Genomic DNA, 142966 nt, shown 5'->3' on the forward strand with positions numbered 1-142966 from the left:
TGAGGGCGATTCGGCTACAGTCATTGAGTGGATTCGGAGGGGACCGAGTGGTGAGAGTTTATACCACCCTCTGATCCGGAACATTAGGATGATGGTGAGGGATGGTGTGGCCTTCGAGGCTAAGCATGTATTTAGAGAGGCCAACGAGGCGGCTGACTGGGTGGCGGCCCACCACTCAGGATACGCCTTATGGTTAGAAGAGGGAGAGCTGCCACCACTGGCACTTCGCGAGCTTATGTTTTTTTATTTTTTTTGGATGTATTCGTACAAGTATTATATGAAAAATCCGTTAAAATAAAAAAAAATAATATAAAAAAAAATAACGCAACACCCGGGTGCGTGAGCACGTGTTGCATAGCAGCAGCCACATGCGAAAAATGGTCTCTGATTGAGTCTGCACATTAACCCGGGTGCACTTTTACTCGTTTCTTTTGTCTCTCGACTCCTGATGCCGCTGTTTGTGGTTTTTCTGATGGGTCCCTTTTTCGAGTGTATGTAACTTCCTATAAACACAAATACTGAAAAGAAGGTCTATACGAAGAATTTTTAACTTCCCATAAACACAAATACGGAAAAAGGATCGTCTAGGGTTTCCTTCGTTCTCTCGTGCTTCCACCGCTTCCCTTTTCTCCCCGACGCCAATTAGGGTTAGGGTGTCGTCGCGCTCTAGCCGATCCCGGGGATGGGCCGTCGACGGGGGGACAAAGGGAGCGCCGAGTCGGACGAGGAGGACGATGGCGAGGCGGCGAAGGCCGTGATCTTTATCAGCAGCGACGACGAGGAGGCCAACGAGGACCTCAGTCTCGCCATCGTGGCGAGGGCGAGGGAGCGCGAGGCCAACCGGAAGAGGGCGGAAGAAGGAGGCCTGCCCCCTGTAGCCGCTGCGGCGCCGGCCTTGGTGATAGATCTGTCCTCGTCGCCGTCTGCGGACCAGGAGCCTGCGCCTTCTGGTGGGGAGGCGGCGGTGGAGGCGTCGGCGGAAGGGGAGAAAAAGAAGAAGCGGAGAAGGAAGAAGAGGAAGAAGAACGAGGCTGATGAGAATGAAAGAGTAAGTCTTTTCAATGAAAGTTGAGAAATTTCCCGGTTTGAGTAGTAAAGAAAGATTTTTTGTGATATACTTCTTTAATTTGTTACGCTAGTGCTGATTTCGAATAGAAACTTTCGAACCTGGAACAAAAAAAATGCACAACGTAATTTCTGTGCCTGTAAAAATCTTCATTAAAAAAGGTTTAATCTTGATGAGCTTTTGTACGAAAAGAATCCGTTCTTGGTAATTTCTTTGCCATTATATATTTCCACTGATTCAATCTTGATCAAAGAGACATATTGAGATGAATATTTTCTATCTTCTAACCTCAGGTGGTTGTTCCTGCTAAAGAAGAAGAGGAACCATTGGAGACGGCTGATCTTGCGGTCACTGAAGTGAATGAAACATCTGATAACGTGGTTCTACGAAAGCTTCTTGTAAGCTTAAATTGCTTTGTGAATCTTTTCAAGTTCTATACATGCTTTTCTTGTAGGAAGAACTCATTTATCCGGATCTTTTCAATGTTCTTTTCTGACTAGCGTGGGCCAAGGTACTTTGATCCTGGAGACAGCAATTGGGAGACTTGCTTTAACTGCGGTGAGGAAGGCCATGTGGCTGCGAACTGTATGATGGAGAAGCGGCAGAGGCCATGCTTTGTCTGTGGAATGTTTGGGCACAATGGGAAACAGTGCACGCAGGTGAGAAAAGTCCATTTTTAGGAATAAGATTCAGTCTATCTGGCCCTGATCTTTACTTGTTAGATTTGCTAGTTTTGCTCTGAATTTAGTTTGAAGCTAGACCTCGCTAAAGAACTGTTCAAAGGCAAGCATGCAGATGGCACATGCATTTCATGTATGCAATAAAAATGTTAAAAAGTAAGATTAAAACTTAGGAATTTATCTTATATGGCACATTAACAAATCAAATTTAACATAATAAGTTGGAGAATGACTTCGGAGGATCTATAAACTGTTGGATAAGAGACAGACAATTAATAAAGGAATATAAAAGTAAAAGAGAAAAAGATCAACAAATAATAACTTTTCTCTTTTTAGTGCAGGTTTTTATGTTTTTTTGGGGGTGGGTGTTGGGGGAAGGGGGAGGGGTGCTACTCCTTGAGTTTATCGCCATTATGGGCCCCAACAAGGTTTGCAGTACCGGAACCAGTACCCGTGCTAGTAGGCTGGCGGTATGGTATGGTGTAGTACTGTGCCTTGCTGTTTCGGCGTGTATTGATGAGGAGAAGAGGGAAAAGGAGATAGAGGAAAAGAGAGAGAGGAGGGGGGAGGGAGAGAGAGATAGAGAGAGAGAGGTTGAGGGAGGCGAGCTCCATGCATCGGAACAGAGGCGAAGCCTCTACTTCGAAAAGAAACAACGGCTTCATCCCCCTTTTTTGAATTTTTATTTAAGTGAAGTCCAGATAGAAGCCCCCTTTTTCACTTAAAAAAATCCAAAAAAGGGGATGAAGCCCTTGATTTTTTCTCTTTTTTTTGATAGGTCAGATAGATCATACACTTCTAGTATGAATACATCCAATAAAATCAGAAAATAAGAGATGGTTTAAGGGGGAGGAATGGTCTCGTAATTGTCCCAAAGAAAGCCGATAGAAAGGTAAGCAACAAAGGATGCAACCTAGTCAGCTGCTTTGTTTGCCTCTCCATAGACAAAGCTGCTTTGATTCTTTTCGAAGCAAGGGCTCCACCCATGTTCCGATGCACGGAAGAGAGAGGGCTTCACCCCCCACCCTCAACCTATTTCCCTCCCTCTCCCCCTCCCCCTCCTTCCCTCTCCTCCTCCCCCCCTCTCTATTTTCCTTTCTCCTCTTCTCCTTTTGCCCCTCTCCCCCCCTTTCTTCCTCCCTCCCTCTCTCCCTTTTCCTCTCTCCCTTTCTCCCTCTCCCTTGCCATTGCTGGTTTCTCGGATTGGGGGGCGGACCAATGGCAGTTCGCCCTCCAATACAACTTGGTACATCCTTAACTTGGCAGTTTGGGATGGTACCGCAACCTTGGGCCCAACCTATGCGCAACTAGTCCACAACACTTCTTCTTTTTCCTTTTTTTGTTGAGAGTGCTCCTTTCCATTTTTAAGGGCAACCCTACCTTTCTTTCTTTCGATCCTTCTTATTGCAGTATTCTAATTTCTCTGTCTTCCTACTAATGGTGTCTAACCGCATACATTCTATACTTTCTGTATTATGTAAATCACACATGCAAGTTTCAAATACAGAAATAACCTTGGAAATGTAATTCAAGAAAAGAGCAAAGATATAAAAATAATAAGTAGACTATGAATAAAATATTATTTAAAACTTTGCTTGGGAAAGATGTCCGCACAAATGGCTTCTTCGCAGCAAGAACCTTTCCATTAATTGATTGCATACCGTCTCGCTTCTGTTTACCGTACGATTAGCTGTACTTCTTTCCGAATGGAATTTTTAGCTTTGGGGCTGTTTCTGTTTTTGGCTTTTGGCAAGGTGATTGATCGGGGCTGCTGCAGCAGACTAAAGGTAGCCGCAATCTATTGTAAGGCCCCGGAGAGATAAGTCATCTCAGAAAGCTTTTCACTCCTAAAGCGAACTACGTCCTTGGCACCCTATCCTGTTAGTCAAAGCTGCCATTCTTCTCGATTTCTACGAATCTAGCTCCCTTCCCCGAAGGACAAGTCAGAGAAAGATTCCCAGACGCGAGAATAGAGGCGAGAACAAGGGCAAGCCAGAAAGAGAGAAAGAGAAAGAGAATGTTAAAAGGCTACGCACCTTGGTCCAGAGCGGAAGGGGGTCTCCCTGTGCTTCAGATAGGGACAGAGCTCGAAACTCCCCAGCGAATGAGGTAAAGACTGTCAAGGGCGACATTCTATCCTTGAAAGTAGACCAAAAAGATGGAGTTGGCAAATCCACAGCCCCTTCTTGGCTACTGGGCCGGCGACCGGTCCTCCACTGGGAACGGTGCATAGGGGGCTCGTATAACAATGTTATCTTAGTTGGTTGTCCGGATAGAAATAGCTCTGACATGCCATAAGGACTTCTCATTGCACCAAAAGAGTCTGTCTTTGACGATAGGGCTTGAGGTCGATCGGTCCACCACTAAGGATCACTCTGCCCCGTCTGCGTCTGGAGGACGAGCTGCTAGCCCCCGAGCAAAGCAATAGAAGAAGAGGGGCTTCCCTAGTCCAATATGTGATTGAGTAATCCAAACGTCTCTTTCTTTCATGGACTAGATCCCAGCAGACAGCGATCTTCTTACTGAGAACCCAACGTTTAACGAAGAAGATGGGGAATCACCCACATGAGGACCAGAAGACGCATTCTAACGCTCTAAAGAGCCCGAAAGACTTATTCCGGAGTTCGGGATCAGATCAGATTCGGAATCGGAGAATAGGAACAAGAGTGCAGCAGACGGGCGGGCCGGGCCTGAATTCAGAGCGGACCAGACTCTTCTTTGTTTCAGCTGCTCCCACGCACGTGACTTCTTAGCTCCGTCTTCGCTTCCTCTCCTTCTATGGAGCGAGTGAGCTTTCGCTTTGAAAAGTCCAGGATACGAAATGGGTCATATTAAAGGATAATGAAAAAGGTTTTTTTTTTTTAAATTTTAGAATACACCAGTAAAAATATACATGCAAATGCATGTATAAAAGGTGGAATAAGGATAGAGGATTGTAAAAACTAGTGCCTTATAGGCAACGGATGGGAGAGGGAAGGGGTAATGCATGAATAGAAAATGGTGGTCCATGAAGACTTATTAACACAGTGGCTAGAATTAATATAAAATTTGATTTTTTTTAAAAAAAAATTATGGATAGGATATGCACATTAGCTTTAGAAAGAAGGAACTCTAGCTGCCCCCCACATATGCTTATGTAGACAGTTTGGAGCCAATGTTGCTATGTAGTGCACATATGAGGTGATGTGTTATGTATGTTAGATATTTTTACATGTTCTGGGGGGGTATTATGGTCCTCTTTGGCCCTCTAGGTTAGGTGTGCCTTGTGATATAAGGAGATCTGGAGATCTATTAAATCAAGTGGTTAGAATCTGATAAATTTTGCATGGAAGCGACAATCTTGTAAACACAACTTTTGTAGAAATATCAGATTTCGATGATCTTGGATTTATTAGAAAGGCCTCTTAAGATCAATTGATGTCGTATGGCCCTTGGTGTGGTTATGTGGTTTCTTGGTTAAAATAGGCCAAAGACTATAATCTAGTGAGGCTTATCTATTTGTTAAAAGTATCCTTTTGTAGAAATATTAGATTTTGATGATCCTGGACTTGTTGAAAAGGTCTCTTCGAGAACTATAATTGATGTTCCATGGCTTTTTGACAACATTCTAATGTTTTCTGGGTCAAAGTTTGGCCAAAAGCCATAGTTATAATTTAATGACGATTTTCTTCTAATATGTGGTATTTAATTCATACTAAATATTAGTCTAAATGGATAGTATTTCTTCAAGGAAAATATAGGGTCATGATCATTTCTGGACAATTCTTTGTACTTTCATATGTAGTATAGATAAAAATTAGGTTATAGCTTTTATTCAGCATGCAACTATATATGAGCTCATACTTTGCCATCTTAAATGAAACTTCACTACTAGAAAAGGTTTATGAATGGTATTCTTGTCCCATTTCATGCAAAAGTAAAACTTAAATGAAACTTCACTACTAGAAAAGACCCATTGTTATTACTTCAAAAAACTGAAAAGGAAAGTATGATACAACAAATTTTAAAAAGATTCATGGATTTAAATAAAAAGAGAAATATTGGCATGCCATATATATTCATGGATTCATGATGTACGGTATACCATTTCAAAACATGTTTATAAGCTACATTATTATAAGAATTTATGAAGGCATGTACACTTTCACTAACATATGGGGCCCATATTGGGGTGGTCCTTCGTTGGAAAACAGTAGAAGTGCATATTCTAGGTAATGGATGTATTATTTTTTTGAGAGAGATGATGGGGATCTCAAATAAAAATAAGGAATTGCACTGAAGAAAATAATAAGGTTTAATGGATGTTTATTGACATGATAGCAGTTAACTAATAAACATGAAGTCATTGAAGGAAAAATTGGACAAGGACTAGTGGGGAGTGATGGATATACTATGTTACCCATCTTTCAAAACATCACATCAAACAATAACATGTTTTTATGGAAAAGGCATTAAAATTAAACCACTAGCCATCTTGGATTATTCAAAGTTCAGACTGCCGAAACATGTTTGATGTTTCTCAAACAAGAGTAATACAAAAATAGTAGGTCATTGAATGTCTTAGAATAGCCTTTTATTTGTAAGGGCTCTAATAGATCGAAATGCCTTCCAAAATGAAGCTAATGAGCTTTAAAAGAATGGGCAAAAAAGATAAGAAGAATAGTGCTGTAAACCAACCTCACCTAGGGACTGCTGAGGTGCTTGGGGCTTCTCGACCTCATTAAGTGCCTAGCTGAACGTAACGAGCACCTTTGACCAACACTTGTTTTAGGTACGGGTGGATTGACGAACCATGAATATAAAGAACAATTGACGTAATATTAGGTAGCTCTAGAGAAAAATTGACCAATTGAATAGGAAAGGGATTGAGAATAGGTGATTAGGCGCTTTGATAATGATGGAGCAAGAAGAAGGGTTATTGCTGATGGAACAACCAATATATATAACTCGAAATATATTTATATGAATGATGTTCAATTTAATTTCTTAATTGTCTCTTCTTGGAAAATTGATGGAATTTTTGTGTAGAAATTTTAGAAGTTGAAGTTAACATATATAGAATTGGACCACTTGTGAGACACTAAATTGTAAAAGATTTAGTGTATGTCAAGATGCAGGGAAGTATAAGGACAAGGACAATTAGGTTTTGCATTGAAAGTATAAATTTTTTGAAATATTTAAAATGTAACTTTCCAAATTTCCCTTTTTCCTTGAAACGAACAAGTGGACCTGTAAAGAACTTTGGTCTAACCTTCTTGAGACCTGAATGCTGCATACGAAGTCATGGGAATGCCTGTCAAATTGTTGAATTCGAATTTGAGTTATGCGTTCTTGCCTAAAGTAGTTTGTGTATAAACTTTGTTACATTTGCTTTTTCTTCCACATCATTGTTTTACCTATTGTGACCTATCTGTCTGCTTTTTTAATAGGCACAAGATTGTTTTGTTTGCAAAAGAAGAGGACATCTTGCAAAAGACTGCCCTGAAAAGCACAAGAGGATTGCTCAGGAAACTAAAATTTGTCTGCGATGTGGAGATGTTGGACATGACATGTTATTGTGTAGGAATGAGTATCCACCTGATGATCTGAAGGTTAATAATGTCTTCAGGACCTTGTTTCTTGATATTTTGCATGCTTATGCATAAATATGATATGCATATATTTATATGTATGAGTAAGGCTTGTTGGTGATAGTTGCTGGACCATTACAATGGCTTGGAGTTTTTCTCAAGAAACAATGGCTTGTGGTTAGATAATAGTACAAACTAAGGAGTTATACTATTGATCTCTTTGATTGTGCAGGAAATACAGTGTTACATTTGCAAAAAGTATGGTCATCTCTGCTGTGCCGACTTTACAGATATTGGTCCAAGAGAAGTTTCTTGTTACAATTGTGCCCAGCTGGGCCATACTGGTTTGGTAAGATTAATGGACCTACTAAACTTGGTTATGCTAGTTCTGCTGTATGTGATGTATTGGTCTTACCATTCAAATCCATTTGCTTAGGGATGTGCAAAGCCACGTGGTGAAACAGGTGCTGCTGCATCACCAACTTTATGCTACAAATGTGGTGAAGAAGGGCATTTTGCACGGGGTTGCACAAAAATTTCTATGGTTAATTCTTATCTATAACAACTTTCTCAATAAATGATGGTGCCTATTTTTCAGAAATGTAATTTGTAAATATTTTGCAGTCTGCCAGAAGGATGGGTGAATCAACTCCTACTCGGAAATTTGCTAAGGAAAATAAAGACTTTTTGGGGAGCAGATCAGCGCCTCGTGATTTTGGCAAATCACATAAGAAGAAAAGTTTGCTTGATGAGGAGAGGAAGAATATGTCAGCTGGTAGATCCAGGATAAGGGGTGGTTGGATTGTTGATGATCCAGGTGACCTGGCTAGGAAGAAGTTTAAAACAAATGGTTGGGCATCTCCCAGAACGCCAGTTAAAAGTAGTCACAAAAATTATCCGTTAGGTTCAGGTGGACAATATTCTAGCTCTCAGTCTTCTAAGAAGCGCAAGTATTTCGTAGGAACCCCTAGTCTGCATGTTTCAAGGGGTAACTACCAACATGATTTTTCGGCATCAAGATTTGGTAACTCACATAGGCGTTTTGGGAGATCATAGCAAAGCTGGGAACTGTTTGATGCTGATTGCTCTTCTTCCAGCAAAGGGTAGCTGCAAAAAGAAATAAACTCGCAAATTCTAACAACAGCCTCTGGGGGATGTGTCATTCTAATTTGTCATGTTGCCTGCCCATGAAATTTATTCCTTTAAGCAAATCCAGGGCTCTGAACATGTCATAAATCTGTAAGCATTTCTGCTCTAATTTACCTCCCTATTGGTTTTGTTGTTTGCCGTTAATAGGTTTTCAATTCAAATATGAACAAATATGTGATGTCAACTGCTCTTAGTTCCTTATTCATTTAATGATCTCCTTGAAGCAAGTAGATTATCCTAAGTCAGTAATTGGGAAAACTATTCAGAAGTGCCTAATGTATGCTGTTTAATAACATGGATTCCCCCTCTGATGGTGTAAAGTTTTTTGAAAATTAGAATGTCTAACAGCATGCATTTTGAGCAGGAAGAATTGCTATATGTAATGATTTTTTTTTTCTTTGCAAACCTTAGAAGAGGCACCAGTTTGACGATTAAACCATTGATTGCTTATATTATGCATATAGCCTGTCGATTAATCCATTTTTCTTACCTTCATAAAACATAATTTAACCCATGGTCCTGGCAATTCTTTTGCAGTGCATATGGCTCACATGTATCAATTTTCTTTCAAGGCCCCTTTTTATTTGCTTTAGTAACAGCATTAGTGTTTTGCCTGTTGAAAAAAATATGGAATCCAGCCACTCATCACATTTTTACTTTTGCAGGATGTTGGGCAAGTGATTTTGCAACTATGACCTGCCCCTCAACATTTTGCCGGGCTGTTGTGTTTGTACATGAGACGTGTGCTTTCATTTCAAGCAGTTGAAATTATTCAAAATAGAACGAAATTGGTGACCCTTATCCAGTTAGTCTAACTTGTTGAACTGGTTAGCTTATTGTGTTCCATGTGTTAGATAATGGTATACATTGTGTTTGAAGCTCAAGAAGAATTATTTAGAAAACCTGGTGGAGGGTCCCTATGTTTGGACTGCAGGAATCCAATGCTGAGATAAGAGAACTGGTGAAGATGAGTGCATTCTTGGAGAACATGGTATGCCTATCTTGGAAGATTTTATCCAAGGTTTTTTTAGATAGAATGTGTTCCTCAAGGATTTAGATCTTCCACACTGAACATTATCAAAGCTGTTGCGAGTGTTATGTGGATGCGCATGCTCGGGTGAACCTGTGGAAACTGACGGTCCTGTTGCCTGGTGGTGCTCCATGATTTTCTCATAGGTTGGATGACTGCAGTGTCTTAAGAAGGTCTACGAACATCTTTGGATTCTTGCATCGTTCGCAGGGGATATCGGCACCTGGATAACGGTATCTTTCAATTCAGTTATCTGGTTAGAGTGTACTCATGGATTTCAATAGACCTGAGATTCTAGACTGATCTCATTTGAGTACAACCTAGTTCATTGTTCAAAACCTAGGTACATTTACTTTGGTATTTGGTAGGCTGTTCTATGCTTGTGGAGCAGGTTGCCATCTTTGAGACAAACCAGAAAGACTAGCTGCAGACAACATATAAACCTGCTAAAGAAATGTTTGGATTACTTCTGCCAAGAGTCTTGTACAATTTGTTGAATGAAGTTTAGGATTTCTGGTTGCATTGCATACGCTGATATCCGCTGACAAATTCCTCCGACTTTAACATGAAATATTGATGCATTACTTTTGCTTGCGCTGTGTTCAGCCTGCCATTGCCCGGATATGGTCCAGACTTCTATGTGGCCTTCAGGCGAAAAGCTTTTACCAGTTTTTTTACCTCCCATTATCAGAATGCCATTTTCCTGAATGTGTCATTATTGTTGAATCCTAATAACTCATTGATGATATTGAATTCTGAGATACATTCATGGTTTTTCTCAAATTGAAAGCTAGATGCAGGTACATTTAGAGTTAAGGGACAATTAGAAAATTAGATAGCCTAACCAAGATTCACTTGGAGCAAACATTACTTGGTGTCAATTTTTTTTTTTTACCCCCAAGAAAAGGCCATCCTTGGAAGCTACTTTATCTTTCTTCAAATGGATTCAAGCACTCATAGTTTTTAACTTCTCATCAACATAAAATTGCAACAAAACCAATTTGGCAATGAAAACAGAAGGATGAACCTCAATTCGTCCCTCATTCTAGATGTCTGTTTCACTTCAATTACTGAAAATAAAAAAGAAAGGAAAAGACATAGCCTGTTTTAGAGCTTAAAAATTTGGAAATGAAAACTGAAAAATGAGCCTCAATTCATCTTCATTCTAGATGTCTGTTTCACTTCATTACTGAAAATAAGAAAGAAAGGAAAAGAAAAAGAGTCTGCTTTAGAACTTGAAGAGTGAGCATGCTACCATAACTAGCCGGATCGCTCCCAGCCGCCCAGTCTCTCTGCAGGATCATAATTTGTATAAAGCCGGAACGAATTTCCAAGTTTGTTGGAGTGCTGCGGTCTGAAGCCACATGGATACGCATTCAATAGCTCTGCAGCTCTGTGCTGCTGCACCTCTCCTGCTCAAAGTAGAAGCAAACATACAGAATAAGTAATAGACAGGCATTGCCAAATCTACATACCTATTGGCATGTCTATTTTACAATGTATGCCAGTTATCAAATGCTTAAATATTCCTGAGTCCATTTTGTTGTATATTTACAACTACAACTAAATAATGTGGAGCATGTCAACAGAAAAACTTTGAGACTCGAAAAAAAATCTCGCAAGAGATTTGAATCCAATCTGGTTCCAATTAACCTCATATTAACATGTCTCAAGCACAAGAGAGTAAACAACGAGAATGGGTGCACGGTTCCACAAATTGATAAGGATCACCTTATTAGAAGGTACCACAAATATTGGACTAAGCTATCAAAGATGGTGCCGCAAGCAAACCCAGAAATACAAATCAAGGAGCTTTGACATTTGGTCTGATGCATAGCAGTAGATAGATTACATAAGATTTGCTTTTAACACAAGCATGAAACATGTTTCATATGTTTGAGTCAGAGATTTAATAAAGCCTGTGTGCCAAAAGTTAGCAGGTAGAAAACAATTTGTGGGTCACAGTTTACTCCATTCTACTCCACCAGCCAAAGAATAGAAATCGCGGAGGGATACTGGAAAAGTCATTGCAATCTGCCTTTTTCACCCTCAAGAGCAAGATAACTACTTCCTTATCCAAGTGAGTCATCTGAAGTGTTGAATGAAAATGTAATAATAATAACTGGAAGAAAAAAAAAAGACTACTCCCTTACCTGAGTCACCTGAAGTGTTGAATGAAAATGTAATAATAATAAATACTAGGAGAAAAAAAGAGAGGCCACAAGATCCAGGAAGAAATGAGAGTTATCTAAGTGGTATGTAAGAGATTGTTGGAAAATCAGCAAATAAGTTATAAATTAATGAAGAAAATAAAAGCAATTTACCTGTAAGTAACAAAAAGTATGGCTCCTTAGGGTGGGCTAGGAAAGAAATTGTCTGGGCTACTTTCTCCAAGCACTCCTTGCTCTGCATGCACCAAATGAGGGAATTAAAGGGCTTTAGAACCTTTCTTAAAAGAACCATCCTAATATAATACACAGGAAAGTTTATGTCAATTTCAAGAACTGTACAAAGTTGGGTGCGTCGTTTGTAACCGATGGGATGCAAGCAGATATTCGTGCAATTTTACATGAATTGCCTGTATAATGGGTCAGTCACCCAGTACAATTCTGCAATGGTTAACTAGATTGAAGGACCAATTGATAACATGAACCATCATACCACATTTATTCTGCAACTGCTAGACTTAGAACATGAAATTCCAAATCAAGTACGACTTTTCACCTTCCAAATCAGCATACTCACCAGGTAAGGAGGGTCTGCAACAACAACTTGATAGGCATGCTTTAATGCAGAGGGCAACTCTTCCGGCTGATTGTAGTCATAAAAAGTAAAATCACTACCATATTGTTCAAACCGTTTATCATACTCAAGTAATTGCACCGGGATTGCAGGATCAATTCTCTGAAAATTACATAAAGATAGCAAATCAGTATCAATATAACCAGCATTTAGTGATAAAAAGCTAACAAAGATTAGTAATGTTTAATTGAATAAGGAATCAGCTTCCACAATCAAAAGTATAGTTGTCATAACGGATAAATGACCATCAAACTTCCTCTGTAGAGTGTCTTAGCGAGTGCAACCATAATTGGTGAAAGCGAATATAGAGATCATAAGATAAGAAGATATGCCTTTCCATAAGCAGTAGAAATTTATAAATTAGGTGGAAAGACTTAACCGACAAGCAAAGCCACACTTGTCTAAGAATATAGCAGAATACAAATTTGATTGAAAAAGAATAAAAAGATGGTTGTGACATTGGACCTAGGGCTTTTGTCTTAGCTCAAGAAAAATCCCAATGCATGTTCCATCTCTGGTAAAAGGGGTACCTCGATCCTATTTGGAGTGGTTAAAGCAGCATAAAAAAGGCACTAAATTTGTGTACAAGTTTCTTGCCTTAGAACAATTGATGTGGCTAGCTATAGGTAGATCTTTGGGCTTCACATGAGCACCAACCAAATATAATTAAAGTTAGAAGCACTTTAAGGGATATTTAGGGATTAAATCTTGACTCATTTACACTTTTTAGAAATTAAAATAAGTCTAACCAAGGTTGGCCGTCCGGTACCGGACCCCTTACCGGTGCCACACTAGAACAGTATCGGTACGGTATGGTATGAAAGTTTTTTGGTGTACCAAGTGTCGGTACGCCATCCATACCGGATACTAGTACCGAACTGGTACGGTATGGTATGTCCTGTACCGCCCGATTTGGGCCAGTACCGTGTACCATGATTCTAACATATACATTGTGATTTTTCTTCATTTTTTCTTTAGGGGGACGAGAAGACACTTGACAGACATAATATTATCTTTGGGGTCTGCATAAACTACATTGAATTAGTGAAAGGTGCTTTAGATGCAAGCAGTTCCAAGTTAGTGCAAGATAAAAAGGATTTGGTATAGCTTTCTCATTATATTTTCATTTCCTTTCCAGGAATTGATCCTAATAAGTGGTTGGCTCCTCTATGCTATAAGGAGAAGAGGCCAATGATCAAATCAAAATGGATTTGAAGCGAGCATTTATTTTTCTGAAGGTTCAATATATTCCCCCCTCCAGTCTCTCTGAGCTCCTCTCCTTTTGTCACTCTTCCTCCATCTTTCTACCATTTCTCTTACTTTCTATCCAATGCTGCTCTTTTATTATTGTTATCAAAATACAAAGTACTCATTCTGCAACACAGACACAAAGCACCCTTTTGTGATGCATCAGATTATCTATTTAAACCATACTAGTGAGCAGTGACACTGATTGAATTGGTGATCCTTGCAACCAGCTCTGTTACACTTTTACCTTGCTAAACCATTCCTTCCTCTCTTCATGGGATTGTTTCACTCCCGTATCATGGCATTGCCTTCCATTCCAACGCCGTGTGATATGGTTGATATTGCAGAAAACTTCATTTGGTGTTACAATTTCTCCAACATGGGTGGCTTACATAGCACATACCACCACAAGTCGGTGCCGAAATCAAGCACTTGGTTAGGGGTACCAAGCCAAAAGGGTTCAATTTTTTTTTTTTCCGTTACTTCATTTCATTGGGAGGAAATGGGAGATTTGTTGGTAGTTGACAACCTATGGCTCAACAGGCAAAGAACTGAAAACAAACTTAAATTACATGAATATCATTCAAGTAAATAGAATAAAGATATTACATGTAAATAAGGAATTACCCCCATTTAAGTTCAATAGAATAGTCAAAATTTAAAATCATATCAACCACTTTGCAATTGAAGAACAAACTCAAATAGCCACCATTGGGTCAAAAATAGCAACTTCTAAATAATAAAGAACCCCTCAAAAATTAAAAGCTCACAGATTTCATTATGTTCCAAGTATCCCAAGACCCAAAAGTCGGGTAACAAAGTTTAATATTTTACCCTCCGATACCTTTTCAAAGTTTAATATCACACAATGCTTAATATGCATAGATGCCTTATGAAAAACTATGAATGAATCCCAAGCTCCAAAGTCTTTTCATCAAAAATTTTATGAATAATTGATTGTCTATTTTTATCAAAGATTTTAAGTTAATGTTTATGCATTCTTAAGATATCGTGTAGTTTGAAAGACAACACACAATATTCAACAAATATATCTACCTATATTTTTTTATTGTATGATTCTATATAGGGGATTAAATTATTGTTTCAATGCATGAAACAACTCTTAGCCCAACTAGCAAAAATTTAAACCCCAAAAGTTTTTAAAAAATGTACCAAAAATTGCATTGCCAATGTCATCCAGGCCTACCCACTGCATGTTGGCACATGCCAACATAACAAGATGCATGACACATGTCGTGCTAGCCACTAGCCAACACACCCTGAACTAGTGGCAACTTAAATACTTGATCAAAAAGGATTCCTTTTTTTATGAAGTACAAAAGTGTATATAACACATTTACTTGTTCCTGAGTCCAAATAATGGAGATATACTAAATTAGGGTGCTTTTGAAAAAAAAAATAGAATGATAAAGCAACATGAAGAAGACAAGACCCATTAGAGAGGAAGAGTAATGATCAATAGGTGGTTCATACCTGATATGATAGAAAGCGAACTAGGCATAAAGAAAGAGAATTTTTAGAGAGGATATTGATCAAGAGAGGAAATCGAGGGACGCCAATAAAAACAGGAACCTAGTATCAAGAGAAAGAAGAGAGACATGGGTTTAGGCAGACTTTGATTATTAAGAAATCCAATATGAGAGAGAGAAGGGGGGAGAGAGATTTTACGAATGGGGAAATTAACTCCTTTTGGAGGAAAAATGTGAGTGATAGAATAATCTTGGAATATTCCATAATTCAAAACTCTCATTTGTTATTAGCACAGATTTTTGAATTCATTGTTTTCATGATTTAGTCACCTTGAAATATGCATGAGTAGATCATAGAGCATTGCAATTGTGAAAAAGGCTAGTGCCCTATCCAAAGCACACCACAATTCAAGCAGCAATTGCTCCAAATGTATCATCTTTTTCCACAGATCTCTAAATCCCTCCAAGTTACTACTCATTCAAGAATTACAGTGACGCATTTTAGCTTCCTATGTGAAGCTTCACAAACATCCAATGCCTTGGTTTAGAAGTTTTTCCATTCACCACAAAGTTCCAATTGCATTGGAAGCATTTCTCCATGTCAAATAGGGCACTCTACATGAATATTACCATATCCTCAACAATAATCAACAAGCCTTGCCTCAAGTAAAATAGGGTGCTCTACATGAATCTTTTTGTCAGCTATACCCTCTGTTAGATAAGTAGTTGCAATCCTTTTCTACAACTCTAAGTAAATTATATGTGAATTTTCCATCTTTCTTCATAGAATGAATTTGAGCACATATTCCTAACATTTACTTATCATATCTTTCTCCATGCAATTTCCACTAAATTCATCACATCATCCATAATTGGCAATACAAACTCTATGATTCTTATAGTGTGTGCACTCCTAGTCATGAATTTAAGACACCTTTTTATTGTGACTTTATTCAATCTTTTCCCCACCATTTTTTGTTATGTCACTACCACTAATTTGACACTTCAACTCCAACTCTTTCTCTAATATCCTCAAATACACCATATACTTTTAATTTAAACATTATCATGTCCACAAAGTTTACATGCCTCAACCTTCTATTTTGCTCAACATCTGGAGCCATATAACATTGCTGGCTAATTAAGGACATCTTGTTTCCTTTTACGACACATAAAACCAAATGAAATTGCTAATAAACTTTGCATGACTACTAAATCATTTTAAATTCTCCCCCTTTTATTCTCCTTTGCCTATAGGCTGTAGCTTTTGTTCCTTTCTCTATGGCTACTATTTTCCTTACATCGATAACGAAAATTAAAGAAAAAAAGAAGAACATGTCTTGACTGCTATCACCTTGCATTTCCCATGAGGAAATGCACTTTGTTTGACACTATATAGGCATATATAAAGAGCTTGCACAACTTTCCTACCAAAGAAAATTATTCAAACTTCAAAGCGCACCGTCTAGCACACATAATTTCCACCAGTGTCTCTACCCAAAATATGCCTTTTTGGTTTAAAGGAAGTAACTTTCTCCCGGCACACTCATTACAAAAACCATTTAATATCAAATACCTTAGCCTTCCGTTATTTAAGCTAGCCAAAATCTTTTACCCCTTTTAACTTGTTTCCGTTCCAAAAAAGAAGTCTAAGAGGTTATACAGCTGATTGTGCCCGTTCCAATACAAAATTCATATGAAAAATCAAAGCTTGAGCACAGAAACAAAGACCACCACCAATTACAAACCCCGGCTCGTTAAAGGAAAGACAAAAGATCAATTGTTTTTTTTTTTTTAAAAAAAAGGTCAAAATCTGAGCTCAGAATTATAGACCTCCAACTACGTAAACCCTCCACAATGATTCTGAATCATCCATCGATCAGAACCACATTTGCCCTTCTACCTACTCGATCTCAGAGCAGTTCTCCACGATAGAATAGAGAGAGGGAGGAAAGGAGGGAGGGAGGAAGAGATGGCGTCTGACTTTGAGATAAACGTAGATGGTGGGACACGCGACGCAGGCGACGACAGAAGAGGTGGAGGCGCAGAGACCTCTTATCTCCTCGGCGACCGTCTCCGCCGTCTCTCGGTCGTACCAGAACTGGCTCAGCCGCCAGTCCTCTGCCAGCAGCCGCACCTCCTCCGAGCGCCCATCCCCTTCTTCCTCTTCCACCCTCGCCGAGCTCTGCTTCTCTGTCAGGAATTCCCTCAGAGCATCGAGAGCTCGGGAGCTCAGAAATGGCGGGTCGTCGTCGTCTTCGTGGCCATCCTCGGCGGCGGCGCTCAGCCTTTCTTCCCCTTTTGCGGACATTTTGCGGGTGTATTTTGGGAAGGCTCGAGGCGAAGCTTGGCGAGGCTTCGATTTATGGGACAGGCTATGCGGGGGCGTTTTGGGCGAACCAAATTTTTCTCTCTCTTAATTTAGCTCACCCGTTTAGGTCAAAATGATGTCGCCCATCTAGCAGGGGATGAATAGTAGCGAGCTTCGCGCAGGGTGCCAATGCTTATGCGTTTAACTTAGATCAACCAAAAAAAAAAAAGAAAACTTATGACCAATCTATTTACTAAAATAATCAAATTTAGATATAAAATTTTAACTAGTTTAATAAATAAATCAGATTTGGATTGGCAGATTTTAACCCATATGACTCCACTGTCACCCTATTATGATGTTTTTCTTTTAGAACTTGTATAGCCTAAGGGTTGGAGTGATGAGGTACATAATGTCATAGGCTTTAGTAGCATAAATTGCAATATTTATAAAATGCTCAATCTAATTGTGGTTTGGTTTAGATGGTAGTCTTATCATGGGTGCTCTCATCTTTTTAATGGATTGAGAAGTAATTCAAGGAAAATGGCTGCGAGATTTATAAATGTAAGGTTATTGAAAATATAGAGCCAATTACAGCAATGGTATCAATATAGAATGTGAGCAAACGAGAAGAAAAATATTTTGGTCAATTTATAAAAAAAATAGTTGATTACTCCTTCTACAATGGCATTCATGTTTTTATATTATCATATTGGTACTTAACATAATCATAATTCAAATATTACAATAAAAAATATAAACTCTACAAGTAAAAAAAAATTATATAGGAAATAATAGAAAGACCCTCTATTTTAGCTAGCGGACTTCAAAATATTAGAGAGAGAGAGTGCAAAAGGAATATAATTTACTTCTAAACATGTAGCACAATACTTTTCTCAGTTGTTCACACCCCATCTCAACAAATTAGTTGGAGATCGTGAGCCAACACCATGTAGACAAAGTTCGACGGAGGAAAAGCAGTTAGAAATCTGATGATCCTTGCTAGGTTGGATAGGATCTAGCCACAATCCTTTCTATGGAGGTACTAATCGAAGAGATAGAATTCAGCTATGATGCTAATGAATAGGCTCACAGACCAAGATATAGCCGTAGTCAATCACAAGGCATATGAAGTCAGATGGACGGTAATAGACAAAGGCGACTAAATTGGCCTTCAGGATATTCCTAAGTGTTGAAGATCACACTATAGGGCAAATAAAGAAAAAGCCAATGCAAGCATATTAAGCCAAGATATATAAGTGGGACCTTGCATAGTCATCGTCATATTAGTTTGGGTGGATCCTATGTAGTCACCGTCGCACTAATTCTAGAAGGACACTGCATAGTTACCATCATGCCATTATGAAAGAAATTCAAAAAAAAACAGCTATAGAGAAAGTGGTTGTTGTGCTAAGGCCACTCTTAGAGCAATATACTGCATCTACGTCTTCATTGCTGGAACGGATCGAACAACTTGTTTTTGTGGTTAAAAGCTGATATGCTAAGCCACACATGTTCCAATGAATTCTGTGATAGAGATGATCAGGCTCATCCTTGTGATAGATGAATTGACTTATCAACTAGTGCATGGAGCTGCTAGGGTTTATGAAAAATCCAAATCGGGGACTTAGCTCATCACAAGAAAATTGCTGAAGGCTATTCAATAGATCCCTCAAAACCTACTGACTGAGGTAGTGCAGAAATTATGCCGCCAGAGTTACAACAGACTAAATTACTGATGGATACTTTGATCAACACCTAGCTAGAATTTAAGATATTCAATTATGATAAACTATAGAAGCTTGGTAGTGGAGTCCACAAATCCATGCCGATAGTAATTTCTAGTCTTTTGCCGAGGAGTACAAGGTAAACTTATAGCAGTTTTATAGCACCGGCCATAAGCATTGCGAGGGCTAGGAGGCAACTTTCCCAAAGGGTTCTTCTAGAGTTTTTCCATGTGACACACATCTAAAGTCATATAACGGAGGGCAACATAACAATGCAAGGGTTGACTCGGCATGGTACCTGATGGTACGTATAATTAAAGACTCTCACATAGATTATGGATAGTATAGATCTCAATGTTACATAAAAAGCAGCTAAAAAATTAAAAGGGTGATGAATTCAGTCTGAAAGCGGAATGAATAAATAGTATTATATATTTCTAGTTAGAAGGAATTCCACAAGTTTCGACCAAGAGGCTGATACGAATAATTATGCTTTACTAAAATGGTACTATTGTGCAGGCCATTCATAATTCTTTTGATTCTTTCTACTCCTCTCTTTTTTTTTGGGTAGGAAAAGGAGCTAAAAGCTTTCATTAAAAAGCCAATAAATACAATAGAGTTCAAATACTCACCACATTTTATGAACTCAAGCCCATACAACACTCAGTAACTGCACAATTGCATGATGCATATAAAGCTAACACACCTAAATCAGTAAAGGTAGCATCAAAACAAAAGTGCAAGATATGTGTAAACAAGCACCCCTCACAACAGAAACCTTCAAAACTTTGTTACTGCGATATCTTCAAGCTATATGTATATTGACCAACTGAAGCATTATATAAGAAATCAAAGTTAGTAGATAAAAACTTAAACCAAATTATCTTCAACGTATATATATGTATATTCATTAAGCAGTATGAATATGACTCTACCTAGCCGCTGGCATCCTCTTCTCCTTTAAGCTATACCACAAACATCGTCCTGCAAAATAGAAGATAGACCTCAATGAATAGAATATCCTGCAGACCTAAAATAGTCCCCTTGTAGTGCAATTTTTGCCATAAAATCTGCTTAAACCTATGCCAATTTGCTTTTCATTGAAGAATATCTTTCAGTAGAGTTATCTTTAAATTTGTACCTACAAAAGAGTTAGCAATCTATCATATTATAGTTATAGAATCACCTTCCAACCATACTACCGAAGCTTTTAAATCCATTACAGCTCTGTGTAGCCCCATCTAGGCTACAACAAGTTCAGCATAACGGACTGAAGAGGACGACAACAGTCTTGCTGCCAGCTCTTATAAAGTGGCTCTCGCTATCCCAAACTATAAACCCAACAACCGCTCTGTCTGCTGTTACAACAACGCCAAATTTACTTTTGAAGTTCCAAAGGAAGGGGCAGCCATGAGGTAGAGCGATTAGATGAGCGGCCATTGTTAAGTAGCGAATGACTACCACAGCTCCTTAATGGAATCTTAAAAAGTAAATTGACAATTTGCAGTACTCTGGTGTATAAGGTGGACATAAGCTCTTCTCACTAAATGCACAAGAGACTGTGTGATGTTTTGAAATATCCTTTTGTTTTAAGCTGTCCAAATCAGCCAAGTTGTATTTGCCAGCAAAGATCGGTTCTCTTTTACCTCAGCAACAGACATAAGATCCGCAATGCCTGGCACGGAAGTTGGTACAAAATCAGTTGCCAATACACATTCGACCCCTTCCTTTGGATGCTGGCTTGGAGACTATTATCCTCCAGGAGCTGTGCTTCCTAGCAAATATTGGTCGACTTTGCTTCTAGAGACTTGATTCAGTTCTATTGGATTGGACAATTGATAGTGAATATCAGAAATCTCTAATCATCAGCCTAATCTGCCAAAAGGTAGGCCGATATTGAGTTATTAATGGGAAGAATCTAAAAAATATCATCTTAGATTGTAAGAGGCATGCAAGGAAAATAGAGATACAATCGATCGGACTAATGCTCATTTCACTCTTGATCGAGGCTAACAGATCCTTCACTGTCATTGGCTCACCGAAGCTTCAAGATGGTCTAATATCTACCCACCGTACTTCATCATTAATTGTAGTTGGAGTAGAATGAGTGCAATGGGCTTAGGGCTTAGAAGTGGGCGCAGTTGATAAGAGTGGAAATGCAAAAAGAATCCACTAGAACTAGCCCAAAGAAAGAGAGGGTACAGAAATAGTTGAAGGCCAGTTGCAAAAATGACAGATCGCCGATTTAGAAGCTCTAAACCAAACAACAAGCCGATGGTGATGATATTCCAATTCAGCAATGACATCCATTTATAATGACACCCCGATTTGTGACACTATTCCGAATTGACAACCTAGTCAAAAGTTGGTTGATCAAACAAACATATTATTCCTGCCAATACTCGGTCTCACTCATCTTAATAAGGGAAAGAAGATCAGGAGGAGGTATGAGAATAGTTAGGAGGAAGAAGAAGGATAAGCACTGAAGAGAGAGATGCATGACCTATTTATAGAAAGGAAACATCCCTTACCATGACTTACCATCACTCTTTCTAGCACACTCAGATGGAACTTTGCCAACGAGTTTCAAGGTATGTTCGGACGGGATGAAAGGGCACCAATAAGACGTTATGCATTATTAATGTCTGTTACTAATGATTTAAAGAGCCAAGTAACAAAAATAAGTGACAATTATCAAATAGATGAATCAATAGAGTCAATTTTTGTGACTTGTGAATTATAATGGTTTTGCTAGTTATATAAGTAGATATCTAAAAATGTACGGTAACAATTTCATTACAAATGTGATACATACTCATCTTGTTTTTTCTTTAGTTTGTGCATTTGCAGGAATTAAGATTTCACATGAGATTTAATGACTTGTCCGATCATTTTGAACAAGTTTTAATGAAAACTAAATTATAAATCAAAGAAACAATTCTGATAAATCTTAATCTTTTATTTTGAGCCCTATGCTATCTAATAACCCCCAAAACAATTAAGAAACGGATGCTATAAGGTGACCATAGGCAGAAAGTTATAATATATCTTTTAATGTACTTACAAGACACTTAATGCTCTCCTCTATTCAACTTTGGATGGCATGCATTTGGTATTCAGAGCACAGATTAGCATATAACTCTCAATAATTGAGGGCTTTTTCATTATATTATATCTACTATTTTGATCACCAAATACAGTTTTGTAATTTCAAGATGGCAAACTCAATACTTGGGCTATTAGTAAGACTTGTGAACCATCCCTTACCTAGACTAGAATTATTGTTTGGATTTTCATCCGAAGACGGATGAATATATCCATGTTATTCTCAAGTTTATATATGGTTCTAATAAATGTCCATCTAATCTACTTGTTATGTGAAAGTATACGATCTTTATGAACACAACTTGGCCCAAATCTGAATTCTGTAGCTTACCAAGTATACATTGTGTAGTTTAATAATACTTGAAGCAATCAAGGGATTTGAATTCTTCAAATAATGCTACATGCCTAGGGCTTGGACTTAATTCCAAATCATACCTAGTCCAATTTAGACTCGAACCATATCCAATCCATTTTGAACCTAATCTATGCGAACTTAATTCCTATATGATATTACTCAAACCTAGATCCCATCAAATTCTTAAATGGCTATGGTTTGGATTATAATTAGATGTGAATCTCCTCGATGAGTTAAGATATTCGACCAAAATATGTAACTTGTAATATTTGTTGAATCCGATTCGAATTATCTATTGCTATACATTTTTTATTAGTACTATGTAATTTAAGTCCAGCCTGCCATGATTCACTATCATTAATTCCCATCCTAACCACCTAAATTTTCACCACAAATGGCCAAACCCTAGAACCAACATTCAATGAACTGTATTTAAGAAAATATTGGAATCCACGATAGCTCTAAAGCTATTCCAAAACTCACACCCCTCTAAGGGCTCGTTTGGTTCGCAGGAAAGGAAGGGGAGAAGTGTGGTCAACGGGAAAGTAATGAAATGCCTCTTGTTTGGTTGGAGTTTTCAAAGGAGAGAGATGGGAAAGTTGTATTCCCATGGGAATATGATTCCCATGGGAATATGATTCCCACATTTCATGGGAAAGTCTTTCCCATGAGAAACATGGGAAAGTTACTTTCCCATGAGGTGGGAATCACTCCTTTTTTATTTTTTCCCAAAAAGACCCTTCAGCATTAAAGAAGCATTAAAGAGGCATTAAAGACCTAATTTTTATTAAGGGCATAATAGAAATTATACATAACTTTCCTAGGAAAGTGGATGGTCAACCAAATATAAGTACTTTGGAAATTTGTTACTTTCCCATGGTTAACCAAACATGCCAAAAGTGCTTTCCTAGGTATCCTCTTCCTAGGAATCTGATTCCCAGGAATCATATTCCTAGAAGGCAAAATACTTCCCGCGAACCAAACGAGCCCTAAGGCTTGCCAAAAGCCACTTTGCAAGGCCATGTCCTTTCCCCAGTTCTCCCACATCTCACAAACTCGAAAACCCCTACAACCTTATGTTGTTTCTTTTTAGCATCCCCACTGCCTTATTCAATGTAGGTCCCTCACGCCTTCCTCACAAGTCCTCTTTGCGGAAGCCGGAAGGCACGGCCGTAGTCACCAACACGAGAAGAGAGAGAGAGAAAGAGAAAAAAAAAAAAAAAAAATAGTAAACACCATCCTCAAAACACCCCTACGACCATTCCCAAAACGCCCCTGCCCCAGCCTCCCTCTCTCCGTCCGCCGGGGCCCAGCGCACGCTAGCCGCACCGGCGCACGTTAAGGGTGTCTAGGGTTAGGGTTTCCAGATCTTGCTCGATGACGCCGATCGTAATATGGGGAGTTCATCTCCAAATTTTTGAGCGAATTCCTCGAGGGAGATTATCGAATAGTTTTTTTTTTTCGGTTTCCGCACCAAAAATCATCTAAATTAAGTTCATTGGAGGCCTTTTATTTTGGGGGGGTTTGAGGCTTTGTTTTCTTTCTTAGTTTTCGTAAAATCTTGACGCGGTCAGTCATGTCGGACGACATCGTGATGCATCTCTCTTCGAATTCCAACCCTTCGGATCCGTCACTCCCCTCGAAGCTGGCGAAACTGGAGGCTCGCATGGTCGGGAAGAGCGCTTCGTTACCGTCGGTTCAGTCGGCGAGGCAGCCGGCTCCTCCTCCAGCGAGGTTCGCAGAGCATGAGGAGTTGCCGGAGTCCTCATCTTCCGACGATGATGTGAGCTCTTATCTTAGTTCTGTTTGATTTATATCTAATAGTTTGATTCTTCTCCAGAAATTTAGTTATAATGCCGTCATCTATAAAGAATTTTCTATGCTCTGCTTTCTCTCTGATTATTTTGTATTCTCCGAGAAGTCTTTTTCTTTTGTCATGTCATGAATGAATGGAATGTAGGCTTGCCTTCAGTTGATAATCGTCTACGAACTATTTCCTTGCTAGCTCGGATTGCTGAAGAATCAAATTTGCTCGTGTTATTTTTGCTGCGATTCGGGAGAAAGTATTTTTTGGTCTTTTCTCTTAGTGTATCTGGATTATTTACACGAGCTGAACTTTTGTTAGATTATATCGCATAATCTTTTAGTCCATCCAGTGGCCAGCATTACTCAGAATTAAGGAATTTTTGTTTTTGCACAAATTTTTTAAGATCATAGGTAAAAGTTTGACTTTTTATAGAAATTTGATTGGTTGTACAATCTTGCTGCTTTTTCTGATGAAATCTTCTGATGCTGCACTAGCATCTTGTATTCCTAGAATTGAATAGATTCTTCTGGATTCTTTTCATCTTTTTATTGGAGAAAAATCCATGTAAGCCTGTTAGGGGTTTGCAATTGTCTGTTTCTATATGTCTTGCTAGTTTTGAATGCGGATTGGTCCTCAGAAATTTACCTAAATATTCTATCTTGCTGAATTTCACATGATATTATATGATACTCCGTTCTTAGTCCATGTATAATTGATTTAGTGCTCTCTTTTGATAGACTAGCTTGGATTATAAGTTGTTTAGGAGAAATAATGTCTTAAATTGACAGCCTTTTGTTTCATTGTCCCTTCAGTGGATATGACATTAGCTTAATCTGGGTTGAATATTTGTATTAGCTACTAATTTTGGAGTCTGGGATACAGATTGGACCTTAATTTTTATGTGATCTGACTCGTGTTGATCTCTTGTTATGTGATTTACCTTTTCTCCTCTTTTTGTTGATCCCACAATGATTCTACAATATATAGAGCTTGGATTTGCCTAAAAATAAGTGTAGACACCTCCCTGATATTGCATCCATTATGTATTCAGAACGGTGGGGAATTTTTGATACAACACAACACTCAGAAGCGACGCAGAATTGAAGAAGATGGCCATATCAGAGCTCTCCAACAGTCTGAGGTCTGTTCCTGCTTAGAGCAGTGGTTCGTGAGGCAAATATATCTTAAATTTTTATTTTAGTTTTTGTCCTTCTACTTGCTGATAGTATTCCCATACATATTTCTGAACACGTCTGCTGGCATGCCGTGTTCTCCAGCATGTTCTGCTTGTGATAGTCAAATTTCTGCAGAATTTCCAAATCCTGCTTGTAATTATTGGCGTGGTGTTGTGTATTGCTGAAGTCACAAAATATTAGTTGTCATTTTTATTGATAATCTAAGTTCAACAACACAACCTCGAAGTTGCTACTATGAATTATCCTACTGTTCCGAGTTAAGGCCTGTAAAAAACCTTTGCTTTATCGAAAATACATATACAAGTTTTGTGATCAATATATAATCATTATTTTACATATAGGCTTACTTCAACATAGTGTCTGATGAAAGGATGCTGATGGCATCTCAGTCAATGTATATAATGCATCCATAAAGTTTTGCGATAGTTAATTAAATATGATAGTATTTTATGCAAGTACATCTTTAGTGCCCCTGCTTCCTTATTCTCTAAAGACCCCCTTTACCAATGATCAGAATCTCTTGCAGCCTTGTATCACAAAAAGGGCATTAAACAAATCGTTATCGACACTTTTATGATCAAGGGAGTTTGTCCTAAGCTTGTTCACTTCAGTAGAGACAAAATTCATTGCCTGTTTTCTTCCATATTGCTTGATTATTCTCTGAAAAATTTGAGAAGTGCCAGGAAAATATATATTTCTAAAATCTAAGAAAAAAGACAAATTTACTAGAGGGGGTTAGAAAAGCTACAGATATCTCGGGTCCCTTAATGGCGCCAAGCTCATGAACTTAGAAGATAGGCAATGGGTGTGCAGTAAATTTCAATCTCTATTAAAATCCAACCTTGCAGTGAAGTTCTTTTAAATATGATATTTTTCTCAAGAAAATCAAACTATGGTTTTAGTAAATGGCATAAAGCTAATAATTTTGAGATTGTGAAGGTTTGGAGCTGTTCCATCTTAATGATATGGGTCATGGGTAGGATCATTTTATTGGCTTCAAGAAAACCATGTTTTTTTTTTTTTTTGAGCATTAGATCATGAGTTGGTTTCTTTATTTCATTGCATGCCAAATGAGTCAGTGGCTCTTTGAATGTTTGAATTGAGGAAAGATCCAACAAGTGGTAAAGTGTAATTGAGTTTGGAACTATATTTTCCCATTTCGAAAATAAGGTGATTCGGTCTGCATATCAGAAGATATGTATACTTATCTCCCTTGCGCTCTCTCTCTCTATGTGTGTGTGTATGTATATACATGCGCTAGGATCTGGTTGATTATATTTTGAGCCAGATTTTGTTAGGTAATATTGGAAGATGGGGGTTTGACATTGATAACCCAAGCTCTTGAAATGTGACCTACTACCTCTCCGAACTACTTATAAACTATAAAATCATGTGATTTGGAGCAAGGTTTTTTTACCATACATGGTACCTTATTGGTACTCTACACTCCCTGTACCAACATAGGGTGAGGAGACCCTTTTCTCACACCCGGTCATGTTACTGCTTGAAACCTAGCATGCGGTAAGGGTTTGTAAAACATGGAACCAGGTGGAGCCAACCGGATTCCACCTAACATTGGCTGGTCCATTACTTATATTGTATCAAACCTCGGTACTATAACGGTGCACTGGTTTAAATAATACAATATAGTGCCTTCATTTGATCACTTGATGATAGGCTAAATGTCTCCAAATTAAATGATTTTTGGTCCAACCAAGTAGTTTAGAGGTAGTAGATTACATTCAATGGCTCATATCATCATTGTTGATTCCTAACTTTCGATTTCAATTGACTGGATCTTGCTTGAAATCTAGTTGACTGGATCCTAGTCTACCTCTCTCCCACCCTTTATTACGTGTCTGCACACACGCACATATATATGTGTGTGTGCGTGTGTGTATATATGTATACACACACATGCATACTTAAGGTTCAAAGTTACTGATTTAACTTTCTCGGTTTTGCAAGTGTTCAGGTTTAGAGGCTACAGGGAGATGATGCAATTGGTACTAGTACTGCATGGCATAGGTTTACCTTTATATCATGTTCGAAAAAGCACGAAAATAATTTTTTAGAGTTTCGACTTCCTTAATGAGGACATCCATCTACCCTTTTATCAATATCATGTATAAAAGATTATCAAGTTTTGTTTCCAATGAGGTAATTATTTTCAATGGTCATGAATCAATAGTTTTGCATACAACAATTGGGAGGTCTTGGCTTGTTTATGATATTTTCAACTATGCATAGTTTCCCTTGTCTAACATGGCAAAAGCTTCATCCCAGATGTGAATTTATTAAACTTGACAACATTAGATACTACCATTCTCCCTGCACCTTTATGCAATGGAAGTCATTTACGTCATGTGAAAGTGGATCTTTCTCTTGGCTTGTAAAAGCTTTGTTGTGATTGGAATCCCATTCAGTAGGATCTGCTAATAACTTCCTTTTATCTGGATGTAGCTATATTACATGCAAGATTTACTTTTAGATCAATTGTTTCTAGATTGGAGAGATTTCTTTTGGTTATTTATTCCACTTTTTTGTCTTTGTATTTTGAGAAAATTAAAGAGGTGCCATTTTAGATGGGATAATGGGGGAGAGGAGGTTGTTAATAGCTAAAATATATATCCTCTATTATGGTGAGGAATTTGCAAGATGAAAGGGTTGGTGGAGTGGGTTTGAGGGTTAATCTTGACAAATAATACTACATTTTCATAATGGCTGGGGAGGCGAAAGGAGCTTGTATTTAGCACGATGAAAATGAAATATTGGAGATGTTGGAGTCATCGTGAGACACATAAATTGCTTAATAATGGCGTTGAGATCGTTGTAGAGTTGCACTCCCTCTCATGTCTTTTCCCATTTTGACTAGTGACTTGTGAGTAATATAAAACTTATCATTCCCTACATTAGATCCAGTCCCCACGTTGTACCAGTTCTGTGGTTCTAATGGTGCAATGGATCAATAATTGATTCCTGAAAAATAGTATCAACCAATTAGAGACTCTACTTGGAAAGAAATTATCAAGGTGAAGATTGCTTATAGGTGTTTTGTTGGCTATTAGTTGTAATGCTAGGATTTAAATGCATAGTGTGCTTGTCTTCTGTGTAGTAATTTCTCTGATCAATCCAAGTTGCTAGGAATCTAGCTGTGAATGATGCAGATTTTGTGGATGAAGATCACTGAAATTCTGAGACAACTCATGCAAGGTCAATCTTGTGACATTTATGGAATTACAGAATTTTTAAATGCAGCTTCCTCTGATTGCGGGCAGCTTTTGTTGATTGCAAGGGAGAATACTTAGCTATTAAGATGGTCTGCAAATGAAAATTTTTCAAAGAGATCTTTGCTACATCTGTTGCCAATGGTAATTGTTGGTGCCCTCATAACAAAAAAAAATCTGTTTGCTTTGCTTTATTGTCTAGACCTTCAATTGGCATCCTGAAATCTTAAATGCATTTCCCTAAAAAAAATGAAACAAAAGTATTTTTCATCGTCAATTCTTTCATCATTGGCACAAATTAGTGTTCTGATGGGTTTCTTGTTCAATACCAATTAAGGTATTTTTTTTGTCATCCTCGAGTGCTAGAGTTGTTTCGTTATATGTCCATTCACCATAATTTGGGGATTTTTTCTTTAGAAGGAACTGTATGAAGCAAGATTGATAATCTTGGTACCAGTTATCGTACTGGTATGTTATCGGTTCATTATGGTACGGGTTGGTACCTTACGGCAAGGTTCGCTGAGCTGTATCGGCCGGTGACCGGTTTGGTACAGTACAGGCCTGTATCGTACTGTTTCAGGTTGTATTGAAAATAGGATGAGGGAAGGGGGAGAGAAAGGAGAGAGAGGAAGAGGGAGGGAGGGAGGGAGAGAGAGTGGAAGAGAGAGAGGGAGGAAGGGAGAAGGAGAGGGAGGGAGCGAGGGAGGAAGGAGGGAAGAAGGGGGAGAGAGAGGGGGTGCTAGAATCTAGGAAGGAGGGCTGCCACGAGAGATGCAGGGGAAGAGAGATAGAGAGAGAGATAGGGGGAGAGAGAAACCCTAACTTGAACCCTCAGATAGGGAGGGAGATGGGGGGACTTACCTAGAACGATGGTGGCGGTTGGTGAGGGTGAGACGAGCGCAAAAACATTCGAATGAGTGAATGAGCAGATGGATGAAATCATCGGAAGAGCTTTCGAAGGTGAACAGAGGGGGTCGAGGAAGGCTAAACTGTCTTGAGCTAGCTTTGATATGGATCGGCACAAGCTAAACCGTCTGGTTCGAGTCGGTTCGGTAATCTATCCATTACGGTATGCACCCTAGTTTTGGGCGATACTGGCCGATATGGATTGGTACGGGTTGGTACGGGGCTTGTAGCCTTGTACCGGCTTGAAAAGTGTTTGCATAGAATTTCCAACCTAGTATGGGTCTATACATCCTGAACTGGGCAGTTTGGGGCAGTACGACAAACATTGGTATGAAGCGTTGAATAGAGAAGGTGCATTATGGATAGCAATAAAATTCATACTAAACTTCTAATGATTTAATTTAAGGTCAGTTTTGAATTTGCTGAATTCTCCTTGTTTGTTTTGACTATGTAGTGGGATTTCTAATTATTCACCTTGTCTTTTGGTATTTATTACGTCTTTACTATTTAAAATTTTGTTAGGATTTATGTCACTTTAATATAACATTTTGGAAAGACATAAGTAAATTTGTGAAAAGAGAAGATGAACAACAAATATGATTTATTTGTAGTGAGTAGTAACAAATGCACAAGTACATATCACCTGCTTATAGTGGGGGCTCCAAAATCCTTTATTACTAGCTGAATATGCCTTAATAAATTGTTGCCATAAGTTTGCTTTTATTTTTTAAATTTAGATGCTGTGTTCTATTTGTTTGTTTAGTTTTAGTAAAAGTTAATAATGAGGATAATTCAGGGAGCAACTGATGAAAGGGCAAAGGCTACAGATTCCATTGACATCAAACCAAGTTCGGATGACTCAAATAGGAAAAGACAAGGTCGTGGTAGGGGTCGTGCTGTAGCAGGCAGAGGGCGTGGCTCGAAGGCTAGTGATCAAATACGATCCGTATCAAATTCGTCAATAGTATCATCTAATGGACAGCTTGAGAAGTTGTCACACAAGGTATGCATTTTGAGACACTTGTGAACTCAGATTCTCATGGATCACATTCTTTTGCTTAGTATTTTATTGCTTCCTTTTTGATGATGCAAATGTTTGGTCTTATATGCACCATTCTGTCCATAATATTTTTTTATGATTTATCATATAAGAAAAGACTGTCGTAATTGATTGATGCCCCCCCCCCCCCCCCCCCCCCCCCCCTCCTTCTCTTTATACTTGTTAATAACCCTTTTTGGTTGTTGATAAAGTAATGGAAAAGAAAATTAGTTAGGAAGGAATCTTCTTCTTTTTCTTCTTGGTTGTACTGAAAAAAGTAGAATTTTTTTTAAAAAAGGCCCAAAATTTTCTCTAAGGGGTTTCTCAATAAGGTGGCAATTTTGGCAGAACATAGTAGATTGGCATTTCTTTCACTTTGGTTTTTTTCTACAATTTTCTTACCAATAATGAGAAATTTTCAATACTCTTTATGTTGTTTTCTTCTGTTGAACTTTTATTTCATTTTATTATCTTGGAAATTAAATGGAGCCTCCCAGGAGGAGCCACCAAATTTCACTTATGCTGTATTCCTGTGATATATTTGGCCATTAAACTCTATGGTAACTTGTTTGATTTGTTAAAGCGGTGTTCCATTTAATGGTCGCTATCTACTAGTTCTTTGAACATATATTTGTATAAGTGAAAGATTGATAATTACTGTTTTTTATTTATGTATTGGAAAAATGTTTCAAATAACGATTAAGTGAATCTATTTTTATACTGGAGCTAGAAATTTTGTTAAGAACAATGTTATCAAATTTGATGTATTGAAATGTCTAATGATGGTTCCTTTAATGCTTCTCTGATAGCCAGACTTCAGTCCAGAGTGGTGAGACATTGGCTACAAGGGTAATGATAGTAGGATTTGTTGCATCTTCTTATTTAAGATTGTTGGAAAATATTTCCGTGGAACCTTCTCAACTTAGTCATGTTCTATAGCTGACTTCATATTTGATAGGAAAATGCTTGGATGTTGATGTTGATTGGGTTAATTCTGAAAATCAGAAAGTCCACTAAAAGTAACCTTTGGAAGGATTTAATACAAAGAAGCAGTGTGATGTGGTGGATAAAGATACCTTGTGCAGGGGCAACAGGCAATATGGTGGGAAAGGGAAGCAATAGGGGCAAGATACGCCACAGACTGTGGCATACTAAATTCAACTTTTGATGGGAATTAAGACAGTCAAGTTATGAAAGGACACTACAGGATGAGAATGTAAAGGTGATAAAAAGAGGTGCAAATTCTTGTGATATGTAGGCGTGGATTACTTAACCAACATAAACTATGCCATCAATGTGGGATTGATTTTAACATTAAAATATGGTTTATCAGGGTCTGCAATATCCTACTGCTGGCTCCCAGGCTCCAGTTTGATAACAGTCCTCTTTGAGTTGGATTCTTGTACAAAGCAATTTTAGGCAAGAGAATGTCCTATTTGAAACTTAGAGAGTATATATGGACTATGGAGACTTACCGTACTGGTTACTTTTTTCAGAGAATACTTTACTGGTTTCTTTTTTCAGAGAATACTTTACTGGTTATGTTGTTTAAATTAAGACAATCTGGACAAGTTGGAAGCAAGGTCTAGGCTTGAGTTAGTTTTTCAGAAAAATTTTGATGAAATTGAAAGTTGGTGACTTTTGAAAGTTCTCTGAGTTTGTTCACATTTGGAATATTCATCACCTATGGCGAAGGAACTAAGTTTGGACAGCAATAGTACGCCGTTGCTTTATTTTTTATAAAAATATGTGAAGCTTACATCTTTTTTTGAGCAAGACCTAGGATTTGAACCTGGGACCTCTTCCAAGGGCAAGCCTTTAGGGCAATTTGTTATGCTTACATGTTGCAACATAAGGCTCATGCCTTTTCGTAACACCTAGGTTACACCTCTCTATTCATACTTATGAATTTTAACCACTATTTAACCATTTTCATAACAAATATTGAACAGTATCCATTACAAAATCATATTCCATCATCAAGCGGACAAATCAAATGCTGACAATTGTCTGGGCTTTTGTCTCCATATTCGACTGTGAGAAATTATAGAACTAAAACAAATAAAGTGGGGGCTCAGGCCAATCATTGGAAAAGGAATATAATATTAGCACTTTTATACCATGTGATCCTATTGACACTTAGCTGCTTGCACCAAAGAAGGAAATAAAATTGACTCTTTACTTTTGCAGTTGTTGTTTAATTTTTCTATTTTTTTGGTTGTCACTTCATGCAAGGGCACTTTGCAATAAGTAGCATTGGCAATATATATCTTTTTTTGGCAGGAAAATTGGTCGAGAGTGCACCTGGGCCATGATGAGAGGGCTGCTTTACAGGTACTCTATCTTGCTACGAGATTTTGATATTTGATGTATCTTAAGTAGTTACAAGATTTTGCAATTTTGATATTTGTTTATGTAACATGTCAGACTCTTATCATTGTTTTTTTAGGTTGATGTACATGTTGTGTGGAATGCACTTGTTTACATATTTGTTATATGAACTTGTGTGTTTTTTCATACTTTTGAATGTGCATCCTCGCATACGTATGCATGTTGATTTTATGTCTTGTACATATCTAAATATATACCAGTGCATGCATGCATACACCTTGCATGCTCAAATACATGCCTATCAAAGTGCGTTGTGCATGTATGATTATTTTTTATGTTTTACATAACCAAACCTAAAATCATAACCAAGTAATGCCCACCTGATAGTTATCACTTCATAGTTTTGACTGGTATCATAGAACATCTAATGACATGGGCTATTTGGTTTTTCACAATGCATTACATGCACCATTGGAAGTGCAAATGTTGCTCTGAGGAAGACATTCCACTCCAAAGTAATAGGGATAATAAAAAAAGTTGTTACCTTTGGAATAAGTACAGCACATATGAGTAATACTTCAAATCAGATCAACAAACTTGAACATCTGATTGTTTTGTTGTAACTGCAACTGCTCATATACTTTCATGTATATGTAAAATTTTTTCTTCTATTGGTATACTATTGATTTTCTACTTGAGGTTCATTTTCTGCTTGTTCTCTTTACTTTGCCATGTTTAATTTATTTTTTTAACTTAATAATCTCATGTTGGCTGAACAGGAAGAGATATCATTGTTACAAAGGAAGATTGCATCGTTGGAGGAGGAGCTAAGTAAATCATGTCAGGAAGCAGCAGATTATCAGCAACTTAATTGCCAGTTGGAGAAGGTAGTAAGTTTTTGATTCCAAATTCTAATAAAGGCTAAATGATTGGCTTCTGTGACTTAGTTGCGTCTGTCTTCTTGACATTCACAGGAAATGAAAGATCTCAAAGAGCGTGACCAGCAGATGAATATTAAGGTTGTATTTCATCTGAACTAATTGTAATTATGACAGATTCTTCTTATCATACATTGCAAGTTCAGCTGTTGAATATCAAAATTCATATTTATATGTGCTAGATACCATTGAACTGGTTGATATGAACTAGGTAAAGTAACCTTATAGCAGGCATGATTCAACCTCACACCCTAAGTTGGTCAATGCTTTTCAATAACTTTAACCATATATCACTGCATAACATTCCACCATTGCCAATCTTGAGTCTTGACTATGATTGCATCTTTATATTGATTGACTCCACTGTTGACTTCAAATATCCTCGCCTGTCATCTTATTTATTCCAATACCATATAGGTCTTGTTAAGAAGAGCTGTTTTGAGGTACCTTTTAGTCTTTAGTATTTTCTGAAGCTTTACTTTTATGTTAGTCCCATATGTTCCGGGCTATGCTAATATTAGACTTCCATCCTCTAAACTTCTTCCACAACCTGCATTAATGCTCGTTTTATTCACTTTTAATACTACATTATCTATGGATAAGATTGACCATGAGGCCTCATCTAGTTATTAGTAAGGTTTGTTGTACCGGTCGGTTCCATACCATACCAGACGTACCATACCGAACCGTTACACTACGCAATCTCGTACTGTACTAACACTCGGTATGCTACGCAATCTCGTACCATACTGACACTCGGTACACCTCGTAGTCTCGTACCGTACTGACACTCGGTACGTCTCGTAGTCACGTACTGTATCGATATTTGGTATACCTTGCCATCTCATATCGTATCGACATTTGGTACGCCTCGTTATCTCGTACCGTACCGACACTGTAATAGGATGATACTGTTATGAGGTTCGATACCGAGACGGTGAATTTTCGTTATTAGGGTCATTCATGACAAGTATGGTATAAAGCTTAAGGCCAGTGCTTGGTATTGTTCCTTAGAGCTTAGTACTTGCCAATCTTGCTATCATTATTGTCCTTGTTATTGCTTGCTCGTATATGTTCTTGATACCTCAAGGATCTTCTGACATACCAATGCCAGTCTTGGGTTGAGATAGTATATAATGCATATGTATTATGCTGACATGTGGCCTGTATGAGCATGCAGTCCAGTGTGTGTCGTGGCTTAAGCATGCATGATATGCAATACTGGGTTACTTTCTCTAGAGTTCTAAACATATATTTAAACTGATTCATTTAAACTAATTCATGAGATCCTTGAACTGCTGAGCCCCATAAGTGTTTTAGTGTGCATTTGCATGTTCAGGGCATAGTATGGAGTAATCTACTTTGCAATGCAACCATTGATGCATTTAAGAACAAAAAAAAAGATGCTTAAATATTAACTAATAACTTATAGGACAACTAATAAAAATAAAAATGCTACACATATGTATAAATCTTAAGATACTATAGCAATTAGCAAGCAATACCTCACTTATACAATTAATACTAAGTAAGATGCTAGTTGAACAGGCCTTATTCATATGAAGTTTCAGGCGTTACCCATAAAACATTTGAAAATGAATAAATAATGCATCATTAGATAATAGTTTATTCATATGAGCATACGACACATACACCTCTTTAACCAATTCCTTTTTTTCCTTTTTAATGTTCATACACATTTAACCTATTGTTCTTTCCTTCCAAATTCTTCTTTCTATTTTGTAATCATTAACAACATGAGCGCATAAATAAGTGGACATCTCTTCTAGAACAATGATATGTACATGAAGTAATCATAGCTTAACTTTCTCTATTAAGGATTGGAAGGTGATTTTTTTTTTTTTTTTTGCACTTCAGTCTGTTGTAGAGTGATATGTTCTGGATGCGTCTGATTCTAAAACTAGACCTTCAAAATGAGAATTTATACCTCAAAAGCAGTCAAATTAAAGGGCCAAAAACAGAGAAATGTTTCTTGGTCCATGTCAATCAACATCGGTCCATATCTAACTGGTGGCAACCAATATGGATGGGCACTGACTGATACACATGGCATAGTGGAAAACACTGTTGTGCCATGCTAGTATCTATTTGGCATCAAACATACTAGCAGTATCAATATCTTCTCTCCTTGCCTCAATTTTGATTATTATGGCGCCTAGATATATACTTGTACATCCAAATCTGCCCTTTAGGATTAGGTAATATATTTCATGAGTAATAGTTAAAAACACAAAGAACATGCAAAGCAGAAGAAAAAAGCATTGGTATCGATGCCATATTTGTCACTTGACTTGTCTTGGCATGATAGCAATAATTAGAAAGGAGAAATGATCTGCATCTTGTATTAGTAGACATAATTCATAGGATTCTTTTCTTTAAAAATTCTTTTTTACTAGAGTCCTAAACAAGATGATAGCCTCGGTGGTTGAGCTTTAGAGATGCTTAGCCTTTTGATGCTTTCATGAATATGACATGCAAATTTCTGTTTCCAAATCTTTCTGGTAAAATGTCTTGTTTTGTGATTGGTCTTATTTTTTGTTGGATTTTCTTCTCTTTCTCTAGCATCCTCTTCCATAACTCCTTAGGTGGCAAATATGTTCGAAGAAGGATGTAAATCTTTTAGTCAAGTATGGTACCCTCATTTTTTGATATACATGGTATAGGTATGTACTTGCATAGTGACCAGCTAGAATTGAAACGGAAAAAAAGGTGTACCAGTACCTTAAAGCTTAGTACTAAGTGATGTGGGATTGGCATGAGATGGTTCACCAATAATTTTGTCTTGAGGGCTTTTTAGGTACCGATTCCTTGCTAGTACAGTTAGGTACTTAGCTTTACATGCAATGTGGCCATTATTTGAATCTTTTGAATTGATTCTTCGGTAATGCTTTCCCATTGCTTAAATTCACATCTAGTTGCATAATTTGCTAGTCTATTTCCAAGAATAAGAACAATCACCCATAATGCATTTGCTTTAATCTCCACTAGGCCTATTATTACTTACCAACGAGGCCAGTCCTAACAAAAAATTATAGTAAACCATCAAGAAACTACTCAATCAGTAACACAAATCTGCATCTAGTAAGATTTATGCATAGAGGATACATTAAATACTCTATCGACTGCAACCACTCATTGAGATCAAATCATCATTATAGCAATGTGAGTCTACCAGCTCTTTGTGCATATATTCCTGTCGCAGATGGTTTTCATGATCATGGTTTGAAATATCGAATATTGAACCGATATCCACCACAGGTGGCTACAGTATATCATGCTGTGTGCCGACAAGGAGTATGTTGGCATGCTTAGAGACAAGCGATACAACCCTGCTATGGCTTATTTGGCCTGTATTTTTTTTTTTGCATTTTTCTTATGTTTTATTATCTTCATGTTGTTCCTGCAAGGAATATGTAAGAGTGTCGACTTAAGTGACATAGTCATGGTTTTTGGTATGTGCTGAAGTTTTGTGTTGCTAGTTTATAACAAAGCATTACGAAACTTGCAACTAAAAATGCGTTGTGAACATATGCAGAATTAAAAATTGAAATGCAATTGGAGTGCTGGACATCATTAAATTAATTAATGTTATGTTTTCAATTTTATGAAGGAAACCATTTTCTTGCAGCACATGACATTACTTGAATTAATGATTATTATATTTTCAATTTGATTAACCATGCTGTTTGCATTTCTATGAAATTATTGAATTAAAACTAACAATTTAAGTGACATCTTAGGCTTAAAATATTGTGCATCAAAAACATATCTGGAACACAACTTGCAACTTTCTACCAATTTTCCTTGATTTTGACTCCATTTTTATGCTCTAGTGCATGAACCTAGTAATCAAAAATCATTAGATCCACCAACAACAAAATTCTCACCATGTATTTTCAATTGGAGTTTACGTCTTGGTGCTGGCCATCATACCTATCTAAGCTTTGGTCGGTATGGTACTAGGATATTCTTGTCCTGGTTCTTCAGTTTTTCGGTGTCCTAGTACCATGCTAGGACACTTTTGTGTTTTTTGTTTTTTCATTTTTAAACTTTTTTTTTGTCTTTTATGAATTTTGGCATGGATTAATGATAGAAAAGGGAGTGAAGGACCTTGCTAGATATGCAAGGTTCTTGGTGTCGAGGAGGCCATCTTAGTGAGGGCAGGCTGGATTTGGGCTGGCTTTCCTCCTTTCTTTCTCTTTTCTTTCCTCTTTCTTTTTCTTTCTCTAAGCCTAAGGCCCTTTTGTGAATGAAGATAGGAGAAAAGAGTGGAGTAGGGGACGTGGGAAATGGCTCTCTTTTTCAAAACAAAGGGACCCAGTTGGGTCTCAAATGGTACTAGCCTATCTCGACTGTTTCCAAGTGAATTGGGTGGGACGTTCTCGCTATGAAATGGTGTGGAGCCAACGGGTTGGTAGTGCCATTACCTAAGTCATTGCATGGTTGCACTAGATAATCTATAGATTTTTCAAAATAATCTTAAGGAGGGTCAAGAGAGGAATTTGCCAAGTTAGAATGCTTTTCTATATTAAAGACCCATTATTGTTGCTCCAATCATGCAGAAATTGCATCTGTAGGGTTTTTAGTTTCTTCTTGTGCTCGTTCCCACTTTGAATTGGTGGAAACAATGCATTAAAACCCTTTTAAACCCTATCCAAAATGGTTTGCATCATGCAGTTCTCAATACGGGTCAGTTGGGGCTCGATTGATTGTTATCCCTGTTGATACAGGTTTTTAAGGGCCAATATTAATGGTACTATAAGCTTGTTCATAGAACAAACTGAGTTTGGCCACTTTCGGTAGTCTCAATTTGACAGTCTAGGTGCATGGACATCTTTAACGATCATTATTATAGAACATGAGCCCACTCCAAGTTGCTTGATGATAATTAATTGGAGGGCGGCAAGTGAACTAATATGAACTTAATCCTAGCCAATTAGTAAATCGATTTTTTTTCTTCATGTAAAGAGATCAATGGTGCCCATAATTTGGTGACAAGTATCTGCATTTCTTTGACTGTTTGATCAAAGAACCAGCTATATCCGAGCAGTCAAGAGGACTGCTTTATGTATTTTCATCTATAAAACTCTTACTGGGTGGGAATTGGAATTTACCATATCCACCAGTCACAAAAACTATTGTTGCTTTACTTTGATAAACAGATGGAGCCATGTGGGATTTCCTAATCACAAATGTTCTTTTATAGGTTATTAGGTTTATTTAATTTAGTCGAGCATACGGTGTAATATGACATGCTTCTATTCTTCTAGTATCCTTTCATGACACTTTCTATCTATTCACCTTTTCTAGTGCTTTCTTTACTAATATAACTAAATAAATACACATACCTACAAAATGCAGTATCTCCTTAAAAGTTATGAATTTGTAAATTATATCCTTAAAAAATTCTTTGTTCAAGAACTCTTTGGTACACCAGTTTTCCTTAACCTCTCCAGCTTTCACTAAAACTATTCTACCCCATGTATTTTTTACAATCTAGTGTAATTAATGAATGAAGGTTATGTGCCAAGTTTCTTTTATATTTTTCAGTTTCTGGACTATTCACTCATCTTCTCTTCTGCTTGTTCTAGTTAATAGGGTTTTCTTATCATATACTTAGCCTAAAATGAGCAGCCATATGCTTGCTACAGTGCTAAAAGGCTGGGCTTGACAAGTGCAATGGCACATGCTTGGGTCTTGGGGCAGCCAGTTTGTGCGAAAAATAATGCTAAAGGTTAGGTCTGTCCCTAGTCAGCCCCTCCAAGGATTCTGGATTGCCAGGACCATAACTGGGTAATGGCCCTGTCTATACTTAGCCTAAAATGCTTCTATCCTTTGAAGACATTTCTGATTGAGGATTTAAGCGTTGCTGGCGTGGCATGGCATGTTATGCTATGCCATGCAGGGTTGACACATGATGTGTTGTGTGAAAACAAAAGCTCAATACTTGCTTATTTCCATACCCAGCCATATACAGGGTATTGCAGCACAGTAGCACACATGCACGACCATGTCAGCACCAGCCTGGGATGTTATGACACAATGGGCATGAGGGGTGATCAAAGCTTTGTTTCTAGTGCAGGACCTTATTTGGTAGAAAACAATAAAATATTTCTTATGTTTTCCCTCAAAATCCATCTTTAGATCTTGTTAGGGGTTATGGTCATGCTATTTCCTATTTGAGAACATCATTTTGAGGAGTCCAAGTCAAATTAGGACAGTATTCAAAGGTCGATGAAGTCCAGATATTAAAGAGAAAATAAGTTGATCATGGGTCTTAATTCCTTCATAATTGCTATTGTAGGAAAGTGTAGATTTAATGCAAAAGTCTTTTAGAGCCCAGTCCCTTTATGAATTCTTTGAGCCTCTTCCCTTGAATTACTTCTAACATTTGTATTTACTAGCTACTGAAGTCAGTCCAATTAGATGACTGGTTCAGTAGTCAAATTTTAACAAGGATAAATTTTTTTATTGTTGAAATAAGTTAAATTGTGGGTTTGAAAGTTCATTTCTTCCTGTTTTCCTCTATTAAGTAGGTTTTAATTGTCCATGTGGGAACCGAATTGGGGATTCTACGGTACCCATGCCTTTCAACTGTATCTAATCTGTTTTCAGTGGTGGATACTGGTATTAACTTGATAGGCAAATTAAACGCATTAAGCCACCTGACAGAAGCAGTGAACCTGCTCTAAATATTCTTTATCCTTGGTTTCTTTCATCATTTCTTCTTTTGTTTTGTTACATGAAACTTTGAAAAGCACATGTTTAACATAATATCCAAGCTGATGGGCATCTCTTTCAAAAGTAAGGTGGCATGTGTTTTTTAAGGTTGGTTCAAGTAAAACAAGCAGGCATTGCAATAATCCAACAGATCTTTGAGCTACTTACATGACAGATATAAGGTCTAGATGCGACAAATATAGGGGTATAGGGTTATGTACCTCTATATATCATGGGGTTCAGTCCATGTTGGTTTGTATCGATCCATGCCAGTGCATTCCTGCTGACACACACAGGCAGACAGGCGTGCACTGACACAGACAGTTATGATCCAACATGGAACTGTGAGCCTTGGCATGCCATTGGGCACATGACTGGCACTGCTCAGCAGAGCATGTATTCTGCTTGGTCACCATCGACATGGGCTTGACGCTTGGCACTTTGATCGGAGCTTTATATTTTTGTAGTCTTAAAATGTGGGAGCTAATATTCAAAGAACTGTTCAAGTAATTCAATGGTTATTAGTAGCAGGGACTTGCAGTAGAAATTACTGAAGGAAATTTATTTTGGAATGAAATTGCTTATTCACATTGCCCTATTTATGTGACAAACTTGTAGCATCATTGGATGCTTGTCTTAGAATAAACACTGAAACAGATTAAATATACGTGTAATGAGAAAACATATTTGTTCTTCATACCTGACAGTATATTTTGCTAGTGCGTCTCTATGATATTTAGGATTCTTGCTGTACCATTTGACACGACAAACACTTGTCTTTTCCATCGTCTGATCAGAATCATCAGATAGTTTGGTACAGATGATATATTAAATTATCTTGGTGTTATGTTTTTTTTTTTTTCACGTATTCAAAAGACAAAACATTTGGATATGCTATATATCAATCTAATTTCTCTAACTCTGAAAAAAAATAAATTTTCTAATTCAGAAATTAGTCTATCAGATTACTGCTGCAATCCTTCACATAACTCATGTTGCAATGATTTTGTTATTCAATGCAGCGGATAAAAGTGCTATCCGATTTGCTGATATCTGTTTCAAAAGCTGAGAGGCAGGAAGCAAGAATGAAGATACGACAGGAATCTTTGAGGCTTGGGAATGTTGGTGTTATCAGGTAGATTACCAAGGTTTGCTTTTTAATCAGGGAATACAAGACAACAGATGTGGACCGGAGAATTTAAAGCAATATTCAAATGAAACTTAGTTTTTTTTTTCCATTTGAAGTTTTCATCAAATTGATATCAAGATGGAATATTATCAGTGTAATCAAGATGGAATTTTATCAGTAAAGTTTTATGTATGGTAAAAGCTGTGACCTACAACCTTCTAGTTTTTGAATAAATCCCAGCTTCATGATTAGAATAGGAATAGAATAAGATTTTTGATTTTTGAACATGTGAATTCACTGAAGATTATTGGTCTGGTAAAACAACTTTATTCTTTGTCCTTTCTATTTTTGCTTGTGGTTTTCCCAGTTAGTGTTTGCTTCAATTATCTTATCATTTTTTATGGGTTAACTTTGTTTCTATACGTAGAGACTAAGGAAACCAAAGGATCTAACTTTTTGAATATTGAAAAATACTATCATTCATGGTCGGCGGAACTGTTCCGAACCAGGCGGTTTGGGGCGTATCGAGCCGTACCGGCAGCGGACCGGAACGGTTCTGGCAACCGAAACGAAAAGCCATCGACGGAGGGGGAGAAGAAAAAGGAACTAGAGGAAAAGAGAGAGTGCAAGGGGGGGAGGGAGAGGGAGAGGGAGACGAAGGAAGAGAGAGGGAGGTGGAGGCCGGCCGGCGGAGGGCCGTGGAGGCTGGCGAGCCGCGCAGAGGAGGCGGAGGAGGGACTCTGTCTCCTCCATGCGGCTCGATGGCCCTTCGTCGCCCTCCTCTCTCTCTCCCTCTTTCCCCCTTCTCTCTCTCTCTCACTTTTTCTCTTTCCCGTTCTCCCTCTCCCCCGCCTCCTCTACTGTGTCGGTACAGGCCCGACATGAAACGGTACGGGGGCGTACCAACCCATGCTGCCGAGCAACTAGTTTGGTCCTCGGTTCCGGCACAACAAATCTTGCCATTATTTGTTCAAGTTGGATGAGATCTTTGGTTACAGTTGTGTTTTCCTTTTAATTTTGTTCATGCTAACAACTCATGATTTGTGCTTGCCTTATAAGTTAATTTGCATAGCATAGGATGGGAAAAGGCCTTTTAATCAATTTGGTAATTTTAATATTCATGTTTATTTTGATCTTAGAAAAGTTTTATTGATAATATAATTCAAAATCATCAAGATATATAAAGTGAATATTATGAGTACACTAGGAGAGAGCTACAAGTACAAAGATGAGGAGACAAATTAAAATTGAAAACCAAGAAGTCAATTGAATAAGATCTTTAAAAGACTTTCTATAGTCACCCATTGTTTCATATTCTATGAACTGTATAGCACTAGAATAAATCCTTAGGTGACCATGGTTGTGGTTATAGTTAATTTATGTGAGATCATCATTTTTTAGGCTTTATCATCTACCATAGAAGGCTAGGGGAGGACTTGGAAATGCGCTACAAATTTCCTTGCAGTATGGGACAAATTTTTGTGAGATATTTTACAAGTAATGTTAAGTCTTCAAAGAGATACAACCTCTCTTGCCATTTTACTAACTTGTCTTGAACAGACTTATTGTCTTTTACATGAATACTGAGCTGTTTGGGTTCGTGAAAGTATGTGTGTTTACTATAGGTGGAACCCATAGAATATTCATGCTTTATTTGTATTGCAACTTAGTTTGAGTTTTGATCAAGGTTCAAGTCCTAGTCAATACCGAATTGTATGGGGCATCATGGATCAAGATGTTGACTAATTGGGTCTTGGGACTATGACACACTTGAGAACCAATCCCTTTATACAGGTTTCCCTAGTTGGTATTGCTTGGAACCAACCAGTACCAACCAGGATGTGGATTGACACCATTTGGTATTGGTTGATATTAACCAAGATGTGTAGAAAAAGCACCTAGTCCCTTTTTTCGGTGGGGAACAAGGAGAGGAGAGGAGGAATAGGGAAGGGAGAAAGAGAGGGAAAAGAAAGGAAGAAAACATGGGTTGTCGCACCGACCATACCGAGTGTATTGTACCATAGCAATAAGGTACCAGCACCATGCCGAGGTTTAATATGGTGCATAGGCCGAATCGGCCTATATCGGGTGGAACCAACCTGTTATGCTCGGTTTGTGTTGTACTGACTCTCAACTATCCAATTTCAAGTAGCACAACGGTTGAGCATGGTAAAAGGACCTTCAACCTCATATCCAAGGTCTTAAATACCAGTGAAATGGTGGGGCATCCCACCTTCCTAAGTGTATAGGACAGTGTGCTCAGTATTGGGACGAGATGAGTTGAGAAATGAATCGGGATGTGATAGGAACATCCATCAACCCAAGTGCTGATACATGGGGCAACTCATTCTATGCAAAAACCAAAACAACCTTGTATCATGGTATTTAAAACCTTGCCTGTGTTGGTACAAAATCTATTGTACCATACCATACAAGTAAGGTACTGTATAGTGAATCTTGGAAGATATAATAATAAAAAAACAAAGGCAAAAACATTAAAACCTCATCTAAACCTAATTTATGCCCTAAAGAATGATAAGAATAATGAATAAAAGGTGTTTGGTACACTTTGGGATGCCAATGCGCCCCAAGTTTTGGTACCGTACTAAGTAATATGGCCCCTAGTAGATACTCGTACCTTGACTAGGACTTTAAACCTTTGTTCTGATTAATGATGATTTTGGAGTGAGGGTTGGTCCTTTTCCAATACATTCACTTCAATTGATGATGAATAAAGAGTTTCAAACTTTTTGAGTAGTGTACATATCACTTGGAATTCATGTTGTTATTTTCTTTGTAGTCCATCCTTTCTTGTATGATACCACACCTGTATTGTCAACATTATGTTCTGGATATAGTTCCCTATGAAAGAAAGATTGATTTAGTTTTGAAAGTAATTTTGCATTGCTTCATGGTGGGAGATTCTGAAGTCTTGTTAATGCAAGAAAATATTAAGGCCATGACAAGATGCATTTTTTTTTTTCTGCTCATACACATGCATCACTTTCTATTTGGATGAGTAGGAAGTGTTCTTGATTTTGCAGTCTCACGAAATCTTCCTTCCTTGCCTTCGATTACATCCTCATAGGAATATTCGTGTATCTGATCAACTACTCTTTGCGCTTTTAAAACAGATATACATGAAATCGGTGGTGACTGTGTTGATGTTATTGTATCATTGTTCTGTTTGCTGCTTGCCTATTGGGTATTTTGTACCATTTTAGTTTGTAGTTTCTTCTATTTTTGTTGTACACTAAATGTATTATATAATCCCATGACCACTTTTCAATAAATAAGTGGCTTAAGGGCAGCTCTCGAATGTTTCGGGTTCTAGTCCTCCTCTCTCTCTCTAATAAAAGCAATGCTTTGAATTGATTGGGAAGCCAAGCATGCTTGAAAGTTGAAACCATCATATAAAAGATCATTCTAAGCATTTACAGTAGAAAGTGTTTTAGCTGGAATAATTATAAAGGATACTGCTCATGGAGGTTATTAGATTGGAAATGTTATCAAAATTATCCAAGTGATGTAATATACAAGATGGATATTGAGGGCGGTAAATTTCATTAACAATCAATAGAAATATGGCTTACACCCATGGTCGGGGGAATCGTCCCAAACCGCCCGATTTGGGGCATCCCGAGCCGTACTGGCGGTGGGCCGGGACGGTTCTGGCAATGAAACCAAGACCGGCGACGGATGAGGAAAAGGAGAAGGAGAAAGAGGAAGAGAGAGAGCAGGAGAGGGAAGGAGAAGGAAGAGAGAGGCCGACCGGGGCCGGCCGACGGAGGCCGAGGAGCCTCCGCGCGGAGAAGGCGGAGGTCGTGGAGGCGGGGCTTCGCCTCCGGTCCCCTGTTTCTTTCGAAACAGGGGCCCGGAGGGGCCTCTTTTATTTTAAAAAAATTAAGTGAAGTCGGTAATAGGTTTGCCGACTTTCACTTAAAATTATCAAAAATAAAAGGGGCCCCCTTCGGGCCCTTGTTTCGAATGAAACGGGGGACCAGAGGTGGAGCCCCGCCTCCGCAAATCCCCGGCCTCCGCCTCCGCGCGGCGGCTCCCCGGCGCTCCGCTGGCTCTCCGCCGGCCTCCCTCGGCTTCCTTCTCTCTCTTTTTCTCTCTCTCGTTCTCCCTCTCCCTCGCCTTTATTGTGTCGGTACAGGGCCGACATGGCACGACGCAGGGCCGTACTGACCCGTGCTTCCAGGCAACCGGTCCAGGGCCCGGTACTGGCACAACAGATGTTGTTTACACCCCAAGGAATTGAAATGAAAATAAATAACTAATGGAAGAAAAAACAGAAAGTATAAACTCAAGAAGTTAGGAAAAGAAAAGAAAAAACCCCTCAGAGCTCTCATGAAGGGGTAGAAACAAAAAAATATATTTTAGTGAGAGGTCCCCTCTCAAGGCCATTACAAGTATCTAATAATCCGGACGGGAAAAATGAAAAGTTGAAAAAGTGCTGCAGAAGCTGAGTGATTTTTCACTCCATCGAGCACATCATTGAGGATGTTTCTCATAAGTATACTCCCATTCCCAATCAAATAGATGGTTAGCAACAAGTAAGAGCTGAGTCTAGGAAACATATGAGTTCATAGGAAAACCATCATTTTCAATCTTGCTAAAATTAACCGTGTCCTTATATTGACTTTGCAGATCATGTAAACTAGGTTGGTTGAGGTTGGAGGATGATTTATGTGGTACCTCAACAAATGCTATGTTAATCTTGTAAATTTACGTGAGATCTATATGTGGATGTGCGGAATAAGGCAGCACAATATCTATTAATAATTAAAGACATTTCTTGGTAAGGCATGCCACCATCAATTTGTCAAATGATCTACCAGATCTGCTTTAACCAATGCTGAGAACATTTTATTTGATTTTTTTGCATACATTGAGTAACTTAAAAGCAACTAGGAAACATATTTCTCTCAGTTCTCCAAGGTCCGATACCTGATGATTAATTCATCTGCTAGATGACATAAATCACGCTTGTTTAGACTAATATATCATTTCACTTGTTCTGCAATATTCAAACTTTTGAACTTTACAATAATGTTGGTTTGTCTTTGTTATTTTTTCACTAATCCTGTTCATGAGCATGATTCCCTGTAAGAGGTTCGCATTCTAAAACCTGAAGATCTCCGACTGTCTTAAACTCATTCTTTCCCCGGAGCCGGTGCAGTTGGATGTAATCTATCTAGTGACAAACTCCTGACAGCACATAAAACACACATCATTCATGTGCTAACTCCACACTTGCACAAGCACGGAAATGATATGTTAATCTGTTTTGTCCATGACAGTTTTTGACCCATGTCTAACATGTGTATATGTTGTATGGTGGCATTAGGTTGTGAAGTAGAATATCCATTACCAATCTAAATTTGTTATCTGGAATGGTGATTGTAAAAGAGCATGCCATTCAATTATTGAGATGTGCTTCATAGCAAGGCATATTTCAAATTAGTAATGGAACTGACAACAATCGCTGATCTAGTTCTTGAGCTAATGCCAGTGTTGGTTTATAATGAACATGTTATGAGGTTATCTTGTTATGCTCCAATCGTAATTAGTTGAACCTATTAAATAACTCGATCTCATGGTTGCAATTAAGTTTTTTATTTTTTGCTTTTACTTTTTTTCCCTGTAACCAAATATAAATAATTAGTTTGAAAGCAAACAAGTCATTACTTTTGGTAGATATCAGTGTATATAATGGGCATACATAATCAAACATATTTTGAGTATACATGTGCCTGACAATTTTATGTATGTAAATATATAAACCTGTATCACTGTATTTGAAGTTTGGGAATTCCCTTGTTGAGCAGCCATTTTCTTTGTCAATTTTATGCCCCCAGCATCCATGTGCATCATGGAGGATTTATGGTGATCATATTCCATTGTCTTTGTTTCGTGACATGCTCTCTTGGTCCTGCCTTTTCTGAAAAAAACAATATGTTCTCTTTTAAACTGCAGAGCTGGGACTGTTATTTCTGAGACATGGGAGGATGGTCAGGCATTGAAGGATCTTAATTCTCATCTTGTAAGTTTTTTCTTTAGTAGAAAAAACTGAGATTCACCATATGTACATAAATATTTACTTCCATCTTTTATCTGTATAATGCGATGAACAAGATTGCTTTGCGTATTATGCTTTGTGTCTGGTCTTGAGAGCTGAATGACATTTGCATGTTACCATGCAAGGTCTGCCAGTCATGTTACTTGGAACTTGTTAGTACATTCCTTGATACAATGGGCCATATTTCGATTGACCATGGCACAGAATTGTCAGTGTTTGGCTGTTGTATAGAATTTTTGGTTCTTATTAAACATAAAAATATGCATCTACATGATCTTATGATTGGACTTATCGAATTACTTAAATGAGACTCACCTGCATGATGGCTATATATTTAGATGCTTATATGGAAACAGCATCTGCACGTTTAGCTGTTTATTATGTCCGCATGACCGCTGGTTTACTGCATTTGAAATTGCACATACAGCGAAGTACGATAATATTAAACTCACGATCATTTTTGTTATGTAATAGTGATGTAAATATGTATTTCTACCATTGACAAAATGTATTGGATTTCCTCAACTTTATTGGCTATTTGTATATATTATGCATATATGAACTGGTTTAGGCCAAGTGTAGCTTTTCTTGCATAAAATCTTAGTGCACAATTTTCATCACCTGGCCATGTAGGTGTTCTTGTGCATTTCACATAAAAATGTGACATATGATGTTTTTTTATTCCACATGTAGAGATCTTTGCTGGAGATGAAAGAGGCTATTGAGAGGCACCGAAAATCGCTTAAAAAACGACAACATGGTAAAGTTCCTCTCCAGCACTAACTAAAGGATAGCCATGGCCGGCTAGCGAGCCACTAAGAGATTGGTTTACCAATTTGTTGCTTTGTTTTTTTAGCTCTCTTTTATGTTCATGCAACTGATTTCATCTCTGAATTGGCGAGGCATGTATTTTCATAGTGTGCATAACTGCGTATGCTCATGTCTCATGCACCCATTTTAGTGTACCTTGCAATATAAAATTTTTGAGGGTAGTTAAAAAAGGGAGTGGCCATATGCATAGATGCATTAGATGAAAAAGCTCATAGCTTTCTTGCATTTGTTGAAGTACAAGATCCTTCTCTACTTGATCTAGTTAGTAAGCCTCACCAACTGATGTCAAATGTTTGCAAGTTGCTATAGTAATGAGAAATCCGCACATTGCCCGTCCTATTGGCTAAGTAGCTGTATTTTGATACAGTGATCACTATTATTATACCAAGGCAAGTCAGTTCAACTCCAGAGCTCATTGGCTTTGTTACTTTGTTGTTTTGTAGCGATTAGATCTCTCATAAAAATTGTGTGAAAGGATTTGGAAAAGCTGCAGTGGTGATAGAAGATGAAGTTCTCGTCTCAAATGAACTAAGATTACTGAGCTAGTTGGGATAAGCTTGTTGTTTATGGCCATATTAGATCTGTTTTCCCCTTTCCTAGCAACTCATCATTGTACATGTTTATAGATGCATAGACGCCAGTCAAAAAGCTGGGGATTCCAAGATCCAGAATTGCATTTTTTGCTGCTGGTGATTGAATAACTTGATTTTCAATATGCATATGCTCACTTGCATTTTTCTCGGATCGTAGTTTTACAAAAAAATATCTATATGGTGTTAGGTTTTCCACTTTTCGTTGCTCCAAATAATGGTAATATGATTGTCCTTGTGATGGAACATGACACCACCAATAAGTTGATCTTATGTGCTCATGCCAAAGATATTCACTGATACTTGACGGTCTGATCTCTAGAACCCCATCATCTCTGTTTGGCTGTATTATAGAGTTGATCTGATTTTATGATACAAGTCTCTTCTTTCAAATAATTACTATTTGTTGACCTATTTGGCTCTAGGATACAATGTTTCTATTCAAATGATTATTTTCTCTATGTTTAATATGCAATGATAAGAAAGCCTTTTTATAATTATTTCATGTCAACTTATTTACTCAGCCGTAAGGGTCATTTACGCATTTATATCATTTTACAATTCTTCTCTCTTTTAGATAAGGGTGATGGTAGTGATGTGGAAAGTGGTATGTCAGAGGAAGATTTCCTTATACAGGATGAGATTTATAAATCTCGCCTAGCAAGCATCAAACGTGTAAGCTCCTGTGTGCTATATGTGGCCATGATAACTCTTTCATATTGTTCATTTTCTTCCATTTTGCTATTTGCAAGCTATGCTATACCGTCAAAGTACTGACATTTTTCTTTGTTGGTATGATATGTCTGATCATCCTTTATTTTTTTTCTAATTTTATTTAGGAAGAAGAATATTATCTAAGAGAGAGGGATCGTTATGAAGTGGAAAAGGGAAGGCTACTACGTGAAATGAAGCGAATACGGGACGAGGATGGATCACGCTTCAACAATTTCCAGATTCTTAACCATCGATATGCTCTCTTGAACCTTCTTGGGAAGGGAGGTTTTAGTGAGGTTTACAAGGTAAATCCCGTACCTTGTTTAATGGATTATACGAAATCTGTGAGCCATCACGGTTACCTGTGTCATAGTAATCATATTCATCAGGGTTCAATCTTGGGCCCATGGTATGCCATACCGTATTAAATCAGATGGTATGGGGCGTACCGTACCGTGCTGGTTCAGTACCGATATGTGGTACGGGAGGTATATTGATATTTGGTTCGCCGAATTGGCCTCTGTACTGGATTTACTGATATAGTAACTGGGTGGCACCGGTATGGGGCCTAGTACTGAGATGGCTAGTTTTCTATTTTGCCTTTATAGGCATTGGTGAGCATATATCGTTTTGCAGTGATTTGAAGTGGGAACTTTCAAGCAGGCATTTGATCTGGTGGAGTATAGATACGTTGCGTGTAAGCTTCACGGTTTGAATGCTCAATGGAGTGAAGAGAAAAAGCAAAGTTATATACGCCATGCTATTCGTGAATACAACATACATAAGACACTGGTCCATCCTCATATCGTGCGTCTATGGGACATCTTTGAGATTGACCACAACACATTCTGCACCGTCCTAGAGTACTGCAGTGGTATGTGCATATCCTTGATCGGCATTTTCATTGAATCACCTATGCTGAATTGGACAACTTGTTATGCTTATATTATATTCATTTACCTGCCTGTGTTTTCGGGTTTAAAAGCCCTGTGATGTTCTGAGCTATGATTTGATCGGCACTCGGGCACTGTCATCACATGGACTGTACAATGAATGTCATTATGGTGACAGTCATGGTAAATTGTCTATATTTGTACTACACTGTAATCAGAGTCATCTGTCAAGAAGAACTGATAGCAACTAATTCATCCACTCCAATGTAGAGATAAAGCACTTGCAGAGGCCTCTTAGGAGTTCTTGGTGAGGTACAAAAAAAATCCCATAGTGGCATTAATAACGAGGTTCTGTGTAGATACTGCCGCTGATCTTGATTCACTCTAGTGCATTTTTAAATCCTCAAGCAATCATTTTATGTAATATGAACAATTACACTTATCTCAAATATGACTAGTTTGAAAACCTAGAAATAAGGTTCTCTACATGTGTCTCCGCCATGTTAGGATAGGATTAGTGCTCCCTCATTTATCTTCTGCTTTTGCCTTCGTTGGTTTAAATTTCAATGAAACTCATGAATATGATACTTGGGCCTTCCCTTTATTTTGTGTTGCCATGGATTCTCAGATAGCTTTGTGGACCATACCATATGATAGATTCCACATCTTCTAATTTTCCCTTCTGAGGGAGAAGCAACAAACTTCTTAAATTTTACTAGAAATGCCTTAAGCAAAAAGATTGGCACTTAAATCCTGATGCTTACACATTTATCCTCTTGTCCAATGCTTATTATTTAGATATGCATGGATATGGTGCATCATATTTATCTTATAGTTTACAGTTGTATGTATTTCTGGACATATGAGCCAAAAAGTAAGAGAATAACCAGTCTCACTTATTGCTACAAGATACAAATTTAGACTGGTCTGCTCTGCTATGCAGAACACTGGCAACCTTGCTCTGACTGAAAAGTTCTGTTGGAAAAGGCAAATTCTTCTCTTTAAATTCCAATTCTTTACTTCAATGATCTGCATTGAGTCGGATGATATTCTTCTCTGTGCTCGTATTCTTAGTTTTCTCTTTGGAATTTTTTTCACGGTGGATGCATTTTGTTATCACAGCTCATGGTCGGCTAAGTCTTCTATGTAAATGCGAAGGAAAAATTTATCTGTTTGAAGTGCTAGGGCTGGATTTTATATGAAATTGTATAGATGATTTTTGTCAAAATTTGAGTCAGAAGCAATTTGAGTCTGATGCTACTTTTGTGATTCACTTGCATTTTGATCAGGGAAGGATCTTGATGCTGTCCTTAAAGCAACACCTATTCTTCCTGAGAGAGAAGCTAGAATTGTATTTGTTCAGATATTTCAAGGCCTTGTCTATTTGAACAAGAGACCTCAAAAAATCATTCATTATGATTTAAAGCCTGGGAATGTTCTCTTTGATGAGGTTGGTTTTGCAAAAGTGACAGATTTTGGTCTTAGCAAGATAGTGGAAGATGATGTTGGATCTCAGGGTATGGAACTGACTTCGCAGGGAGCTGGAACATACTGGTGAGTGCGTGGCTTCTGATTATTTTATCACTTTATTCCTCTCTCTTCCCATCACATAGACACACAATAAGCGTTATTCCATGAATTAAAGATAGCAAGTATTTTTCAGTTCCAAATGAAATATGTTCATGGTGCTCCACAGTGTATGTGGCTCAATTGTATGTGATTCCTGATTATTTAACTGCTTAAAATTAATCTCTTTCTCAAGAAGTCTTCCTTGATGGTGTCTTACACTAATTATGAAGTTCAGCACATAGTACTATTAAGAATTTGAAGAAAAGATCTAAGTTGACTAATGTTTTCTTGCACTCAATCGGTATTCCATTGGATTATTGTTGATCACTTCTTTTTACCTCCTGTGATCATCATCATTACTATTATTTTATAAGGAGAAAACTATACTTATGACAAGTTGCTAACTCTGCTTGCTAGCCATTCTTTAACATCACAGTGCATGTCCTATATCTTATCTGAATCTGGTTCTAGACCATTTTTTAACTAATAGACGACAGTAAATTATTGCAGCGCTTCCAAGAACCGAAGCTTCTGGAGACTCATTTTGAACTGAATAGACCAAAAATAACCACTTAATGGATTATGCTCACACTAACTAATCTAGAAATAGTTTGATCTTATATTGATTACTTTGAAACATGTATTTTAGATGAATAGTTGTTAATTGGATTTCTACCTCCCAGATATGTAAACTTTAACTGTCAGTATTTATTGGGTTTCCGGAATGAACTGATTAAATTTGGAGCTTTAGCATAAGTATGTGTAGATATTTTATGTCTGCTTTCTTTTTGGCTTATATTTGTGTTTATATTCTTTCAGGTGTCTTACATTCTTCCTTCCTGAATTTGCTTTTCTATTGTAATTTGATTGGCATAGTTATCTTGTATTTTTTGTATTTTGCTTGTACCAGTTGACAGATAATTTTACTATATACAAATAATTCTTTCATCTTCCCTCTTAAATGTGTGGCAATCCATTCTGTTTATTTTGTGGCTCGACCCTACTACTTATGGTTTAATCTTACAAATTCATACCATTGTAAGAGAGTTCTGGCACTATTCCTGTTCTTTGCATTATATTCTCTTGAAATTTCAAATACTATTGCATGTTTACTCTGGTACCATAGCATTTTAGGACACCATGTTGGTTGTGCGTTATTGGATAACAAAAAATTATTATAATAATTGTGTTCGTAATCTGTCTTGTATCTCAACTTTTCGTGAATCTGTTTTAAATATGTCAATAAATTTTCGTTTGCTTGTCTCATTTGTGACCCACCATTAAGTTAGTGTCCTTGTTTTTCATCTAATTCAGTCTGAGTTTACATTGTGACATGTGTGGTTGTCCCTGATTTTGTCCGCTCATGTATTTTCAGGTATTTACCCCCAGAGTGCTTTGAGCTCAGCAAAACACCACTAATATCGTCAAAGGTTTGTAATGATGAAAATTACAGATATCCTTTTAAGGGAATTGGACTACCAATTTATATTCTAAATTTATAGCCATCTAATACAAGATCAGTATGGTGAATCAAGAAATGAGTTAGTTTTTAGGTTTCAGTCAGTTCCTCATCAGCACTAATAGAGCACAGAAGCAAAAGTTTCACAAAGCTATGTAAGCAATTTGTTTATAGCATGTGAAGCTTCAATTCTACATGATGTTTAAACACTGGCAATGGTAAAGTCGATTGGAATTTTAGATCTTTTTTGCATGTGAACTATAAGTAGAGGCCATTATAACTGGTGTCTGCAGCTATTAGGTTACTGTAAAACAATTCTTCATTTGGTTGATCATGATGTGTGTAGATTGCTGCTAGGCAGCCCTGTTTTGCATTTGTTGGTTGTTTTAGTTATATTATGATATTTTCATACAAAAATTATGGTTTGGTTCCATTTTACTCCCTTTCTTAGAGATGAAAGCATTGGCACCTTTTCTTTCTGAATAGAAGACTTTTAGTTGACCTTCTCTCTTTGATTTAGTCCCTGGTCTTTTATTCTCCATTCTAACCTCAGGCTGGTGTTGTCTTTTTCCTTGCTTTGTTATTGTCCTTGGAGTCAGGGTAGCCTTCTTCCTAGAGGAGGCACTTAACCTCAAGTGGCCGTGTGCAGCTCCTAATTTGTTGCCAGATGAAGTTTTAATCATTGCTTATTTGGCAAGAAAATTTTGCTTCCTACTCACTCTCCTCCTCCCCTTTCTTTTTGTGGCAATACTGCTTTGTACTCATGCATCTGGTTGGCCTCTGTGTTTGCTCCCCTTTCAAGCAACATATTACAATTACTAATCTATGGAGGATTACAATAGTTTTAAGTAAGAATTGGGAATTTGTTGCAGCCTTGAGTTTCATGTAAAAGAAAAAAATTGTATGTTTGATGCGATGTTATGTGCAGCATTATCTGTTTAAAGCACATTGTAAGTTCAACTTATAACCGCAGCAAACTTAACCATATGAAATTAGATTTTCTCCATTTTGAGAGAATTTCTTGCTTCTATCACTTTTATGTCGTGCACTTGCGAGTAGCAACATGATTAGCAAGCCATCTACAAATCTTTATATTTGCTTGTGTTTGTTGACATTGAACATATGGTGGCAATGAGGTGTGGAGAAGGTAAAAATCTAAAATAGGAGGAAAGGGATGGTTTGATTCTGAAAATCTTCTGTAGTCAATTTTCAGATCATGACTCCAATTCGTTAATTTCATTTTTTCCTGTTCAATGTGGCTCTGCATCTTAAAAAATATCAATCATGCTTTGTTTCTGCAGTGTAAGTTTTTTTTTTGTAGTCCCATGAATACCTATTGTATATAGCATTGTCTCATAGACACTTATATTGCTCCATAATTCTTCAGTCCATTTCATGACTGTGCAAACATTTACATTAGTCAGTTGCTTTTGTAGTAAGCCTAGATTTGTCCATCTTGGTCCATTGTCGTTATCACAACTGCCATTGCCTGAAAAGAAAGACGTTTTTTTTCCCATTTCTTTTTGAGAAAGCTGAAAATTGAAATAAACCATCAAATCTTTTGAAATAACAAAACTCTCCTTGGTCGTCTATAATATATTGAGTTTTGCTATGGTACATTTTATTAGTTTCACGGAAAAAAAAGTGATGAATCCTGGCCATCCTTTTCATAGGGGCAAAAAATGAAAACACATATACAACCGGTTGCCAGTTGTTGCACTGCTGCCTACCTTTATTTTTTATTACTTTATTCAACCAGTCCTCCTCCATCTATACCCCGCCCATCTCTGCCACTTGTCTCCCTGCCCTAGCTCCTTGCCCATCTGCTGCCACCTTGGCTGCCCCTCCACTACCAGTGGCCCATGCCACCTCCTAGAAATGGATAACACCACTCAGAGATTGCCGGTTTCTCTGAGAGGCAATGGAGGTGGAGGAGAGGGGGAATATGCAACCAAATGACCGGGATTTGAGAGTTGACGCGTTCGTTGATTGTAACTAGTTGATAGCAATGATGCCAAGCAGTGATGGCAAGGTGGAAGAGAGTGGAGGTGAATTTTGAGCTAAGGTATTTGTGGGAGAGGTGGGCCTTGCCGGTGAACAGGGTCGATTAGGCAACCACTGCTTGATAAGGAAGGAGGAGGAGGGGAAGAGGAAGAGGAGGAAGAAGGATTGTAAAATAGGAAAGAGTCATGCATACTTCCCATACATGTGGTCTACAAATTTTAGGAGCTGCACACAGCGACTTGAGGTTAAGTGCCTCTAGGAAGAAGGCTATCCCAACTCTAGGAAAGCTTCATCTGGATGCAAAATTTTGGTTCCACATAAACAAACTTTGTCTTGCCACATAAACAATGATAGAAACTTCATCTGGTCGCCTTAAAAGCATATATCGGTTTTTAGGCAGCCCGATTCTCAGTTCTAGGTTAGGTAACCTCCTTGTAGGAGGGACCCTGACTTTTCTCCTTGTGCTGACACGTCAAGTTCAATGCATACCTTTTTAATTTTTATTTTTTAAGAAAAATCAGGTTCTGATGCTTCCGTGAACCTTGTAGCAGCAAAATCTCTCGACTGGGGCAGTGTAAAGCTTTAAAAACTGAAATACGTAGCCTTTGATGTTTATCCTATCCTATTCAAGTTTTTGTGGACATGAAATCTTATTCTCTAAGATTGGGTGTGGCCCAAATTGTGACTGTCTTATTCTCTAAGCGGACTATTTGGGTTATTGAAGATCAATCCCAGCTTACACATTAAAAATCTGTATAAGCACACATATAGCTTTTCCTTTAATAATGTGCAGGAGGTAATTATGGTATGCAGAGTCAATTGGATATTTTGGATAAACACTTAATGGTTATGACTGCAATAATTGATAGAGCATCTTAGAGGACTAATTAAATAAGTCATTTATTTACAGCTACCTTCTCATACTTTGGTATGTTAAACTGTTGCTGTTGCTTGTGCACAGGTGGATGTTTGGTCAGCTGGTGTAATTTTGTACCAAATGCTCTTTGGTAAACGTCCCTTTGGGCATGACCAGACGCAAGAGAGAATTCTTCGTGAAGACACTATTATTAATGCACGCAAGGTGGAATTTCCTCAGAAACCAGCTGTCTCCAACGAGGCAAAGGTTCGTCATTCTTTTCTTAAGAATTACCGTATCATGTGTAATATTTCTGTTACCTCATGAGAAGTGAACATGACCCCTTGGCGGCATTCTGCCTATTTCCTTCCAAGGACCATAAAAGCATTCTATGGTTCGAAGATTTTTATTTTCTTCACTGGTAGAAAATTATTTATTTATTTGCTTTTCTGGAAAGTAAATCCTGATCAGCCCCTTTAGATTTTTCATTTTGTAATTCCTTTCATGGTCAGATGGTCTTCATCTGCCATTTATTGTTATTGACATAATAGTTTTTAGGATCTTCATTTTCACACAATTCTCTGCTTCCTTAGTTTTGCTGACTTATTAGTAAGAAACTCCTGACTCATTATTCATGTATTTTTAGTTAAAACATAATTAGTAGCTTAGTTTATGATACTGGCCCTAAATAGGAAATTTTGGTGAATGAGGATCCATAATCAGACCCCAAATTGTTAGAATAAAGCTGGGTGGTTATGGTTATAGTCATGGTATATCTTTCGTTATAATTAGCTTTTGCCCCAACCCACCTTAATAGCCAGTTCTCAGAATCATCAGTCGAAAGTCAAAAACCTGAGATCTGCGACCAAGGTAGTTAATAAATGTGGTCTAGTCTAGCGAGTCAGATTTCTGTGGCTTGATGATTCTGTAATGACTCGGACATCTAGAAATGTTAAGTTTAAGAACAAATGGCGTGCTAATAATTTAGTAAAGACAGTTTTTTTCTTGACTTGGACAAGTTGGGTTGAGTTTAAGAACAAATAGAAAAAATAAGCTTTGAATAAAAATCACCTGCTTGTGGTTTTGAACCTTAATTGCAATTTTCCATCTTTTTGCTCTCCATTAATGCTACCTATCATGTGGTTTTCATGCTTGAAATACTTGGCCTAGTCTAGCGAGTCAGATTTCTGTGGCTTGATGGTCTCAAAAAAGAAAGCATGAAATGGCTGAGTCTGAGTCTGTAATGACTCGGACATCTAAAAATGTTAAGTTTAAGAACAAATGACGTGCTAATAGTTTAGTTAAGACAGTTTTTTTCTTGACTTGGACAAGTTGGGTTGAGTTTAAGAACAAATAGAAAAAATAAGCTTTGAATGAAAATCACCTGCTGGTGGTTTTAAAGGTTAGCTTTATTAAATATAACATAAGTGATAACTTTACATTGTTGTATACAAGTAATCATGTGCAGTGATATATCAAACTGAATGGGTGGCTGCTAAACTGAATTAATATTTGTAATCTCTGAATATCTATAAACTATAGAGTATTAAGTATTAACCATGTATTTAATTGGTTAAATTACAATATTGATACATCTTATTTTCATGATGTTATTCTCTAATTGGTTGTGACTGGTTGTCACTGTTAACATGAGGACAACACTAATTTTTTTTTCTTTCACATCTTTGTTTTGAACATAATTAATAGAAGAAAATCTCATTATAAAGTTTTAGAGAAGGCAAATGCTTGTTTAGATGATTAGTGGAAGGGATTAGTGGTGAGCTTGCATACAAGATTAAAGTTGGTATCGTAAGTTATAACAATCTGGGATCTATTTTAAGAAAAATAATAACTTTGTTATTTTAATTCGTTTCTTTCTATTTTTCGTAATCATATCTTTTATTTTTAACTTACACCAGAAATACATGACTAGCTTGAGACTAACAAGTAACAAATGGAGTCTGAGCCATGGGCGACACTTCTTGCTGTGCGTCCTCAGTCTACAATTTTGACATGAAACCCACTTGAAAATCCTCATGCCCATGCGCACTGTATGTGCATATGTCCTTATTACAGAGGAACCACAGCACATGAAATTGTGCAGCTTTTTTTGAAAAAAAAATCTAAAGCCTCATTAATTTAACCTATTCACACTATATACATGGAGAAGCACATGCCCTTGATTGATCTTGCTCTGACTCAGCCAGAAAAAAGCTGTGCTGTATGAGATTCACATTGACTTCCGATATGGACCAAAACCCGAAGTCCAATATGACTGTTATTTTCTTATTAGTAGTGGACTAGTTTGAACTTGATTACTTAAAATTTTAACTTCCATTGGTCAGCATAAAATCAACCAGAAAGACATATTTTGGGAACCTCTTTTCAACATCTAGTTCATAAATGACAAGCAAAAGACTTCTGCCTGCCTGGCATGCTTGCTGTTGGTCCCTTTCTTAACCCCTCAAATCAGAGCTCCTCGATGTTTATCCTACATGGAGTATTGTATTCATTGAAATAGAAGAATCAGGAGATACTTGGCTATTAATGCTCCTTCTTTGGCGTTGATATTCTCAGGAGCTAATTCGTCGGTGTCTGACGTATAACCAAGCAGAACGGCCAGATGTTTTAACGATTGCTCAAGATCCTTATCTCTCCTATTCGAAGAAGTAGAGATGTATGTTCAGCCTGAGAGATATTTACACACAAGATTAGACAGGGTCATGCTTTGTAAATGTAGAGCTAATGCTCCTCTTTGCTTCTATCTTGGAGGCTTTCTTATAGAAGAACAGAAACCTTTTTTCTTTTTTTATAATGTGCTTGTATTAAAATTTCATCCTTTTGGTAGTGAAAATGAGGCAACAATCACAGCAATATTTATTGTTTTTCTATCAGCTGAGGTTTATTTGTTTAATCTGGAATGTATTTCAGGAGGAACATTTTGGTTATTTAGGGGACTCGGTCGCATATTTCTTCTGTATGCACAGGATTTTCATTGGTCATGTGATTTTCCAATATGTATATAATTGAAATTTTCATAAAATAATAATCAGTTTGCACATTTCATGAATTATTCACGACGCGTGACAATTTTGTGTTTTTAATCGATGATTTTTTTTTTAGAAAAAAAAAATCAGTTGGTGTGCAGCCAACTGTGGCAGCCCTGCCTCCTTTTTATTTTCTCTTTTCGTGTGGACATATTTTAGAATCTTGCTTTGGTGTCTGTTTTGCGTGTTCTGCATTTTTCAAAACTTGTGGCAAAACCCTTAACTGAAGATTTCTCAAACCAGTATTTTAAACTTTACCTATTAACTGAAGATTTTTGGAGCGATACCTTTGTTTCTTTTAATATACACTGAAAGTGTTGCAAGACCTGAAAAAAAAGTGGGGAAAATTTTGCCCCATCCATACTACATTAAAATATAAAATGATGGTTGGCTAAATCCTCTTCTCTGCATTACTTCGTCATTCTAGGAGTAGTTGCTCAACATTTAGCATCTCTTGTCAGATACTTTTCACCTCTTTCAAATATTAAATGTAGGGGTGGAACAAAAACTCACCAATTTTTGTTTAGCATTCCCATGAAAGTAAGCAATAATAAGACATCCTGCAGGGTCTTATAAAGAATTAAAGAAAGAAGATCAAGTGATTTTTTTTTTAATTTCTTGCAATTGCATTCCCCAATTTGTTGTCAATATCTTCTCCAATTAAACCTTGAAGATATAGTGGCAAAGCAACACTCTGCAAAACTCCAATCCTACAATAATCTACAGCTACTTGGCTAATCTGCCATGCTGCTTTGCTAGACGGCAAACATTTGAAGACACCTATGACATGGCCAAATTGATATTCCCGCAAGGCTTTATTGAGCCCTTAAACCCAACCTGAATTTAAACCCTAGCCTCTGTGATCCAAGGGCCAAAGCTAAGGGAAGCAAGACGGCTGTTCAACTCCTTGTACTCTCCTTTTCATCACTCTTATCCCTCTCGCTCTTCCAGATGTTGCCTCTCTTTTTAATCCCAGCCGACCAGATTGTAGGTTGTAGACTTGTAGTCATCCAAAGCAAGTTTGGATGCCTTAGCAAAAAAAAAGTTTGGATGATTGAGAGAATTGAATTGGAGCGTACCTAATGAGATCATAATGAAGAACATGGACATTGCCGATTGGTGCCAACTAAGCTAGAAATTGGTACAAGGTAGAGACAAAAAGGAAGTTTGCATAAACAAAAAAAAAAACCTTCTTATTGCAAAAACATGTTGCTTATTTTATTAAAAAAAGCCAGTTTCAGAATGTACTAGATCAATATTTTTTTCTTTTTTTTCTTTAGTGGATTGACTTCCTAAATTTATTAAGAAGTGATTTTTTTAAGTGGCAGAAAACAATGATTCAAGATCATCCGACTCCTCTATTTATAAATTTTTATTCTACGATGGGCGAAACACAGCCTCGAGCTATAGTAACCGAGTCCTATGAGAGTTAAGCTCCTCTTTTGGCTTACGAAAAATAGTCATAGAAACGAGAACTTTCATCAACCAGGCCAAATCAAACCAGGTGACATACTCAAGATGAGTGGCTGATCCCAATTGCCGGAGAAGATCCAGATCCAGATTCTGATTCTCAATTAGCTGATCTAAAGCATGGGGTTGATTGATTGAATTGAAAATAAAAACTCGGTAGCGGACTGACCAGAACCAAGCAAGGGATGAGTTATGACACTAATAGCTAGGGGTTCGCAGACCCAGCAACTCGGAGAATATCCCAATCTGATTCAGATTTAGATTCTGATGAAGTCGGAGGCCATATTAGAATGAAAGGAAGGAAAGTCGCTTCATCTACCTGCTTATCCCTTTTTTTTAATTTTTTTTACATAACTATCAAAAACAATTGAGAAGAATGGATTTTTCTATAATTCAGTCCCAAGATTTTTTTTAATAAAATCTTTATATATGTACCTATTAAACTAAAAGGGCAGTGAAAAGTTAACCCCTCTCTAAAATTCTAAGAAAGTAAAAAAATTCAAGCACATAATTGGCATGCAAAGGGATACACGGAAATTTGTTGATTCCTTGGATGGGTGCAATTCATGGTAAAATTCAATTTGCGAAGCAGAAATTTTTTTTTATGATGCCATGAAGCAGCAATTTATTTTTATTTTTTTTATTATCAAGTTGTTCACCTTGTTGAGGGGGGGGGGGGGGGGGGGGGGGGGAATGCATGAAAGAGACAATAAGCATTCAATAAGCAGAAAAAAATGTCACCAGTTCACCACTCCATTCCTCCAAAACATCAATAAGCATGACAATCTGTCAATCGTGGACTTGCTTTGTTTTGTGGACACTTTTTAAATTACTCCTAGTAGTGAAGACTTCTAATGGCCACCAAGGTAGTAGCCTGGTGGTAAGGGGGCGATAATTCCGCCCAAGTTGCTCGGGTTCGAAACGCGCGGGCATCGATTAAATTAGGGGACCGAATGCCCCATGCCCGGCTGGCTTGTTGGCGGTTATGCTTTCCTTCCACTTGTACCAAGGTGGCGCTGGGGTGACGTACCCACACGTGAGGCGGTGAACCCAGTGGGGTGAGCCCACGGGTCGGGGAAGGCACGCGAAACCCCCTGGTGGAAGGGGGGCCCAGTAATAGAGCTGCTACGCGGGTGGGCTGGTCCCTCCCCCTCCCCTCCTTTTTTTGACCAAAAAAAAAAAAAGACTTCTAATGCCACCCAAATTTTCCAGCTGCAACCCCTTAGTAGTCCCCAAAGACAGCATGTCCTCCTCCTCCGGCTCTTCTTCCTTCCTCTCGGCGCCAATGAGCCGCTCCTTTGTGCCGAAGGGCTTGACCCTTCTCACCTCTATCCTTCTCTTGGTCTATATCTCCTCCACCTCCAATTACTTCCTCCATCTCCGCAATAACCTTCTTCTCCTCACATCCTCACTCGGCTCCGCCCCTTTTCCTCCCCGGATCCACCCGGACCCCCCGTCTCTCGCCCGAAACGCTTCCAATGGTGGCGTTTCTGATGTGCCCCGGTCGCCAGGTTCGAAAAAGGCGCCGCCTTTTTTATGGGATGGGAGCGGCCTGGAAGGCAGGATCGATCGGTCTTCGAGGTCTAGGCAACAATTTGGTTCAAAAGGTGCGTTTTTTTTTTTCATTTTTTTAATTTTGAGGTTTTGTTGCTGTTTTATGTCATTTGTGTGGATGGTTTTCTTGTGATTCTGCTGTTGTGGTTTGATTCTTCGCTGGTTCTGTGGAGGGATTGGAAGATTGTTTTTAGAGAAGATGCGGTCTGATGAAGTGGTGCATTGTTCATGGATGAGTTTGCTGAACTATTAGGGTACTAAATTAGCTTTGTATTAAGGCTCTTTGGTTGGATTGGATGAAGATTTGAGTGCACCTCTTATATTTCTATCGGTTTCTGCTGGTTTTGTTATGTTTTTTGTGATCACAAATGGTGGTAGGCAGCTAAAATTTTGAAGCTCTATGGACATTGTTGGCAAGCCTAGTTTGTTACTGCAAGGCATGCTGTAGCAAATCTCCAACTTCAAACACTTTTCTAATTGAATTTAATCCAACCTGGGAGAAGTCATCATGTGATGACTGTCTTGTCAATGGTTATGAAGTACAGAATATCAGCATATATAGAAGGCCTTTCTTTAATGAAAAATAATTTGCATTAACTTTCCTTCGATGAAAGTAATCAGTGAAAAGCTTGATCACAATGGAGAACTGAGGAAATTCATAAATTCTTCCTAATGAAGCAACTATTTCTTTCTCTTATTTTAAAACTTGATAGTCTTCCCCCCTTGATGGCCTCCATCCACTCAACAGAGTTAAAATTGGTGCAACTTTATCAACTTTCCTTTATCTAAGGTTGTTTGGAGATTACTTAGACCATGAATATGAGAATAGACACTCATTTCCAACTCCCAAGCTCAGAGCAAATTCCTCCCCCACCAACCCGCCCACCCACACGCGACACAAACACAAAACTGCACATGTACACGTAGACACATATGCACATAGTAATTGCTCTTACATGGAAGATATTTTATTGCTGCTTTTCCCTTGCATTCTCTGTGCTCTTAAGCAAGGAATTAATACCATCTGATCATGGAGTTCTAGAACTTGGACAGCAAAAGATATTTCTTTAATTTTGCTCCACCAACTTCGTTATCTGTCTCCACTAGTTTGAAAACTAATCTTTGGACATGACTATTATGTAGCTGTCTTTTGGAACAAACAAACAAATTACCTTACATGCCATGTCAAACAAATATTGATAATTCATTGTAGTTCTTATGATCTTACTTCTCAGAATAGAAAGTACTGCATGGGCTAATGTTCTTTTTGAGTTGAAACAATAAGATGCTTTGTATCAATCAGGTTCACATCAATTGGAAGATCTCATCTCCTGCAGACATTTTTTCTTAATTGCAAAGCTAATGATGTTTCAATTGATTTTGTATTGGCACTAAAATTTTATAACATGAGGTGCCTCAAGAGATAAGTTACTTATTAGTTTCATTTTGTGGCAACAAGCTATAGTTCTAGAATTTTTTTTTACCAGGGTCCTAGTACGAGTTAAGAAGACAAGCAAAATAACGTCATGTATTTGATTTACATTAAATAAATTTGGTACAAGTGAAATTTCCCCCATGTAATTTACAAGTCAATATACGTACTAATTTCTATCCAACTCTATATGCAGAATCTAGGAAGCATATTGTTGCTTCTCTATTATCATGAAAGCACTGTCTAGTTAAAGCATGTACTAACATGTAGATTAGATTTTGGGACCTCTAGGCAAGCTTGCCTTATTCTATAATTTGACTTTTTTATATGATGAATGTATTTGTAGAAAAACGTGTTGGGCAGCCAGGAGAAATTGATATGCACTGTAAGAACTTTTGACCTCTCTGCTTCCTTCTACAAATTGTTCAGATACGAATATGAACAACAGACTTCTGTCCAATCCTTCTAGGTTCGCTAAATTACCTGTGCTTCCCCACTTGCCTATTCATGGCCAATTTTCCTAAAATAGGTCGATCTTTTAAGCTTACTAGCTTATTTAGGTAACGAACTAAGAGCATATTTTTCTTTTCCTCTACAAGTAAATGTCTGCACATGGGAAAAGTGTCTTTTGGTGATCCTCTTTGATTCGTTTAACTTTATTTAAGAATATCTTATGTCTTGTGTAATGTTTTATTTCTTGATACAAAGAATTTTCACAATAATCACTACATGTCAAGTAACTCGGTAAATGCTCTGTTTTTTCTTCTTTACTTTTCAATGTTCATGAACATTTTCCACGTTTCAGGTAAAGGTTTTAACAATCAGGTGTTTCATGATAAATATATATTTACTGAAGACTATAAGGAGATGAACCGAAGCTTTAAGGTTTTTGTATACCCACATAGCAAAGAGCATCCATTTGCACATGCCTTTCTCCCGGTGGACTTTGAACCTGGTGGAAACTATGCTAGTGAAAGTTACTTTAAAAAGGCTCTTATCCAAAGTCATTTCATAACTAAGGATCCATTGGAGGCTGATCTCTTCTTCTTACCTTTCTCAATTGCAAGGTTGCGTCATGATCCAAGAGTTGGTGTTGGAGGCATCTCAGAATTTATACGCAATTATATTACTGATATTAGGCAAAACTACCCTTATTGGAACCAATCTGGTGGTGCCAACCATTTTTATGTTGCTTGCCATTCCATTGGAAGGTCTGCAATGGCGAGAGCAGAAGAAGTTAGATTGAATGCAATTCAAGTTGTATGCTCTTCTAGTTATTTTCTCTCTGGATATGTTGCACACAAGGATGCATCTTTGCCTCAGATCTGGCCTAGACATGGAACCCGCCCAAATGTATTTTCATCAAAAAGGTAAAACCCAACTCTTAAATCCATTTTCTGATATAAAGCTCTCGATAGGATTGAAAACTGAAAGGATGCTTGTAATGCCAATCCATATAGATGACTTTTCCCCCCTTTTCCTTGTGGGTTTGTGATCCTTTTCCCTGCCCAATTAAATTTTGCTCTCCCGTTCTGAAACTACTAGTGTACGTAGAATTACTGGGGTAGTACTAAGTTATTATACCAACCTTTGTTCAACTACCTACCCTTTGTAGTATTGACTCAAATGCATGTTTTCTTCTGAACATTCCAGGGCCAGACTAGCCTTCTTTTCTGGATCAGTCAACTCTCCTGTACGCAAAAGACTTATGGAAGCCTGGGGAAATGACTCTGAGATCTTTGTCCATTCCGGCCACATCACAACTCCATACGAGGAGGGGCTTCTTAACAGCAAATTCTGCCTCCATGTCAAGGGTTTCGAAGTCAACACTGCAAGGATCGGCGATGCAATCTACTTTGGATGTGTGCCGGTGATAATCGCCAACCATTACGATCTACCCTTTGCTGATATACTGAACTGGAAGAGCTTCTCTCTTGTTGTTGCTACCTTGGATATTCCACTGCTTAAGAAAATTCTCCATGATGTAAGGCCAGAGCAGTATGAAATGTTGCAAAAGAATGTACTCAAGGTACGCAAGCATTTCCAGTGGCATTTTCGTGTTCCAGTAGATTATGATGCCTTTTATATGGTAATGTATGAACTGTGGCTCCGTCGGAGTGCTGTAAAATTCTCTGTTTCTTGGACTTCTGAGATGCCTAGTCACAATAGTAGCACTGTAAACTGCACATAAGGATATCTGTATGAATCGAAGTGTTGAGCAATAACAAGTTAGCTTCAGGTCAGTGAGATGATGGCTAAGACTTTCTTGGTTTCTTCTTCTTCTTTCTCTTTTCCAAAAAGCAGGGCCATTTAGTTATCAATTATGTGGTAGGTTCTTTCCTTTGCATCTTCTAGTGTTTGAGTCAATTATAAAACGTCATTATCATCTCTATTTAGCAAAAATGCCTTGTCTCCCTGAAAGCAGGGCCATTTAGTTATCAATTATGTGGTAGGTTCTTTCCTTTGTATCTTCTAGTATTTGAGTCAATTATAAAACGTCATTATCATCTCTATTTAGCAAAAATGCCTTGTCTCCCTTGAAACCTTTCGGAAAGGACTGCAATTCAGAGTGTTTTTAATGAACTGCCAAGAACAAAATTGTCATTTTGGCCCCAAATCAAGAAACAAGCTCCTCAAATTTGGTGTTTAAAAAAAAAAAAATCTTTTGAAACTTTTAAATTATGAAAAATATATTTCTTAAGAGAATTAAGACCATGTTTAGTATTACTGTACTTTTTCACTTTGAGTTTCTTAAAACTAAAATTTAAAAACAAGACAAAAAACTTATTGGGTAGAGTATTTTTATATATTTTCATTTTATATAGTTTTAAAAACTCATATGGTTTTTGACAAAAGTGAAAGTTATTAAAAATCATTTTTATTTTTTTATTTCTCTTGCTGTCATACTTATTGTTGCCTCCTGTTAGCCTGTAATTAAACTTTCTGGGATAACAGATGGCCAGCTGCTGGTTACCTATGTTCAATGGAAATATTTGTCTATTTTATCGAGCTTTAAACCTTAGTCTTCATGTATTCCGTCACTACCCAAATATTCTTCTAGCTTTCTTATACTTCGGCCTGATATAGCTCGTTGGCCTGTGAAAAGAGTCTTATGGGCTAGATATATCTCATTTTTATCTATACCACTCTATGCCTACTACTATCCCTCCTCTCCCTTCATACTATTGCCATCATCATCGTTATCGCTATTATTATTGCTGCTGCAACTAACTATCACAGCAATTATCATTGTTGTTGTTACCACCACTATCATTATCGTCGCTATCATGGTAGGCACTACCATTATCACCACCACCGCCACTATTATCACCATTTGTAGAATTTATATTTAAAATTTTTAAAAATAATCGGCCAAAGCAAATTATATTTATGTTTTAAATTTACAAATATAAACATAGTTTCAGTTCTCAAGTTTTTTTTTAAAAAAAACAATCATTTATGCTGAAAAAGAAAGAAAGTGATTTAACTTTTTGGTTGCAGTGAAAAGGTTGTTGAACTTTCTTTTTCTATTTGAGGCGGAAGTTAAAATAATATTCTAAGAGAATACAAAATAAAAATTAACATCTAGCTTGTTCTTTTATGAGATGAGCAAATTTTAAAGATATAAAAAAAATTTTTAGTTAAGAATTTAAATGAATCCATTTCTGAGATTAATTTTTTTTAAGAAAATCAAAAGCAACACCAAACAAGCTATCAACACCGGTTTACAAGCTTCTTAGGGAATTTCTTGGGGAAATGTATCGGCACTTATCCAATTTCCATCAATTTTGCTATAGCAATTCCTTAAAGCCTCTTTCCTCACAAAACTAAATCCATCTTACCAAGTAATCTCCATCATACCATTGAAATGGCTACCATACCAAGTAAACTCTATCTTTTGAATGGCTAAAATCCTTAAAGCCTCTTTTCTCTGGAAACCAAGTCCATCTTACCAAGTAATCTCTACCATAGCATTGAGATAGTTACGATACCAAGTAACACCGGTTTACCGCCTTTCTACTCTAGGGAATTTCTTTCGGATCAGCGCTCATCCAATTTCTACATCATTCTTGTCATAGTTGTTTCTCAAATTAAGCCCATCTTACCAAACTATCTCTACCATACTATTGAAATAACTATCAAAAAGAGAGTTCAGGTGTTTTTCTTTTTCCTTCTCTAGCTCACTTGCATCAATTCTATTTTTGGTTTTCACATCTTGGTATAAATTATTTGGCATCAGTCTGTGCATTCAATGTGATGATATCTGTAGCACTCATTCCTTGTGATTTCAGAAAAGAGAATTAAGTTCCCAACTTTTAAATGTCTTTTGTTATCTCTCTCCCCTTACTCTCCAAGACTAGGTGTACAGGTGTTTTTTTTTTTGGTAAAAAATGTGTAGAGGTGTGTTACTTCCAATAAATCCCACTGTTTAGTATTGGAGTTTCATATTATCAGAGAAACAAAGAAACATCTGTGATAGCAGTCTTTTCTCACAAAACCAAAAGCAGAAAACCTGAATGAAGAGGAACTATCTCATTAATTTAACATTAAATATCTTAAGTCATGCCCATCAGATAATCATTTTTAACATCTACAATATGAAGAATAAGAAAGAACTTGATTACAGATGTCTGCTGGAATTTGATCTCTACCTCGCTGCTCCTGGCTTAGTCGTCAAGCCAAATCCGAATGGGAACAATGGATCATAACTCTTGTCACCAACATTCATGGGCAGCTGGTCCACAGACTTGAACCAGGTGCGAGGAAGTTTCCCGGTAAACCCATAATCCCCGAAAAGGACATCAGCAACACCCTGGCCTTCAGAACCAGGAAGCCAAGCAGCCACAAGTGCATCCATCATGGGAACATAGGGCTCAATCACAACAGGCCTGCCAGAGATTATGACAACTACACATTTGACAGCACCGCAGACCGTCTGGATGGTGCTTGGACCAGGATCAGGAATGGTGAGGTTGAGGCTGTCTCCATACATTTCGGTGTAGGGTTGTTCCCCAACAACAACAATGGCATAAGAGAAGTTGTTACTTTTGACAAAGTTGGCATCAGGGTTCTCAGAGAACACGACATTGGTCGCAGGGTCCACAGTAGATTTAACGGCATTAAGGATGGTGGTTCCTGTAATTTATTGGTAAGTTTACTACAAGATTTTTCATGCTTTCCATACACATCTCCAAAATGAGACTCTTGTGAGATAGATAACATTGAAATAAGATAAAAATGAAGACTCTCTGAACCAGCCAGAAAATTCTTACTGGAACTGCTAAATGATTTGTTCTGTATATATACAGGTGCTTCAAAAGCAAACATTACCACTGTGAATTGCAATCTAAGCTTGGATTAGAGAAGCACCAAATCAACATCTTGCAAGTTTCCAAGTCATAAACATTTCTGGTAAGGGTTACAATATTGAGTGGTGGATTTTCGATGATGACGACAAGTAGAACTAAGATATAAAATAAATACCACAGTGTTAAACCAGGAGGTAACAATATAAAACAATCACTAGTGATGCACCTTAGGAGAGTTTAGGGTTTAAAAAACAGAAGAAAGATCTAGGATAGCAAAAATTGTACTTCTGTGTTGTTTATCATTAGTTCCTTGGATAAATAGTAGATCAACAGCAATCATGGCTTTTTGTATCTTATAGTTTTTTTCCCATCCCCCCCCCCCCCCCCAAAAAAAAAAAAAAAAACACCACTACCGTCAACAAACTTGCATAATCTTATGTTAGTAACATAATGCTATGCACCTTTAAACATTTATGTCAGACACAAAGTATTTACATTATATTAACAAGAAAATATAATGTGTCAAAAATGAAAAACAAAGAAAAAAAAAGAGCTAGGGACGTTTTAGTGAACGCACCGACTGTAATTTCGCCACTACCTCCTTGCCACTCAATTGTCCACCCACCGCACTGGTAACCCAAGTTATCGGCATGACTCCCAGCAACAAGGATCTTTGGTGCCTTCTTAGAGAGGGGGAGCAACGGCTTGCTAGTAGATTTCCCATTTTTCAACAGCACAAGTGATTTCCTTACAGCTTCCCTTGCCAAATCTCTGTGCTCCTGTACAAGATCCAATAGTTGTAAGAAACAAGGGCATTTTCATTCAAGAGCGGCGGCCGTAGCTTGATGATCAGGATGTTTTTTGTAAAAGACAAGAAGAATTAGGTATTTCAAATAACACAGAAACAGCAGGTTGAAAAACAAGTGACCTTTTTCCCAAGCTGACCAACAAAGCTAAGATCAGCCAATGGGTTCTCAAAGAGACCCATGGTGAATTTCACCCGCAAAATCCTTCTTACAGCATCATCAATTCTGCTCATGGGGATGCACTTGTTGTTCACAAGGGAGGTCAAAGTGTCAAGAAACTGAGCATAGTCATTAGGAACCATTATCTGCATGACACCCCCCAAGAAATAATGTAAGGATACAAAAATAATAGATGGAAAGTAAAAATTAATCAGTGAATGTGGAACTACAAAAAGTGTTCCATGATTGAGTCTTGATACATGTCCAGTATTTCCTCATATAAACCTCATGAATAATGTTTCAAAGAAAACATTATAGCAAGATCCTTAATCTTCTAGCATTCTCTGCTGCGATATTGAGTCAAACTTTTCTACTTCAGACAGGTCAATGGGCGACATTGGGCACCTCAATACCATTCGAGTTTTCAAAAATTGATGCAAATGGCAGTGCCCCGCATTGTACTAAAAAGAACATAAATTAGAGCTATAGTACTGCACGCAAGGTTCGCCGTCCGACGTACCGATGCGGTCCGGTATCGGTACCGAACCGAGTCGAACCGGTACCATACCGAAAGTGCCACAACATGTGGTACTTAGCGCATGGCTTTAGCCACGCGCTCTCTCTCGTGAAGAAGACCCAATACCGATGCAAACTAGCTCGATTCGCACCGGTACAGGCCATGAATTAGGTCGGAACCGATTTCAATAGCCATACCGTATCGGCGCCTGTCGGCATCGGTACGGTATGGGCTGAACCGACCGGTACCGGTCGGTTCAGCAGACCATGACTGCAAGAAGCTATTGTGATAATATTTTCTTTATCCGTCAACAGCAATATGGTAACAACAGCTAACTTTCTATAGCGGATGAAAGAAATACTGACCATATCAATACCGGCATTGACGCCAGTCAGGACAGAGTAAGTATAATTTGCACCAGGTGGAGTAGTAATCCTATCAATGCCCTGCCAATCTGATATGACAAAGCCCTGAAATTTTATCAACATTCAACATTCAGTAATGTACCATTAATATTAAAAGTTAATGCAAGAAATGATCAAAATTGGAATTGGCTAGACTAATATCATAATATTTAGTGAACATTTATTCTCCAAAAGGAAAAGAAAAGAAAAGAAAAAGCTTCAGCAAACATCTCTACCTTGAAACCCAGTTTATTCTTGAGGAAGCCTGTGACTAGACCACGGTTGCCATGCATTTTCTCTCCATTCCAGCTAGAGTAAGAAACCATGACAGTAGAGACACCCTTGGCAATGGAGTCATTGTAAGCCGGCATATGGATGCTGAAAAGTGCACGCTGATCGATTATGGTATTATTTTCATCGATTCCATTATGTGTCCCACCATCACCAACAAAGTGCTTGGAACAAGCCGCTACATTGTTCCTGTCCAACCAGTTATTATTTTATTTGACTTCTTGATTTACCAAATATGCAATGGCATCCATCAGTGTCACCATGCAAGCTATGACAGACATAACAATTAAACCACATAAGCTTTATTTTTTAAGCTCTAGAGAATTGCTGTATGATTTCTTTACATGTATGCTATGTAAAGTAGGAGCTACCAAGCTTGAAATCTGCAATGGCTGTTACCTGAAAACTTAGAATTTGAAAAAATTTGTTAAGGTGTATGTTCTGTTGTATTTCTTGTCTTTTAGGACATGAGATCTAAATGCTCTAAAACCACCAATGGATCTCACAAATAGCAAAATGTTATACGTAAAAATTAAACAACATAAAATTTGACTGGAATAGATAAGAAGTTTCAATATACAAGATAAAATCAAGACTAGGTGGCAGATGATAGTGGGAAATAAACAGGATACTAAAAAGACAATCTCTTTTGAAATGCTTATTAGATTCAAGTCCCTTACTTTCCAGCAACATAAGGGAAACCCTTGCTATAATTTGCAGGGAGACCTCCCTGTAAACCAGGGATGATCTCAGTCATTGCTCGGACAATCTTGTGGTCTTCACTGTAGCTCTCATAGCACCGACCCCACCTTGGATCTCTACAAACCTGAATCATCTCAAATAAATCCATAATCAGAAAGTAAAAAGGGTACTGTCAGAAAACTAATTCTACTATCTTCCAATATTGAAAAAATTATTTTCTGAAAGGTATTCTGTATTGAAAATTCAAAACTACAAAAACAATTTATTGGTAGGATTAGTTTTGATGTTTTACCGCAATACATGGAGCAAATGCGTAAGTAATGCCTGTTGCTCTCACTTCAAGAGCGGTCGCAGCACCAATTCTTTTTACAAGATCAGGATCCCTGATGAAAGGCAAGTTTCTCGTAAGACCACAAACACAACAAGAAACTAGAAACATTCTTTTCTTGTGAGTGCTCCTGGATTGGTTTCACTAGAAGGGGATAACACTGGACTGCAGGAAAAAAAGAACTATAAAAGGGTCAATAATTTTTCCTTTAATTTTTCTGGAGTTTGTTGTCTTAATTATCTCTTATTGGATTGATTAATATATAAAAAAGAGTATGTCAACATCAATTTCTTTCCCCAACAAATAAAATGTGCATTTAATTAGCCTTAAATAGGAAGATTGGCAAATAAAGATTCATAAAGTTGACCTTGGATAGCTGGGACGAGGCTTGACAGTTATGCTTATTTGTATGTGTATTCAATAAGAAAATATGGATTTAGAACACATTAATAAATAAATTGAGATGCAAAAAGCAAGTTCATGTGGATGCAACTCAAGCAGCTCTAGAGAAAAAAAAAAAAAAGAGTACCATTGATTGACAAAGTTTATATCCATGCAAAATAGCAATAAGTTCCACCATATAGTAGTTTTACATGGAGATGCAAAAAGCAAGTTCATGTGGATGCAACTCAAGCAGCTCTAGAGAAAAAAAAACAAAAAGAGTACCATTTATTGACAAAGTTTATATCCATGCAAAATAGCAATAAGTTCCACGATATAGTAGTTTTACATGGAGATGTAGTGAAGTCATGCAGTCTAGATGCCACTGTAAGTCTATAACCATAGAGATATGACATCTGCAGTACTCAGATGTTGTTTCTATGAGGTGGAATTTTATCAAGTGATCAAAACTTCAGTTAATTCAAAATTGATGTACACTTGCCTTGTTGCTCCAAGACCAATATTGTGTGGGAAAATTGTTGCATTATATACATTATTATGGCCATGGACAGCATCAACACCATAGATCATTGGAATCCCTAAACGTGTTGACAGGCAGCCCTGCTGAAAGTCATTTACCATATTAACCCAATCCTCAGCCGACGCCTGAGGTTTAGGCACACTTCCCCCACCGCTCAGTATGCTACCTAGAGGACAACATCTTCAGCTTCAGTATATATTGGCTACATCTTCTTTTTCTACTCCTAATTCACAAATAAGAATAACAGTACATAAATAAAAATTAGACCCATACCTATGAAGTAGTCTTTCACAACTTGAGCCGACGCAACCTTTCTCTCAATCTGAGTCATCTGACCAATCTTTTCTGGAAGAGTCATCCGCTTCATCAAATCTGTGACCCGGACATTCAGTGGCTGATTTGGATCTTTATACTTCATATATTCTGCTTCTCCAGTCAATGCCCAGCATAAGAATAATAAACCACTGAGTAGAGGTGTCCAATTTGTTGCCATTCTCAAACAAAGCAGTAATCTTGTCAGATCTTTCTATTGACCTGATATCAGGATTCATAAAATTAGCATGCAGGTTTCAAATATTTGCTATGGAGAATAAACATTATGGAAATTAAAAATAAAGAGATCATTAATGTCTGTTGCTACCAAACTCAAATAGAAGAGTTATTCAGCACATAATAAACAAGCAATGTCTGTTGTTGATTCCAAATACAATGACAGATCAAATTATAATCCAAATAAAAAAGACAGTATATGAAAAAGCTTACAAGAAAGGGTCAAAAAACAAATTTGAAGAAAGGGTATATGAAAAGAGACTCGGCCAAGACTACACTCCAGCATGTAATGTTTATTATTTGTTGAATGATGTGCAGTGCACTAATAGAAGCTGTTGATAGGTGGATAAGACCAAAATCATTCTACACCAACATCACCAAATAAGGTAGGGCAACAATAAATTAGAATGAACACAAAGCATCAAAAAAAAAAATCTGAGGTTGACAACTTTTCATTTGGTTAGAAAACTATGACATCTACATGCTGTGGTGGTTGGGGCACCAACAAAATCCACAAAGAAAGTTACATCGAGCAACAGTGATCCATTCAAGTGACGCTTTCAGGGAAGCGGTAACCAGATCGGTGGGCAAGTAATCTGAAAAGGGAATGAAAGAACAATAATGATAAATACATGGGAAAAAAAAGGAAGACAGGAGCTCTTGATGCATGGAATACTTAATCAAATGCAGAGACAAATCTGGAAAATTCTCAGGCTCTAACTAAGAAACTATCTCTTCAATAAAGAAATGATTCTAGACGGTAGAAAAAAATGGAAACCTTAAAAAAGAAAATACGCAGAAAACCGAGATGCCCAATTTTTTTTAAAAAAAAAATATTTTAGCACAACCTGAGAGCAAAGCAGAGATATAAATAAAATAAGCAGAACACCGAGATGCCCAAAAACGTATTTTTCCTTTTTTTTTGTCTAAAAAGCACAACTTTAGAAATCTAACAGCAAAGCAGAGCAATAAATAAGCTATAATCCATCTTAAATCCCCACAGAAAACTCTTCTAACCCTCGACTCTGCCCACAAGACAGCCAAAAATAGGTATTTCACGACAGAAAACCACCAATATTCAAACAAAAGAAAAATCCAAAGCACAAAATCTACGATATGATCCAAGAAAGTAAATAAGAAATCTCAAAAGAATCTCCGGGAACCAAAGAATAATACCAGAACTTGTAGATCTTCAAAAGTTCGTACAAAAGAGATGTAAGAAAGAGAATTCTTGGTTCAGTTCACCACCTTAACGACACAAAAAAAAGGATTGATCAAAAAAATCCGAAGCACAAAATCTACAATACGATCCAAGAAAGTAAATAAGAAATCTTAAAAGAATCTCCGGGAACCAAAGAATAATCCCAGAACTTGGAGATCTTCAAAAGTTCATACAAAAGAGATGGACCTATTTCCTTAAAAAGCACAACCTTTTAAACTTAAAGTGCAGTAGCAGCAAAAGTAAGCTCCTCCCAGTTAGACCCACGCAAAAATCTTTAAAACCCCATCCTATTTATAGAAAAAGGTAAAGATCAGTGAAATACGACAAAACCCGTCCATATCAACAGGTTGTAAAGACAGATTCAAGAATCAAATCACCGGCATTGGCCGAATTGGAGCTGTAATCACAATAACAGAACCGAGCACGAGCTGAAAACAAGATCAGAAGCCAAAGAATACATCTTGTCATTGGAATCTTTGAAGAAACCAATCTCCCTCCCCCTAAAGCCTAAGAAGCATCAAGAAAACCAAATAACAAGCAGCAAAACACAGATATACTGAGAGAAATCTCTGAAAAGCAGAGCAATAAATAACTCCTTCCCCTTAAAGTCACCCAAAAATCGCCAGAAACTCTAAAGGTACACAAAGAAACAAGAATCAGATCACCGGCATTGGCTGATTCACGGCCGTAACCACAACATCAGACCGAATCGCGAGCCGGAAACCAGATTATAAACCAAATAATGCCATTAAAACCTTTAAAGAAGCAAACCGATCAAGAAGCAAATAAACCAAAAAAACTTTCTTGGTCAAGAAAAGAATCTTTAAAGAAGCAAAGCAATGGACATTTACAGAGGTCGAAGAAGGGGAAAAAATATAAACAAAAAAACCTTTTTTAAGGAAAAATCTTTAAAGAAGCAAGGACGTGGAGATTCACAGAGGCAGAAGAACAAAAAAATAATAACCTACCAAAAACAGCCCTAAACCCTAGTTTCACCGCTTCCTTCTTCGTTACGGAAGCAAGAGAGAGAAGGGGGGAGAGAGAGAGAGAGAGAGAGAGAGAGAGAGAGACGGCTTTTGGTCTGAGAAGGGAAGGTGAGAGCAGCACAGAGACATTTATAGGGATTTTAACATAATAAAAAAAAGGAAAAAATAACGTTAACTCCAAATAATTAATTAATTAATACTTCATTAATTGACTAAAATCAAGATCGTTGGGACTGCGCAACCTAGGTAGAGGGCCACCCCGAGAAGATTTTGAATCGAACTTAATCCCTAATTTGCCCCTAATTAATCCCTGGGTGATCTCCCCATCTAACCAATCTACGCCGTTGGATCGAGATTTGCCCAGGATCTAGTGATAAAATCTTGGGTCCACGTTGGGATGAGATTAGGGGCAAATCAGGGAATAAAGAAGAAATGTACGGACATAGAAATAATAAACAAGGGAGCAAATGTAGCCGTTATGGGACGCCTTTCCACGTTGCGGTGATGGTGCGCGGCGGGGGAACGGCCGGCTTGTCACGTCGGGAGGCACGACACATGATGACAGCTAATCATTTTGCTGGCGCGCAATAATATCCTTCTTTCCGACAAGGGGGTCTGATGACTAAATGTGGCCTTGCTTATACATGTGACCAGATGATAAGAGTTGGCCACGGCCTCATGATCGTCCGACCATCTTCACATACATAGCTATATATTGATTAAATTTTAAATATTTATATAAAATTAAAAATTTAAATAATTTTTTTGGCTAATTTTTTCAAATAAAAATTTGGATTACTATAAATGATATAAAATAAATCTAATACATAGCTTATGTTGACTACGGGGCACAGACTCAACAAAACTAACTACGGATTGGCCATGGTGCTTGTGATTGAATGTGAATCCTTAGCCTGACAAAGACGTTAAATGGAGAAAGTATATAAGAATTCGTGCGGACTTATATTTATGTAGAGCCAAAAAATTCAAATAATATCTTCCAACTGGCTTTTTTGGATGAGATTTTGGTTTGTTACAAGCGCAATTTAGATATGTTATGCAATAGAAACTGCATTTCAATTGTCATCCTTTCGGCACATAAAACATGCATTGGACATTTTTATGATCTATTTTATAGTTATTGGTGTTTAGCTAGCCTATCATCATCAAATAAAAGCTCTTGAGGTCATGTATTGATGGAAGGTGTTGAAGGATGCATTTAGTAGAGCGGATCCAAGGGTGTATATCCCTTCTAACAGGGATTATCTCACCAAATGCCCAAAACAAGCCATAGAGTAGCCATGTTTGTGCAAGTCCCAAAAATAGACTTAATTAGATAACATTATTCTGTCAAATTGGTGGAATGGAAACTTATCCCCTCCAATTATCATTTTGTCCCTATTTACTTTTGTTTTAGAGCTGATCCCTTAAACTACATTTTAACTTATCCCATGGAACAGACTATCCCTTCAACAGTACAAGGGACAAGCCTCCGAAAGTTTATCCCCTCTACCAAAACACAGTTTAAGAAGTGTGCTTGCATTTCATAGAATCTACTGGAGTCTTTGGTGATCAAACAGTAAACAGGGAATGTCCCTATACTTGTAGCCTTCCTAGTCCTCCTCCGCTTATTAGCTTTTGAGAATGGTGAGATTGTCACCCTCCTATTGTCTTCCTTCTTCTCAGTTTATTTTTGATGCAATTTTGGATATTATTCAACCAATGCATATTTTGGCTCTCGATGGAAAAGAAAAGGTGGACAAATTGGATTCTGAAAGGCGCAAAGATTTTGAGAGCATATGGCATATGGTGTTGGAGGCATCAGGCATGATCCGGGTGATTTAGTTTTGCCTTGAAGAACCAATCAATTCTCCAGGTAAACAAAGATTCCCTCCACTCTCCTGCAGGCAAGCTAGCATCAAAGCCACTTTCAAAATTGTAATTGCACTTGTGCCAAAAAGAAGAAAAAAAAATCTGGAAGTCAACAATAGATTTCTTTCTCTGCGAGTGTATAGAGGTGCATTCATTCGGACAAGAAGTTCAGCAAGAGGGCACTACACGATAGTTCTTACATCAGGGTTTTTGAGAAAATAATTTCAGAATTTACTTGGATCTTTCTACAAACTCATAAGATAACTATTGATTCATATTTTTTAGATTTTTTAGTTAATTAATATATTTTTTGATATTATATAAAATTATTAGACAATATATGCAATTTATGAATTTTATTGGTCTGTGTTTTGAATAAAAAATAAAGTTTATAATTTGGAGGTATTGCTTTTATTACAGAATATTATGCAAGTTGTTTATTGATATGATATGAAATCTGCCTATTTTGATTGGATAATTCGAACATAGCTAAACACTATTGAATTGAATATGACATTTTTCCACTTGAACTTATAAACATGAGTGAGTATTTAAGAAATATTGGACTTGTAAGCATGAAGTCTTCCGTGCAAACTTATGATTATAAGTATGAATATTTGACCTGCACTAGATACTCTAGATTTGCTTTTCAACATGAAATGATTTTGGCACATATGCTTATTTTCAGTAAAAGTACATACTAAAATTATTCTATGAATAATCAAGTTAAGGTATCCATTATTTACTACTTTCTGTGACCAGTTTAGACTCAGTTTAAACTTCAATTGAACTGAAAAATGAAGATAGAAAAGATCACTAAAAATTCGAGTTAGGAAATAGAATATCTGATTAAAAGCATTCCTTTTCATGGTCCCAAATGGATGTTAAACACTTTCATATCCCAAATGCAAAGATGATAAAAGACTGATAAAGACATTGGAAGAACAAGTTCATCATTTGAACCCTTCATGATAAAAATATAAAAATGGCCACCTTTCTTGAAAGTAAAGAACAACGGTCCACACCCTAATTAAGCCTGAACTGATTACGACTCTCTTGCAGACCCAAAGCTAGCAAGCCATCAATGTTCCCTAAATCTGTGCCAAAAGAAACCACTAGTTTGTTGTTGCTGGCTCTGTACTAAGACCAAAACCAAACGGGAAGAGAGGATCATAATGTGGGTCGCCTACGTTCATTGGGAGCTGATCCACAGACTTGAACCATGTCCGAGAGAGCTTGCCGGAGAATCCATAGTCACCAAAGAGCACGTCTGCTACACCCTGGCCTTCAGTCCCAGGGAGCCATGCAGCCACGAGAGCATCGATCATGTGCATGTATGGCTCGATCACGAGGGGCCGCCCGGAGATTATGACAACAAGACATTTTATGTTTCTGCAGACATTTTGGATCACACTTGGGCCAGGCTCAGGAATTGTAAGGTTTAAGTTGTCTCCATTTGTCTCTGCATATGGCTGCTCTCCGACTGCTACAATTGCATAAGAGAATTGATCATGATCGACAAAATCGGCTTCAGGGTTCTCAGAGTAGACGACCTTGGTGGTGGGGTCAACAGTGGCCTTGATGGCATCAAGGATTGTGGTTCCTGTTGCAAAGGATCACTCGAAGTTCAAAACATTACCATGCTCTGCTATGTCTGAAAGAAATGAGAAACAAAGTCAGTCTAAGGTGCTTAGAATGTTTACCGATTGTTAGATTGTTCCCACTGCGTCCTTGCCAAGTGATAGTCCATCCTCCACACTGACAGCCCAAGTTGTCGGCATGGCTCCCAGCTACAAGGATCTTCTTGGCCTTCTTAGGAAGAGGCAATAGTGGATTGTCCGTAGACTTTCCATTTTTCAACAGTACAAGTGATTTCCTCACAGCTTCCCTGGCCAGCTCCCTGTGCTCCTATTAGAAATAATAGTTTCAGCGGTCAAACGACATTATTATGGGAGCCATTGAATAAGTTTCAATAAAGCTAGTAGTAGTTTTGTCTGCGAGAAAAAAAAATTCAGACAGATATCAGACTGAACAATAGAATTTTTGGTTTATCATTTCTTTTACTGTTCTGTGGTCCATCCTATTTTGACTGCTGAATGTAGCTCATGAGTTGGTAAACCAGTATAAGAAAGCGAGTAACCTTCTTCCCGAGCTGATCAGCTAAGCTGAGATCAGCATAAGGCTTTTCAAAGAGACCCATGGTGAACTTGACCCGAAGGATCCTTCTTATAGCATCATCAATTCGGCTCATGGGGATGACGTTGTTTTTGACTTGGTATGTGAGATCATCAATGAACTCTGGGTAGTCATAGGGAATCATTACCTGCAAAACATGTAAATTAAGAAAGATAATAGCTGCCAGCCAGGAACTTGGTCCGCTAGTTGGCACCCCTCTCCTCAGCACATGCCCTGGAGAGAGGATCCAGCATCAAAAATGGAAAATGAAAGGTAGAACACAGAGAGAGAGAACAAAATAAAAAGACATATACTGCAGAAGAAATAAGAGCAAAGCAAAATTAGGCTTTTCAGGTCAAAATGATTGCACACATGTAGTGTGTTTATGTCTACAACACACTACATGTAGTGTCTTTCAGGTACTTATTAAGATGTTCAAATCAAAACAAACAGGGTGTAGTTTTGTTCTTCTAGAATATTTTCCCCTAATGCCCTCATATTTCATGTAGGGATCAAAAAACTCAGCTGAAATATTGAAGAAGGTAATCTACAACACAGCTTGTAACTAATGAAGCACATGATGCCATAAGGTGAATCTTGGATACTAACCATGTCAATGCCAGCATGAACTCCCGCTTGTATTGAATATGAGTAATTAGCATGTGGAGAACTGGTAATCCTGTCAATACCTTGCCAATCTGATATCACAAAACCCTATTAATTTGACAAAAAAAAGATTTCAGCCTAAAATATTTAGAAATTGATATTTTAGGAATTAACACGACAGAAACCAATAAATGATGAGTTGCTATCTAATGGAGTATGGATGTAAGGACTATCCACTAACCCTGAAATGGAGCTTGTTTTTGAGAAAGTCCGTCACTAGGTAATGGTTAGCATGCATTTTCACTCCATTCCAACTTGAAAAGGAGACCATCACAGTTGAGACACCTTTAGTGATAGCTTCATAGTAAGGAGGCATATGAATGCTGAGCAGCCCATGTAGACTGATGATGGTGTTGTTCTCATTGATGCCTTTGTATGTTCCGCCATCGCCAACATAGTGCTTAGCACATGCAGCAACATTTCTCTTGCTGGATGTAAAAGCAGAATTGTAATCACTCAGCACAACTGTAGATATTATTTAATTCGGGTATACTTTGTCACAGGATCCCATTCCATTGATGAAAGGATCTAAGGGTTTTGATGGGCATAAAGCAAATAAATAATAACAATAATAAAATAAATTAACCTTTATAGATTCAAAAAGTTCAAACTAAATCAAGAGTTATAACCACCAGCAGACTTATAAACACAAAAAAGTGATTCCAAGCTTCCTTTATTAAACATTTTTCTTTAAAAAAGGAGCCTTTTAGAAGAATGACTTGATGAGATTATCGCATTAATGACCACACTCATAATCCCTCCCTTTTAACAGTTGAGTTTGTAAATCCTTCTCCATTTACGAATGGGAGCCAAAATATGAAATTAAAAGATGTTGGCTTTATATAGAGGAAAATTTAACGGATGAAACTAACTTAATTGAAGATGTTATTAGCAGAAATATCTTACGGTCCAGCAACAAAGGGAACTCCTTTGTGAGAATTTGCTGGAATTTCTCCTTGTAGGCCAGGGATGAGCTCTGTCATTGCTTGGACAATTTTTGTATCTTCGCTGTAGCTTTCATAGCAGCGACCCCATCTTGGATCTCTACAAACCTGCACAAGGCTCGAGCAGAAGAAGACGACTGAACAGAATGGTCCTGGATGTTCTCAGCGAGATATGTCTAGCTTATTTATCTTTTCTATAAGAACCAAAATTCACAGCAACAGGATGGTTTTATGTCATTGTTACCGCAACACATGGAGCAAAAACATAAGGAATGCCTGTTGCTCTCACTTCAAGAGCAGTTGCAGCACCAATTCTCTTCACAAGTGCTGGTTCTCTAATAGAAAAAAAAATACATTTTTAACAAGAACACAAAGATTATGAACATATAAAGAAAACGCTATGGAATAAAAGCAGGTTTACTTAATTTGATTATCCTTTGTAACTACTCTAACAACTAAATTAAGCTGTACTTTAGGAAAGAAAATATCCGGAACCACTTGAGCTGCCAGAATGGTGAACTGCCAACAATGCACTGATTGTTTCAAGTCATTTCACCCAAAGTGTGAACAAGTAGCAACTATAAGTTCAATGCTATCAATACATATGCTGGATATGGGCTTACAACCATGAGAACTTTTGACACTCTTTGATGATAGCAAGCAGTGACGCAGGTATTGCCTTTTCAAAATGACTAAAATACTATTAAAATATTTTTTTCTAAACAAAGGTACTTAGAAGAATTTCAGTTTGTTTGCAGATGTATGGCACCACTGCTGGTGTACATAGTTCCCTCTTCCGAAGTTCCTGCAGGGCCACTAGCAACACATTAAGCTGGTTGTGAAGGGGAAAAAAGGTGCATCTATAGATAAAGTACATTATTTGGATTTTGGCCCATTACTTTGACAAGTCTTAAAATATGGTGCATGGCTACAAGACTTGCAAAGCAAAATGTTTATATGTGGATGCAAAAATGAAAAAAAAAAATCTACAGTTTTTTGGTGACAAATTAGTTTCATCACTAATCTTTTTTATATATGGTGACTGAATAATTTTCATTGCAAACAAATTTTGATTTTTTGGCAAGGATAACATCTCATTGCTAAATTATTCATTTATAGTTTTGGCGCAAAATGTAGACTATTTAGTGATGAACAGGGTTTCATAACACATTCTTTGTTGTGTAAATTTACATCGAAATAGTTTTTATTGCTAATTATCTATAGTTTTTTGGTGACAAATTAGTTTCATCACTAATCTTTTTTATATATGGTGACTGAATAATTTTCATTGCAAAAAGATTTTGATTTTTTGGCAAGGATAACATCTCATTGCTAAATTATTCATTTATAGTTTTGGCGCAAAATGTAGACTATTTAGTGATGAACAGGGTTTCATAACACATTCTTTGTTGTGTAAATTTACATCGAAATAGTTTTTACTGCTAATTATCTATAGTTCTATATGATTTTTAGTGACAACAATATTTCCTTGCTAAATATACCTTTATTGTACATATACAATTTTGTTGCAGAATACTCACTGTTTGATGATGATCAGGATTTTGTCGCCTATTCATTATTGTATAACTTTTACGATGAAATATTTCTCGTTGCTAATTTTTTACGATTTACATTTCCGACAAATTAGTTTTGTCGCAAAATATAGACTATTTTGCGATGCAAAGGTTTCGTTGTTTTTTCTTATAGTGCTATTTACTAATGACTTATGAGTCTTTGATATGAATTAGTTTCATCGGTAATATCGAACCTTATTTTTTGTTACAAAATTATTTGCATTACAAACTGATTTGATTTTTAACAATGATCATATTTCGTTGCCTAATATAAATCTTATATTATCTCATTACTTGATTTTTTTCTTTACAATGCTCAATTTTAAATATTTAAATAAGTTAATTATTCTATTTTATAATCAAACCTGATCCAATTCATTTATTAAACAAGTTGCATAAGGTTAGTTTGGTTAATAATTAAATAAATAAAACAAAGTCATGCACATATAGGCTAGAGTGCATTCCAGTTAAAGGTTAAGGTACAACCAAACCAAACCCAATTAACACCAAAATTATGAAATCAAACCAAACCAATCAGCATCGAAGCCAACCTAATACAAATCAATTAATCAATATCGGAGGTTCAGGTCAAGTTATCCAAAAATCTTAAAATATAAACAAGTAATAATTTATATTCAAAAACATGTACTTGAAAATTTTTTTTAGAAATAAACATTGCATATATCTGACAAATATTACAAGTAATGAGCTTTTTAACTACATATATTTATTTGTAAGAAACATGTATAGAACTTTTATCTTCAATCTAAAATTTAATATTTATGATCATAATATTTTTTAGCTATTCCCAGAAAAAAAATATTTGATGTTTATCAGTTATTAGAGAGGCAGTAAATTTAATGAAGATTATTAAATGTTACTTTTTAATTAAAATATTTTAATAGAAAATATGCTATTTTCAACATGATTAGGCTTGATCCATTTATGGAACAGCTTAATGTGTCTGGTCGGGTTAACAATTAGATAAGTATAGGTTGGGTTCAGCTCGGGTTTTTCAACCAATTTAGTTATAGTTTATATATATCAGTGATTATTAAATGGCTCCAGTTGCCTGTCAGGCAGGTAACAAAGAAATCACCACTTGATATTTGACCTATTTGCAAACTAATTAAAGCAAAATAAGGAAGCCCAATTCACTTAACGTCACGAGTAATCCTACCAATCTGCTTCCAAACCTTGCTTCTATCTATTCCAACAAGCGTTGCATCATTATATCATTAGGATCTTTGCTTTTGTCTTAAACAAGTAAGAAAATTCACAAACAATATCATACTTTTTTGTCCTAAATGTACCAAAACATGATTTAGCAGTACACACCAATATCAAAGATTGGAATATCGTACAACCACTTAGAATAAAGCACATAGAGTCCCCTATGTTCAGCTTGTTGTTTCGATTATTGTTGATACGGATACGGCTAATTTCTCTAATCATTCTTAACTAGGGGTGTCATCACATATATTACGTTCTGTAGTTAATTTCCTTTAGATCAAATAGCACTTACAAAGACTATCATTAATATGCTTGATTTTGAAGAGCAGAAAATTTTGAGCTACAGTTCTCTAGTCCGTACTCTGTTGTTTCTAAACAAGACATGAAATTTGAGGTAGCATATTTTGATGTTTCGTTGCACTTCTTATACATTGACACACATTATGTCTCAAAGGTTTGCGGAGATTCCTTGACAGCATTAGCTTATTGTCAGCCAGCAATCATAAGCAAAATTGACATTTTATGATTACCACATCCATAGATTGATCTATTAAAAATTAAAGGAGCACTCTCCAACAATATATGAATTCTTTGGCCATTCGTCTTGTTTAAAACATTTTCATGTTTCCTTATCCAGAAGAGGATGATAAAGAGCCTTATCGTTTTCTTCATAAGGTAGTATTCCTATAATAATATCCTTTCTTATTAAGACACACAACCTCATGCTTGTTGACCATTCACCAAAAAGATAAGTCTCCCTGATTGTTGTTTTACATGATAAACTCTAACTAGAGGTATGTTTGCATTTCACTGTATAGACGCTGAAAAAGCAACAATATGATGTTTCAATGGCAGGTGTTCTGAAGGAATCCATATAGTTGGTTTGTGCATGCATGCATGTAATTGTTGGTTTGTAGCCATAACGGATTTGGGGCTTCACTATTTCGCACATCAGCATCCATGCTACTATCCCAAAATTATATTCGTCTTAGCCATGGTTTGACAGCTGTTATAATGTTATAACAGCCTGTTATAACACAAATAAGGGCAATAATTTGGCATTTCCATTGTTCCCATCATAAAATAACATTTCGTTCTAAAATTAAATCTTAAACCAATTCTTTTTTTTCCACAAAAAAGGTTCATACGACCTGAAAAGTATTTTTTTTAATAACAAAACTGTGAACTAGGAAATAATGTTGTTATTTTTCTACAATATTATGAAAAATCTTTCTCAGCTCACTCCAATACTCTGAAAGATCCATGTACAAATTCCACTCGAAAAGCCATGTACAAATTTCACTCTAATAATTAGCAGCAAGACTAAAAGGCTATCACATCTACACCCATATCAAGTTGGAACTTCCAAATCATTTAAACAACATCTGAACAAATAAACACAATACCGTATAACCTACTAATATGGTATATCATGGTTAACCTTCCTACACTAACCTTAGGTCAAACCTTTCTTATCATGATCAGAGATAAATCATCCAATTCTTCTGTACTCATCGAATACCAAACCTAATAGATACATTTTATTACAATGCCTAGTAAACTTACACATAAGCACTGAATTTATTTCTACTACTTTTGTTATGTCCCAAGTGATCATAACCTCAAGATTTGATACATTTCTATCACAATCCCCAATGATCCTAAACCTAAGCTTTGATACCATATTTGTCATGCCTTAGATCCGGAGCATGACACGACCGTGCTACCATAGGGTATAACCCACGATAACACGAAGCCAAACCTTAAATCTTAGATTTCAAATCTATCTTAACTTCCAAATTCATCTCAAAAAAATAGAATAAATAAGAATCCAATTTCATTATCCACTAAATACAACCAATATTGATTCAGAGCATCTAAATCCAAACATAAATATCAAACCCATACTCCTCAAAATTTAGAAAATTACTTAACTACAAATTCATAATTAACTGAAGAACTAAAATTCCGTTGTATAGATCGCCAGGCTTGCTAGCACGAACTCTACGCCTGGACCATTTGTCATTCCTATTGACCCTATTTGCCTAGAGAGAGAAAAATAAAAATAGAAATATATGAGCGACACAACTCAGTAAGTAAATCTTACATTACTTTATCGGATCAAGCATAAGTTTTTCAATGTCAATGCATCAATTAAAAAAAATAATAGATATTCCAAAATAAGCATGTCATAGTACAGTCTATCATGAATAAAGCAAATCATGCATGAACAAATCATCCATTTTTCATAAACATAGTTTCAAATTTATATTACAAATAAATTCGTAAATCATTCTTCACGTCGTTAATCCTATTATGGATCAAAACATTGCTCACAAATATTCGTGCCATGGTCACTATAACCCATGACAGAGCCATCATCGTAATCGACAAGATATCATAATTCGTATTCGTTACCAACTATAACCCATTGGCAGAGGGCCGTTTTCGTTGGATGCTAGCTCCAGGATGTCGATTGGCCCCTATTTCTACAAACAATTATAGCAATTTGCGAGCCTTTAGAAAACTTATATCTTTTTCTTAAAACATACACATAAATAGATGAAAAACATTAAATGGCATGATCATATTCATATCTCACAAAACAAAGCTATTTTTATAAAAATATTCATAAAGCTATTTTTCATAATAAAGCATGATTTTCATAATACATATGTTGATCCATGATTCCAAGAAAAGCATGATATTTCCACGAGCAAATTTTATGCACAGAAAATGATCATTTAAAAAAAATAATGAATAGAAGATCTACTTACCTCTTTCGTCTTAAACCGTCAAATTTCACTAGGCAATTCAGTTAATCCTATTAAAAATATTAAAAGCAAAATTAATTTCTATTTGATGATTTTAATCGAATAATAAGAAACAGGGATGATTAGCCGGATGATAGTGTTCGACGATTCTGGGTGGGTCAGGCCTGAGTGATTCGATTAATAAATCATAGGGTATGAACTTGATCAGGGCCAAGGCCATTTAATGTAGTTCATCCTCAGTGGGTTCTATGGATACTTGACAAGGCTAGATCATCGATCCAATAAAACTCGAATTCGTAGATCAGGTCGACAGAACCTAATACTGGGTTCCATAGATCTTCTAGAGAAAGTAGAGAGAGGAGAGAGAAGGTAGAGAGAGAATACTCTTTTTTTTTCTCAAAATAGGGGAGAGCCTGTCTCTCCTCTTTTCTTCTCGGATCAAGGGGGTGGTGGCCACTAGGCAGCCAAGGCGCCGACTCCTGTGGCCGCGGCCCAGGGCGGTCTCTCAACCAAGGCATCGCTAGCGATGGTGGTCGGTCGGCACAAGGAAGAAAAAGAAAAGAGGATCATCAAAGAACCGATCAACTCGGCCTGTTCATGGCTATTTCCCTAACCCACCACCACATGATCTCAAGGGTCCTTAGGGGCGGCAAGGCTTGACCTTTTTTCGGTGGTCGGTGGCGGTGAGCACGGGAGGAAGAAATGTCGAAACAGGGCACCCCTGTTTCGGATTAAATTCCGACAATTAGCCGGCTCAAACACAAGCAAGGGAGGCTATAAACTTAAGAAAAGAAGACAAAGGCAAGCGACACTCACCTCGATCCGGCAAGATTCCAGCACCTCTTTCCGACGACAAACCGAAGAGGAGATTTAGAGAAGAATCATCAAGATCGGCAGCGATTCTTGGAGAAAGCGATGATGGCTTTCAACAGAGGAAGAGTTAAATAGACAAAATCCTAGAGTTCTACTAGAACTTGGATTATCAGGATATTTTTGATTTTCGTCGGAATCGGAGGACTCCACTACATCGTGTCATAGGGCACGATGGCCTTGGGCCTGGCCTCTTCGGGCCGGCCCACAAGCCCAAGGGCTGGGCTGGGCACTGTCGGGCTGCGCCTAGCCACTTCGAGCCAACCCACAAACCCTAAAAATCAGAGTTAGTACAAGAACAATCTCTTAGGTGGTCTCTTGTAATGGAACAATACTGTAATTGAAACCTGAACCTTAGCCATTCATATAGCAATTAAATGTTGCATGGAAGCTGAAACACATCTCTTTATAAGAATCTACTATCGCCTCAATCCTTTATTTGACCAATTTTAACAATCTGCTCTATCCATCTTATTCTCTGATGTTCGATCAATAAATGGTCCTACTTCAGTTTTATTCTCTGATGTGCATCTCCCCTTTATCTTCTCGTAAATATTTCATACTTATTTTTCACTTTAGGAAAAAAAAGATATGGTCATTGTACTAATTCTATTCTCCATTCTCTCTTTTAATTCCTTTTTTTTCTGCAACTTCTTACATCTTCCTTTTCACTTTAAACAAGCCCACTAATTTATTGCCAAAAAAAAGCTATTTAATTGCTTCTCTCATCTCCTTGTCATTACTTTTCCACTCTGTATTAGTCTACCTCATTATTTTTTAAGCCAATCTTTTTACTCCGAAGTGCAATAAAAAATACAAATGTTTGTTACAATATACCATAGAACTCAATTGAAAGCACTCTAAGAGGACAGGTAAACTTATATATATGGATTTTAAAAGTTTATAAAGCTAGAAGCCTAAATATTTTCTTGCTGAGCAAAACTAAAAGCCTTAAAAGTTGAGAAGCATTTGAGGCCAAAAGGAAAAGCAAGCAAATATATGGACTATGGAGTATCATGGAAATAAAACAATCAAGCTACAGCACAGAAAAAAAGGAGCTGTAATCGTATAAAGCAACTCATCTCCAATGCAGTTATTATATGTAAGAGATAATGTCATCAACAAATCAAGTTTGAAAATTTGTGCCATTTATTAGTTTCTTGTACGGACAAATATTTGTAAATTCACCAAGCAGCATTAAGCAATGAATCACAAAGTAGAAAAGGAAACAAAAAGATAACCACCAGATTTATATGCTGCTATCAATTGAAATATACTTGCCTGGTAGCTCCAAGACCAATATTATGCGGGAAAATCGTAGCTTTATAGGCGTTATTGTGACCATGAACAGCATCAATGCCATAGATCATTGGAATTCCCAGACGGGTAGAAAGAGCACCCTTCTGCATCTCATTTACCATATTCACCCAAGCCTCCGCAGAAGCTTTAGGAGCAGGCACGCTACCTCCCCCACTCAATACACTACCTACACCATATATTCAGTTTAAAAAGAACAAATCATCTTCTGATGATCTATCTGTTTTCTGAATTAAATCAAGAGCCCATACCTATGAAATATTTATTAATGACTTCAGATGTTGCATTTTCCATTGCAATTTGCGACATCTGACCAACCTTCTCAGCCAGAGTCATCCGGCTTAATAGGTCGTCTATTCGAACATTCAGTGGTTGCTTGGGGTCCTTATACTTCAAATACTCTGCTCCTCCCATTGCCATCCAGGAGCATAAGAATAGAGGAATAAATATGAGCCTTAGGGAGTGCTCCATCTTTACAGTACACTATAACCACTTGTTTCCAATCCTGACAGAAGATGAGCTAAAGTAAGATGCAAGTGATGAAACATTATGAAAAATAGAATTAGTAATAAAATGTATTAACATCGAAAGGAATAAAACCATAAATAAAATTGTAAACATACTAAGGTGAGCATTTCTACAATTATAATTATCTCGACAGTTTATGCTCTGAAGGTACAAGAGAAGATATTGCTATTATATTCAAATACTTTCTTTTTCTTTAATGATTTGAAATAACTATTGATTCAGAGGTACAGAATCATCTCTAAGATCAATCCTTGTCCAACAAACATTGGTCGACAAAATTCTAACTATAGTTGAACTAACAAGAAACATCTTCCAAACAAATAATGTCCAGAGAAAATAAGCAAAAACATGAGACGAGGATGTAGAAATAATAAAAACCTATACCTGGCCATAGCAGATCTAAGCACTCCTAGATAAAAAAACATTGCTGCGCTAAAGATGTAGGAATGCCATCACTATAAATAAGTCCAAACAATTGATCTCAGGAGTTGATATCGAATGTCTACTGTAAAAGTAAGGTATTACTTCATGCTGGCAACAAGGAATGAGTACAGGATAACTTTGTTTCTGCACATTTCAATAGCATACAATTCCAATAAGAAACCATTTCTACAGACATCATCAACCAACATATGGCTATCTAGAAAATGTCTGATTTCTTCTTTATCAACAAGTGATAAAGCAGACTGATTTCTTCTACATCAACAAGCAACAAAGCATTCAACCCGAGATAAATTGCATCTTTCTTCATTTCCAGTGGTATGCCAATTGGCATGGGTTTTCCTAAAATGTAGACAAAGCCAATACCAATATGGATACTGGAAGCCCGCTAGCATACATTCAGTAACACAATTTCATCGAGGCAAAAATAAGGTAAACTAAAATATTCCCTTGGCACTATGCAGACATTGCCATCATCACCCGAAAAAGCTTAAAGAATGAAGTGCTTAATAGTGGCTAGTTAGATTTGGGGGGAAAAAGACAAAGGTAATCGAAAGGATAAAAAATAAGCGACGCTTAACCTGAAAGAGCGACGCTTTGATCTGTGTGGAATGGTTATCATAAGGGGATTATGGAATAAAAGTATAAACACCATTATCTATTACATCACGACATCTCGAAACTTCTAAAACTATGCCGTCATGGTGTCATTTCCGTCAATATTATTATACTTGAACCATTTGGAATCCTTAGCTTATGAGCTAGAAAGCATTTCAAGCCAAAGACTGAAAAAAATCGACAAGAGGAAAAGAAAAATGAGCCAAAACAAAACCAACAGTTTCCAACCCAGAGATCGGTTATCCAATCCACGGAAGTGTGATCCGATTCCATCATTACAAAGCAGGAGTAGAGATCTAATCATAGTTTTGTAGACGAGTAAGAAGAGAATTTCTTTTTTTCTTTTTCAGTGAACAAAAAGGACATTTCAGTCTTGCTTTACAAGAAAGAAAGATTTTTTTTTAGAGGACTAATTTGGAAGAGGCTGATCCCATTGAATGATAGCATGGGTACTCATATCAACCACAACCAACAAAATGTTGAGATTGCAAAAAGATGTTGAGAGAGAATCTAAAACCAAAAAAGGTTGAGATTCAAGGCTACAAACGAAACCAAAAGAGAATCTAAAACTCTTACCAATAAAAACACACACACAGAGAGAGAGAGAGAGAGAGAGAGAGAGAGAATCTAAACCATACAAATTTCAAGAAATGGCAAGAGAAGAAACAGCAAAAACAGCAGCAAGAAATAGGAGAGAGCATACCAATCATCAATGAGAGCCCAAATGGATGGAGAGAGAAGGTGAGAGGAAAGGTGTTGCGAGGAAGAGGAGTATTTATAAAGTGGTATGGGTTAAAGGTTGGACTTCTGGAGAAGGCGACGACTAGGGAGCACTCCCACTTGCCGTAGGTACTGAGAGGCAGACAGAAAATGATCATGGTGGGTTAAAAGCATTCCTTCTATATATTTTTGCAAGCTGTTGTTGCCTTACCTCTTGGTCGCTTCACTCCACTATAATTATGCTTGTGAGAAATATTTACAATGAAAACATCCAAGAGCTCAAGGAAACATTGATAAATTTCAAAGTACCAACTACAAGTTTCATATCTTAAAGAAAATTCCACAAAGTGGTATGCAATAAAACATAGAAGACCCTATTATATTACACACATCCACCTAATTGTATAATTTTTGGAGATAGAACTTGTAGTTATTTTGAGTTTGTTTGGTTTGTGATCAGCATTGAGATTGGGATGAATCGAAGTAGGAATCAGGATGATTATATTCTCCGATATATTTGGTTCATAACTGAATTTAAAATTAGAATGAAATTTAAATGCTACGGTCGGGTTAAATTAGATTTTGGATGGACTGAAATTTCTTATTCTCCTTTTGAAATGAAAATAAGACTTCTTCTAACTAAATAGTTCGAATAAAAATCATTTATTCTTATTTTCATTTCAAAATCCAACTTGTCTCAACCCATGATGCTCTTTTAACTCATTACTGGATGGATTACACTGAGGATTTGAATTGGCTCCTACTGGGAGTGGTCCCTGGGAGTTCTTTTTCTTGATGATGAAAGGGGAGCACAACGTTTTTGATTAAGATCCAACTCTTCCGCTGGCACGCATCTCCAATCAATGTGATGCTACGAGGTATTCCTCCCAACTAAACAAGGTCTTAAATTCATCATTTAACGAATTACTCCGCAACAGTCGTGTGAGGATTTGAATTGTCACCTATTGGAGTGGTCCCTAAGATTCTTTTTCTTGATGACTGTAAAAAAGAACATGCCGGCAAGCGAAAAAGATGGGACAAGACGGGCGCACACTTTTGATGAGACCCGGCTCTTCCGCCGGCGCGCAGCTCCAATCAATGTGATGCTACGTGCCGGCGAGACTTGGCGGATCTGGGTGATATAAAATTAAGCATTCCACGTTCTTCAAACCAAGGCTTCAAAACGGCAGGAAATCTATCCATGGATTATATAATAACATGCTGTCCATGTCAACGATAGGCTTCATGTTGTTCCGACTACCGCGGATAACAAATTTATTTATTTACTTAATTTATTTTTTATGCTCTAGATTGGGATACAGGGTCCTACCAAATTTTGTTAGAATGAAGCCTCATTTTAAAATATTTTTAAATTAAATTATTGGATTAAGTGGAATGATTTCAGATTCACAAGACAATGTTTGGCATTGGCTGGGCCAATGTGCTGCTATTCTACGTGTAAGGGTCTAGTGGTCAAGGCAACAACAGCCAGAGGACGTGTGAGGTAGCATCTTAGGTGTGTTTCTCCTTCAAGATTGATGGGAGTGCAGGTCTAATTGAAGATCAGCACAATGTACATTCTTACCTAAATTATTGGATTACATGAAATGACAGAGCACGTAAGTTCCGAGTTACAGGCGGCGAATGGGTAGGGTTGGGCTGCATATGCGTCAAATTGGATGTTAGTCGGTCAAAACTTTGTCAACATAAATCTAACTTATTCATTAAATATGTCAAAAATCTAAACTTAAGCTTGACCTATTTATAAATAGATAATCTGATCCAATCCATATAAATTATTTATTAAATGGGTCAAGTTAGATTAGACAGGCTCAGTAGATTTAAATGAGTTAAATAGATTAAGCAGATTAGATTAAACGAGAAAAAAATAGATTACATACATTTCAAAATAGGCTAAACAATTAAGGTTATAATCCAGCCTACTTATTAAATAAGTCAAAATGGTTTCAAACATCAAAAGTCCAAATTTAAAAATGACTCATTTAATAAATAGGTCTCAAGTTGGTTGGTTGACTTATTTATGACCTGAACATATTTACCGCAAACCTGAATCTGTTTGAAGCAGGTTTGTTGCAGGTTGGGGTGACGGCTCAAATTATAAATTTCCACCCCAATTCAGAATCATAAACATTCACAAACTATCTTTGCATCATATCCCATTTATTTACCTTCTTGAGCAAAAACATAAAAATGGTGGCCTTAATCATTTAAAGATAGGTAGTACTGCAATTCCTTTATTATTTTTTCTATAAAAGTCCTCAATTTGGCAGAACTCTGCTGACAGCCTCTAAACTAACAACTAACTTGTCTTCAATATTTGCTGCTCCATGGCAAAAGAGATTTCTAGTTTGCATGCACTGGCTCTGTTGTAAGCCCAAATCCAAATGGGAAGAGTGGGTCGTAATGCGGGTCGCCCACGTTCATTGGGAGCTGATCCACAGACCTGAACCACGTCCGGGGGAGCTTGCCGGAGAACCCATAGTCACCAAAGAGAACATCAGCCACACCCTGGCCTTCAGTTCCAGGAAGCCATGCAGCCACAAATGCATCCATTTCGTCGATATATGGTTCGACGACGAGCGGCCGCCCGGAGATCAGTATGACAACACATTTGATGCTGCTGCAAACATTTTGGATCACCTTTGAGCCAGGGTCAGGTATTGTGAGGTTCAAATTGTCACCATCTGTTTCTGCATATGGATGTTCTCCAACCACAACAATAGCATATGAAAACTTGTTACTTGAGATCAACTCACTGTCAGGGTTCTCAGAGTAGATGACCTCAGTTTCTGCATCAACAGTGGACTGAATAGCATTGAGGATTGTGGTTCCTGTCAAAATGCATTAATTCATTATGTTCAGAATTTGAGAGCCTTGGCATTATGCAATGCATCCAGAGAGGAAGTGAACTTCAAATGTTTATTAAGCTTTTACCGGTTGTGAGATTGTTCCCACTAAGTCCCTGCCAACTGATTGTCCACCCTCCACACTGATAGCCAAGGTTATCAGCATGGCTTCCAGCAATCAGGATTTTCTGTGTCTTCTTAGGAAGTGGCAGCATTGGACTGTCGCCGGACTTTCCATTCTTCAACAGCACAAGTGATTTCCTCACGGCTTCCCTCGCAAGCTCGCGGTGCTCCTATCGAAAAATTCAGCAGTTTTAGTCACTAAACAACATTAGTTTGGCTACGTCAATCTATACAGTGTTCTGTATATACTAATTAGACATCTGCAATGTTGGCATTGCTGCTAATTCTTGTTAGTAGGAAAAAAAAAAGAAGAAGAGTGAGTAGGCAGCAGGAGATTGTGATGAACCTTTTTCCCAAGCTGATCGGCTAAGCTAGGATCAGGGAAGGGGTTCTCAAACAAACCCATGGTGAACTTGACCCGAAGGATCCTTCTAACAGCATCGTCGATTCGACTCATGGGGATGATGTTGTTCTGAACTTGGTAGGTCAGGTCATCCCTGAACTCTTTGAAAGCATAAGGAATCATTACCTGTAAGAAGAAGGATAATAGACGACAAAAGAAAACATAAAGAGGTCAGAATTATCCAAGGTTTACTGCTGTAATAGTTTTGTTGCATCCCTTAAAAGCACTTGACCAAGTTCTCACTGGATCACTTAGTAGAAGCTACTTATGATTTTCTTGTCTCATATTTGATCTCTAAAACTACCTTAGCTTGTAGCATTCAAAAGTAGGCGGAGATTGATAGATACAATCTGTTCTACTCTCCTAGCAAAACTCATGAATACTGCAGCACCCAATGATCTTAAGATCATCTAAAAGAGCTTCCCTCAAAAAAGGTCATATAAAAGAGTGATACTGACCATGTCAATGCCGGCACTAATTCCAGCCTGGATCGAGTAGGAGTAATTTGCATGTGGAGGACTGGTGATCCTGTCTAGTCCCTCCCAATCGGTGATCACAAAACCCTATCATTTCAACACAAAGGAAAGAGGAAAAAAAGCAGCATCAGTGTATTATTGAGAATAAATTAGACATCGACATCAAGAAGACCAAGAAATGATAACTTCATTTGTTGGGGATATGGGAAGTAAGACAATCCACTAACCCTGAAATGTAGCAGGCCTTTGAGGAACTTAGTCACTAGGTAATGGTTGGCATGCATTTTTTCTCCATTCCAGCTTGAATAGGAAACCATCACTGTAGAGATACCTTTGATGATAGCATCGTAGTAAGGAGGCATGTGGATACTAAACAAACCGTGAGGACTAATGATGGTGTTGTTCTCATTAATGCCCATATATGTTCCTCCATCACCAACATAGTGTTTGGCACATGCAGCAACATTCCTCCTATAGAAGATAGAAGCAGAATTAATGATACCAGATGCATCATATAGAACAACTATAACCTGCTTTATTATAAGATAGCACTTCATCGCATAGTGTGCTGAGAACTTAAGGAAGATTTCCTGCATAAATTACATTATGTTCCCTTTAATTTTATTCCACACAGGCATATAGATTATAGAGACAAGATAGAGGAGAGAGAGAGAGGGAGGGAGGGAGAGAGAGCTTAAGTTAGCCTCTAGAACCACAAGGGAAAGAAACTCAGACCACCAACCATGTGGTACGACGGGCACTCAAAGACCTGGCAAATGATGGCCCATCCCACCCAAGAGTGCTTATGTCCTTTGGGAACTCATGGTGGCCGGAAACAATCCTTATGGTTTATAAAGTAATTGACTGACATTGATTTGATTCTGGATTTGTGAGTCCACTACCACCAAGAACTACAACTTCAGAGTTCAATTTCAAGATAGTGGTCTTGGAGGCAAGGTCTGCCGAATAGGGTTTGGGGCTTGCAGCAGTTGGAGACCGAGAATCATTCTGACTTGGCATCGGTTCGATAAGGTACGAGACGAACCGCCCAGCCTGAGTCGGTTCAGCGATCACTAAGCTACCTCCACTGTCGTACAATATTATGACATCGATTCCAAAATAGATAAACCTAAGAGACTGCATAGCAATAAAGTAAATTCTATAAATTAATGTAATTTTATTGAAGATGATATTGGTGGAAAAATCTTACTGTCCCGCTACAAATGGAACTCCTTTTCGAGAATTTGCTGGAATATCTCCTTGTAAGCCAGGAATTATCTCTGTCATTTCCTCGACGACCTTCGGATCTTCACTGTAGCTCTCATAACAACGACCCCATCGCGGATCTCTACAGACCTAAAGAAGATCATGCAAAGAATAAAAAAGATATTTTACTATTTTGTTGCAAGAGATGTTTCTAACAGAATTTATCTATTGCATAAAACATAAAATTCACAGAAACTGAATTTTCTTTTATTTTAAACTTTACCGCGACACATGGAGCAAAAGCATAAGGAATGCCTGTTGCTCTAACTTCAAGAGCAGTAGCTGCACCAATTTTCTTCACAAGCGCTGGATCCCTAAAAGAAAAGGAATTTTATATCAGAATTAAGACAGAACACTATGGATATACTAAGAATCTTTGTTTACAAAAATAGATATGAGAAGAAATTATTTTTCAATAATGAACAAATATATTCATTTGATTCATCATTTTTAGGGTGTCCTGAAACTTTTGTTAAAAATAGCAAACATAAGAAGCCATTTAGGCTCAAAGGACACTAGTTTACTACAAAGTTGTTTTCTGTATCTAAGATTTAGGACCCAAGAAGGGCTTTAAATTGAACAACAAAGAAAATGACAAATTTGGCTCTATCAATATATGCTAGATGAAGCCATACAACTATGAGAAAGTTTGACATTGACGAATAAGAAATGCTAATGTTAAGATCTTTCGCATTTATAATGCCATAATATTTAGATATGATAGTGGAACAGTTAGAAAAAACTAGAATGTTAGAAGGATGTCTGTTTAATGTGAACAAAAACTTTTCAACCCAGTCTGGATAGGGCCATCTATAGCACATTGAGCTGATATTTTTAGGAGACAGCCCGATTCTAGAATGTTGTGCTGATTGTGATTTGTGAATAGTTTTAACACTAATCCAATATTTAATGGCGCTCATGAAGCATATAAAAAGATATAGCTGATTTTTCAGTCTTTGGCCGAATTGGTTCAGAAATCAACAATGATGTCACTCCTACAGTCTATTGGAATACCTCCTGATATCTGCTGCCATATGTGTGCATGCAGGATATTAAGTGAACTGCCACTGTGTCAACCTTGTGCATAGACTAGTCATAGTTAAATGACAAATCACTGGGCAATTGACATGGAAAGTAAACCTGCAAGCCTCCTCCTATGAACCACCTTAGGTTTTTTATTTTTTCTTTTCTTTTCTTTTTTCTCTGAGAAACCCATGAGTATTAACCTTCACCTCATTCAGGTCTGCAAGACCTTACATTTTTATTTTTCATTTGCATGCGAAAGGAACAGGCAGTCTTATATATTTTTCACCTTGGCTGCATTTTATAGTCTGAAATAAGATAAGAAATTTGGGCTGAAATAATTAGATTGAAAAGGGTTAAAATGCTCTTCATATTCAAGTTTCTCTCACAATTATGGCTTCTAGTAAGTATTTGAAGTGACAGCTAATTAATTTTTGCATGCCTTCTAGTTTATGGTACTATCTTTTTCTTTTTTTTTGAGGGAAACTTTATGGTAGTATCATATCTATTATCTGCTAATTTGACATTCTCGTTGAACACAATATTTTTTGTGTTTTGCCATTAAAGGGGGAAAAGAAAAATCAGATCTATTTGTTTGATTATGTAAAGTACAAACATTTGTTAGACAGTCGAATTTATACTTTGTGATTCTAATGAAGAAAAGAGATGTTAGTAATATTTCTTGTTAACCTCAATAAAAAAGGAAAAAATAGAAAAGTGTACTGTTGCTTGTGTTTTCCTTCTCATATGTGAAGACTTGTTAGGTCTTGTAGCTTAATCAAGATTCCGCTTCAATAATTTTCCAGTCAAGTCTTAACGGCAAGCACACTTCACCACAGAGGTTTCTGAAAGATATAATTGGAAAAAATAGACCTCGAATATGAGGGTTGACTCTTTGATCTCCTTATTCAGAATATTTTTCTAACCATACCCAAAGAGTAAGTTAAACAGCTTAAGTACTACCTCTTTTAGTTGTTTTCTTCTTTTGTGGGGACCTCTATTAAATGTTCTACTTATTGTAAATATTGTGGAATATTGTTTTCCTATAAGAAACCTTTTTCCTCTTGATGGTTCATCAGTGCCCCGTTCTTCTTTGGAAATTTAAAAATAAAATCAAGAGACAAGACCCTGACATAACAGGTGGGATATAGAATTGCATTTCTATTCTTCTGACTAAATTATGCAGGTTCAAATGATGAAAGAATGGTATCAGCAGAAGCCCTTCTAACAAGAACCAGAATAGCACAAACTCTTTACAACCAAAGTAAAATAGCAGTAATTCAGAGACATGCTGGGGAACAAATAATTGAGTTACACTGCAAGAAATGATATACAAAACTGACATTAATCAATTCATATCATATATGTTCATGATAGAGAAGAAGTGATTTCATCAACAGATCAGTCCCCTGAGAATTTTATTGTATGTTAGAATTTAAATAGCATTAGAATTTCTTTTTTATCGACACAAAGTTTTATGACTTGAAAGTTGGAAATAAAGTTCCCAACACATGTCTTATCATATTTATTTAGTTTAAAGTTTGCCAACTAATTGTTGATCCTTCTTTCATTATTCATGAAAGTTTTAAACCAAAGATGCATCTGGTTTCTGCAAGCCACTTGCTCTTTAAGCTAACAGATGTTTCTTTTGGATTTTGGCCTTTTAAAGTCAATGGTAAACTTGTTTTGAAATACTTATCTGTGGATGGATGTTTTTCCTTAGAATTGCATCTGTTTGCTCCGCCTGTTGGTAACCACAAAAAGGGCCTGTGAAGACAAAATGAAGAGAGGGCAGTTCCATGTTGGATTAATTGCTTCTAACATTTATCTGGGGACTGTATGTTTGTTGTATGTTATAATGATTAAGAAAAATGGTTTCTACATTGGATTTCGTAATTTGTCAGTTCTGGATTCTTGGTGACTAGAGGCTGTCAGTTCAAAACCTTCAACTTCCTTTGCTTGTGCAGGGACGGTGGTCTATGGCAAATTAAGGTTGTGCATCAGGAGTAGAAGAGAGGCATAAATCCTCTGCACCAACAGTCTCAATCTACAAGGACAATGTTGTAGATTTGACTCCACTACCAGTCTGCTTCTAAATTTCTTTCCCTACTTATTGTTTATTTTTTACTTGTTTGCCAATTTAATTTATTCCTTTAAAAAAATGTACTCACTGTTAAAATAGACTGTTATGTTCACCATGATATATCAATTTCCTAGAAATATTAGTAGATTCATCAGGCAGCGTTAAGTGCGACACAAGAAATGATTCCCATAACAACAAACTATTTGGTCTCTAAACTACAATATACTAACCTCGCAGCTCCAAGCCCAATATTGTGTGGGAAAATGGTGGCATTGTAGGCATTATTGTGGCCATGAACAGCATCGATGCCATAAATCATTGGAATTCCCAGACGTGTAGACAGAGCTGCCTTCTGCATCACAGTTATCATATTCATCCATGTCTCAGCAGAAGCCTTAGGTGCAGGCACACTTCCTCCTCCACTGAGTACACTACCTGCAACACATATTTAGCTTAACAACAACAACTATATTTTTCCATGTTTTACTTATTCTGAATTTAATGGAGACTGAAATATGTACCTATAGAATAATTCTTTATGACATCATATGAAGCATTTTCCCTTGCAATTTGTGACATTTGCCCAATCTTCTCGGCAAGAGTCATCCGGCTTAATAAATCATTGATACGAACATTCAGTGGTTGCTTAGGGTCCTTATACTTCAAATAATCTGATCCTCCCATTGCCACCGAGAAACATATGAATAGAAGAATGAATAGATGACACCGGGAACTTGCCATCATACAATAATGGAATCTTCAGCTATTTGTTTACAGTTCTGAAAGGAGGAATCCTTAAGTAAGGAAAGCCAATTTGGAAAGAACAAATTTATGAGTAGAGTCTATATATTAATCAAAGATTTTAGAATATGCATGGTAAAAAGTACATGAAGCTAGCAATTTTACTATAAGTAATACATCCACCATCTGCTATTCAAAGAAGCATTGTCATGTTAATATGATATCTACCTACTTGATTATTTCCTCCTATGACTTGAAAAGAACACTGATCCTGAGGATCTAGAATCAGGTAACAACCCCACAACCCCCCCTCTCCCCTCCAAACCCAAATAAAAAAAAATAAAAGATGAAGAAGATATGAAGCATAGCCTAAGCAGAATCTACCAATAAAAGAGATCTTTGAAAAAGGGTGAGAAGCAGTTAAGATACTAGGAAACAAAAGAAGTGAAAATGAATATAATCACCAACAAAGATTGGAAAAAGAACATCAGTAAAAAATGAATTTGTTGAAGAACTGAATGATAACTTTTGATATCCATGGCCTCAGGTAAGGGGAACAAGTTGATGTCAGATGTACAAGATCAGCATGGAGCTAAAAACTATCTAAAATTAAAGGAAGATCTTCCTTCAACAAAAGGTGATTGTTAGAAATCAATGAAAATAACAGGTCTGAAGAGTCTTGGGATTGTGAACATCATTTGCCTTCCAATAATTTGACCTATAGTCAATTTTAGGAGCCATGATAATGATGTCATTCCTCCACCAATTAACAAACAACTTATAAGTTATAACCTATGACAAGTACCTCACTGCTACATAAGTCATACAGCCAGACAAAGATTAACATCTTTGTTCTCTCTCGCTTTCTCAGCCAGACAAAGATTAACATCTTTGTTCTCTCTGTCTCTCTCTCTCATATGTGTATGTAAGCATCTTGTTTGCTTCCAAAGAACTTGTTGAGAAGGGTTTTTGCAACCTGTAAGTGTTAACTCAGCTGGCTGGCATCCCTCTTCTAGGGGACTGCCCTTTCAGGAGGTCCAGGATTTAAACTTTTAGATGATACTTTAACACCATATTGTTCAAACAAAAAAAGAAAAAGAAAGAAAGAAAAGGGTTTTAGCGAATAGAAAAGACAGCATCACTATTTGTTGTGACTTCACCAGAACCTGTTTTATGGTACATAATTTTATGTTAGAAAACATATGAACAACAGAACAACTGCTCGAAATCATGAAGACAGTAAGACATCTATTGATTATATAATTAAAAGAAGTAACATATAAATGAATAACATCAGCAGGGATGCAGACACAGATACAGAACACACCCACACCCAAGCCCATGCTCACACCACCTACACACCAAGTGCACTAGAGTTCATATGACACAGAAGACTAGTTACTTTCACATGAACTTAAAAATGGATAAGCACATGGAGATCTGATAAGGGGCTTCTTGTTGAGTCTCTTGTGGGACTTTCTGGTTTTCCCTGGGGCTCCTTGCCTACCTTGTTCCTCATTTCATGACCAATGAAATGTGAGGTGGATGCCCAAGAATTATTTCAAAAAAATTTAATAAAAATAACGATACAGAGCCACAAACATTTGGCAAAAAATTAGACCTATCATCTATTCTTTGGAGATGTAATATATGTTGACAATAAGATGCCAAATAATAGGTGTCATGAGTTGATAATTTATGTGCTAGCAAGAGCATGGTGTATTCAGTTTTTAGTAGGAACCAAGGAAGCGAACACTGGATTAAATATCACATCCTGCATTTTGTTGTATATGATTTGAGTTGTAATTCATGCGTATAATTTCACCCCAATACACATCATCAACAAACAAAACATAATCTAGAGAATGTCCAATCACTATGTTAATCAGAAAAGCACACATATAACCAAATAATAATCAGAATCTTTTATTTTTTCCTCCCAAAGAAATAATTTGCATCTCGGTGTGAATAAAAAAAAGGAAAGAAAATAAAGAAAATAATTGCAGGTTCCTCTATTTCGCCAAAAAAGTAATGTCAATACTGGTGAACCCCTTCTTAGGGTCCCCCTCCCTTTCTCTAAAAAATAAAACCACTACTAATATTAGAACTGCAAGTTTGCCAAGATATTGTAAAGAAAGGCGTGTAGATAAAAGCATGAACACTCGAAACCATAAAAACAGCAAAAAGCCTGCTTTTAGTGGACCCTAATGGTTACATACCCACAAACTACGAATGCATTAGGCTTACAAAGAAGCAATTGAGAAAGTGGAGAGGAAGAGCTGCAGTAAAAGAAAAGTTAGCCCTTGTGGGATTATATAACATGTAACAGTTCATAAGGTGGACCGCAAACCAGATAAGAAATATTTGTTAAAAAGTTGTTTGTTGCCAAACAGAAAAAGTACTAGAAACCAAATTCAGTTCCATCACGGCGTCGAAAACTCTGCACACAATTCATTACTACCAAACTTGTCAGATTAGAAGATAAAACTCCGAATGGTCGTTTCCCAACTTTCTGTTTGCAAACTGGAAAGCACTAAAACTTTTTCTCCTCTCAGCAAAAAGAAAGAAAGATTGAAAGTGCAATCCCAACAAATTCCTAAAGTTTTTGAATTCAAGCATCCACTAAAAGGGAGATGCGAGGCAAGAGAACAATGCAAGTTCTATTAACAAACATTGACAAACTAAAGCAGTACAAAAAAATAAAAGAAAGAACGAAAGGAAGGAAGAGTAGAAAACATACACTACTAATATATGGGATCAATGAAAGCAATAGAAGAAGAGTATGAAGGAAGGAAGGAGAGATGGATTTATATAGAGAAGGTATAGGTTGGCAAAGGGCGGATAGCGGCACAACTTCGCGACGGAAATCCTACCTAATTGGATTTGAATGAATAACCAACAGGAAAGAATACGAACGTAGGATAAATCCATGAAGAGTTTGATATCAAGTCAAAGTTTACTGCTTCCAATTGGGACGCTATCAAATTAGTATGCTTTAGTTTAGGTTGTAAATAGGATTATCCAATTGGAAGGAATAGCCCGAGATTTTCGTGTTGATGGAGAAAGGAAGTAGATTGCGCGTAACCGCTTCTAAACTTTCATGGATAAATCGACCCCTCTCTTATTATGTCTTTTATTTTCGCCATAAGGAAAAAAACAAAAAAAATCTGTTTCAGCAAATAGGGCTGAAAGTGGGGTCTGTACCCGAACTCAGCCTAATTTTTTTTGTCGCGGTTCAGATTGGGCTTAGGCCGAAAGAATTTGAATAATCTAGACCCGAGCTCGAACACCATCGGACCGGCTCGAATCCGATTGAAGTTTAACATTTCATAATATTGTTTCATAAGTAAAAATTAGTTAGAAATTAGGTTTTCTCCTATAACATAAATAAATGATACATGATACATTATTATCAGTTAAACCTATTTTAATTTTTTCTTTGCTTTCTTATTATTCTCTCTAAATAACAACATACAAAAATAAATTAATTCGAACTTGAATCTGGGATCCATTTCAGACTCAGGCTCGAGTCGAGCTCACGCCAGGCTAATGACATACCTGAGCCTGACCCCAAAAATAAATAGGCTATACATTTAAGCCCAAATCCAATTTGAATTCTCTCAGGAGCCCAAAGCCCGACCCGAGCCCATTTTCAGCCTTATGAGCAAAAGATAAGGATATATAGAAGAAAAAATAAAAAGTATCTTTCTCTACCAAGAAATTAAAACTAAGAAGCATGTTTACCAAATTCATATAATTAATTTTGTTAGAATTATAATATTACAAACTTTTCTCTCCGTGTTAACACCTCATGCTTTTAGACTCTCACAGTCCTTGCTGGCATATGTTGCACATGCAATGATCTATCCATTTTGGATAATGAAAAACTAGTTTTGAATCACATATTTTTTTTATTCTCATTTATTTTTGTATAAAATATATTTATTATTATAAAAGTTTATTGTTTAAATAATTAAATAGAAGAGAAGAAAATAAAAATTATGAAAAGAATATATATGATGGATAGCTTATAATTTAGGAGATACATGATATTTATCAAAAGCTATCTCAAGTTAAAATGGATGTCATAAGGATAGCACCTATATAATATTTGAACCTCATCACGGTCTCTACTCTTATATTTGAAATAAGTTTGATAAAGTTTTCTTTTTATAATGCATGCTATATAAGGGCAACACCATGATGCTGCTATCAGGTAATATTTGAAACTCATCTCAGTCCATTCTTATATTTGAAGAAAAAAAAAGTATGGCTAAGTTTTCTATTATAATTTAGTCAAATTCTATATATTTGATAAATAAAAATCAAAACTGCCTTTGTTCTTGGTGTTACCGATAGATACCTTTGCTATTGGTAGATAAGCTGGAACAACCTGTCTCTCTCTCTTCCTAGATTTCAGCCCTTTCATTAATTGATGTTTCAATCTCATATATTTGAAAAGTAAAAGATGAGATTTGCCATCCAATTTATCTCACTCTATCCCACCAAATTTGCCCAAATTATGGAAATATGCTCACATCCTCTCCCACTCTCTCTCCGCAAGTCATCTACTAACGATAATCTTGTAGTTGGGAAGTAGCGATGGCGAGAGAGAGAGAGAGAGAGAGAGAGAGAGAGAGAGGAAAATTATAGGACTCAAATTTGATCCATCTGACCATCCATCCTCCTCTTTAATAGTTACTTTTTCTCCTATCAAAATGGGGAAAGTTCAATTCAATATCATTCTAAAATCCTACAATATTTGACTTTTCAAACTATGTTTTTCAAATTTCCCTTTAAGCATATTGTTAGATTCAAGAAATAAAAAATCAACTCCATATAAGATACTTATCATTTTGCTTTATTTTTATTTTAATAAATTCATATGTTAAATTTATTTACTTTTATTTTATTGATTTATATTTTTATATTTTTATAGTTATTTTTTTAAGCATATTTTACAAACCCAATTACTAATCTATTTAGATTAGAAAGAAATCCAAAACCGGCTACATTATTAATAATATTTGTTTTCCAGAAAAACTTTACTTTCATGTCTATTTGCATTTTTGACAAATCTTATCTCTCTATCTTTATTTACATTTTTTTTTTTGAATAGCAGCGGTGTGACACCATCCAGAGATCCACCAAAAGTATACTTCAATTCTGCAATCCTACTAATAATATCACCTTGGCCATCAAATTTATGAAACCATATAGAGCTGGAATTACTGAAAAATTAAAATATTCCAGTAGGCAAAAATAATTGTGAAGAATTTATTTAAAACTGGAATGGATTAAAACATCAAAAGAATAAAAACAAAAATCTATACCAAAAAAACATCCAAATAATTTGAATTTCCAACAGGAAGCTATCTTTCAGTTGCAACTTTTCATTTGTTTACTTGGTAGCAAAGTAATCTGATGCATAGTTGAAGTGATTCAAACATTTACAGTTAAAGTGATTTGAATGTGAAGTGATTCGATTCCACGGTTCTCTTTTGAATGTGCGAAGAATGCTTGTTTATGTTCTCTTTTTTTCATTCTTCTTTCTGCTTTGTGCTTCCAAAGATAAAAATCTTGCTAGAGAAAGAACCTGCCAAAAATTCTCTTTGGGATAATCAATTCAATATACATTTTTGGACTTTCTTAAAAATCAAAATTAACATCAAGATCATTTTAGAGATGGTTTAGAAGAACTAGTAGCTGAAAAAATTTCACGACCAACTTTTACAAATGCATAAAAAACCCTTCTATATTCAATGAGAGTATGCAGTTCACAACTTGCATAGTCCCTTACTAATTTTTTTTTACTATTAAAATAAAAAAAAGGTATCTTTTAGTGAGTTCCCCTTAGGTCTTCAAATGCATTGGGCCGCCCCTGCATGATTAGCCTAATGGCCATGATAGAAATAGAGCTCTCATATCATCTCATCAGCTTTGGCAATGGAATTATTCTCAACTCCATGGATTGAATTCTCGTATGTCTCCCCATCACCCCACACAGCATATGCATCCTCCCCATGGATGGCATCATCTCCGATCGTCATGGCCTCGTCACTGAGCCTAAGAGGCACCAGGAGCCTGATCAGAAGGCATATCAGTGAGGTGATGATCACATTGATGGCTACGATGAAAGCTATGCCTGCAAGCTGCACGCCTATTTGGCGAAAGCCCGCCGCAGCCCGGCCTTCCTTGAAAGCGTAGGCAAGCCCAATGTATCTGGGGTCATCACCAAAGAATAGATGGTTTAGGCTGGGATCGGCGAAGATGCCGGTGAGGATGCCGCCCAAGCTGCCGGCGATAGCGTGCGTGTGGAATATGGCGAGTGTGTCGTCGACTTTCTTAAGCCATTTGATCTTCTTGTGGAGCACCATCATGGTGAACCAAGGGATGCTTCCTGACAAAATGCCCATAATAATGGCAGCCCAACCTTGCACCAGACCTGTTCACAAATAAGAAAATTCCTTATGCTACAACTAGAGCTTGGCACATGCAAATTATTTCAATTTTTTAAAAGATTATTGTTTTTATATTTAAAATCACAACAAAAGACCAATATAAAGAGAGTATGAATGCACTCTGCCTATGGTACGCCATACCGATCCGAACCAAACAGTACCGAACATACCGTATTGTACCGATTCGGTATAGTACTGATGGCATACCAACACTCGGTACGCCAAAAAAATTTCGTACCGTACCGATATTATGCTAATGACGGCGAACCTTAACTCTACGATATATTCTAGAAGTAATGCAATGCTGCATGCAATATGACATAGAAGCCTTTTTACCTTGCAGTCTTGATTGAAAACTAGATTAGATGGTGCACTTTGCTAGGCTCAAAATATACTAAACCTGATCTCAGAGCATCAAATCCTGGATTGTTGAGCTAAGATGAATACCTGCAGCTGGGGTAATGCAGACAAGGCCAGTGATCATGCCCTGAACGGCGCCGATGACCGACGGTTTGGTGAAGAAAAGCATGTCAAGGCAAAGCCAGACAAGAAGGCTGGCGGCGGTGCAAACATGAGTGTTGACGACAGCCACGGATGCGTCGACGTTGGCCGCGTAGGGAGCCCCGCCATTGAACCCAGTCCATCCCATCCACAGCAAGCCAGCTCCAGCAAGAGTCAGCAGGATGTTGTTGGGTGGAAATCTCTCTCGGTCCTTCGCCATTCTGGGCCCAACCTGCAGTAGATTAAAAAATAAGTTAATACTCAGCTAATCATATAGAAAAAATGTTATGACTTATGATTACTTGCTTCTGATCTGTTGGGGGGAAAAGTTTCATGCATCTTCTTGTCCCCACTTGCTAATCATCCAAATCCTATATACTTACCCTCCCTCTATAAAATGACTACTAATTCTTATAAGTTTCCTCATGCAGGAGTTGGACTCTGTAATAGAAATCCATGTTCTAATCCCTCAAAATCTAATCCCGACTCTCTCGTCTAATTTTGATTTCAATCACGATCCAAATGTATTAGAGAAGATGGCCATTCCGATTCTAACAACGATTCAAATGTAATGGAGAATATGGCAATTCTAATCTCCATTCCAATCCATTCTGAATCTGATTCTTTTGGTTCGGGTCACGAATTAACAAACACACCAGCAATGCAATCCTAGTTCAGGCTATATGATAACATGAAGAAAGAACAAGAGGATGCGCATGCACTCACCCAGTAAGCCGCAGTAAATCCGGCGACACCCGAGGAGAGGTGAATGACGTAGCCGCCGGCGAAGTCCATGACACCAGCCTTGAACAAGAAGCCTTTGGGGCTCCAGATGCTGAAGGCGCCAATGGTATACGAGAAGGTCAGCCAGAGCGGCACGAACATCATCCAGGCCTTGAAGTTCATCCTGCCGAGCAGGGCACCGGCGATGAGAATTAAGGTGATGGCCGCGAAGACGAACTGGAAGTAGACCAGCGTGGCGGCGGGGTAGAGGCCGGCGTAGCCCTGGGCGACGAGGTATTTCCGGTCGAGGGCGGCGAGGTCGGGGCGGCCCCAGAAGGGGACCATGAGGTCGCCGAAGGCCATGCGGAAGCCCCAGCCGGACCAGCAGATAAGGACGGCCGCGAAGGCGTACAGGGCCATGAACGCCGAGTTCACCGCCCACTTCTTCTTCACGATGCTGCCGTAGAGGATCACTAGCCCGGGGACGCTCTGCACCCCGACCAACGTCGCCGCCACCAGCTGCCATGAGTTGTCGCCCGAGTTCAGCCACTCGGGGGTTGACATCTTCGATTCTCCTCTGCTTTCCTTTCTTTGGCCTTCCCTTCTCTTCTCCAAGACGAGAAAAGAAGAAGAAGAAGAAGAAGAATCGAAGATGCGGAGGAATGATTCCCTTTCCTTTCGCGACATCAACCGTTGGATCACACAATAGCCGCATCGCGAGCTGTGCAGATAGAGAAGGAACGAGATTGAAGTGCTTTGAAAGCTGTGTAAGATGCGATCCAACGGTTAGGGTCGCGAAAGAAGCCGACCGTTTTTTCGCGCGAACGATACGACCCAAACCGTGTGACAACTGGCACCAGGCGGCCGTCTTCCGGAAACTAAGGAGATTCACGGGAGGAGGGCAACTATTTTGTTAACTTCCGTATACGGGGTTTGTCGCTCGGAAATTTAGAGAGAGAGGTTACGCGGCCCAAGGAGCTACCCCACATGTCAAGTCCAGCATGGCAATGATGTGGCATCTCATGGGTCGCCCAAATTCCAACCGGGCCTGGAATGCACCAATCAAATTGTGCCATAGAGATTGGAGATTGTTTGGGGGGACGCGTTGAGCTGCTTGGCGATACTAGGAATTCAAATGGAAGGGGATTTAGAGCTCCGAACAGAAGGAGAAAGCCAGTTGGAGACAACTAGGAGGTGATTCGTGGAGATTCTAATTTTGGATTCTAGGGAGGAGCAGGGACAGGTTGGTTGCTCAAATTTTTTTTGGAAGTTATGTTAAAACTTATAATATTTGTTGTTCTTTTTTTGGTAAGCTCGGAATATTTATGTCAAAAAATCTCTAGTATATATATAGGCCAGAGCATAGCATGCATGTTACACTCTCTTTGCAGTTTTGGTTTTTTGTTAACTATAGATTATACATGCAGTGAATGTCTATGTACCATCACATTGAGGGGGGGGGCCTAAACAACGTGGCCATGCACTAGGCCAATCACTTTGTTTCTTTTTTTTAGGCGATCATCGAGATAGGCGCATAATAAATTGGGTCTATAAAAAATAAGATAAGGTGATTAGCATGGTGCACCACCATATAGTGCATATCGTGTAGGGTATCATATCTCCAATGAGAGGAGCAAGACAATTTAGTTGGAAAATGCTTTGGGTGCCGATACCGAGCACCAGCGAGTTATACCTATATATGGTCAAGCCAAATCACATGAGAATTGCTAGTGTCCATAAAGAAAAAAAAGGAGCCCTGTAGAATTACCAAAAAGTTGTCATGCTGAGGGCCAAACTTTCCTAACATTTGCACACCTAAGTAGCCCCTTTCATTATTGTCTAAGAACATGTCTTTAGTCAGGCTCAATAACTATTTTCACATAAACAAACATAATTTACTCATCCATATTTTTCTTTCACATTTGCAACTATAATGTCTCATTATCGGCTAGGAAATTATCTATGGGCTTAGCACCAAAAATATAACTATTTTTCTTTCACAGTTGCAACTATAATGTCTCATTTTCAGCTAGAAAATTATCTATGTGCTTAGCACAAAAAATGATGATGATGATGAAGAAGAAAGAATGCAACTAATCAAGACACGCATTTTTTGCTCTGGAAAATTGAACACATATTTAGAGAGGCCATGTGAGTGATATTTTGAGTTATGCTACCAAAGCCTTTTTGTAGGAAATAATATCAGATGCATCACATGTGGAGCCAAATTTGCAGGCCAACAGTTCATCTACAATTGTTGTTTCTTCTTTTAGATTTGCATGTTATCGAAAGAATGTGGCATAGGTCACGGTGACTGATAATTTTTCCATTTTCACCACAAGCATTGAACATGACTCCAACCCAAAGGTGCCCCTACCCTTAGTTGGATTAATTAGAACCAACATATGGAATTTATGAGCCCGCTATTTACAGGCACCTCCATGCAAATGGGATTGATTGAATGCATGGATGACTATGATCTTGTGGACAGGAAAAAAACAATCACAAGCATTGCACATGTGAAGAGTGACCAATTTAAGTTCATGAATGGCTGAAGAGGGGAGGGTGGAGTGGATTTCTACTTTTGCTTGAGGTCGAGTAGAGGGATTTGTGACTGATTTATACTTCCATTTCGCATCAGTTAGATAATCACAATGACCTTTCGCACCAAAATTGAGAAAAATAATAAGAAGCGCAAATATAGTATAGTATAGTATTGTGTATACTAGTATAATATAGTATATACTAGTATATAAACTATAGTACATACTAGTGTAGTATAGTATATACTAGTATAGTATTGTATATACTAGTATAGTACAATATATACAATTATAGTATCATATATAATATTGGCTGCTCACAGCTCTAGCATGAGTACAATCAGCTACATCATAATCAAGCAAGCTACACAAAGTAAAAGGAACGGAAGACTGCTGAGTCCAAAAAAACTCTTCCGAATGATGCGCAGCAAAGAACGCGACCTAGTCAGCAGCCTGCTTTGCCTTCCGAAAGACATGCCTGACCTGGAGAACCTGGCACTCCCATAACATTCGGCAAATGTCGCCCAGAAGCGAGTACTCCACCGCCTCTCGCCCCTCCTCCCTAAGGCGCGCCATCAAGGAGGCTGAGTCCCCCTCCAGAATGATACAACCGGCTTGCAGAACATATCTCGCATAGAAAAACTCCTCCCATGCTGCCCTCAGCTCCGCCCCAAAAACCGATGCCTCGAAGGGCTACAACCTCCTGCTGCAATCAGCCTGGCATCATGATCTCCGATGATAAATGCCACTCCCGCCCGATCATCACCGACGGGCAGACTCGCATCGAAATTCACCTTTAGATGGCCAAGGGGTGGGGGCTCCCAAGAAACAAAAACAAACCTGGGGTCTGTGGTAGCGGAGAGGGGGTCTCAGATGTCCCTAGCCATCGCAGATGAGTCAGACTCAGCAACCTCAACAATCTCCACTGCCTGACGGAGAGCTCGCTCTACAACAGACCTCAGGAGAGCGCTCCTTCCCTCAAAGACTCTAGCATTCCTGTCTAACCAGATATGATACGCCAAGTAGACCACAGCAATACCCCAACTTGCAGTGCTCGGCGATCGTAGAGCAGTCCTCACTCGCCGTAAAAAGTCCCCCACACCAAAACCAAGCTCCGGTAAGAGGAAGGATGCCCTCCTCCAAACCTGAGCTGTCCGTGGGCACTCAAATAACACGACTGATAATCTCCACCAAATTCGAGCAGTCAACACACATCGGAGAAACCCCAATCCCCCTCCTAGACAACATACTTCTGGTCGGCAGGCAATCCCAGACCACCTTCCAACTGAACCATGCCACCCGGGGGTGAGCCCGCATCCTCCAGATCTACCTGCCATCACAACGCTTGGGCGACACCCCCCCATCAATACCTATATGTCAGCTGCCCTCACCCTGGCTGACCCAGTCGCTACCCACACCTGCCTATCCAGCCCATCCTGAGGGATCGGAGTGGCAAGTAACCGCTCCGCTAACTGTGTCTCAAAAATCTCCCTGATCACGACCTCATCCCATTGGCCCTCGCTAGAGACCATCAGATCACTGACTCTACGTCTAGCCAGTCTCGCAGAGTCGACCATCGTCGGCATCCTACAAAGCGGTAGTCCAGCTAGCCACCTGTCCTCCATAATGTCAATGGACTGTCCATCACCAACCATCCACCTGATTGCCAAAAGTACTGAGTGGGCAGAAGAACAGATCACCCACCAAATGAAGAAACACTGGTGCCCATTTTCGAGCTCCTCCCGCATCGAGTGGGCACCGTACTTCACCCTCAACAGGGCGCACTACAGACTATCCGGCTCCAGAAAAAACCTGGCGGCACGCTGTGCTGCTAGAAACCTCCCGCTGCGCCAACAGTGACAAAACCCCCAAACCTCCATGTCTAAGAGGCTGACAGACAACCTTCCAAGCCACCAGATGAATACCTCACATTTCCTCTTGCCATGCACTAGGCCAATCACTTTGTTCTTTTTTTTTAGGTGATCATCGAGATAGGCGCATAATAAATTGGGTCTATAAAAAATAAGATAAGGTGATTAGCATGGTGCACTACTATATAGTGCATATCGTGTAGGATATAATATCTCCAATTAGAGGAGCAAGACAATTTAGTTGGAAAATGCTTTGGGTGCCGATATCGAGCACATGCAAGTTATACCTATATTGTCAAGCCAAATCACATGAGAATTGCTAGTATCCATAAAGAAAAAAAGGAGCCCTGTAGAATTACCAAAAAGTTGTCATGCTGAGGGCCCAACTTTCCTAACATTTGCACACCTAAGTAGCCCCTTTCATTGTCTAAGAACATGTCTTTAGTCAGGCTCAATAACTATTTTCTCATAAACAAACATAATTTACTCATCCATATTTTTCTTTCACATTTGCAACTATAATGTCTCATTATCAGCTAGGAAAAAATCTATGGGCTTATCACCAAAAATATAACTTTTTCTTTCACAGTTGCAACTATAATGTCTCATTATCAGCTAGAAAATTATCTGTGCTTAGCACAAAAAATGATGATGATGATGATGATGATGATGAAGAAAGAATGCAACTAATCAAGACACACATTTTTTGCTCGGGAAAATTGAACACATATTTAGAGAGGCCATGTGAGTGATATTTTGAGTTATGCTACCAAAACCTTTTTGTAGGAAATAATATCAGATGCATCACATGTGGAGCCAAATTTGCAGGCCAACAGTTCATCTACAATTGTTGTTTTCTTCTTTTAGATTTGCATGTTATCGAAAGAATGTGGCATAGGTCACGGTGACTGATATTTTTTCCATTTTCACCACAAGCATTGAACATGACTCCAACCCAAAGGTGCCCCTACCCTTAGTTGGATTAATTAGAACCAACATATGGAATTTATGAGCCCGCTATTTACAGGCACCTCCATGCAAATGGGATTGATTGAATGCATGGATGACTATGATCTTGTGGACAGGAAAAAAACAATCACAAGCATTGCACATGTGAAGAATGACCAATTTAAGTTCATGAATGGCTGAAGAGGGGAGGGTGGAGTGGATTTCTACTTTTGCTTGAGGTCGAGTAGAGGGATTTGTGACTGATTTATACTTCCATTTCGCATCAGTTAGATAATCACAATGACCTTACGCACCAAAATTGAGAAAAATAATAAGAAGCGCAAATATAGTATAGTATAGTATTGTGTATACTAGTATAATATAGTATATACTAGTATATAAACTATAGTACATACTAGTGTAGTATAGTATATACTAGTATAGTATTGTATATACTAGTATAGTACAATATATACAATTATAGTATCATATATAATATTGGCTGCTCACAACTCTAGCATGAGTACAACCAGCTACATCATAATCAAGCAAGCTACACAAAGTAAAAGGAACGGAAGACTGCTGAGTCCAAAAAAACTCTTCCGAATGATGCGCAGCGAAGAACGCGACCCAGTCAGTAGCCTGCTTTGCTTTCCGAAAGACATGCCTGACCTGGAGAGCCTGGCACTCCCATACATTCGGTGAATGTCGCCCAGAAGCGAGTACTCCACCGCCTCTCGCCCCTCCTCCCTAAGGCGCGCCATCAAGGAGGCTGAGTCCCCCTCCAGAATGATACAACCAGCTTGCAGAACATATCTCGCATAGAAAAACTCCTCCCATGCTGCCCCCAGCTTCGCCCCAAAAATCGATGCCTCGAAAGAGCTACAACCTCCTGCTGCAATCAGCCTGGCATCATGATCTCTGATGACAAATGCCACTCCCGCTCGATCATCACCGACGGGCAGACTCGCATCGAAATTCACCTTTAGATGGCCAAGAGGTGGAGGCTTTTAAGAAACAAAGACAAACCTGGGGTCTGTGGTAGCGGAGAGGGGGTCTTAGATGTCCCTAGTCATCGCAGATGAGTCAGACTCAGCAACCTCAACAATCTCCACTTCCTGACGGAGAGCTTGCTCTACAACAGACCTCAGGAGAGCGCTCCTTCCCTCAAAGACTCTGGCATTCATGTCTAACCAGATATGATACGCCAAGTAGACCGCAACAATACCCCAATCTGCAGTGCTCGACGATCGTAGAACAGTCCTCACCCGCCGTAAAAAGTCCCCCATACCAAAACCAAGCTCCGGTAAGGGGAAGGATGCCCTCCTCCAACCTGAGCTGCCCGTGGGCACTCAAATAATACGACTGATAATCTCCACCAAATTCGAGCAGTCAACACACATCGGAGAAACCCTAATTCTCCTCCTAGCCAACATATTTCTGGTCGGCAGGCAATCCTAGACCACCTTCCAAATGAACAATGCCACCCGGGGGTGAGCCCGCATCCTCCAAATCCACCTGCCATCACAACGCCTGGGCGACACCCCCCCATCAATACCTATATGTCAGCTGCCCTCACCCTGGCTGACCCAGTCACTGCCCACACCTGCATGTCCAGCCCATCCTGAGGGATCGGAGTGGCAAGTAACTGCTCCACTAACTGTGTCTCAAAAACCTCCCTGATCATGACCTCATCCCATCGGCCCTCGCCAGAGACCATCAGATCACTGACTCTACGTCTAGCCAGTCTCGCAGAGTCGACCATCGTCGGCATCCTGCAAAGCGGTAGTCCAGCCAGCCACCTGTCCTTCATAATGTCAATGGACTGTCCATTACCAACCATCTACCTGATCACCAAATGTACTGAGCGGGTAGAAGAACAAATCTTCCACCAAATGAAGAAACACTGGTGCCCATTTTCGAGCTCCTCCCGCATCGAGTGGGCACCGTACTTCACCCTCAACAGGGCGCACTACAGACTATCCGGCTCCAGAAAAAACCTGGCGGCGCGCTATGCTGCTAGAACCTCCCGCTGCGTCAACAGTGACAGAACCCCCAAACCTCCATGTCTAAGAGGCTGACAGACAACCTCCCAAGCCACCAGATGAATACCTCATATTCCCTCTCGCCTACCCCATACAGTGCCGGCCCGAGCCCTAGGCGATCGAGGCGGTCGCCTAGGGCCTCGGACCAAAGGAAGGCCTCCGGCGTCCACGGCTCCGCCTCTGGGAAAGCTCCTCCTCCAGCGACTAGCAGGCAATGACCAACGGGCAGGCGGCAGCGACCAACGGTCCGGCGACCGGCAACCGGCATCGGGCAACGGGGATAGGGCTTACGAGTTACGGCCTACCGCCCGACAAGACATCTTAGCCATCCCCCGTCCATAGCCCGTCTTCTCCAGCTGCCCAGGCCCCAGCCGCCCAGCGTAGCCCCACTAGCCCGTCTTCTCCATCCAACCATCCGTCCATCCGCCTGGCACCGCCGGTCCGCCACCGTCTTCTTCTTAAATCTTAGCCGTAGTGGCGTAGCCCGTAGTCACCGTCTCACCGACACCAGAATCCCAAATAACCAAAGAGGACAGCCGACATCGTCTTCTTCTTCGAATCTTCATCCTTGAGTTCGTGTTCTTCCTTCAGCAGCTCAGCTCTTCTTCGGTTCTTGACTCAAGAGTACTCGAGAGGTCTTCCTTCCCGGCTTCCTGAGTTCCTGTTCCCCGATAACTCGGTTCTTGACGGCGTCTCTTCTCCAGTTCTCCTTCTCGGCCCTCCGCCCTCTCGGCCTCTCCAGCCTCCAGGTGTCAGGGGACTCGGTCACTCAGACCACTCGGTGAGTTCTTTGTTCTCCAAGACTCCACTTCTCCTTCCCGGCTTCTCCAGTTCCACGGTTCCACCCTCTGCCGCTCTGGCTCTGTGCCTCCGCGGTCGGCAGTTCCGCCCCTGTTTCTCCAAACTGAAAGTTTAATGCCTTAATGGTATTTAGGTTTTTCGTTAAGTATTTGATTATGGGATGAAGAAATAACTAGTATTTATAAAGGGTAGATAATGATTAATGAAGCATAATTCTGTTTGTGTTCTTTCCCTAGTCAGATTCTGTTGGGTTTTTATTGGATGTGGATATCTAGGTTAGCTAATTTCTAGCTAATTTCCCCCTTTTCAATTGGTGAAAAGTTTAGTACCCTGTTTTTAGTGTTACAATTAATGATGTAAAAACTACAATTAACATTCTTGAATTTAATATCATGATGTACTCTCCGTTAGTCTGTTACATAGCTTCATTTTGCACCCATTTCCACTTTACTATTTACATTTCAAATTTTCAATGCTATCAAAATTTTTATTGTCGGATTCTTGAAAATAAATTTTTATGTCTATTCTTAAAAATTGATAATAGCTTTTCATGTCTAGGGTCTCCATTAAAGTTGACATTAGCTTCGGCACGTCTTCTCGCCATTAAGTTCGGCACCGCTTGTCGGAACTTGAGTTCATCGTCGAGTCCGGCACCGCTTGTTGGGACTTGAGTTCGTCATCGAATCCGACACCGCTTCTATTGACATTTCGGGTTTTATCATTTTCAACTCTATTCCATTTTCATTTGTTTGTAGTAATTGTCTTAATTATTTTGTTTGATAATATTATTTTTAGATTCAAATGTCTAATAGAAAATTTGAATGTGGGTATGAAAAACTCAAAAAGAAAAGAAAAATCGAAAAACTCATTCAATCTCAAAAAGGTGCTTTAGATAGATTTATTGTCACAAATAAACAAAACATTACATCAAGCTCAACTCAGAACGAAATAGAGTTGGAAGATGACTTAAAAAGAATGAAACAAAATGAGATTGACAACCAGATTTATAGTAGTATTCAAATATCTACTGAAACAATATCTAGTGAAGAACACAATAAGAAATTAGATGAAGATAGGATAAATAAGGATAGTGTAGAGTTTAATGAAACTAGTTCTATTCCTATAAATATATATGATCCTGGTCGATGGAAAAATATTGATACAAAGTTGAGAGATCTATTAGTGGAAAGAGGTCCAATTAGAGATTATGATCTTCATTTTCCTAGGGATGAAAATAATAGACACTTTTCTACTATATATTACATTCGTAAGTTACCTAATGGCGAAAAATATGATAGAAGATGGTTAGTGTATTCGAAGGATTTGGATAGGGTATATTGTTTTTGTTGTAAATTATTTGATTCAAAGTCTAGCACGAGTCAATTAGTCAATGAAGGAAGTAGGGATTGGAAAAATCTAGGTATCAAGCTTAAAAGTCATGAAACAACTAATGAACATATCATTAGTATGAATAGGTGGATTGATGTAGAAGTAAGATTGCTAAAAAATAAAACAATTGATAAAAGTCTCCAGGAACAAATAAACCAAGAGAAGGATCATTGGAAAAAAGTTCTATTGAGAATTATTGCTGTCGTAAAAAATCTTGCAAAAAATAATTTAGCATTTCGAGGAAAGAATGAAAAGATCTATCAAAGCAATAACGGAAATTTTCTAAGTTTTATTGAAATGATTGCAGAATTTGATCCAGTAATGCAAGAACATGTTCGACGCATTCAACATGGTGAAATTCACAATCATTTTTTAGGTCATAATATTCAAAATGAATTGATTCAAATATTAGCGTCTGAAATTAAAGCTATAATAATTAAAAAGATTAAAGAAGCAAAATACTTTTCTGTAATACTTGATTGCACTCCTGATGCAAGCCATCAGGAACAAATGACCCTAGTTTTAAGATGTGTGGATACTTCAACAAGTCCAGTAAAAGTAGAAGAATATTTTTTAGAATTTTTAGAAGTAGATGATACCTCTGGAAAGGGCCTTTTTAATGAACTTATAAATATAATAGAAAAACATAAACTTGAGGTTAATGATATAAGAGGACAAGGGTACGACAATGGATCTAATATGAAAGGAAAACATCAAGGTGTACAAAGAAGATTATTAGATATAAATCCTAGAGCATTTTACACACCATGTGGATGTCATAATTTGAATTTAGTATTATGTGATACTGCTAACTCATGTCCTAAGGCTATATCTTTTTTTGGAGTGATACAACGAATTTATACCTTATTTTCTTCTTCTACAAAATGATGGAAAATTTTACAAGATAATGTATCTACATTAACTCTTAAACCTTTGTCACAGACACGTTGGGAAAGTCGTATTGAAAGTGTCAAAGCAATTAAACATCAAGCTCCTAAAATAAGAGATGCCTTAGTTCAATTAGCAGAGACTAGTGAAGATCCTAAAATAAAGAGTGAAGCCATATGCTTAGCTACATATGAGATTGAAAATTTTGAATTCTTATTAGGCATGAATATTTGGTACGATATATTGTTTGCTGTTAACTCAGTTAGTAAGATTTTACAATCTGAAGACATGCATATTGATGTTGCTATAGATCAATTAAAAGGTCTTCTTTCTTATTTAAAAAGTTATAGAGAAAATGGATTTATGAATGCTTTGAATTCATCTAAAGAAATTGCAAATGAAATGGAAATAGAACCTACATTTCGTGAAAAACGTGTGATCCGTAGAAAAAAACAATTTGATGAAAATACTGATGATGAGACACCAAGATCAGCTGAAGAATCTTTTAGAATTGATTACTTTTTATATATAGTAGATCAAGCTATTTCTTCAATTCAAAGTAGGTTTGAACAATTCACTATATATGAAGATATTTTTAGTTTTTTGTTTAATTTTAAAAAATTAAAATCTTTGAATGAAGAGAATTTGAAAATATGTTGTCTTAATCTTGAAAACTATTTAAAGCACGGTGAATATTCTGATATTGATGGTCTTGATCTGTTTTCAGAGTTAAACGTTTTAAAAAAAAATTTTACAAATAGAAACTAGTACCCCTATTGATACTTTAAGTTTTATTAAAAAAACAGATTCTTTTCCAAATGCATGCATTACTTACAGGATATTGTTAACAATACCTGTAACAGTTGCTTCTGCTGAAAGAAGTTTTTCAAAATTAAAGTTGATAAAATCTTATTTGCGGTCAACTATGTTACAAGAAAGATTAAATGGATTAGCTATATTATCGATTGAAAATAGTATTTTAATGAATCTTGAGTACAAAAGTTTGATTAGCAATTTTGCATCTCAAAAAGCTAGACGGATTATTTTTAAATAAATTTTTAAAGTATTTTACACTTATTAAAATTTATTATTATTATTATTATTATTATTAAAAAAAAAAAGTCTCTTTTAGAAAGTCCGCCTTAGGCCTCCAATTGCATCGGGCGCCCCTGACCCCATATGAAGTCTTTAAACAGCTGCTCTAAAGCCCTCAACAGAGATATCAGCATTGGGTATTCGCCAATAAGTACACCGGAATCGGACTCAAAACTAACCGTACCAGAATGATATAACCCATCAGGAAGGGAGCATCCAACTGCCATCCCGCTGGCCTACGTCTGATGGTCAGCTTAATCTCGGAACAATTTCTCTGCCAAGGGCGCCGGCCAGTGATGAGAACCCCAATGTACCTAATCATGCCCTCCTGCACACCCCCGTCCAGGATCTAGCCTCCGGTCGGGCTCCTTTGAAGAGGCGCTTCTCGCAGTTGGAAGCGGACGGCGGCCATGGCGACGGGGGGTGGCCTCTGATACGGCGTTCAGGACCCTCCGATGGAGGTATCGAAAGACCATGATCTCGTCGCAGTATGTCCAATCCCAATTGGCCTCTAGCCGCAACCGGGTCGAGGTACAACCCTAAACCCTTCGGCTCGCTGCGGTCCCCCATTCCCGCATTCTTTATGCTCGATAGAAGTCCAGATTCGGAGATTTTCTCTTCCGCGCCCTAATCAAATTCCTTTACGAATAAACTCAAGACTTGGAGAAGGAGAACGAGAAATTGTTATCACGGATACCTCGCTGCCTGTGCTCGAAGGTTTGCTGCTATCGAGCAATCAATTTACTTCTTAGAAATCATTCTTGTGTTCTTTGTTTAGCGTGCTGATTTTACCTTTTTGACTGCGAAAAAGTTTAAAAGATTCGAACTTTTCTATTGCTTATGGCGAAATTGAGAGAAATGGTTGGTCAGTTGATTGTTTACAAGGTGCTCTGCATTGTGTGTTCTGCCTGGATTTGTCTGGAGGCATTTTGTGCCATGATACGCCAGGACTTGGACATGCTGATATGTGAAGAGACACAAATTTGCAATCTAGGAGATATTTAACGATCTACAGGAAGAATTATATGTCATTTTTAGTATGTTTTATTTTGCATCACGAGAAATATGTTTGAACTTTTGAAATTTACAATAGATTTATAAACGGAGAAATTACTATAAATTCTTGGGTGCAAATTGTTAATCCTTGATAAACAATGTCAAGAATATTTGCTTCACCATATACTGATAAGTTCCGAACCTTTAACTAGCATCTTGAAGCTTGAGAATAGCAACTAGTGACTAATTGATACATATTGTAATCTGCCATTGTGTCTGTAAGCTATATTACAGTGTGAGATCTTGTCAAACGAAGTCATTTATGTAACCTTAAGATACAGAATATGTGCAATTCTTTGATGACAACTTGACATGGGATATTTTGTATGGTATAGTGTGGTGCACACTAGTATTCGACACATGGATATTATTTTATGCAACTTCTATTCTGTTGATTTTTTCTTTAGGAAGAAGATGCAGCATTTCCATCTAATGCTACTACGAGCTTGGAAGGAGTTCTTGAAGAGAACCAACAGAATGAACTTTAATTTCGGAATTTTTAAGTAAAGTCAGCAAACGATTTGCCGACTTTACTTAAAAATTTCCAAAATTTTCTTCTTCCTCCCTCCCCTGCTCCCTCTTTCTTTCTCTTCATCTCCTCCGGCTCCGGTCTCAAACCGGTTTCAAAGCTCGAACCATACCGGTAGGCCACCGGTACGGTTCGGAACGGGCGGAACCATCCGGTTCGGGACGGTTCCGCATTCCTTCTTGCTTTACATGACTTTTGCAATGGAGGCTCTCTATGCACCCTTACAAATTTGCCACTCTAGTCTTTGATGTTCAGTACAAGGGCAGTACCCAAAAAGCAAGCCATAGCAAATGAAGATGTCTGACATTGCATGACTAATTCATTTGTCTACTTCTATTGCCATCATTTGGTTCTTGCTTCCCTTTCTCAGACTGCTTCCTGCGTCCGGTGTAGGTGGTTAGATACTTAGATGTGAGATTTACCAATATCAAAATTTGTTAGACCTAAATCACATAATGGTGATGGCAATGGAGTTCGTTAACTTTCATTAAAAACTATTAATCATCCTCAAATAATCATTGAAGTAGCTAAGATCATTAGGGAATCTGTTCGTGATAACGTAATTTTGCTTATTCATCCATTTCCATAAAGCAATCTCCGGATTTGGGGCCATGTTAATAGATCTAGATTTGCTAATCTCAAATGTGGCTGCTTTTAGTACAAACCCAGGTGCGAACATAATTCAGAGGTCTTTAAGCAGCAAACATAAGATACAGATAGTAAGATATATTAAGTTAAAATCCTCTGTAGCTTGCTTCAAACCATTAAGGATTAAACTACTATTTGCTTTCATAATGCATCCATTGGTCTGCGAGACCATTTAGACCTACTGCTGTTTGGCTAGCATCTCACATTATGATTTGTTAACAATTAATGGCACAACAGGCATGATAAACTCTGGAGGTTTAAAAGTTCTTGTGCCAAAACCTCGGGTCGGGCGGTCTCTTTGATGGAACAATGAAATCAAAGATTTTTAACAGAAAATGATATCCAACAACAAGGCCTTCTTGCTCTGACCATATGGCGCACTCTGCCATCAGAAAACCTTAAAAAACCTGGTTTCAGTTCTGAAGTTTGCAAGTGTTACCGATCCATTTACTCAACTAATTTAGGCTGGACAAAAGGTCTAACATCATAGGGTTCGTTATGAATGGACTACAATAAAGTTAGTAAGAACAACATGGTAAATTAAAAACCAAGCATAAGTTGTAATTAATATATCTTTTTCTCTGTACATGGCAATTATTGAGGTCAGTGTGCAGCCTTAGTAGAAAAGCTGAAATCAGACCATTCAGAATGAAAAAGCTGAAGAGTACAACATGTTGTTCAAATGGTGTGGAATTTAGCACTGAGTGTCAAATTTGCACTCATTAAAACCCTATAAAGGCCACCAGGAAATGTAAACTTCAGTGCTTATAGAGCGACCAGGGCTCCACGAGGACATGCTGAGATCCATTACAGGGAACGTGATATCTCAAATCTAAAGAGTTGCACGACAAGAAGCCTTTTCTCACTCTGTATAGCAGCCACTGAAGTTAAGCAGACAAAGTTTAAAAAAGTAATGGTAATAATGATAAATAAAAACCAGCTGAATTCAGTATTCAAAGGGCTGAAACTTTATATTTGGAAGCATTATTTCTTCTGTAATTAGCAAGCATATTTTCAGCGTACTACGAGCTTAAATACTGCTAGTTCTTTAGATAGATTAGTAATCCTTGTTTTACAATGTAAATGGATGGATCGTGTCGAATAACGAATTCTAGGATGACTCTAAGATGCACAGTGATGTTTCAGAAACATATTTGACATCGAATGAAGTTCTACAAAGTAGAGATATGGTTAGGCATGGAAGAATCCAATTTGATCTTGCTAAATTTATTCAGGATACGCGATAGGAATTTCTTTACAGATCTAGTTTCGTTTGGTGACGTGCTCGCAATTGGTTGAAGTGTAGCATCCACAGACATGAGACCATTTCCTCCTATCGATGAAAATATATGGTGGCTCTCCCTCCATTTTGCTCAAGGAAAAGAGAGTAGAGCAACAAGAAGCCGGGAAAAACGTTTGTTTTAGTATTCAATCCAAGGCCAAATAGGAACATAACCTGTAACCTTGCAAAATGTGATGAACCAGTTCACCAAGCAGAATCATGAGAATCTAATGGTCCATGCATGCATCTAAATTAGACAGTCCATATTTTACTTCTAAATATTGATGAAGGGAAATTTCCTATCTTCCAGAAATCAATCATGAAAAAATTAAACCTGGAGTATTACATTGTCATATCAGAGGTTAAAAATAAATTTAACAAAAAGCTTTAGTTTCAGAAATCATTCTCAAGAAAATCCTTACGCGAAGATATTTTCTAAGAATCATTAAAACAACGAAATATGCAGAGCTAGTCATAAAGATCAGAACAAGAGCTCCAACAAGTCCAAGCATAAGAAGGAAACATGCACTCTTGCAAGATCTTGTTCCAACAAGTGAAATAGCATGCAGAAAGCATCCCAATAAGCTCTGCAAACTCACCTCAGATTACTTTGCACCAGAAAGCAAGGTGTGAGGAATGAAGCCTGGTCCGAGATCCCTCAATAAAGATAAAATGAATGCGAGTAGGAGCAGGAAGGACTAAACATTCATTTTTTTTTCTCCTCCTCCTCTCCAGTTGTAAATGGGAAATGAGTTATGAAGGATCTTGGATCAGTCTTCATTCCTAACACCAACTTTCCCTCTTCCTTCCAACACCTCTCCCTTCTATCACTCATCATTCCTCAATCAAAAACCTCCAGACCAGGTCCCTCAGGCCCTCCTCCCAAGCTTGATAAGAGAAGTATATAAATCTAAGACAGCACATGATGGACAGGTCATTGGAGGCATAAAATAACTGCAAAAGAGGTGGGTTTTTGGAAGAGATGCTGTCTTCTTCTAAGGGGATCCTTTATGGGAGGGAGGGGTGGCAAGCTTTTCCAGGCTATGTCTAAGGAGAGGAGCATTTTAAATAACATAGAACGCCCAGGGAACTTGAGAGGATGGGGAAGATTGGGGAGTCCTTTCCACGTATTTTTTTTAATATGCCAAAGCAGTAGGAAAAAGCCATCCACTACACCACAAGGCGAACATAGTCCATGGCATGAGGAGGGGAGGAAAGCAACAAGAAATAATTCACCAACAGCATCATCTCAGCAGTATAGAGACCGTGCATGTAGTGCTGTTACACATGTATAGTCACATATATATTCGACATCACATAAACAAACACATGCATGCATACATATATAATACAAAGTGGGATATTATTCTCTTTTACAACATCAATTTGAAAGATGTAATTGTTGAAGAGGAAAGCTCGTTCTCTACATGCATGTTCCCAAAATTTGTTGGATGAACCAAGTAATTAATGCCTCTCTTGTGCTGGCTCTGATCTACTAAACACAGTGATCAGGCCCTATAAAGAAAACTTCTTGGATATTGGTTGCATCCTGCTCATAAAATTGTTTTCATCTACACTTTCATGATTTAAAAACGCTGATTATTTTTTTTTACTCACTAGAAGAATAAGTTTAACATAGAATTAGAGGGATGTAATATAGACATTTTGTTATAATTTCTTTAGGTAGGTCATTTCATGAAAAAGAAAGTCAAAACACAAGGAATAAGTAAATGTTTGATGCAGTAATCTAATTAGTCAGGTACTTAAATCTCAAAAAGTCGCATAAATAAACAGATTTCTGGGAAGAGCATTGAAGAGAAGAAACTTCTAACACTTCTTACATTCTGTTTGTTCATAAAAAAAATTGGATATGTGAGCTAATGGAATGTGGAATGTCCATCGACAAAAGAAGTTATTGCAATTTCGATGAGCTACATCAATCCAAACTTCGACAAAATTTAAAAGAAAAAGTTCACAAAACAAGCTAGTTTACCATTTGAGAAAGGGTTCAAGTTATATCTTTTGCTCGAAAGAATGATCAATCTTCTTTTGTGATGACAACCATTGGATCGCATCTTGCACATATTTCAAAGCATCTCAATTTTTTCGTTCATCTACCTGCATAGATCTCGAAGTGGTTATTATGCGATCCAACGATTAATGTTGTAAAAAAAAAATCATTCTTTCGTGTGGAAGATACAATCCGAACCCTAAGACAATCACCTAAGAACCGATCCACACCACTTGCACGGCAAAGTCCTAACAACACAAACATTTTTTATGAACCATCCATGTACTTGTCAATGGCATACATGTTATACCATGGTATGCTTTATTCTGTGCCCTTGGCATCGTTGTCCTAAATTGGTGGATGTCAAGATCAGTATCACATGCCATCCACAGCCTAAGATGCCATACCACCCTCACGTGCCTTCCACATGCCAATTAATTTAATACGAATAAAAGAACTTATCTAAGATATAAAAAATGAGATTTTATTGCAGGGTGGGACATATGAAGGCCAAACTGGGGAAATGAGGAGGAGAGTTCAAGTCCCATTCTTTAGCTTCCACAGCATGAAATAACCTAATCACCTTCTAATGCAGTGTATAGAGAAGCAACTGCCTCGAATCTTCTTGAATATAGGAAAGAGAAGAATGGATCAAAACTATTGGCCAATCTGAATACTCTTGACATAAGAATTGCACATTCTGAGGAGATGGTAAATGTACAAAAATTCATGGTTCTCAAACTGAAATGCTTCTTTTGATAAGATTAGCACAAGTAGCTTTTGACTGAAGCAGTAAAATCTATCTACCATTCAAAGTCCGAATTCAGCAAGGAACTGGGGTAACTCAAGAAGATTCTCTCCCTTCTCTTTTGATAAGCTTCTCATTCAGCAGCAGCCAATTGTTTTATTAGGGACTACAAGGGGCAGAAGAAATTTTACCTTTGTGTTCAGTGCCTTTCGGGGTGGCAGCTGCTGTATTCCAATTCCAAGCTACGCAAATTTGGCTCTGATTATGGTGCTAGTTTTGTGAGAGTTTGATTCTGATTTTCCCTTTGTATGTACCACAAAAAAGTAGCGAGTGAAGTAGAGATTAGTAATCAGTAACATATTGTATATACTCATGACAAGTGACAATAGAAGCAACTGTGGGGAGACCAATAGGAGAGGGAGGAAAAGATAGAAGCAAAAGGTGAACCTTGTGGAGGGAGACATAACACCTGGTACCAGGAGCAAATCATCCATTGTTGATGTGCTCCTGTGCCTTAATTGAGCTATCATCTTTTTGACAAGCATTCTCTTCCCCATAGTCAAATGGAACAAGAAGAAGATCCTGTCATAGCTCCACATTTATTTGAAATCAATGGCTATATTTTCCTATAAGAGAACTTCCCACTTTTCGTATCGCTGGAGGGGCAAAAAGACATAAGGGAACAAGACAAAAGAAACATCTTGATGTTTTCCTTTTTGTTTTTTTTGGCTAAAAGCATCTTGATGATTTAAAACTGTGAACATGGAATAGCTTTCAATTTGTCATTTTCTTTTGCCTTGTTGATTGCGACTTTAAGGTGGTATTTGGTAGGAGCATTGTATGAGGATTCGTGCGGATGTGTGTTCAGTCCCACATTGCTGGATAGATCTTAGGTACTTATACAGGATCAAGATAAAAAAATCCAAATAATACCTTCTGGCTAGCTATTTTGGGTGAGATCTTGGGTTGTTACAAATGGTATCAGAGCAGACCCGACCCATAACCTATATGGACTAGGGGACTTAAAATAGGAGAGTATGTGAGGACCCGTGCAGGCGTGTGTTTAGTCCCACATCGATTATTCGCTCGGTAGATCTTGGGTACTTATACAAGATTAGGATTAAGAAATCCAAATAATATCTTTTGGCTAGCTATTTTGGGTGAGATTCTAGGTGGTTATATATAGAACATTAAATAGAGTTTTATGCAGCAAAATAATTTATAAATTAGACATTGATTTGGAAAAGTCTACAACTTATTTTCATTTGGGCAGAGACTATTTCGCATCTCTCTTAAAATAGTCTTATGCCGCTTTATGCCAATTTAACTATTTTCGATCTTACCCCTAATTTTAAGTTAATGTTATTAACATCAACACTATCATGTAAGTATATTTTTGAGCAATACTTGATATTTGAATCCTAGATCTCTTCCAAGGGGCATGTAGCCAAGGGATGCTAAATAACTCAGCTAATATTTTATAGGCCACTGTATAAACTCTAGAAATGGGTGCACTTTTCTGTGAAAAAGAAAAGCAAGTGATAAAGTCCAATATGTTGAAGAGTCTGAGGCTCCTACATGCTTGAAAGTTGAATTATAAAAAGAGATAGACTTTAATTTGTTTTGGAAGTTTTACGAGAGAGGTTTGATCTGACTAAAGAAGGAGAGAGAGGGGCAAGGTGACAATAAAAGAATATTGAGGCCTGTAATATATTTTAAGAATAACTAAGAGGGTATTTTTGATATAAATTTATAGAGTGAATCAAAAGGGGATAATCCTTGATTTTAAAATCGATATATTACAGGTTACAATATAATAACCAATGCAACAATTATAAAATACTATAATTTATATAAAATACTATTGTTCTTTGGATGTTATAATAAAATATTATATTGCTATTATATTACAGTACATAATATCTTATCATGATATGTTGCAACAATTATTCATCATATATCATAATATTATAAATTTAATATCATGATATTATATTTGTTGCCAAACATATGTAGTATCAATGTTAGGATATTTAAATATCTCAATCATATTGTTTATGATATGTTATATTAAAACTAAACTTTGATTATCATATTACACTATAATTTATCTAAAATGATTGAAAAGATAAACTAAAAATAATATATCAATATATGATATTTTATAGTGGAATAGATTAGTAACATATGATAATAAAATAATATATTAATAATAAGTTTACATATATAATAGCCTATTATGTAATGATATTATATACATATATATATATATTATATTACAATAATTTTTAAATATTATTATGATAATATAATATGAGATGGATTATAATTTTTTTGGAAAAAAAATCTATTTCTCTCAATATCAAAATAAATAATAGAACATTCAAGTTCGAAAACCGATATTATTAATAATACCATAAAAAATGTCTAGCAATTAAAATTATATATTTTGGTGGTATCACATGGATACAAAAATGAACGATTTTTCTTGTATTGGTATGTCAGGTTTGATCATGATCTAGATATACTAATATATATATATATATATATATATATATATATATATATATAAATTGAAAATAAATAAATTTTAATACTTAAATTGTAACTAAATATAGTCTCATATCATTTTGGTTATTTAAGTTTGCATCCAATTGGTGCATAAGTTAGAGTATTAAAATATATAATTTTTTATTTCTAAGTGTTTTAGTGATATATCATGAGTATGAACTTTTGATTTGGATGCCTCGTTACTTCTGAATAAAAGGATAGATATCCTCTTTGGAGAGAAGCATAGTCAGAGCTGCAACCAAACCTGGTTGGATTGATGGTGGGCAGAATCTAAATGCAATCCATTTTTGGACCTAAGTTAAAAAAAATCCAAATCTAACATAATTTTATAAGAATTAAAATAAAAAAAAATAATAGTAGTATATGAAGACTGAAGAGTAATAACTTAAGTTTGGATTATTCTGGACCGTCCGTTAATCCAAGAAGGACGAAAAACTTTTTTAAAGCCTTCTAACCCTGACAGGCACACGTCTATCGGACGCCACCTACTCTCTGTCCTCTGGTCCCCCTTCTCCCGGACCGCTCCATGGCCTCTTCTTCTCTCCTCTCCTCTCCGCCGCCGGCGCCGCTGCGTCCGCCACTTCCCCGCGGCGCCCCCACCCTCCTCTCCGCCGCTAATGGGCAGCCTTTACTCTATTCAACGCGCCCTCCGCCGCTCGCCAGGGCTAATGTGAGCTCTCTCTCCTCTCCTCCTCTCTCTCTCTCTCTCTCTCTCTCTCTCTCTCTCTCTCTCTCTCTCTCTCTTTCTTTATCGGCCATTAAGGATGAAAATGAGAGATTTTTAAAAGAAACCTGCAAAAAAGTAGCCCCTAAAAGGACACCCCAGCCTCTGGAAATCCAGCTAGGGAGTGGAGTGGTTCCACTCTGAGAGTGGTGTCCTTTTGGGGTTCCCCTTTGGGTGCATGAGCTATCTTCAATGGAAAAAGATACAACCCGCCAAAAAAATCTCGCCGATCTGGTAAAAGAAGTTATCTGTAACCCGAAAAAAAGTCTCTCCTTGTGGAAAGAAACAGCAAGCATGAATAGATTAGACTGACAGACTTTGTCAAAATTTACCGTCTTTTTTGGAAAAAAAACATCATATGCACAAGGTTATCTTTCTTTCTAAAATTGACAGGTTTTTGTGGATTGGAAAAATAATGGTTCCATTCTTTTTTAGATTCAGACTAGACTCCACTGTGGGGATGCTAATGCCAGTGCTTGCAATATGAGGTTTTTGAGGGCTGGTGGCTGTAAATTATTGGTCGGTTTAAGCTCCAGCAACCGAGAGAGGGGAGAGGCTCTGCGAGCAGTGGGAGGAAGCAATCTTGATGAAGGACAAGAGGAGGGTAGTGATGAAGATGTTGAGGATATTACCGATGATGCACTTCGGGCTACAATCAGAAAGAGCAAGAAGGTCTTGGCAGTGCAGCGGAAACTACTTCAGCAGGTCTTGTTTCAAACCTATGGCTTTCCCCCAAAAAAATCTGTAGCTAAAGTTCTGCATAGCTTTGATATCGAGATGAATTAAGAATTCTCTTCAACATGCGATTGTTTTGCTTGGAAATCTGGATTTTGATATTTGCTGTGTACCATGATGCCACAGGGCTCATGATTGCGGTTGCCCAGATCCTGCCCATTCGAAATTTTATTATATAAATTAAGATGGAGCAAACCATGACTATGACTATAATTCCCTATTAGTTGTGACTTAATCCTAGGAAGAAATTCTTTTTGACAAGCGAGTTAAATTTTCAAAGATCTTAAAAAATGGTTAAACTAATGGTTTCCTGGGATACCTGACTCAAATTAATAACTAGTGAAGTCAAGGAATCTTGGATGTAGTCAATATAATGTCAACACTCAAGGAAATCAACTTAAAACCTGCCATAACTTGTTTTTTGTCAATTTTTAAGACTTCTTTGATAATGCTCATTGAAACTGACGATCAAATTTGTAAAGCTAATACATAACTGCTAAAACCTATGCAACATAAAAGCATAGTCAAGTAAGATCAGGACATGATGAATAGGGAGGATGCCAATAGTGATGGACTTAAGAAAGCACCTAACAGCAGTGGATGAAAAAATTGAGACACTAGATATATGATAAATTCTTAAGAAAATTCCACCAATTTAATAAAACTATATGTACCTTGATATCTAGAATTGCCTATTGTCACTTAGCTTCTTCAAAAAACATATCTGATCATTCATTATCTTGTCATAGAAGTCTCTCACACCTGAGTTTCATTAATATAAACAAAAATGGCACGCAGAAACTCAATATAACTTATTTTCCATTTATGAAATAATGCTAATTTTTTTATCCAAATAAAGTTCTTAATTCCTTATTGATATCACCACATTATTTTTATCAGTTAAATCTGAATTTTTTTTCTCCCTACAGAAATCTGAAATTATTTATTTTCTTTGTTTCATATTGCATTAGTTGCAACCTCTCTTGCATTTTAAATCTTATCTTTTGTTCTTTATCACAACGTGAGAGTGTCAAATTTGTGATAGATATCAATCTCCTCTATATGGTGCAGATTGTAGAAAGAAGGGAACTTGTTTCATCTATAAAGGATAGTGTTGTTAACACAGAACAGGAGCCAGTTTCTAATAGTTGGAGCAATAATTCTTTATCAGATGCAGATGTTGGTGGTTCTTTCTCAAATCTCAATATAGATTCGACTGGAGCAGAGCGTCATAGAACATACAACAGTAACAACACTGGGAGTTCTGCAGACAGCTTCACCCAATCAGCTGAAGTTGGTAGAAGTGAAAGTCAACCTACTACCTCTAGTGAAGAATCATTTTATGTGGAGGAGGAACCCAAAGATGGTTTGGAAGTTCTTGGATTATTAAGCGTAGTTGATTTGGAAATACCTCAGTCTGAAATTATGGCACCAGTTCTCCCTGAGGCCTCTGAATCTTCTAATGTAAAAGACGAGAAGCACGAGGATCTGGCGGAAGCAAAGGTAGTTGGTTTAAGTGAAGAACAAGAGGTGGCACCTGACGAAGAATACTTGGATTCTCCTCCTTTGGCTGGGGCAAATGTCATGAATGTCATAGTAGCAGCTGCAGAATGTGCTCCTTGGTCCAAAACAGGCATTTACATTTCACTTTAACTTGATGAATTCGTCAATCTTTTGGTATTGTATGCGACTTTCTTGATTGGACGTCTTTATTCTGTTTTGTAGTCTTCTTTTGTTGTTAAGTCATTTTGTCTAGAAAAATTCATACTTCTCTATCTGTACTAATGATTATTGACAATTTTGTAAAGGTGGGCTTGGTGATGTTGTTGGGGCTCTACCAAAGGCTTTGGCTCGGAGAGGACATCGTGTTATGGTAAATATTGCTATCATCTATTATCTCTTCATTTCAAAATTTTGAAGGTATAATGCAAAAATCTTTCCTTGACTATCCTTTAGTCCAATATTGATAGCTATCTCAGAAATTGATGAATCTGAACAGCAAGTTCAGAATAATGCTAACTTGGACGTCTGGATACTTGAAGTAACTGGATCTGCTGGTCTTGTGCTTTTCGCTGCTAAAGCTTGTTCTGAAGATTGAATAGCTTATTGATTATGTTAACATTTTTGGACAATTAATGAACTATGTATTGCCTTACAGGTAGTGGCACCAAGGTATGGGAACTATGCTGAAGCCCAAGAAGTAGGAGTACGGAAAAGGTACAAGGTTGATGGGCAGGTAGACATCTGTGTCATTGTGATGTTGTAGTCAAACTCCCGCATATCTTTTATTTATATTTCTCTAATATCTTATTATACAGGACATGGAGGTAACCTATTTTCATGCCTACATTGATGGTGTGGATTTTGTTTTTCTAGATAGCCCTGTTTTTCGTCACATTGGAAATGATATTTATGTGGGAAAAAGAACGGTAAATCCTAATCCATCCTTTTTTATGATCCTTTAAGATGTTCACCCATGTTCCTTTACCAAATGTTATTTTGAAATGCACATGCTGTATTAAACTGCGTTAACCAATTGTCATCCCAAAAATTATCTCTATTTATATATTGAATGCAGGACATTTTGAAACGGATGGTTCTATTCTGCAAGGCAGCTGTGGAGGTATTTTCCTAGTCTTTGGAAGGTCATCATCAGTCATCATATTCCATGAAATATCTAATATGCTTGCAGATGATAATGGTGACAAAATTCAGTGAAGCTCAAACATCAAGGATATTGTGAAGCAATTGTATGTAAAATTGTTTAAAAAAACTAAAGTCCAAGTAAAGGGTTTGAAACGTGCATTCAGAAAAAAAAGGTTCCTGTAAACGTTTCTTACTATTAATTATCCACTTATGTTAGACTTTATGTGTTCTAGAAGTCAGAGCAAGACTTAGCCATTGATGAGACATTCTTAATGATGCTTCCTTGGAGATATGGTTAAGATTGCATAGCTTAAAGGGTAAGGATCAAGAATAAGATTTTTACCCATTATGGAGTTGTATTCTTAGGATAATCCTCCTGAAGCTAGTAATCTCTCTCTCTCTATCTCTGTGTTTCTGTGAACATGATAAAAATGTCTCCTCCAGGTTTAAACACAGAATCTGTCCTAAGTGCATGCTCAAAGGAGAGTGGGCTTAATGACAACCAATGGAACCTAAGGTTAAGGATCTAAAAGGATTTTTACCCATTATCCCTTATAGAGTTGTATTCTTAGGATAATCCTCATGAAGCTAGTAATCTCTCTCTATGTGTGTGTGTATATATATATATATATCTGTGTTTGTGTGGACATGGTTGGAATGCCACATCCAGGGTTAAACCTAGGGTCTCTCCCAAGTGTGTGTTTAAAGGAAAGGGGTGCCTAATGACAACCAATGGAACCAAATCCTGTTGGCATGCACTAGTGTTCTTAAGGAAAGCATGGATACACCAATGTCCTAAAAATTATTTTTTAGTTACCTTTAAGTATGATTCTTTAGTTACCTTTAAATATGCATGTAAAACAATTGAATAACATTGAATTGAATCAATATTCCTAAAAATTATTGTTTCCTTCATAGGTTAGGCTAGTACTTCGCGTTGAATTTTAAATATATTCCAAATTGATGTTTTTCAAAACATGTTTCTCTCTCTGTTATACTTGCTAATATTCATACAATATAGAAACCAAACTTTTATCTTCCATGCCTTATGTCAGGAGCCTTGATGCTTGAGTGTTGAATTGGAAGGCTTGTTCTGACCTGTTAGAATGGATTCAGTGTTTATACCTATCCATCTGAACACCATGGAATAAACATTTTTTCCATTTTTGTTCTAGCATTTTCCCCTTGGTCTAACCATCAATCAGTCTCACTGGTTTTATTCTTTGCTCCCCAAGCTATCAGTCTGGTTTTATTTGTCATTAACTATACTAAGACACAAAAATTTACAAATTTCAAATTCTAACTAGCAAGACCCTTTAAAACAACCATACTATGAAGACTTGTGTAGGCATGTGTATATTCCTATATTGGTTGTGCGTTGGGGAGGTCTTGGATACCTATATAGAACCAAGAAACCCAAAATATGCCTTCTAGCTTGCTTTTGGGATGAAGTCCTAGGTTGTTGCAAAAGATATCAGAGCAGATTCATTCCATGGCCGATATTGGCTAGGGATCACTGCAGCATAGGCTCTTCTGGGGCTGACCATGAACCGATCGTGGTGCGCGGTTGTGCTTGAGATGTGATTGTATTTGATATTGGATCCTTATCTTGAGCTTAAATAGTGTGAGGACCTATGCAGGTGTGTGTTAGATCCTACATCAGTTGTGCATTGAGGAGATTTTGGATACTTATATAGGGCCAAGGAACCTAATAATACAAGTTGGCTGCCTTTTTGGGGAATGTCCTTGGTTTTCGCACTTACCTTGCTCATAGTTTGAGTAATGGAGTTCGGATTTTTTTTTTTTTTGCTTTTGTTTGACCTTTCTAGTTCATTGGTCATCCTTCTCGCAAGTTCTTAACTCATCTTTCTCCCAAGGAACCAAATAATACCTTTTGCGACTTTTGTTTTGTCACCTTGTCGATGGTTGCTAACTATTTGATGAAACATGGGTCTTTATTACTCATTTACTCATTATTCATCAAATGGCAATTTTCTTTACAAATTGATTGCATCCATAATTTGTTCCTTATAAACAAAATAATTGTTATGTCTTTCCAGGGGTTTTATATTATTACCATCTATCTTTCTTTTCTCATCAAATATGTAAATTGCATTGGTCTACTAGTTGACAATCATTTTTTGTGAATGCTTCTGTTTAGCAAGGTTTGAAATTTTGGCTGAAATTGATCCATTTCGGCCTTCAGCCGAGTTTCAACTGTTTCGGCTGATATTGGTCAAAACTGATTTTTTTAATAGGTATATTTGTCAAACATTTTCTAATATTTTCCTAGAATTTATTAGCTTATTCAATATCACATTTAACTAAGGATCTAATGATCTAATTTAGATTATTTTTTGGCTAAATTTTGTCGTTAATATGGGCAAGATGCAATCTTATAGTGTCTTTACTAGTTATAAAGTATTATATGTTTCTATGCTTCTTTTTCTATTTAAATGGGTTTTTCTTTATCACCTTTTAGAATAAATTGATATTAAAATGAATACGTGAAATAAAATAAGTTTTTATTCGGGTGGATCTTAATCTTTCTTAAATAGATTGTTAATATGGATCATAATGAAACATGCTCGCATGAGTTATTAAAATAAAATAAAATGATAAATGCTTAGAAAAAGTTTAATCAAATGCAAAAATTAGAGAACATATAGAACTTATAAACAAAAGAGAAAAGTGTAGGAAAATTATGAAATTTAGGGAAAGTGTAAGATGCTTTTGAAATCAGCTAAAAGTATTAACTAATGCATTAGGCTTTAAAGCAGTCCAGTTTCAACCTGAAAGTACCCAAACTACTCAATAGATGAGCCTGAAGGACTCGAAACACAATGAAATAATATGATAAATTGCATTTTTTTTAATTTTTTCTATTTTTTTGGATTTTTTCCTGACTATTTTGACTGAAACTCTCAAACTTGGAGCAGATCTGCTAAAACCACCAAAACTGCCAAAACCAAAACTCTGCCTAGAGGACGGAAACCGAGTTTTAAAACCTTGTTCTTTAGGATGCTGGTAGTCTAAAATATGGGATATGGATCATTTAATCTTTTTAATTGTTAATTTGTCATCTGAAAAAGATAAACTATTTGTTTCAGGTTTGTTTTCTTGTTCCATGTGGTGGTGTCTGCTATGGAGATGGAAATCTGGTTTTCGTTGCAAATGATTGGCACACTGCACTGTTACCTGTTTATCTGAAGGCATACTACCGTGACCATGGATTGATGATTTATGCCCGATCTGTTCTGGTGATACACAACATAGCATACCAGGTATGTCTCCTAATCCTCAATGGTTTTCATCATCAAATTAAACTTTGTATTGTTTCTGGAATTGTTGTGTTTTATTATTCATGAGCATGGTCATCTCTTCATCTGAAGCCATTAAAACAGCTCTTAAAACATAGTCTTGCCAATCGAGCCAACAACTCTAACTGAACAAGGTAAGAAAAAATAATTAATGCAAAAAAAAGCCAATAATGTGATGATTGTATTTCAATAGTCCACTAAGTTCTGCATAGGAAAATAAAAAGTTAGATTTCACAGAATATACATTGAATTCATGGAGATAGTTGTATCAGTCACCTAACTAAACCGAGGAGCCTAACTAGCATACCCTCCCACAAAATGGATAATGAAGACAAAGAGGATGTGTTAAAGTTTCACCACAATAATTACTAACTATGCCATTATAGAAATTGTTTATTTATAACTCTCTTATAAATGGCATTAAATTTGTGGGTGCCTTATCCATGACCCCTTCAGAAGAATACCTGGTTAACATTTTAGCTGATCAAGTCACTTAAATCAACCTAGATCCACCTTTAAAGAAAAGAAAACAGACATCAGTTCTTTTCACCTGTCCCAGAAAGAATCTGCTGGTCAAGTACCCGCCAAATTCACCTCATATCAGGCCCTTATATCCATTCTTTATTCTGCCAAACTTAAAGTGATATATGTTGAAAAATCTGGAGGCCTTAGACCCCAGCTCACCCCTTTGATCTCTAAAATATAGGATTATGGTCAGAATGGCCTCATAAGGCCAGCCTGGTTGGTCAAAAGGAAGTGCAGCTCTTACTCATCAATGGAAAGAAATTATCTATAGTAGACATCCTAGGAACCCATCAGAAATTATACGAATCCATCAGAATATTCCTAAAACACGTAATGAACTCTCAATAAAGGGAAGAAGCAGTGAATAACCAATCATAGTCAGACGTGCTTTATGCTAACAGATGGGGCTTTCAAAGATTGAAGCACCCCACAATGTGGAGCATGAACTCTTCACTGCCAGCTGCCTAGTTCAGCAGCATAGCACAAAGAATACCAAAACAAGTATTTCCTATGTCATCTAGGTGCCTGCTCAGATTTCAAAAGTGTTCCATCAGAAGTCATCCAATCAAAGGATCATCTTTCTTCATTTTTGGGGAAGACCCAGTGGGTTTACTAGTACTGATGTTTTACCACTAATGTTGTTTCCTTAGTGTTTTGGATAGTCTTTCTGCAATTTGAGCCTTACAACTTCTTTTTAATTCTTCTTCTTCCTCTCCTCATTCCTTCTCTTTTTCCTTGTGTCACAATCGACAATCACATGCACCTTTTGCTTTGATTCTCTTACAACACTCTTTGACTTAGTTCTTATGACAGTTTCATATGGACACCCTACAGTTGTACACATTTTTAGGGCCTATTTGGATATTCTTACAGAATTGGGCTGAAAATCCTATAGGAATCGGGCTTGTTTGTCGATCTAGCTTCTATTTTTACGAACTTGTCCAAACCCAATCCAGATCCTAGCCTTCGGGCTGCAGGAAGAAAAATAAAGACCTATGGAGGTCTTTTTTTTTTTCTTTCCAGAGGGATTTGGGCTGGATAGAGTTTGGTTGATAAAGAGCCGTGCTTAAATGGATGGCCCAATACACGAATCCTAAGGGAGTTTGCCTTTTTTTTTTTCCTTGTAGATAAAACATCTATATATCCTTAAAATGCGAGGTTCATTTTGGTCATCGAATTGTCATCTAATTTAGACATTGAGTGGAAATCATTTTATCCAAACAAAAATCTCATCTGTTTTGTTAACCAGTCCGTCCATTGGAAGAAAATCTGTCTTACCTAATGATCTGTCAGAATATTTAACGTTCTCATTCTTTTGTTAGTTAAACATCAGAATAGCTATATGAGGGTAAACTTGCCACCTATGGAAACGTTCTGACCTAGCTGCTTGGTCCAACATGATAGGAACAGATCAGTCTTTTATCAGCATCGGTTCATGGATATAGAAATAATATTACGTAAGTAGGATTCCCAAAAAAATACTTTTAAAGTTGTTTCCATAAGAGACCAGTGATATAACAGTATTTGTAAAATCATGCTATGGATGCTCGAAATGCAAGCCACCACAAATAAATAACAAAAATTTGATCGTTGTCATTATGATAGTTAATATGTTTTCTGGCGTCCCGTGTGTTGCTTCTTAGTTGTTCTATGTATTATTCTCTTTATTATTGCAGTAATACATAAAAATTACCAAAGAATTATTATAGCTAACAGAACATCTAAATTAGAAGCTTTAAGATAGGTTTTAATTGTTAAAATGTTAATTAAATTTCTCCCCAAATATATGAAGTTAATTCTGATTTCTTATCCAGGGCCGTGGTCCAGAAGATGACTTCGTCTTTGTTGATTTGCCCAGTAACTACATGGACCTTTTTAAGCTATGTGATCCTGTTGGAGGTGACCATTTCAATATTTTTGCTGCTGGCTTAAAAACTGCTGACAGGGTGGTTACTGTTAGCCATGGTTATTCTTGGGAGCTGAAAACACCAGAAGGTGGTTGGGGTTTGCATGGGATCATTAATGAGCTTGACTGGAAATTCCAGGGCATTGTAAATGGGATCGATACAAAAGATTGGAACCCTAAATCTGATGTACACCTAAAATCTGATGGTTACACCAACTACTCGCTCGAAACTCTTCAGAGTGGCAAGGCCCAATGTAAGGCTGCTCTACAGCAAGAGCTTGGCCTGCCAGTCCGCGACAATATTCCTGTCCTTGCTTTCATTGGGAGGTTGGACCATCAGAAAGGTGTTGATCTCATTGCGGAGGCCATGCATTGGATTGTTGGTCAGGATGTGCAGTTGGTATTGCTGGGCACCGGAAGACCAGACCTCGAAGAGATGCTGAAGAATTTCCAGAGGCAGCACGGTGACAATGTTAGAGGATGGGTTGGGTTTTCTGTGAAGATGGCACACCGTATCACAGCAGGTGCTGATGTCCTACTGATGCCATCGAGGTTCGAGCCTTGTGGTCTGAACCAGCTCTATGCCATGATGTATGGGACAGTCCCTGTGGTTCATGCGGTTGGTGGCCTTAGGGATACTGTACATCAATTTAATCCTTATGGGGAGACAGGGCTTGGGTGGGCCTTTGAGAGGGCCGAGGCAAATCGACTGATCGATGCACTGGGAAATTGTTTAAGGACATACAGAACTTATAAGAGCAGTTGGGAGGGGCTTCAGAAGCGAGGGATGACGCAAGATCTCAGTTGGGATAATGCTGCTCATCGTTATGAGGAAATACTTGTTGCTGCCAAGTATCAATGGTGATCCAACAAAGCATGTTCTCTCTGGTTCTCGGCCTATCAGTCTGCAACTATCTGCCACTGATTCAGATGTTATAGGGATGCCACCAGGCAGTAGCACAGTTGCAGGTTGGCCATCTTTTTGGCCTCTCTTTTCTTTCATTACGAGCAAGGGGGAATTCACGACCTGAGTAGATGTCCGATAATTTATTTCTTCAAGTTTTTTTTTTGGGTAAAAGGCAATTCTCTGTAATTTTGACTGTTAAATTGTCTGAAGATTGTAAAAACCCTTGGTTGAACCATGCGTGGACTTGATGGTGGATCTATATTTTCTCAGTAAAACTTGCATTAAACTGTTTGAAACTTTGAGCTGTATATGCTGAGCAGAATCTTCTCTTCTATTTGCATACATGAAAGGTTTTACCTGCGATATGTTTCCACATTCTCTCACTCTCCAACAAGGGAAACTGGGTTGTTTGTTATGGGAAAGTTTGCTGGTGGTATTCCTTTTCTGCTTCTGTGGAACCTGTACATTGGAGTTACCATCTTGGCTATTAGCTTTTAGGAGCTAAACCAACTTACACCTTAATTTTATGGCAAATGTAATCGCCCTTTTGATGGAGGTTCATGAAAGCCATGTATAATGCCAGTTGGTGGTTTTGCATGCATTTATGCATTGTGAATTTTGCATAAAAAAAATCTACTAATTATTTATTTTTCCACAAAAGATTAGATTTATAATTTTTGTGGCATGAGCCATCTATGTGTCTAAACAAATATGTACCTGATTTTTAAAATTATGTTTCGAGTATGTAGTAAATATGTGCATCGCCTGACACATGTATGAGTACCAAGATCTCTCCTCGCACATGATCAATGTGGAACTAAACGTATACCTGCATGGGTCTTAACTGGATCAAACTCCATTAGATTCTATTTAAAACGCCATTTCATAGTCAACGTGAGGCATCTACTGTGTGACCTTAAAGCCTTGGTCTTCATAGAAGACATCTCTTGTTTGTGGCACTTTTTGGTGCTTGCACCATTGATTATTGATGACTTAGTTTCCTTATTTTATGAAAAAGTTGTTATTTTTTTTACTTGTGACGAATATTACCATTAAAATAATTAGATATATTAGGTATACTTTTGGATTGATTGGCACATCTTGTTTGGATTTTACTGTCGATAGAGCTAAGAATTTTCTTTGTAAACTTCCTTGTATGAATGTTCAATTTGATATGTATATTCATATTATAGAGGGCGAACAAACTTGGTAATATTTTTGTCATTGCCCTATCATAAGATGGAAATGTGATATTATCGTTACCTCATCATTGGCTTGAAATATGGCACTAATGTTGCCCCATCAGGACTGGAAACATAATTGTGAATGGTCCAAACCTAAAGGTAATTAAAAATACTTCAAATGTACTCCTAAAATGTATGATAGGCATGGTTTATGTGTTAGTCTTATTAATATAAATTGCTTTATCTTAGGCTGGAAATGTGGTGCTATCATTGCCAAGGTACGCGGTACCGATTGTACCGATGTACCGGTGGGCATCGATACCGGTACGGTACCGAACCAAACCAGCCGAACTGGTACGGTACCGGTGAGGCTAAAAGCCAAAAAAAATTTAGAGCCGGTACGGACTGGTCGGTTCGGTCCGGTACCGGATCACTACGGACTAGTACCGAATCGGTACGCATCGGTACCGAATCGGTATGCGTCGGTATGCATTGGTACCGGTCGGTACAGGCCGGTACACATCGGTACCGGTCGGTACGGTTCGGTACCGAAATTTGTAGCTGTACCGTACCGGTAGGGTCCGATACCGGTATGTACCGGCCAATACCGACCCGTACCGACCGGTACGGCAGACCATGATCATTGCTTTATCATAAGCTAAAAGTATGGTATTATCATTGCTCTACCATAGTCTAGAATCATAACCATGGTTAGCTCGAACTCGAATTCAATTTAAATTAACTTTCTAAATTGATGTATGATGAATTGGATTCCTAACAACAAATTATAAATGTGAATGAATAGTTTAATGAATGGATGGAATTATTAATTTACTTTCTTGATTATACTATTTATTGTCCTTTGAATTGAAAGATAGAAGAATTCAAATTCTACTTTTTCAATGTGCATTTCAGAATGATTATATCTTTATCTCTATACTTGTTCTTAGACAATTTTTTTATCTAGTATTTAATATATATTTGTGAGTGAAGGGATTTTTACTAAGCTTTTAGCTCATACCATTCTTTTATTTCTCTTTTCAGAACCATGGGATGCTTAAAACTTAGTGATTTCAGGGTAATGAGTGAGAGGTGGAATAGTTAGAGATTGAAACTTGTAGTTGGACATTTATATTATTTGTTAATACTACAAATAATTTATTTAGCTTAAGAATAATAAAGATAAATTATGTATTATTCAACCTTATTAATATTCTGTATTATTTTCCAGGCCCCACATATTCTCTGAGTTACGCCTACAAAATTTGCAGCCATGTCTTGTGCCTAGATCAAGTTTTGGGACTAGGGGCATGAAAAGTTTGGTATCAAATAGCAGACCCGACCATAGTGATGCGGGATGAATGCGAGGGATTTAAACATAAGGATTATCAGTAAGTTATGTTGATTAACTAGCCTAATAGCAGCAGGAAATTCAGTCACATATGGGATAAGAAAACATTAACATGAGCATAGTAATTTCAAGACTAGTTACCCGCATGTACTAATTCATTTAGGACTTAGAAGAATGGACCGTTGTGGTTGAGAAACCACTTGATTAGGACACTTCCTTCAATAAATCAGACCTAGAGTTGAGGTTTACCAAACATTGAACTTCTGGATTTTTTTTGGAGGAGGATCCTTGATCTCAC

At 37.6% G+C, this 142966-nt stretch overlaps 9 protein-coding genes and 2 long non-coding RNA genes across 30 annotated transcripts; 5 read left to right on the forward strand and 6 right to left on the reverse strand.

Moving 5' to 3' along the window:
• The first annotated feature begins 520 nt into the window (after positions 1-520).
• On the forward strand, positions 521-10022 carry LOC103707257 (zinc knuckle (CCHC-type) family protein). The gene is made up of 8 exons (XM_008791677.5): positions 521-1048; positions 1360-1464; positions 1567-1725; positions 7176-7337; positions 7549-7665; positions 7753-7860; positions 7941-8555; positions 9131-10022. Exons 1-7 carry the CDS (start codon positions 683-685, stop codon positions 8370-8372), a joined length of 1449 nt encoding a protein of 482 aa, XP_008789899.4. The 5' UTR covers positions 521-682; the 3' UTR covers positions 8373-8555; positions 9131-10022.
• A 473-nt stretch (positions 10023-10495) lies between these two features.
• LOC103707245 (nucleic acid binding / methyltransferase) lies at positions 10496-17450 on the reverse strand. The gene is made up of 4 exons (XM_008791657.6): positions 17020-17450; positions 12241-12399; positions 11820-11901; positions 10496-10907 (listed from the first exon to the last, which is right to left on the reverse strand). The coding sequence occupies exons 1-4, from the start codon at positions 17344-17346 to the stop codon at positions 10756-10758; spliced, it is 720 nt and encodes a 239-aa protein (XP_008789879.1). The 5' UTR covers positions 17347-17450; the 3' UTR covers positions 10496-10755.
• A 6165-nt stretch (positions 17451-23615) lies between these two features.
• TSL (Protein kinase superfamily protein) lies at positions 23616-59742 on the forward strand. The gene is made up of 16 exons (XM_008791647.5): positions 23616-24316; positions 25392-25481; positions 30466-30672; positions 32992-33042; positions 33819-33926; positions 34014-34058; positions 41741-41853; positions 47830-47896; positions 48626-48692; positions 49931-50028; positions 50193-50372; positions 50731-50941; positions 52250-52514; positions 53905-53959; positions 56954-57115; positions 59426-59742. The coding sequence occupies exons 1-16, from the start codon at positions 24110-24112 to the stop codon at positions 59519-59521; spliced, it is 2022 nt and encodes a 673-aa protein (XP_008789869.3). The 5' UTR covers positions 23616-24109; the 3' UTR covers positions 59522-59742.
• Positions 59743-62544: 2802 nt separating this feature from the next.
• On the forward strand, positions 62545-66594 carry LOC103707230 (putative glycosyltransferase At3g07620). The gene is made up of 3 exons (XM_008791635.6): positions 62545-62972; positions 65157-65721; positions 66005-66594. Exons 1-3 carry the CDS (start codon positions 62558-62560, stop codon positions 66540-66542), a joined length of 1518 nt encoding a protein of 505 aa, XP_008789857.5. The 5' UTR covers positions 62545-62557; the 3' UTR covers positions 66543-66594.
• A 2271-nt stretch (positions 66595-68865) lies between these two features.
• Positions 68866-76647, reverse strand: LOC103708265 (uncharacterized). 7 transcript variants are annotated; one of them, XM_088721251.1, is made up of 11 exons: positions 76529-76645; positions 74820-74934; positions 74063-74323; positions 73751-73955; positions 72832-73032; positions 72518-72663; positions 71783-72026; positions 71508-71612; positions 70589-70771; positions 70238-70439; positions 68866-69487 (listed from the first exon to the last, which is right to left on the reverse strand). In XM_088721251.1, exons 5-11 carry the CDS (start codon positions 72976-72978, stop codon positions 69000-69002), a joined length of 1515 nt encoding a protein of 504 aa, XP_088577377.1. In that variant the 5' UTR covers positions 72979-73032; positions 73751-73955; positions 74063-74323; positions 74820-74934; positions 76529-76645; the 3' UTR covers positions 68866-68999. The 7 variants fall into 7 exon arrangements, with proteins under 7 accessions (XP_088577377.1, XP_038985453.2, XP_088577378.1 ...); XM_039129525.2 differs by lacking the exon at positions 74820-74934 and having other exon boundaries at positions 72832-72922; positions 76529-76647; XM_088721252.1 differs by lacking the exon at positions 74820-74934 and having other exon boundaries at positions 76529-76643.
• Positions 69366-70013, forward strand: LOC148703294 (uncharacterized). The gene is made up of 2 exons (XR_015986817.1): positions 69366-69500; positions 69661-70013. It is a non-coding gene; the product is annotated as an uncharacterized LOC148703294 (long non-coding RNA).
• Positions 76648-79247: 2600 nt separating the features above from the next.
• LOC113462764 (uncharacterized) lies at positions 79248-92580 on the reverse strand. 5 transcript variants are annotated; one of them, XM_088721256.1, is made up of 10 exons: positions 92490-92580; positions 90223-90476; positions 89936-90140; positions 82448-82538; positions 82166-82311; positions 81441-81687; positions 81203-81307; positions 80559-80741; positions 80122-80326; positions 79248-80021 (listed from the first exon to the last, which is right to left on the reverse strand). In XM_088721256.1, the coding sequence occupies exons 2-10, from the start codon at positions 90440-90442 to the stop codon at positions 79534-79536; spliced, it is 1890 nt and encodes a 629-aa protein (XP_088577382.1). In that variant the 5' UTR covers positions 90443-90476; positions 92490-92580; the 3' UTR covers positions 79248-79533. The 5 variants fall into 5 exon arrangements, with proteins under 5 accessions (XP_088577382.1, XP_026660685.3, XP_088577380.1 ...); XM_026804884.3 differs by lacking the exon at positions 92490-92580 and adding an exon at positions 92262-92439; XM_088721254.1 differs by lacking the exon at positions 92490-92580 and adding an exon at positions 91777-91837.
• Positions 92581-94424: 1844 nt separating this feature from the next.
• Positions 94425-104122, reverse strand: LOC103708257 (uncharacterized). Of its 8 annotated transcripts, none has more exons than XM_039129523.2 (10): positions 104001-104122; positions 101041-101298; positions 100750-100954; positions 97637-97727; positions 97358-97503; positions 96375-96618; positions 96130-96234; positions 95615-95797; positions 95234-95438; positions 94425-95130 (listed from the first exon to the last, which is right to left on the reverse strand). In XM_039129523.2, exons 2-10 carry the CDS (start codon positions 101261-101263, stop codon positions 94643-94645), a joined length of 1890 nt encoding a protein of 629 aa, XP_038985451.1. In that variant the 5' UTR covers positions 101264-101298; positions 104001-104122; the 3' UTR covers positions 94425-94642. The 8 variants fall into 8 exon arrangements, with proteins under 8 accessions (XP_038985451.1, XP_038985449.1, XP_088577384.1 ...); XM_039129521.3 differs by lacking the exon at positions 104001-104122 and adding an exon at positions 103480-103688; XM_088721258.2 differs by lacking the exon at positions 104001-104122 and adding an exon at positions 103480-103552 and having other exon boundaries at positions 101041-101313.
• A 2820-nt stretch (positions 104123-106942) lies between these two features.
• LOC103707211 (ammonium transporter 2 member 5-like) lies at positions 106943-109533 on the reverse strand. Of its 2 annotated transcripts, none has more exons than XM_008791617.6 (3): positions 108949-109533; positions 108169-108454; positions 106943-107705 (listed from the first exon to the last, which is right to left on the reverse strand). In XM_008791617.6, the coding sequence occupies exons 1-3, from the start codon at positions 109507-109509 to the stop codon at positions 107182-107184; spliced, it is 1371 nt and encodes a 456-aa protein (XP_008789839.3). In that variant the 5' UTR covers positions 109510-109533; the 3' UTR covers positions 106943-107181. The 2 variants fall into 2 exon arrangements, with proteins under 2 accessions (XP_008789839.3, XP_088579162.1); XM_088723036.2 differs by having other exon boundaries at positions 108169-108487.
• Positions 109534-123294: 13761 nt separating this feature from the next.
• LOC148703295 (uncharacterized) lies at positions 123295-127367 on the reverse strand. The gene is made up of 2 exons (XR_015986818.1): positions 127247-127367; positions 123295-127101 (listed from the first exon to the last, which is right to left on the reverse strand). It is a non-coding gene; the product is annotated as an uncharacterized LOC148703295 (long non-coding RNA).
• A 2176-nt stretch (positions 127368-129543) lies between these two features.
• Positions 129544-140429, forward strand: LOC103707191 (granule-bound starch synthase 2, chloroplastic/amyloplastic-like). Of its 2 annotated transcripts, none has more exons than XM_008791596.5 (9): positions 129544-130040; positions 130530-130799; positions 131901-132462; positions 132638-132702; positions 132988-133065; positions 133148-133258; positions 133408-133452; positions 136586-136759; positions 139135-140429. In XM_008791596.5, the coding sequence occupies exons 1-9, from the start codon at positions 129897-129899 to the stop codon at positions 140089-140091; spliced, it is 2406 nt and encodes an 801-aa protein (XP_008789818.3). In that variant the 5' UTR covers positions 129544-129896; the 3' UTR covers positions 140092-140429. The 2 variants fall into 2 exon arrangements, with proteins under 2 accessions (XP_008789818.3, XP_008789825.3); XM_008791603.6 differs by having other exon boundaries at positions 129844-130040; positions 130536-130799.
• Positions 140430-142966: the final 2537 nt, after the last annotated feature.

The sequence above is a fragment of the Phoenix dactylifera genome, chromosome 5 (assembly GCF_051530095.1).
Source record: "Phoenix dactylifera cultivar Ajwa chromosome 5, Ajwa_hap1_PhDact_Kaust_v1.1, whole genome shotgun sequence".
Lineage (NCBI taxonomy): Eukaryota > Viridiplantae > Streptophyta > Magnoliopsida > Arecales > Arecaceae > Phoenix > Phoenix dactylifera.

Excerpts from the sequence above, each read along its gene's own strand:
- LOC103707191 (XM_008791596.5), top strand. The coding sequence starts at position 129,897 with ATGGCCTCTTCTTCTCTCCTCTCCTCTCCGCCGCCGGCGCCGCTGCGT. Across the intron at positions 132,703-132,987 it reads GGAGAGGACATCGTGTTATG|GTAGTGGCACCAAGGTATGG; the intron begins GTAAATATTGCT and ends ATTGCCTTACAG. Across the intron at positions 133,066-133,147 it reads GGTACAAGGTTGATGGGCAG|GACATGGAGGTAACCTATTT; the intron begins GTAGACATCTGT and ends CTTATTATACAG.
- LOC103708257 (XM_039129523.2), bottom strand. The coding sequence starts at position 101,263 with ATGATGGCAAGTTCCCGGTGTCATCTATTCATTCTTCTATTCATATGT. Across the intron at positions 96,235-96,374 it reads AAGGCCTGCTACATTTCAGG|GGTTTTGTGATCACCGATTG; the intron begins GTTAGTGGATTG and ends TTGAAATGATAG. Across the intron at positions 95,798-96,129 it reads TTAGTGCCGGCATTGACATG|GTAATGATTCCTTATGCTTT; the intron begins GTCAGTATCACT and ends TTCTTCTTACAG.
- LOC103708265 (XM_039129525.2), bottom strand. The coding sequence starts at position 74,282 with ATGGCAACAAATTGGACACCTCTACTCAGTGGTTTATTATTCTTATGC. Across the intron at positions 73,956-74,062 it reads TGTGAAAGACTACTTCATAG|GTAGCATACTGAGCGGTGGG; the intron begins GTATGGGTCTAA and ends GTTGTCCTCTAG. Across the intron at positions 69,488-70,237 it reads TAGTGGCGAAATTACAGTCG|GAACCACCATCCTTAATGCC; the intron begins GTGCGTTCACTA and ends AATAAATTACAG.
- LOC103707245 (XM_008791657.6), bottom strand. The coding sequence starts at position 17,346 with ATGTCCGCAAAAGGGGAAGAAAGGCTGAGCGCCGCCGCCGAGGATGGC. Across the intron at positions 11,902-12,240 it reads TTGCAGACCCTCCTTACCTG|AGCAAGGAGTGCTTGGAGAA; the intron begins GTGAGTATGCTG and ends TGGTGCATGCAG. Across the intron at positions 10,908-11,819 it reads ATACTTTTTGTTACTTACAG|GAGAGGTGCAGCAGCACAGA; the intron begins GTAAATTGCTTT and ends TACTTTGAGCAG.
- LOC103707211 (XM_088723036.2), bottom strand. The coding sequence starts at position 109,509 with ATGTCAACCCCCGAGTGGCTGAACTCGGGCGACAACTCATGGCAGCTG. Across the intron at positions 108,488-108,948 it reads GATTTACTGCGGCTTACTGG|CTGAGTATTAACTTATTTTT; the intron begins GTGAGTGCATGC and ends CTATATGATTAG. Across the intron at positions 107,706-108,168 it reads CTGCATTACCCCAGCTGCAG|GTCTGGTGCAAGGTTGGGCT; the intron begins GTATTCATCTTA and ends ATTTGTGAACAG.
- LOC103707230 (XM_008791635.6), top strand. The coding sequence starts at position 62,558 with ATGCCACCCAAATTTTCCAGCTGCAACCCCTTAGTAGTCCCCAAAGAC. Across the intron at positions 62,973-65,156 it reads GCAACAATTTGGTTCAAAAG|GTAAAGGTTTTAACAATCAG; the intron begins GTGCGTTTTTTT and ends TCCACGTTTCAG. Across the intron at positions 65,722-66,004 it reads AATGTATTTTCATCAAAAAG|GGCCAGACTAGCCTTCTTTT; the intron begins GTAAAACCCAAC and ends TGAACATTCCAG.
- TSL (XM_008791647.5), top strand. The coding sequence starts at position 24,110 with ATGTCGGACGACATCGTGATGCATCTCTCTTCGAATTCCAACCCTTCG. Across the intron at positions 48,693-49,930 it reads GCTTAAAAAACGACAACATG|ATAAGGGTGATGGTAGTGAT; the intron begins GTAAAGTTCCTC and ends TCTCTCTTTTAG. Across the intron at positions 52,515-53,904 it reads CAGGGAGCTGGAACATACTG|GTATTTACCCCCAGAGTGCT; the intron begins GTGAGTGCGTGG and ends ATGTATTTTCAG.
- LOC113462764 (XM_088721256.1), bottom strand. The coding sequence starts at position 90,442 with ATGGAGCACTCCCTAAGGCTCATATTTATTCCTCTATTCTTATGCTCC. Across the intron at positions 90,141-90,222 it reads CATTAATAAATATTTCATAG|GTAGTGTATTGAGTGGGGGA; the intron begins GTATGGGCTCTT and ends TATATGGTGTAG. Across the intron at positions 81,688-82,165 it reads GTTCCCTTTGTTGCTGGACC|CAAGAGAAATGTTGCTGCAT; the intron begins GTAAGATATTTC and ends TTTTACATCCAG.
- LOC103707257 (XM_008791677.5), top strand. The coding sequence starts at position 683 with ATGGGCCGTCGACGGGGGGACAAAGGGAGCGCCGAGTCGGACGAGGAG. Across the intron at positions 1,049-1,359 it reads AGGCTGATGAGAATGAAAGA|GTGGTTGTTCCTGCTAAAGA; the intron begins GTAAGTCTTTTC and ends TTCTAACCTCAG. Across the intron at positions 7,861-7,940 it reads GTTGCACAAAAATTTCTATG|TCTGCCAGAAGGATGGGTGA; the intron begins GTTAATTCTTAT and ends AATATTTTGCAG.